Raw genomic sequence first — 127,418 nt, 5'->3', positions numbered from 1 at the left:
ATTACCCACTGCAACACTTACAGGCATTATGGTATGTGTTCACTTCTCTCAACTGTGCCATTCCTTGAAAATGCTTAAGTGTAAATTGATCACCATGGCCTTTGAAGGTGCTTAAAACCTGCATCTTAATAATGGGAAAATAACACCCTCCTGTCCATCATTTATTTCAGTGCCTACTTATGTACTAAGGTGACATTATTTGGGGGGCAGTAGTCCTACTTTGGAAACTTTTTTAAAAAAGAATTTGAAATGTTCAAATGAACTCTGCCCTTTCCCTTTTCCACTCAGAATTTCAAAGGAGGAAGAATTTTATTACAGGAAGACAGAAGCGTTCACATTGTGCTTATGTGCCTTGAAGAAATGTGTCTTCTAAATCAGTTACTTAGCATTAAGACACTGAGGTCTCCGGTTTAGTGTTAATAACTTCCCCATACACAGCTAGAATGAAAAGTGAGTGTTAAGGCTCAGTATATAAAAGTTTTCATTGAGTGTACCTAGGTTGACCTCAAAATCAAAGGGAATCTCCTTTAAAGGACGCTCTTACAGCGGAATAATAATTAATATCTACCCTCACTCCCCACTGATTTTTGAGTAAGGAAAAATAAAAACATGAGAGAAGCATGATTAGGAATCACACAAATCACATGGTCTGGCAAAAGAGAAAATGATCCCCTCTCCTTAAAAGTCACAGAAAAAACTCATGCCCCCAGACGTACGCTGAGCTAAGACTGTATTGTCAGTAAACTAAAACGTTATTGTATTCAGCACTTAGTCTACCACTTATGATGTGCTGTAATCCTTTTCTTTTGCTACTGAAAGCTGTTACATTCCAATGATAGGTTACTTGTCCTCAAATATGGGGGGGAGCTCTATACATTAGTGGTTGTAACAACAAAAAAGGAAGGGAGAAAAAAAGCACAGAAAACCCAGTCCAGAATTAGAAAATCACCTGGAAGTTGATTAAAAAAAAAAAAAAAGCCAATCTCAACACTGTGAGCATAAAATGTCATAATATACAATAATTGTGAAGTGTTCACAGCAGTAGGACCAAAACAACCTTGATATGGAGGCTAACAAACATCCTGAGTCATCTTCTCTGCTGGGCACATCTCTAGGAAGTCCAGTCTGCCTTTCTAGGGCACACAAAACATAGCAATGGAACTGCCAACAAGCAGAAAATATGGCAGTGACTCATGCTATTCCCCCCTCATCCCTGTTGCTGAGTCTCTGTGCACTACTGTACTGTACTGAAATCTTAGGTGAGGCCATTGTAAAATAATGCATATGCAGGTGATCTATACATATACTTTCCATGTCCTTGCCTTTCCTTCTACCCTGGAAGGAGAAAGAAGCATCTCTTTTCTAGCAGAAATCTGAGCAACTTAATGTCCATGTACAGTGTATAAACTGTCATACTGGCAGACCCAGTTATAGTATGGCTGTTCCCTGATATGTCTGAGACAGTTTAGACTTTGAGTGTACACTGGACCAACTGTGCTACTTTTTTGGACTTGCAGGGCTGCACCATTGTTTAGAGACATGATTAAGACAGTTTGGTTGCATTTACACCCTTAAGGATCCATGTTTTAAACATGTCTGAAAATTACAGTACTTCAACAAAGTGCCCCAGCACAGGAGTAGTGTCTTGGGCCCTATCTGCTCTAGAGCTTGCTATGTACTAACTACAGTTATGTTCAAATACTGTTGTCAAAAACATTCCACATGGATTTGCCAGTATGACGGCTGTTAGAACAGCTATAGCAGTTTCTCAGTCCAGTGGAGACAGGCTATTTTTTAAGTCATATTAGCCCAAGATGTGCTCCAGATTAACCATCTAGCTACTCCATAGCCTGGATTCTGAAAGCAGCTGTATCACAGGCCTAGTCTTATCTCCTAAGTTATGTGTGGAGGGGACCTTGTGTGTGTGGAACATACCTTCTTGCATGGAAGGGGAGTTGAGTTGCCTAAGTGGCAGCACCCCTCTGCTTATCCCAGTAGATGCCATGGAAGATACTCTGAGTCTGGGGTTCCTGCACAGATAATGGACAGGGCTTCCACGCATATGGCCTTGATCACCTATTGATTCCCCAGATCCCCACTTCTCCCAAGGGATGTATGGAGTTAAGTGTGGGCCTCACTGGCTGCTCAGTAGAGGAGCAAATCCACCTCTTCCTCCACGCCCAATGGAATCATCAACCATCAATCTTTGCAAAGAGAACCTCACATTTCCTCCCTTTTAGGCCCATTGAGGAATCAGTAATGAATTTGGGTGCAGACATAAACTGTATCAGTCATGATAAACTAAAACTATTTGAAAACAGTTTCAAATACTTAATGCAGAAAGAGCCATAGCAAATCCTTCACAGCAGTACTTCTTAGCCTATCCCCTACCTGATCCCTTCTTAAGATACTCTCAGCCTGATGTCTTGGATTGGGCTTCTCATCAACTTTTAAATGCTTGAGAATGCTGCACAACAACTGCAATGTAGGAGCATTGGGTAAAACTGTTACCTACACCAGAGTAGATGTTTCCAATTATGAGTATCCAAGCTAAGATCTTAATACTACAAGTGACTATGAAATACTAAAACTGGAAGAGAAGGATGTTGGATAACTGAGGAAGTCAGAATGAAACAGTGAATTTAAAAAGAAAATCTCAGAATGGGGCATTGTGAAATTTATGTCCTTTCTGTGTCTGTTTAGCTAAATAAATAAATAAAAACCAAGCCTTCTCTTGCCTATGTAACTTGTGTAGTTTGTTCTTATCTCTACTGTTGCAAGTGTTTATAATCCATGCAGAGTTCAAAGAAAAGCAGATAATAAAACTATTTATTTAAATATAAATACAATTAAATTATATAATTAGTGCTAAAGTATGAGGTGTAGAAGAAACTTGTTCATTGGTGGTGGGTAATTTGAGTTTCACCGTAGAGCTAATATTGTCTGCATTGTTTAATACCACCATGTTTCATGTTAAAGATTCTGCTTTGACATTTTATAACGCTATTGTTAGTGCTTCAATACCCAATTAGTGCTCTGTTTTCAAAAACTGAATAAATGCCCTAATCCTGAAAGGTGCTGAGCACACGTAACTCCCATTGAAATTAATGAGACTTGCTGGGCTCAAAAGCTCTCAGGATTAGGCCCAAAGAATGCAACAGAGAAAAAATAAAAAAATGGTCATGCTGGATTTTTTAAAATTTTCTGAAGATAAATGGCATAAAAAAAGATCCAAAAACTGTATTTGGAAATAAAAATCTACGGCTTTTTTAGCCGTTGTTTGTACACAAGGTTAAATAAAATCTCTTGTATCTGTGTTTGCCAAGTTCCATTGGTCTTATTTAAATACACATTGGGCCGTGAAGGCTGGACTGAATGCGTGAATGGCATTTGATAATGTGTGAATGGCATTTGATAAAAGCTTATGATGTACGATTTAATCTTTGGATTTTTATCACGTGCTACCTTGTGGACACTTCATAACTGCAAGATGTAATAGGATGCTGGGTTAAATGAACTCCATGACCCAGGTTACAATTACTGCTGAGTTAAATGGAAGCTGCTGTGAGATGTACACACGGACAGTGACAGGTGAAGAAGAGTTTATTTTAGGGCTATGCCAATCTTGTTATAGGCGTATTGCCTCAAAATTAAACCAGCCATAAACTTCGTCATTTAACACTACTGCGTAGAGCAGTTGGGTGCACGTGGTACTTTGCAGAGAGAATAAAGACATGGTCCCTGACCTGAGGATCTTGCAAATTACACTGAGACAGCCATGGTTTGTGGGCATACGGATGGCAATATTTAAATCAAAGTGGAGGGACTTGCGGCTTTGCTGTACAGTGACTGGAGTATATTGAATCAGGAAGGGGAGCTCCCAACCCCAGGCCTCGTTTAATTAATACTGTTTAATGTAGGACAGTGACTGGGCTACTTTAACACTTTTAGTTCATATACTCCATCTAAATTATTACAATGACCCTTTGTTAAGATTACCTCTAAGACCCTTTCCACTCAGCTAATCCCTTAAGGCCATATCCTTTTCCAGCTGAAGTAAATAATAAAATTCCAATTGTTGTTAACAGAACAAGTATTTGGCTCTTAATGAATGCAAGCCTAGTCTTCTTAACTACTGATGCCTTTGATATTATTTACCTGTACCTTTTCCAGGCTTCCTCTATTATGGCACCAGAAATGGGCACACCTTTCCAGGTATGTTTAATAAATGCTCTGTACAAAGTAATTACAGGACATGATTCTCCACTGTCTTGCCCCTTGTATAGTAATTTATTTTTGTGCAAAGTGGGCGTAAAATATTGTTGTTCTGGTTTGGTAACATTTTACGCCCACTTTGCACAGATGTCTAGTTCTACACCTAGGGGAAAGCCACCACATCTCAATTTAATTACCGGTAACTCAGTTGCCAGTTTGTTTTATATGCATAAAAAAATTAAATGGCAAAAGGATATTAAACTCCAAGGAAATCCTATGAACCGAGTTGAACAAACATTGGTTGAAAATCTAAATGACAGAAAATAAAATTCAAGTGTAAAACTCATTGTTACAAATGGATCAAAACTCAATGCCTAGATTATCGTATTGGTAAACAATTTAATAAGACAAATTATATCTAAATATTTCAGATATATTGCTCTGAGATGTATGGGTTAGTGACATATTTTCCTTACTTTGGGCATGATCTCTCTCTCATTGAAGGCAATGGAAAGACTCCCTTGATTTCAGTGAGAGTTTTGGATCAGGCCCTGTAGGAAGTTGTGATAAATAAAGCGGGGGGATAGCTCCCTTTGATGGACACCCAGCCAGCCATAAAATCCTGCTTGGTAGATGTTCTTTACTTGCTTTACCTGTAAAGGGTTAACAAGTCCCCCAGGTAAAGGGGGAAAAAAGGTGGGCACCTGACCAAAAGAGCCAATGGGAAGGTAGAACTTTTTAAAAGTGGGAAAGAAACTTTGTCTGTTGTTCTCTCGGTTGGAGGGACAGAGCAGCCATGCTATAAGCAGCTAAGTCAGGTATGATTATAAGTCATCAGATCATGCCTAAAACTACTTATCTGAACTCCAAATGTGTAAGTAGATCAGAATGTTTAGCTAGACGCGATTAGGGTTATTTCTTTTATTTCTTATTGGCTTGTGGACTCCTCTGTGCTAATGACAGATGCTTTTGTTTGCTTGTAACCTTTAAGCTGAACCCCCAAGAAAGCTATTTTGGGGTGCTTGATTTTTGGAATTCTCCTTTAAAATCTAGCAAAAGCCTAAGTTCCAGATGTATTTTCTTTCTTTCTTGTTTTTAATAAAATTTACCTTTTTTTAAGAAAAGAATTGTCCACCTATACAGGGCCTCTTCACACAGAGGAGACAAAATCTGGGCTTTAATCCTGTCCATCCTACAATGGCCTAACCCCCACTCCCCCAAAAGAAGGACACAGCAGGACTCATAGATGGAACATCATCTCGGTATACTTGTCACTCTCCATGAGAATGTGCAAGTTGCGAGATATGAGGCTAAAGCTCCATTTTCTGGCACAGTCTATGAAGATTTCAGATCCTGAGGAGACAAATTCCAGAATTCTTCTAGCTTCATCCAGCATCCCACTTAGCAGACAAGCAACATTAAAGACCAGTGCAAAATCCAGCACTGGCATCAAAGCCATCTTCAACATCATTGGCATCAATGCTGGTACCAACACTTCTGGTATCAAAGAAGTATCTTCAAATACAGAGATTCCAGAGGGATCTCAGTTTCATCCCATAAGAACAGACACCATAAAGCCTCCGGAGATAAATCCCACAATGCCCCACGTAGTGTCAAGGGTTGAGGAAAAGCAGTATACGATGTAGCAAACAACTCTAGCACTGACCCCAGCTACAATGACCCATTCATCGGAGTCAATGCTCACTTTGGAGGATAAGCCCAGAGAACCAAGACCGTCATCTGAGCTGAGACATTTATCTACTCTAATACCAACAGTCCCATATACTTTGGCACACCCCATGACAGTGGTCTACTCCTCACCATTACCAGGGCATACATTCTCCTCGTCCCTCCTCTGAGGTCAGTTATTGACACTATGGATGTACCTCCCAGGTTACCCTACAGGGCTCAACTGCCTCCAGTCTGTAAGGAATAGCTGTGGACTGGCCAATACCCAACAAGACAGCTGTATTCTTTTGGTATGCCACAGTGTCCTTATTGGTGGTACAGGGGTCCACTATTGCAGGCATTGAGATGTCAGACTCAACCACACTCAAGAGGAAGACGTCACTCCCCATTAGCATTCCTACACCAGACTACCAGGAAGAGCCAGATACAGAGACAGATCCAAAGCACTTTTTGTCTTCGTCACCTGATGATGCAGTATCCCCAGCATTCGATACCAGCAACAGACATCATAATGTTCCAGAAGTTCCTTGTGAGGATTGATTGGAGATAGAGATGTTAGTCATATCTGAGAAATCACACAAGCTATTTGTTGTTTTGTCAGCTTCTGATCCAGCCAGGATCATCTTCCCCATAAATGAGGGATTACTTGACCTCACTAAGGCCCTATGGTATACACTGACCATGCTAACTTCCACCGCAAAGTGAGTCAAGAAATACCAAGTACCTCCCTGGGAGTTTAAATACGTCTACACCCACCACAACCCAAGCTCCTTCTTCATACCAGCGATATACTAAAAGCTGAATATGAGTAAGGCAAGGGTCTGAGAAGGCGCGACCTTTTTGGATTGTACTTCTCAGCTTCCCTACAACTGCGTGTGGCTAACTGCCTTCCTAACATAAGACAGAGTAACACGTACCTTGTGAAGATCCTGCAGCCAAGAGGAGCCTAAAGATATAACTAAAGAAGGTCAAGTGGTGGCCATGGATGCCTCCAAAACTAAGGCTACGTCTATGGCCACTGTGATAACAATGTGCCAGGCATCACAGCTACAGGCAGTGGGCATTCAGAGAAAAATACAGGCTATGATTGAGCGTTTACTGCTTCAGGGCTCAGAGCTGCTCAGAAAGAGGACAGATGATACTCTGTACTCACCAAAGGACTCAAATACCACACTCCACTCTCTGGGTATTTCCTCATTTGAAAGAAGAAAGGAGTTCTACATCTACAGCTGAGGAAACGAAACAAATACATATACCCTCAGATTCAGGATGGTAATACTTGCTTCCATCAGTCCATTTCTTCAAATGCAAGGCTAGTTTGTAGCTCTTGGCTTGCAGAATGCATACATCCATCTGGCCCAGAGGAAATACCTAAGATTCATAGTGAGGCCCAGCCATTACCAATACAGAGTTCTGCCTCTCATGCCACTGAGAGTATTCACCAAATACCTAGCAGTGCATTTAAGGAAGCAGGGAATCTGTGTACCCACCTCACCTAGATGACTAGCTGATCAGAGGCAGGTCCCAATAAGAGACTGCAACAGCCTTAGAATATGTCCTTTCCCTGTTCTCTCAACTAGTATTCACTATGAACTATGAAAAATCATCACTCATGCCATCGCAGACAATAGAGTTCATAGGACTATAATTAACTCCTAATCAGCAAGGACCTGCCACCTAGGTTCCAGTCTCTCCAGCACTGGCAAACAACCTAAGATCAAATCCCATATTCAGTCTTTATGAAGAAGAAAGAATGGTTACTTGTCCTTCAGTAACTTTGATTCTTTGAGGTGTTCTATAGTGTGTGTATCCCGTGACTTGCCCACCCTTCATCCCTGTTTTTTGGAGACCTCAGCAACACTGGCTTTGAATGGCAAGGGCACTGAGAAGGGGTCACAGATGATCCACCCTGTCTCCTTGTATGGTGCATAAGGAGCTATATGATGCATCTGCGGCCCAGCTAACACCGCTTTCAAAAAAACTCCAATCTTGCATGCATGAGGTGCACAAGCACCTCAATAGGATCCAGGCTGCCTATGACATCTCAAAGAACAGTAGTTACTGTAGGATAAGTACCCATTATTTTCTGACCAAGGATTATCACTTTACAATCATTCTTTCATATTATAATTCTGAGCTTTAGAATCAGCAGCCATGATGGTGATTAATTTTTTAGGGGGGAGGGATAGCTCAGTGGTTTGAGCATTGGCCTGCTAAACCCAGGGTTGTGAGTTTAATCCTTGAGGGGGCTACTTAGGGATCTAGGGACTGGTTCTGCTTTGAGTAGGGAGTTGGACTAGATGACCTCCTAAGGTCCCTTCCAACTCTGATATTCTATGATTCTAAAATGTAATGCTGAGTGGCATTTGAAGTGACCACACTGAAAGATGCAAGAAAATTACAATAAATGCAAATGACAAATATTTTAGTAAAAGTGATGGCAATGATGTTTTACTGAGATAATCATTGCCAGTTTTTAAAATCCATGTCCAAAATTAAAGCAAATTTATTTTCATTTTAATATAAAATTACCTTTTTGTAGAACATGATAGTGACTCAAAGTAGAGCTAGCAGAATACTACTAATAGTACTTTTACTAAGCTAAAGATAAGGAACCTTGATTGGAAGTATTGGATCTCACCAATACCAAACAGAGAACATTTTTATGCCTGTGGACAGACCACTTGAGATTGCAACTAGGGTACCATTTATGATGGTGTTTCTTGTGATGTGGATACTTGGTACTGACACCTCCTCCTCAATTATTGGGAGTGGACTACATCCACTCTGATTGAATTGGCCCTGTCAACACTGGTTCTCCACTTGCAAGGTAACCCCTTCTCTTCATGTATAATGCCTGCATCTGTAATTTTCATTCCATGCATCTGAAGAAGTGGGTTATTTACCCATAAAAACTTATGCCCAAATAAATGTGTTAGTCTCTAAGATGCCACCAGACTCCTTGTTATTTCTGTGGATACAGACTAACACAACTACCCCTGATACTTGACTCCATCCAAAGTAGCACTGTTTTTTTTTCCAATTCAAACTAAACATCCCTATGGATTACACCCGTTATAACCCTGCTCCTACTGAGCCCATCACCAGTAGGGAAAGGACTGGAGGCCAGCAAGGTTGTCAAGAACACATCAACTTCTCCTTTCTCCTTCCTAGTACGTGATGCTGATGACCATTTGGCTGTTACTGGAGGTGGCCCTGTAGCCATTTCAAGGCATCTCAGCGCGGGCTGAAGTGACGAGATAGGTACCAATTACCGCCTACTGCCTGCGGTGATTTTTCACCCTTGGTATCGGGTCACCCTGGAAGCGAGCTGGCAGAGCAGGCTGGGTCTTGGGCCGAGTCCCTGTCTCCCACTGGCTGAGGGAGCTGAGGAGACGGGGGCGCCCACTCACCACCCAGACCGGGGGCTGCGGTGCGGACGGTCGTTTCCCGGGGCCATTGGCTCAAGGACCCCGCTTGACCAGAGCAGCCGCCAAACCCGTTCTGCCATGTGTGGCAGCGGGTCCCCAACGCAGCCGGGGTCCGAGCACGGGGGGACCAGGCCAAACCGGCTCGAGGTCCTCGCTCGCTGGGCATCAGTAGGTGGGAGGAGCCAACACCCCGGCGCCGTCAGTGGGCCTGGCTCCGCCCCTCACCGTGGAGCAGAGAAACAGGCGGCGCGCGCTAACGTTCCAAGCGGTCCTCGCCCGACAGAGGGAGGAGACGCCGCCACGCATGCGCTTTTCCAACGCGCGTGCTGCGTAGTCTCGGCCTGGGCCCCGCCCCCAGCTGGGCTCGGCGCTTGCGCAGTGTAGTGGCTCTGGGGAGGGGAGGGGGAGTGACGATCGCCGTGACCACCCCTCCCTCCCCGGTCGCTGCTGTCGGGTCTCGGAGCCGCTTCCCCGGACCGTGACGAAGCGAGAGTGGAGGCGGCGCTGCCCGGTAAGGACCGAGCCCGGGAGCCACCCGCTTTCCCGGAGGGGGCTCCGCGCCGCGCCGGCCACAGGCCCTGCCAGGCCCCGGGCCACTGACCCCTTCTCCGTCCCGCCCGCCCCGCCGCTGCGCTGGGGCTCCGCAACTCGCCCCTGCCTAGGGGCCCCTCCGTGACCTCCCGCTTCTCTGCTCCCCGCCCTGCCGCCTCGCAGCCTGCGCTCCGCGCCGGGAGCCCCCCGGCCGCCCCCCAGCTTTGTCTCCTCGCTCCAGCCTGTCCCCTCCCCCTGGGGCCGCCCTCCAGCGCCGCGCTGACAGGCGCCAGCCAGGGCTCACCCTGCCGCTGCCGCTGCCGGAGTTCCCGTCCTGCCGGCCCCAGCACCCCCTGTCCCGCCCTAGCCGCGCTGCCCAGCAGACGGGCCGCCCCGGGCCCGGCCTGGCTGTCATCCTCACCCGGCCCGGCAGACGCGCGGCGAGCGCCCGCTGGGGCCGAGGGTGTCCCCGCTGCTCGGGACGAGCATTCTGCACCGCGCGGGGCGTAAATAAACCGTGCACCGACTGTTGAGCCCGGACAGCACGCGGTGAGGCCGGGTTATCGAACTGGGATAGTGCTTGTGTCCACTGTCATGCCAGTCAGGGTAGTGAACTCTCCCCTTCCACCCTGTTCCCTTCTCCTCCTCCCACCTCAACTCTCTGTGGCTGCCCTCGCTATTTCCTTACTCCTGCCACCCGTCTCTTGTTTACTTGCTTTCCTCGAGATCTTTCCCCTGTCCCCTTACTCCTTTTCCCTTATCTTCTCCCTCCTGTCCTTATTGCTGTCCCCTGTACCCCCCATGCCCAGGTAGGACTCCTTTCCTTTCCATCTTCCCCTGGCCTCTTCTGTACAGCTATTCCCAGGGGACCTGCTGCCCAACAGCCTGTGGGCTCTAGAACACTTAACTCACACCGTTAAAAAAAGGCATTAAATGGACAAAGGTTCCTTAGTTATTAATGAAACCAAATCGACATACCTCATTGACTACTTGTGACTTGATGGAAATAGTTATTGCGATTATATATAAATATTGTAATTAAGCAGCAGTGTTTCCCTCATGTGGTGTTTTTTTCCCCCCAAAGAGGCAAAGTTAGCTGAATATGTTTCCAAGAAGAGCAGTATGTCCTAATTCTACCCTATTTGTAGTGGGATTACTGTGTAATGAAGTGAAATCATCACTACCAGAACAATAATTTTGTGTGTGTGGCGGCCTTTGCATATTTTTGCAGATGGGGATTCCTAAACTTTTCATGCTGGCTGGGTAACGAATATAGAGAGCAGCCTTACACACACAAATGGCAAAGAATGTACACTCTAAAGCTCAGGCTCACTGTATTCTCTACTCCCCCCACATTATCAGAGAAGAAATCAAGGTGGTGGGGATTCAGCACCTGCTAAGCACACTGTACCGAACTCCCTTATCCTTACCAAAAAGCCTGGAACAGGTTGTGGATGAAGTATTCTATCTATGCTGGTGGTTGAAATGGTTGGCACCTTCAGAGAGAACCTTTCTGCTAGAATGGTACTAGTTATATTGTGAAGTGGTTTTACAGTGTGAATATTGTTTGGACTGAGCCCGGAAGCCACCCCCTTTCCCGGAGGGGGAAAAAGGCTAATGTAGTGCTCATCTTTAAAAAAGGGAAGGAGGAGGATCCAGGGAACTACAGGCCTCACCTCACTCAGCCTCACCTCAGTCCCTGGAAAAATCATGGAGCAGGTCCTCAAGGAATCAATTTTGAAGCGCTTTGAGGAGAGGAAAGTGATCAGGAACATTCAGCATGGATTCACCAAGGGCAAGTCATGCCTGACTAACGTCATTGCCTTCTCTGATGAGATAACTGGCTCTGTGGATGAGGGGAAAGCAGTGGACGTGTTATTCCTTGACTTTAGCAAAGCTTTTGATACGGTTTCCCACAGTATTCTTGCCGGCAAGTTAAAGCAGCATGGGCTGGAAGAATGGACTGTAAGGTGGATAGAAAGCTGGCTAGATCATTGGGCTCAAGGGGTAGTGATCAATGGCTCCATGTCTAGTTGGCAGCCGGTATCAAGCGGAGTGCCCCAAGGGTCTGTCCTGGGGCCAGTTTTGTTCAATATCTTCATTAATGATCTGGAGGATGGTGTGGATTGCACCCTCAGCAAGTTTTCAGATGACACTAAACTGGGAGAAGTGGTAGATAGGGTAGGGATGGGATACAGAGGGACCTAGACATATTAGAGGATTGGGCCAAAAAAAATCTGATGAGGTTCAACAAGGACAAGTGCAGAGTCCTGCACTTAGGACGGAAGAATCCCATGCACTGCTACAGACTAGGGACAGAGTGGCTAGGCAGCAGTCCTACAGAAAAGGACCTAGAGGTTACAGTGGATGAGAAGCTGGATACAAGTCAACTGTGTGCCCTTGTTGTCACAAAGGCTAACAGCATTTTGGGCTGTATAAGTAGGAGCATTGCCAGCAGATCGAGGGATGTGATCATTCCCCTCTATTTGGCACTGCTGAGGCCTCATCTGGAGTACTGTGCTCAGTTTTGGGCCCCACAATACAAGAAGGATGTGGAAAAATTGGAAAGAGTCTAGTGGAGGGCAACAAAAATGACTAGAGGGCTGGAGCACGTTACTTATGAGGAGAGGCTGAGGGAACTGGCATTATTTAGTTCTGCAGAAGAAAAGAATGAAGGGGGATTTGATAGCTGCTTTAACTATCAGAAAGGGGGTTCCAAAGAGGATGGATCTAGACTGTTCTCAGTGGTAGCAGATGACAGAACAAGGAGTAATGGTCTCCAGCTGCAGTGAGGGAGGTTTAGGTTAGATATTAGGAAAAACTTTTTCACTAGGAGGGTGGTGAAGCACTGGAATGGGTTACCTAGGGAGGTGGTGGAATCTCCTTCCTTAGACGTTTTTAAAGTCAGGCTTGACAAAGCCCTGGCTGGGATGATTTAGTTGGGGATTGGTCCTGTTTTGAGCAGGGGGTTAGACTAGATGACCTCTTGAGGTCCCTTCCAACCCTGATATTCTATGATTGTTCTACAGATACAAAGGTCCTGTCTACATTAGGGCTCTTGAACATTTTTCTCCCCACTGTTGGTAAAACCAGTTCTTCTTCAGCAAAGTAAACAACTTTGGGAGACATAGTATAGACTGGCTATTGCTGGCGTTAACACCATGTGGATTATAAAATAGTCATGAAAGTGGCTTCCCTGCCCTTGCTTGGGTTTTTTGTTTTTGTTTTTTTTTAACCTTAGCAACATAAAGAGTATCAAGTCTGGTCATCCTTGATTTTGTTGGAGGACCTTTGAGGTGTCTTAGGGATATTTGTGAATACCATAGGTGTTGTATCTCTAACAAAGTTTTCCTTTTTTCCAAAAAATGAATTATTTTGGGTAAGTAGATGTTAATAGAAAAACCCAAACCAGTTTTAAGTAGCTTGCCTAAGAATCCCTTTCCCACTCAGTTTTTACTCTCTTGGCTCTTGTAATGTCACCATTTTCTTATTTCTCCAGTCGCTAGAGTCAGCAGCCTGGGATTTGAATTTTGTGTGTAAAACAGAGTTGCATTGGGGTGCATTATATTAAGTGAATGGTTTTGGAATTATTATGAGACACGATTGCATGCAGCCTCTTGAGGGAAGAGGTACAAAAGATGTGAGATCTGGGGGTTTAGAGGATTATATTTAACAATTTGCCAGACAAGAATGGGCTTTGGAACAAAAAATGTGGTGGTTTTCCTGGGGAGTATCTAGGGAGAGGTGAATACAAATTCCCCAGTTCTGGTTATGCAAAAACTCAGCCTGAGAAAAGGGTTTTTGCTGATTACCTGTTACCAAAAGCTAAGATCAAAGGCTCAAGCTGTGTAAAGAAATGCCTGCTCTTCCCCTCCTGTGTTCTGGTTTTGAATCTGAGACTGTTATGAACTTGTAACAATGGGGAAAAACATTGTGTGTTTTGAAGGGCTGAAACCTACCAGAGCCAGAGGTTGCTGTTTGGGTGACCTCTGGTATGTATGGCTAAGGTTCTTTTATTGTTTTTAATGGTTCTCTTTAATGCATTAAGAATAAATGTGCTTGCTTATAAAGAGCTGTGTGATAACTTATATGTGAGGGTCATGATGCTGTTAGCCTTTGGAAAGAAAGTAAAGTGCAGATGCTGGCCCGTTTAGGCAGTCTGGCTTGCTGGGAACATCACAGTGTAGGCAGGGAACTGGGCAGACTGGAAATACCCAGGTCCGGAGGGGAAGGAACATGGATCTCTAGCAAAGAGAGGTGATAGCTGGAGAGCCAGGGACCCAGAATGGGTGCCCTTGAGGGTCCATGGAGGGGGAATATAGGTTCAGTTACCGTGAACTGTGATGGATTTTTCATGGATTGCGTTTTGTGTTGTATGGTGCTATTCACCTGATCTGGAATTTATCCCTACCACTCCGGTGTGAAATAGCCCAAATTTTGTAATCTTCCAGGCACTTTGTAAAAGACATCTTTTTGATAGGGTTTGAGGAGAGGGCTGAAGGGTGTGCTTCCCATAATGATGAAAGGTTGGAAATTAGTTTATGTATGTGCGCTGGCAGGCCAAGTTCCTGTTGAAATGATTATTTTCGTGCTTCTGGAATTTCACTGTATTGTATAACAAATGTGTTAGGGCACCTAGAGCATTCAATAGGTCACTGTTACCTTTTTAAGTGTAAATAAATAATAGTAGTTGTAGATGACCTGCTTTTTTGGCTGCTTTGTTTTCAAAAGGAATTTTCTGGTTGCTTTTTACTTTTTAAAGCAAGGAATCCTTTACTAGACTTCCGTTTAGAAATGCTGTTCTTTATTCGGCCTCTTGTTTGTACCTTTGGATTCTAACTAGCAATTATTGGCTCTAATCCTACAAATGCTTAAACAAGTGTGTAACATTACTAATGTGAGTAAACCCATATGCTTCAATGGGAAAAAAATCATGTGAATAATGTTAAGCATGTGCTTGAGTGTTTTTGTTTTTGATTACCCTAAAGATTTAATCTTTTTTAGTAATACACTGATAATGAAGAAAAAGTATCAGAGGTGTAGCCGTGTTAGTCTGGTTCTGTAGAAGCAAAATTGGCTGTAGAGATTGAATGAGTTTGAAGCTATGATTACGGTATAATCACAAGGAAAGTGTACTTATTCTGCTTTAATTTAACTTAAAATTACTTGAGAATTCACCATTGGGAGTACTTATTATTTAATACAACTTGCAGGTGGTGGTTGGCTGCTGCATCTGAGCAGACACTGCAAATAATGTGGCGTCTAAACTTTTTACACGCACACAATTACATTCCTCTTCATAAGTAAGAGGACAATTGCATTAATCATATTTATTCTCCTATGTGGTAACAATAATTACTTTGATTTTTATCTTTGTACCTAATGTCGGAATGCCTCAAGCTCTCTTAATGTTGGTTATTTGCAAGAAGTATGTTCCAGATAAACCACAGAGCAAACTACCCAGAAATTAAACTGTTGTATGGGTGTAAATTACAGGATCAAATCCTAGGATTGCTCACTGCATAGAAAACAGGGAAGATTCTAGGATGAGGCACTTCTAACATCTTGTTAGGTGCTGTAAAGTAATCAAATCTTTTAGGAAGAATATTTAGGTGAAGCACACCCATGTTCCTTACATACTTCATCTTTTAAACTTTTTGCTAAGACATAGACAAAATTTACATCTGTTTTCATACTGAATGTATGTCAATTTTGCAATTCTTCTTGCATCTTTCTGCAAAATTGCAGTGAAACTAGTGGACATCCTGGCACAAATTGATGAATGAGTGCATATAAATCAGCATGCACTCTTTTACTGTCCATTCCCTAGAGTTGAAATGCTTGATTGTCATATTTTGCTACATTCACATTTTTGATCGTGTTAAAAAAACCTAGACATCTGAATAACTGTCAGAGGGGTAGCCATGTTAGTCTGTATCCACAAAAACAACGAGTCCATTGTTAGTCTTTAAGATGCTACCGGTTCCTCATTGTTTTTCTGAATAACTGTGTATCTTGAAGACAGTTGAAATGGTTGTTTGTAATTTTGTAGTTAAACATCAGTTATGTTAGTATAATTTTCTTTGTGTTCCCTGTTTTTAATCTAAAAGTTTACTTGACTTTGATCATTGCTTGAACCAATGTTCATTGCAAATGAACTAACACATTATGAAATCAATATAACACAGAAACTGATGGTCTCTTCATTAAATAATGAAAAGGAATGTATTTTTTCTTCCCTTTCTGCACTCTTGTACAGAGGAACTACTTTTTTGTCAGTGGAAAATAAACCTTTGACTGCTTGAAAACAGTCTTGAAAAACTTTTGGCCAAGAGTTTGAAATTCTTAGAACTCTTTGTTTAAATGTGTAGCAAGTTTCATTCTTAATTAAAAGCAGACATTGGTGTTGACACATGGGGCATTCTTTAAAAACTGTGATATGGAATGTCCTCAGTATTTTGGGGGGGAACGGGAGAGAGTCTTCAGTATATTTTTCTGTACAAAGGACAACACTAAAACTTTGGCGATCTTAAAATTAACAAGCCTTAACTGAAATAGAAACGTCTGTAAAAATGATCCAGTAAAGTCTGATGTTTTTAGGGTTAGAGGTTAACTGGTTTTACTTTTACTTGCATTACTAAGTTCCAGTAATCTTTTTTCAGCAAGCCGTCCCTGAAGTTTGACTGCAATTACTTGAACTGTGTATCCATTAGGCAGGAGAATTCTCTTACCTTTTGTTCTTACCCGGTCAGCAGCACTCCCTTGCTCATTAGATATGGCTTTGCTTTTCCTAAACAAATATCCCTCTGTTTCTGTAATTCCCTACCTGTTAGACATCAGAAAGTCATATGGTAAATATTGTCATTATATGGAGGGATTTGTTAGTGGAGTCCCTCAAGTTTTCTTCGGGAAAACCCATGTAGTATGTTCTATTTTATGGACATCGTGGTCATGCTGTATTGCCACAAATTGATCAGAACAAGTTTGCTTGCTTGCTCTGACACTCTTCGCTGTGATTTGAAGATTGAAAAAAATGAGTTCACCTCTATTTCTCCCCCTACCCCAAAGAAAGAGCAAATAGAATTTTACAAAGCAGCTTTGTCTTGGCTTGATGAGAGTGGGTAACGACTTAAATATGGGTCTTGAAGATGGTGTGGATTCAGCTGTTGGAAGTTATACCATCAAATTCCCTTTGGACTCCCTCATCTTAATGATGATGTAGCACTTAGGCAAGATACATATGAGATGGGGTGCACCTCTAGAGTCTGTTATTCCTTCGCTCTTTTTGACAAAAATTAAGATATTTACAATTGGCTTAATTCTCTTATGTACACCTTCCACCGCTGCCCCATTCTCTCCTGCTTATCTAGTACAGAATTAGCAGGGATGATTTTCTCAACTGTAAGGTCATCCTTTATCCTTTCCTGTGAGAAGGATGAGCCTCCTCTTGGATTGAATAAAGTTTTAAAGGTGACCTTGCACTGGTTCTTAGAGAAACTCATAGCAGAGCTAGGAACAGAACCCTGTATTCTGCTGTAATAGTTTATATGTAATGATGGAATGCTTCATGTCTCATATGATCATGCCTATGAGAAAAATTACTTCAAATATATGCTTAATTATACTAAATTTGGTCACTTAGGCCTACCCTCCTTTGTCCAGTGCTTTGAATTTTACAGATGCGATAGTATAAAATATTAGGCCCATATTATAGAAAAAAGAATAGTCACTGAAAGGCTGACTGACTTGTCCTGTGGGATAGTGCATTAGGCCTCAGCCTGTAAGCCAAAAAACATGTTCTACTCCTCAGTCTGGTGCTTACTTCCTGTATACTCTTGGGAACCTCTTACCCCATTTATAAAATGAGGATATTTTTATGAGCTGGATGAGCCTTGGTTATTGGTTCTTAAAACCTTATTGAAGTTGATAAGTGTGAACACGCCCTTCAATTAACTGTAAACATAAGCCCCACCTAGGACAAAAGGTGTGTGTGAACCTGCCTAGGAGCTTTTGGGCTGAGTATCGTTTTGGGTAGGTGTGTTTGGGAATGTGAGAGAACACACAGATACTGAGGTCACAAACAAGAACAGAGAGAGAGGCATAGGAAAAGAGACAAGGAAAAGCCAAGCAGAAGTATGGAAGACACTAGGGAGAATGATTTTTGGGTCTAATGTTGGCTAAATGGGCCTTGAGGGGCTGGTAATCTGAGAAACTGTTCTTGGTTCCATCTGCATTCAGAGACAGGTGACTTTGAAATAGTCTTGTATACAAGAAGTGTACAAAGAAATACCTGGCTACCACCAATTTCTACACCTAACTGGAACATCCACAGAGGCCCCGACTTTGACTAGCTGCTCAGGTCAAAATGGGAGTAACAATATTAATGCTTTACCAGAGTCCGGATATTAAATAGAAATATTTTATAGTTCTTAATAAATTCAGCAGTTACCTGCCCTCTGCAGCTTGGAGGAGTATAGAACACCACACGGAATAGTACTGTACAAACATACTTCAGCATGTCCTGTGTCTGTTTCCTTCCATGCAATCTGGAGAAGGTGGGAGATTTTTATGATATATAAATGAAAATAGATTAGGTTGCAGGAAGTGCGTGTTTTTTGTTTTTTATTTTTTTAACGAAAATGAGAAGCTATCCATAGAAAAGGAGTGTTCAGGCCTTGTTGGAGGAGATTGTGTAGTAGTCTGAACATAAAGCTTGCAAAGCTAGGGGGTTCCAAAGAGGATGAATCTAGACTGTTCTCAGTGGTAGCAGATGACAGAACAAGGAGTAATGGTCTCCAGCTGCAGTGAGGGAGGTTTAGGTTGGATATTAGGAAAAACTTTTTCACTAGGAGGGTGGTGAAGCACTGGAATGGGTTACCTAGGGAGGTGGTGGAATCGCCTTCCTTAGAGGTTTTTAAGGCCAGGCTTGACAAAGCCATGGCTAGGATGATTTAGTTGGGGATTGGTCCTCCTTTGAGCAAGGGGTTGGACTAGATCAATGGTTCTCAAAGCCGGTCCGCCACTTGTTCAGGTAAAGCCCTTGGCGGACTGGTCTGGTTTGTTTACCTGCCACGTCCGCGGGTTCGGCCAATCATGGCTCCTACTGGCCGCGGTTTGCCGCTCCAGGCCAATGGGGGCCGCAGGAAGCAGCGCAGGCCGAGGGTAAACAAACCGGCCCAGCCCACCAGGGGCTTTCCCTGAACAAGTGGCGGACTGGCTTTGAGAACCACTGGACTAGATGACCTCCTGAGGTCCCTTCCAACCCTGATATTGTATGATTCTAAATATTTACTCTCAATGAACTAGTCAATAAAAATGTGATTTATGGGGATGCAAACTAAGCCCAGGAAGCAAGTTCCAGGCTGTTTACTATGTAGATTTTTTCAGACCAGGCTTTAAAATATGGAAGTCTGTTTGCTGTTTGTGAAGCATTCTGCAAGAATGGAGGTTTGCTTTTGTCATTTCATGAAACTTTTTTTCTCTCCAACTGTTGTGCAGTACTCTGTGTGTCAGTTGCTGCTACTCCTAGAGTTTTAGTGTACTGTGTTTATATAACTCGTAAAGTGTTTTAGGAAGAAAGGTTCTATATATGTTTAAAATACACTTGCAGTATACTCCATAGGAACAGAATATGTTAGGCAGCTGTTACAGCTTCTCCCCTTTCTCTCCAAGGAAACTCTTAGGCTAACGATAGTGATTAGTAATTACTAATTCTAAATTGTGGCAGTACTGGCATGAGTGTAGCTAAAACAAAGCAAGTTACTGGTGAGTAACCAGACAAGGCCTCTGTCATGGGCAACTAGGTTCCAGTGGCCTTGGTTAAGGATCATGTTCTTATGGAATCAGTAAAATAGTTCTAGAATATGGAATTAGCACACACACTTGTCAGTTCTTTGCCAGCCAGCAATTCCAAAGTTCTGGAGACTATGGCCTCTTTTTTTTTTTTTTTTAATGGAATTTCCTTTCACTTCCTTCTGCAGGGCAAGTTGGAAAGATGCTGGAGGAGGAGCTCAGTGGGTTTCTGTCAGCTCTGTAGGCAGCAGCAGGAGGGAGCAGGGAGCTCAGATCTGGGTTCAGTAACCAATCTTGAGCCCCTCTATAGTGTTCACCCTCCCTTCTTTGCCATCTTTTTTTTTTTTTGGAAGGGGGGCGCAATGTGTGTTTCTCCCCTATTCCCCAGTCCACACAAAAAATATACCTGCATGTCTGCATAGTGGTGGTGGCGGCGGCAAAGAGTCCTGTGGCACCTTATAGACTAACAGACGTATTGGAGCATGAGCTTTCGTGGGTGAATACCCACTTTGTCGGATGCATGTAGTGGAAATTTCCAGGGTCAGGTACATATATGCAAGCAAGAAGCAGGCTAGAGATAACGAGGTTAGTTCATCCTCCCTGATTGAACTAACCTCGTTATCTCTAACCTGCCTCTTGCTTGCATATATATACCTGCCCCTGGAAATTTCCACTACATGCATCCGATGAAATGGAGATTCACCCACGAAAGCTCATGCTCCAGTACGTCTGTTAGTCTATAACAGGGGTAGGCAACGTATGGCACGGGTGCCGAAGGCGGCACACGAGCTGATTTTCAGTGGCACTCATGCTGCCCAGGTCCTGGCCACTGCTCTGGGGGGCTCTGCATTTTAATTTAGCTTTAAATGAAGCTTCTTAAACATTTTAAAAACCTTATTTACTTTACATACAACAATAGTTTAGTTATATATTGTAGACTTATAGAAAGAGACCTTCTAAAAATGTTAAAATGTGTTACTGGCACACGAAACCTTAAATTAGAGTGAATAAATGAGGACTCGGCACAGCACTTCTGAAAGGTTGCTGACCCCTGGTCTATAAGGTGCCATAGGACTCTTTGCTGCTTTTTCAGATCCAGACTAACACGGCTGCCCCTCCGATAGTGGTGGTGGTGATTTACAAATGCACCTTACTAGACCTATTTCTCTCCCTTCCCCAATTCTGGGATGGGAGGAGATCTTCCCGTTCCCTCCAGACTGCTCCAAGTTTTGGGATAGGGTATGGCACAGGTGGTCCGTCTACCTGATAACCCTGTCACCACTCCTTTGTCGCCTCTCTGCATCAGATTAGTTTTTTGGCACAGGTGGTCCTTTTACGTTGGTCTTAGGGCTGCTAAAGCATGTTTAGGCAGCCATTGCTGCTCATGCTGGCTTTGCACCTGCTGCTGATATAGGAGTCTACTGGGTGGGGCTTCAGACTGAGAAAGGAGAGGATCAGGTATGGGGCCCTTAAATACAGAAATAAAATTTCTTAAAAGGTAAACACTGGCCACTTACTCTGACCATTACTTTTGTGAGGAGTTATGTCAGTGAGTGAAAATCACACTGTAAAGGACACTATCAGCTTGAAGTCTAGTCATTTTAAAAAACGAATTAAAGTTTTAGTTTTAAGTCCAGCACCTGCCCTTGAGTTATCCTACCAGTTTTTTGTGGTCTTACAATTGCATATTTTTATCTTTTTAAAAATGCTTCTCTTTCAGTTTTGCTGTGTAAAACACTCATACCTGCAGGGGGAACTGACAGCTGGAAAGTGGGGTCAATGACTATAAACGCATTGCAGTAAGCAATCAAATGAGCAAAAGTGGGGGTGCGGGGGAGGGGAGGGGGTGTACTTTTCTCTCTCCTGGTTACCTGATGCTCAGCAGCACTCATCTTAGGTGTTACTTGTAACAACAGAAAGAAAAAACATTTTCAGAGTGTAATTTTAGGTTGACCATGTCCTTTTATTAAATTAACAACTTCTGTAGCTAAAGCAGGCCAGTCAGTCATTGGTCAGATGTGGGTTAACATGCTAGAACTGGAACTCTTTTCTGCCCACCGGTGCTATTAACCCGGAAAACCCAGTTTTCAGAGTAATCGTTGATTAATTTTCCATGAAAATGCAGCCTAAGGCTCTTGCTGAGGACTACATTTTTTGTTGTCTGTGTAATACTTTTATGACCTGAAATGGAGCTGTAACTGATATACTGAAACTGTGTGTATTATTTCAACTGCTGGCCCATTTTTGCTAGTTTGAATATAACTTTTAAATCTACCAATGGGATATGGAAAACAATAACGTTAAACAGAGCCTTGTTTTGCTGTTGGTATGACAGAAACCTTAAAGGAGAAACATGCCGCACTTTACATTTCTTTCTTCCATTTTCTTCAGTGTTTCTTGTTCATGTGGGTTTTTGACCGTTAAACTTTGTTTCAGTTTGCATTATAGTGGGCTTATATATGCATTCAAATACACCTACAAATATGTATGCTAGTATTGCTAACATAGGAAATCCTATATAATTGTACTGTGGACTGTATTCTAAGTCACTAGTGTAGCACTTTTGAGTAATAATTATTCCTTAGTTCCATTAACTCACGTGGATTTTTTTCCTCATCTCTAGTTTTAATTCCTGCAAGAAATGGATTTGTTAGCGTTCCCTGTCAAATTTTCTTGGAAAATCTATTCAGAAACAAAAGGAAACCTTCTGTAATAGTTTCTGCTGGTGCACTTCCTATCTACAAAGACAGTTATAGGGATACAATAATCTCAAATTTGTTTTAAAATAATATACATTTGGAATCCTTGTGTGAGCATTCTGTATTTTGAAATTCAGTTTCCAGAAAAATTAGCTGAACTTTTTAACGGCAGAGTTTGAGTTAACTAGAAGCAGTCACTGTTTTTTCTCCACAGTGTCTTGAAATACCTGCTAGTTAAATTATAATACATCTTAAAAACAAGAATGAATTATTCTGTTTTATTAAAAGATAGAACACAGTTCATCATAAGTTAGGCAGTCCTTTTGTGAATGTTTCTATCACTTGTCTGGAATGCTAAGTATTAGCAGCCGTTAAACATTGCTCACAGCGACATGGGGCTTAAATTTTCTCCAAACAAGGAGTAAGGAAATCAGGGTGCATAGCGTCTAGTTTTTGCCCAGTGATTATTCCATAATTTATAGAGAAATGTACTTTTTAGTTTGTGCCCCCAAAATAAGTAGGAATTCAGACATGTCATCCTTAATTTGTATTTTCTGAAGTCCTGGTTCCCTGTACAAACTCATTAAAAAGAAACTATGTGAACTTGTAGGGAGCTCAGAAATGATGAGAGTTTCTTCCTTCCCTGTCTATCTACCTAGAGGAAAGGTTCAAAGTACTTGTGGAGCTCATGGGCTGAAAGTATAAGCTACATCTGCTACAACACTAAGAGCTGGAATTCATTGCATCTGTGTGTAGTACAGGCATTCCTTGACTTTCCTACATTCGACTTACGACAAATGGCACTTATGATGTTTCTGAATTGACCCCCTGATTCGACTTGGTTTAGACTTTACAATACTTGGTCCCGCAATGGAGTGTGTTGCGGTTCCGAGTTACGATGTTTCGATTTACAACACAATTGTCAGGAAGTAATTATGTCGTAAGTCGGAGGACTGCCTGTATATCAGTTCACTGGCCAGCCCATAGTTTGCCCAGAAATTCCTGTCTATGCTCCTACATGGGGAGTTTCAGCAGAATGTGGCTCTCTATTGTGAAGGGGGCTGCAAAACCTCCTGTGCCTAGACTTTCCTTCCCCCACCTCAGTGGCCTTCTGTGACTGCTCAGTTGGCCACAGTTTGTCCTTAATTATTTATTTTGAAATTTTACACTGCTAGAGGTGAATGGCGTTTGGGGCAGGGAATGTGTGGATGTGAATATGAAATGACAATTACTCCTGGGAGAGTTCTGCGCCAGTGCACATGTGCAGAATGCCTGTCCGCTGCAGATTTCTTTGCTTCCCCGCAGAAAAATTACTTTTCTGACGAGGAAACAAAGGGAAGCCGCAAGAGCAGTCACATGCCCCTCCCCAGCAGCCGTGGGTAAGTTGTTTCAGGCACCTGAAGCAACTGGCGGATAGGTAAATTGCTGCTGGGTGGGCGGGGCTTGGGATGGCCCAGCCAGGGCTGAGTCAGACCCACCGGGAGCCAGGGCCAGGTCATATCAATCCCTTGTCCCTCCCTGCCAACTTCCACCCCTGGACCGAGATCACCCCCCACCGACCTCCAGCCCCCTGCATCCAGACCTCCCCTTGCTGATTCCCACCCCCATGCATCTGAACCCCCACTGCTGCACCCAGGCCACCCCTGCTTAGCCTTCCGCACTCAAACTCCCATCCCAACGAGCCCTACCCCCATGCACCTGGACCACCCCAATGAGCACCCTGCCCCCCTCACCCCACTGAACCCCAACCAGCTGCACCTGGACCCTCATACCACCAAGCCCCACGCCCACAGCACCCGGACCCACCCCTGCTGAGTGAGTTTCCCCCACACCCAGACCCCCCCGCACCCACTCAACCCTAACCACCTTCACCTGGACCCCCTGCAGATTCCCATTGCCTCTGTGCATCCAAATAGTCCCGGACTCCGCACTGAGCTACCTGCACCCAGATTTCCCCACATAGAACCCTCTCACCCCACACCTGGATCCTCCCCACACTTAGCCCTGCCATACTTGGATCCTGCCGGGCTGAGTCTGCCTGCCCACACCTGGTGTGCCTGGTGCAGAGAGGCAGGGCTGGGGTGTTTCTGGAGCAGGCCTGGCCCTTGCACTCTCAAGTGCAGCCTTACTGCTGAGTGTTTCGGGGGAGGGCAGGGAGTTGCAGGATGATCTCCCACCTCTGTGAAGCCAGTGGCCTGTGCTCCCCACTGCCATGCTGGAGCTACCACATATATTTATTGACAAAATTTGCAGAATTTTTATTTTTTTGGCACAGATTTTTTGCGGCGGGGGGGGGGGCACAGAATTCCCTCAAGAGTTGACAGTATAGTGGGGCCAGCACTCTTAATGGCTTGGGAAGCTCTGTGACCCTTTGTTTTTGGTAGGTGTTTTATAATCTGTTTCCTCCTGGACTTTTCATAAGATACTGTTAATATACTCACTGGAATTTGGGTGGTCTCTATTTTTTTCCTGCTGTGATTCATGGAATTCTCATGAAAAGGCCATTCTACCTTGTCTTAATGGTTCTTATGTAGCTAGAACTATTGTTCAATAACTTCTTTAGGCTACATATTTTTCATTTCATACATAGACGATGTGATATTTTGTTCACTAGGCAAGGGAGTATCTCGGGCACTTTTTTCCAAGGTTCTCCTATAACGGCACGATTGACATGAGTAATTTTGTTTAATAGAATGGATGAGATATAAATTACGACAGGAAAACCAAGAATTGTTGAAATAAACCACTTGTTAAGCTATAAGTAACGTACTTTTAGTATTCATAGGGAAAGATGCCCCTTCCATTTACAGATTTCTGGAATGGAACATTTTAATGTCCAAACAGTAACTCTGAAAGAATCTCATGCTGTTGGGCAGCCTTACCATATCAGTTTGTAGTACAGAGTCGTGCCTTCTTATTGGGCAAAGCATTTTTAAAATGTTTCTGGAGTTTTATTTGCAGCTGATATAAAAGTGTAGGACTATCTGCATCTGTCTCCACTAGAATGGTGCGAACACAATATTGCACAGTATTGGTTTTAGTTTTCTGTGGTATGTGTTCTGTTGAAAGAGAAAAGTCGGGAAAGGGTACAGGTTAGAATGAATGTTCACATTCTGCTTATTGTGACTTATTCTTTCCCTCTCTTGCTAACAATAACTTATTTGATGTGATTATTTTTGGCTGGTTTTAGTCCTCCTTTTTGTTGTGATTTATGCCCTAGTTCTTAATTCATGTGTGGTGTTGACACTCTCTCTTAGTGCAACATTAACAAACAGATAAAAATCTCATCCTATGATGTCACTTTGGATTTAGCTATATAGCTCTTGCCTCTCTCTCTCAGAGCATTTTTTCATTTATTGCTAAATCCACACTGGATTCTGATTAAATAATTTTTATTCTGATGAATAAAAAATGGGTAAGTAGACATTTTTATTTTCAGTTCCCTTCATGAGAAGTGGATGTTGCAAGTTTTGATCCTTAAAAGATAATAGCAGAGTGCCTACAGGTGCTTTTCATAGTACGCTCTGAAACTTGTTAGTATTGAATTCCTACTTGAGTGCAGTCTTTGAATACTTATAGCATCATAACTGTCTTTCTATTATAAAATGTTTTGGAAGGATTTTTAACTGCCATTTTTAAACAGTAGTATTGCACTGAAACTTAGTATTTGAATTTTTGGCTTAGACAACATTTACATAATAAATTCATTTTTATCTCTCAATTCAAATCTAAAGCGAGTAAAAATAATTTCAGGTGCTTGTTTTAAGTATTTTTCTTTTTTTATGTTGAAAAAGGATTCTGTGCTTATCCAATTACGTTTTTATCTACATGCAATTTTTATCTACATAAAATGTTTTGAAACAGTTTTCATTAATACTCAATGTTATAGTAATAACCAGTGGCCTCAACTAGGACTGGGGCACCATTGTGCCATACACTGTATGATTATAGAAGCAGGCATGATTCCTGATCTGAAGGGTGTAATTTTTTGAGTCCCATCTGAAGGTATTTATTTATTTTGGGTGTAAAGTTCTCTCTTTCCAAATACTGTAGAAATATTTAGTTGCATTACCTTGGTCATGCGGTTGCTATTCTTGGAGTATATGCTAGTAATTTTTTAATGAAAATTACAGCAATATGTTTTCTCTGAACTTCACTATGAATAAGAACCATCTGACGTTGAACAGATAATTTATTTTGTTATGTTTGCTCTCATAGGGCTAGATCCTACGCTTATTGAAGTCAGTGACACAGCTCCCATTTACTTCAGTGCAGGATTAGACCATAATTCAAATTCCGAAAGTCTAAACTGCATCTTTCTGTGAAAATGTTTTGACAGCCTATATTCATATCTTTTTTTAGTCTGGTAACTTTATTCGCTGCAGTAAACCAGTTGCTATAGTCTATGTAATTCTATACAAATGGTAAAATACAGAAAGATGTAAATCTGAAAGGTGCATTGGCTACAGAAAGATACACATAGTTTGGGATGGGAATACTAACACATTTTGAATAAGTATTCAAACTTGAAATTTATTTTAATTTTAAAAAAAGACTTCAAATTAACCAGTTTTTTTTAATAGATTAGCAGACCCTTAAGGCTCATCCTGTCAGTTTCATTGTTTTTTAATTGTTCATTTCTTCCTAACCATTCTTAGGAAAGGCTAATAACATGAAATTATATCTTTCACATGCTCTTTTGTTACCACCACAGAGGGTACTCTAGATTTCATTAGAGCAATGAGATATTGCCTGTATAAGACGCTTGTCTTAAGTCAAGACATAACTTGAATTTTGCCTGCAACCTGTTTTACAGGTACACAGGCAAAGCTTGTATGCTTCAGAACAGTAAACAAAATTATAAGAAGAGATCCCATACTTCATCATAGTGCGAAAGCTTGCTCAAGAAATAATTATCCTCACACCTTGATTTTTGCCTGTGCCATATATTTTCCACAATTTAATAGAGCACAATCTTTTGTCATAAATGAAAGGATAAGAATATTTCTCATCTTAACTACATATGCACATTCAATATTTGTCATATTTTAAATAGTTGCAAATTATTACTTGATAAATGACACAAGTGTAGGTGTGACAACTTGATCTGAGCTCTGAGCATTTATTTAAAGGGTAGAGTTTAATGCAGTCTGAGGAATTGGCAAGGTCTATATGTCTTTGTTAACTTTGACTGTTGATTCAGATTAGTTTCAGTCTCCACCTACAGATCAAACAGGGCACTTGTAGCAATTATAAATCACTGGTTTAAAATGTAAAGTTGAGAAGGTCCGTAGTATCTGTAGGTTTTACCCTGAAATTGCAGCAAAGAATCCTGTGGCACCTTATAGACTAACAGACGTTTTGCAGCATGAGCTTTCGTGGGTGAATACCCACTTCTTCGGATGCAAGTGAAGAAGTGGGTATTCGTGGGTATAAGTGGGTATTGCATCCGAAGAAGTGGGTATTCACCCACGAAAGCTCATGCTGCAAAACGTCTGTTAGTCTATAAGGTGCCACAGGATTCTTTGCTGCTTCTACAGAACCAGACTAACACGGCTACCCCTCTGATACTTGACACCCTGAAATTGTAATTTTTAAAAAATATCTGTGTCCCTTGAATTCTTCTATCTTTGCGTATGCATTCTGAAAGGTCTTTCGTTGATTACATAATGCTGTCTGTAAAACAGAGCAGAATTTGTTGCACAAATGTGGTGGTAGTTGAAAGCTTTTTTGGCTTTCTGATGATTCAGAAATGACCAAACTAATATGTTCGAATTCAGGGATGGGAGGAGAATCTTGCTGTAATCAGCCATACCAAATGGTTGACCCAGGAGGAAGCTTTAGTTTATAAATAACCATTTAGTTGCAAATTCCTCTTACTTTCTATTTGCTGATTACATGTAATTGCCATGGGAATAGAAGTACAGTTCAGTCAGAATGGTCAGTTGTAGTAAATTTCAGTAGTTTAAAAATGAAAAGTTCTGCTGCTAACAGTATCTACAGATCTGAATGCATCCAAATAATACGTAAAGATTTTTAAGTTGTAAGAAATTAAATTTTAAAAGTAGTTTGTGTACATGTTGAGCGAGTGGAGTACTGTAATGTTCTTTTAAATGTTGTTAGTAGTCCTGATCACTGCATTTATATGCAGCATTTCTCCACATTCTGAATCATCTCTAACCATTCATGTCTTTCAAATGCCCTTTTTTGTAGAAGGGGAGAAAGATGTTCTTGTTCCATATTTCCTGTAAGCACTAGATAATGAGACTCCAATAAATCTAAACACCTACTTCCCTTATTTCCTTGACTTTATGGCTGCCTGACGGGAGTGGAAGCTTTCTTCTCTTCTTCCATTCCAGAGTCTCTTGACTGGGAGAGATGAGTGATAATAGCTATTTTCATCACTAATTGGCTCTTGAAAGAGTAAGAATGTTCCCTTCTTTTCTAATCCTCACCCACCACTCTCAGCAGCCAGGGAGCTGGATCTCCATTATTCTGCCTTTCCCTCTAGTCTCTATTTTGAGTTGTCAGCCCTTGTGAACAGCAGTAGTGCTCACCACCCCTGCTACTCATAGGTTTGTCATGCCCCAAAGGGTGAAATTGGAACTCTCATATGCTCTCAACATATTGGGAATTGCAGTACTGAAACTGATAGCTTTCACAAGCAACAAAAGACTATGAGCAGCGACAGAAGCATTGAAGTGGCCTAGCTGCAGACTCTGGAAGACAGTAGTGCACTGTTTTATGTTTGGCTCCCATTCAGAAGGAAATCTTCCTAATCATAGGAGCTAGGAACATAATTTCTTCTAAACTCTACATGACTGGACTGCCATGCAAGCCAGAGACAACTTTCTCTTCACAACTGTTTAGAGGGAGAGTGGATTTTCAAGCACTGAATTTTATATATTAACACGTCTTTCCTCTCTAACTGCCAGAACTTTTGCAGCACTTTCCTTTCAGCTTGGCAGATAGAATATTCTCTTTCCCTAAGGCCAGAGCTGGTAATCATTTATTAGGTGGTTGGTAGAGAGTACTCCTATTGTATTTTTCTTCCCTTCAGTCAGAGATCAAAAACATCACTATCCTGATGAGCCTTGTTTTTGCTGATAAGAAGGCAGGATTATGTGGGTCATTTATAAAATGCCATCTGTTCAGTGCTATTTGTGAGAAGAGACTTTGAAGATATTTTTAATATATAACCTGGGAGTCCAGTTGCTTTGAACACTTAATTTTTCGCAAAAATCTCTCTACTCTTCTTCCTCAATCATGTGCATACCATTTGGCTCTGGCTTATGCTTGTTGTTATTATCATTGGGGTACTGATTTTAAACAAATCATTCAAAGAACTATATTACATCTTTCTTGTCTTTAACACTTCTCTAACTTGTTTTTGTGTTCACAGATTTGTTTGTAAATGCATCACAAAGAGGCAGCCCAGAATGAAGAAAGCAAGCAGGTCTGTTGGCTCAGTGCCCAAAGTGCCCGGGATAAATAAAACTCAAACAATAGAAAAAATCAAACCAGAAAACGGCTCCTCAGTGTCTGCAGTAACAAAACTCTCAAAAACTGGAACATCAACATCCTTGTTGAAGGTAAGCTCTAATAGCCTTGATTTTTTTGGACAGTAAAGGATTTGGAAGGATGGAATTTTAGAATGAGTATAGTGATGCAGTGGAAAACTGGGATTCATAATCTCTCAGTGACTGAAGAGAATTTCAGTAGTTACACAATGCAGGACAGAATGAGAGATTACGAATTCTATGGTCATTAAATATTGCAGCTTTGGATGTGTTTATATGTACCATGGTGGAATGCAATGCACCTTGTGAAACTTAACTTTCCTGACTTCTCTGTAAAAAGGGCAGAGTGCGAACTGAGCTGCCTTCCACTGGGCATCATTAATTGCTCTCTCAGACAGAGTGTCATGTGGTGCTCTTGAATGACCTTCTTTGACTGACTCGTGGAGTGGTTGTAGGATGATAAGCTCTGTGTCAAGATTAAAAATTCCAACTGAAATTTCTCAAGAGGGATACTTCAGTGGGGAATTGAGAGGACTGTATTACTTTTAAGAGACTGCCTGATTGGTATACTTAACGTTGGTGACTGGTGTCCGATCCATGCAGCCACACTGTTCCTAGTTTTTCATTCTTTCTCCATTTTGTATCTGGAGTGGAGCTTCAGCCCAACTGGTGTGTGCTGATCCTACCTTCCATCTTCTTATTTGTCTGGTAGGTTTCTCCTTACTCTCAGCATAACAAGGCACCAGGCTTTGGAGCATATGTGCACATCACATTGCACCTTTTACGTCCCCTGGGCCCTTTAAAATTGAATGGTGTAGTCTCAGGGAACATCACTGGGAGCAAGCATGTGACTTACAGGAAGCCAGGTATAATATTTCCTGCCTCTTAGATGGGTGGCAGACAGGAGACACGCATGATCAGAGGGATCCATGTCCAGGGGTCTCCAAAATAACCAGACAGGATTACCAAAATCAAAGGGTGTTCCTTTCCTCTACCAGCTGATAGAAATTAGAAAAGTATTGGATAGATACTACCCGGAATTTTGTGGTGTTTGTTTTGGGATGTTGTTTTGACAATAAAATGAGCCTTGAATACAGGGACGTGTGAAGTGCCTTGTACTTGGGACTTTATTTTCTCTCCCCAGCTGGTGAATCTGCACATTCTTATGTTTAGAAATAGATTCCTGACAAAACATTGTTTGTATCTTGCATCCTGTTTAATACAAAACCATCATGTGATACGTAACCATTCTGAGTAGTGTCCAGTGTCATCAACAACTGTCTCCTTAAGAGCTGACTGGCATGTACTTCTGACTGTGGTGTGTAGCTTACTCATCAAGAGTTTCCAGCTGTCATACCTTTAATCAAAACAAAGAAGAGAATGATCTATCTATCTCTGAAAGGATTTGGCCTACTATGTGTTTACAATTTTCTCTTTTTATCAGTAGCACTTCAGGCAACTCAGGTGTACAATTTTAAAAAGTATTACATCAATTACACGCATCTTAGGCACAGCAAGAAATTCCCTTCTTACCTAGTGACTGACAGTTGCACCTTAAGGGTTTTAGCTACGTTTTAGTGACATAGCTGAGTGACTCATTCTTGTGTGGTTGTCATCATGCCAGCTGTGTGAAATAAAACTACGTACATCTTTCAAGTGTTCCCATATGTAGGAGAATTTGGAAGGTTTTAATTTGTAGACTTAGTTACGCTGGCAATTTATATGTCTGAGGGAGTTAAAATATCAGTAAGCAACTGCCATTTTAAAAAGAACTTCTCTATGTAATTTTATCATTTATGGTGTTGTCTATGAAGCCTCTGGCATGCTGTCTTCTTCACATAGAAAATGTGTCGTCTAACCTTTAAATTTATTGGAGTCTGCTGTATTTTTTTGTGAATGTTAATACATATTCCTAGACAAAAGTTGTTTAGAACATAAGAAAGGCCGTACCGGGTCAGTCCAAAGGTCCATCTAGCCCAGTATCTGTCTACCAACAGTGGCCAATGCCAGGTGCCCCAGAGGGAGTGAACCTAACAGGCAATGATCAAGTGATCTCTCTCCTGCCATCCATCTCCATCCTCTGACGAACAGAGGCTAGGGACACCATTCTTACCCATTCTGGCTAATAGCCATTTATGGACTTAGCCACCATGAATTTATCCAGTCCCCTTTTAAACATTGTTATAGTCCTAGCCTTCACAACCTCCTCAGGTAAGGAGTTCCACAAGTTGACTGTGCGCTGCGTGAAGAAGAACTTCCTTTTATTTGTTTTAAACCTGCTGCCTATTAACTTCATTTGGTGACCCCTAGTTCTTGTATTATGGGAATAAGTAAATAACTTTTCCTTATCCACTTTCTCAACATCACTCATGATTTTATATACCTCTATCATGTACCCCCTTAGTCTTCTCTTTTCCAAGCTGAAGAGTCCTAGCCTCTTTAATCTTTCCTCGTATGGGACCCTCTCTAAACCCCTAATCATTTTAGTTGCCCTTTTCTGAACCTTTTCTAGTGCTAGAATATCTTTTTTGAGATGAGGAGACCACATCTGTACACAGTATTCGAGATGTGGGCGTACCATGGATTTATATAAGGGCAATAATATCTTCTCAGTCTTATTCTCTATCCCCTTTTTAATGATACCTAACATCCTGTTTGCTTTTTTGACCACCTCTGCACACTGCGTGGACATCTTCAGAGAACTATCCACGATGACGCCAAGATCTTTTTCCTGACTCGTTGTAGCTAAATTAGCCCCCATCATGTTGTATGTATAGTTGGGGTTATTTTTTCCAATGTGCATTACTTTACATTTATCCACATTAAATTTCATTTGCCATTTTGTTGCCCAATCACTTAGTTTTGTGAGATCTTTTTGAAGTTCTTCACAATCTGCTTTGGTCTTAACTATCTTGAGTAGTTTAGTATCATCTGCAAACTTTGCCACCTCACTGTTTACCCCTTTCTCCACATCATTTATGAATAAATTGAATAGGATTGGTCCTAGGACTGACCCTTGGGGAACACCACTAGTTACCCCTCTCCATTCTGAGAATTTACCATTAATTCCTACCCTTTGTTCCCTGTCCTTTAACCAGTTCTCAATCCATGAAAGGACCTTCCCTTTTATCCCATGACAGCTTAATTTACATAAGAGCCTTTGGTGAGGGACCTTGTCAAAGGCTTTCTGGAAATCCAAGTACACTATGTCCACCGGATCCCCCTTGTCCACATGTTTGTTGACCCCTTCAAAGAACTCTAATAGATTAGTAAGACATGATTTCCCTTTACAGAAACCATGTTGACTATTGCTCAAGAGTTTGTTTTTCTATGTGTCTGACAATTTATTCTTTACTATTGTTTCAACTAATTTGCCTGGTACCGACGTTAGACTTACCGGTCTGTAATTGCCGGGATCACCCCTAGAGCCCTTTTTAAATATTGGCGTTACGTTAGCTAACTTCCAGTCATTGGGTACCGAAGCCGATTTAAAGGACAGGTTACAAACCTTAGTTAATAGTTCTGCAACTTCACATTTGAGTTCTTTCAGAACTCTTGGGTGAATGCCATCTGGTCCCGGTGACTTGTTAATGTTGAGTTTATCAATTAATTCCAAAACCTCCTCTAGTGACACTTCAATCTGTGACAGTTCCTCAGATTTGTCACCTACAAAAGCCGGCTCAGGTTTGGGAATCTCCCTAAAATCCTCAACCGTGAAGACTGAAGCAAAGAATCCATTTAGTTTCTCCGCAATGACTTTATCGTCTTTAAGCGCTCCTTTTGTATTTTGATCATCAAGGGGCCCCACTGGTTGTTTAGCAGGCTTCCTGCTTCTGATGTACTTAAACATTTTGTTATTACCTTTGGAGTTTTTGGCTAGCCGTTCTTCAAACTCCTCTTTGGCTTTTCTTATTACACTCTTGCACTTAAGTTGGCAGTGTTTGTGCTCCTTTCTATTTGCCTCACTAGGATTTGACTTCCACTTTTTAAAGGAAGTCTTTTTATCTCTCACTGCTTCTTTTACATGGTTGTCAAGCCACGGTGGCTCTTTTTTAGTTCTTTTACTGTTTTTCTTAATTTGGGGTATACATTGAAGTTGGGCCTCTATTATGGTGTCTTTAAAAAGGGCCCATGCAACTTGCAGGGATTTCACTTTAGTCACTGTACCTTTTAACTTTTGTCTAACCCACCCCCTCATTTTTGTATAGTTCCCCCTTTTGAAATTAAATGCCACAGTGTTGGGGAGTTGTGTTCTTCCCACCACAGGGATGTTGAATGCTATTGTATTATAGTCACTATTTCCAAGCGGTCCTGCTATAGTTACCTCTTGGACCAGCTCCTGCGCTCCACTCAGGATTAAATCTAGAGTTGCTTCTCCCCTTGTGGGTTCCCGTACCAGCTGCTCCATGAAGCAGTCATTTAAAGTATCGAGAAATTTTATCTCTGCGTTTCGTCCTGAAGTGAAATGTTCCCAGTCAGTATGGGGATAATTGAAATCCCCCACTATTATTGTGTTCTTAATTTTGATAGCCTCTCTAATTTCCCTTAGCATTTCATCATCACTATTACTGTCCTGGTCAGGTGGTCGATAATAGATCCCTAATGTTATATTTTTACTAGAGCATGAAATTTCTATCCATAGAGACTCTATGGAACATGTGGATTCGCTTAAGATTTTTACTTCATTTGAATCTACACTTTCTTTCACATATAGTGCCACTCCTCCCCCTGCACGACCTGTTCTGTCCTTCAGATATATTTTGTACCCCGGAATGATTGTGTCCTATTGGTTGCTCTCAGTCCACCAGGTTTCTGTGATGCCTATTATATCTATATCCTCCTTTATCACAAGGCACTCTAGTTCACCCATCTTATTATTTAGACTTCTGGCATTTGTGTACAAGCACTTTAAAAACTTGTCCCTGTTTAGCTGGAGTTAAGATTGAGAACATATCAGTAATTTAAGTTAAAATTAGGGCTGTCAAGCAATTAAAAAAAATAGTCATGTGATTAAAAAATTGTGATTAACTGCACTGTTAATAATAGAATGCCAGAGTTTAAGTATTTTTGGATGTTTTCTATATTTTCAAATATATTGATTTCAATTACAACACAGAATACAAAGTGTACAGTGGTCACTTTCTATTTATTTTTTATTACAAGTATTTGCACTGTAAAAAAACAAAAGAAATAGAATTTTTCAATTCATCTAATACAAGCACTGTAGTGCAATATCTTTATCATGAAAGTTGAACGTACAAATGTAGAATTAAGTAAAAATAAAAACTGCATTCAAAAATTAAATTTGCATTCAAAGACTGCATTCAAAAATTGCTCAAACAAGTTTGTTTACATTTGCAAGAGATAATGCTGCCCACTTCTTGTTTACAATGTCACCAGAAAGTGAGAACAGGCGTTCTCATGGCACTGTTGTAGCCGGCGTCGCAAGATATTTACGTACCAGATGCTCTAAACATTCATATGTCGCTTCATGCTTCATCTACCACTGCAGGAGACATGCGTCTATGCTGATGATGGGTTCTGCTTGATAATAATCCAAAGCAGTTCAGACCGACACATGTTCATTTTCATTATCTGAGTCAAATGCCATCAGCAGAAGGTTGCCTTTTTTTTTTTTTTTTTGGTGGTTCGGGTTCTGTAGTTTCCGCATCGGAGTGTTGCTCTTTTATGACTTCTGAAAGCATGCTCCACACCTCGTCCCTCTCAGATTTTGGAAGGCACTTCAGATTCTTATATCTTGGGTTGGGTGCTGTAGCTATCTTTGTGTTTTGTCAAATCTGCAATGAAAGTGTTCTTAAAATGAGCATGTGCTGAGTCATCAACCAAGACTGCTATAACATAAAATATATGGCAGAATGCAGGTAAAACAGAGCAGGAGACATACAGTTCTCCCTCAAGGAGTTCAGTCATAAATGTAATTAACACACTATTTTTTTAATGAGCGTCCACAGCATGGAATCATGTCCTCTAGAATGGTGACCGAAGCATGAAAGGGATATGAATATTTAGCATATCTGACATGTAAATTCCTTGCAATGCTGGCAACAAAAGTGCCATGTTCTCACTTTCTGGTGACGTAAATAAGAAGAGGGCAGCATTATCTCCTGTAAATGTAAACAAACTTGTTTGTCTTAGTGATTGGCTGAACAACAAGTAGGACTGAGTGGACTTGTAGGCTCTGACTTTATATTGTTTTGTTTTTGAGTGCAGTTATGTAACAAAAAAAATTTACATTTGTAAGTTTCACTTTCACAACAAATATTATATTACAGTACTTGTATGAGGTGAATTGAAAAATACTATTTCTTTTGTTTATAATTTTTTACAATGCAAATATGTATAATAAAAATAATATACACTTTGATTTCAATTACAACACAGAATACAATATATATAAACATGTAGAAAAACATCTGAAATATTTAATAAATTTTCATTGATATTCGATTGCTTAATTATGTGATTAAAACTGCGATTAATCACGATTAATGTTTTTGAGTTAATTGCATGAATTAATGGTGATTAAACGACAGCCCTAGTTAAAATACCTAAATAGAGGTGATGTAATTTATTATACATCATTATATAAACCCAGAACACTCAGTTAAAGTTAAACTTAAAGAAATCCAAACATATTAAGGTTTGGAAATGCACAGTTAAGGCACTAAAACACCAACCTGTAGTGACACCATGTAATTAATCATAAAATTATTATGGTTCGTAATTTTTTTTTGGTTCCAGATCAGACTGAACTCATTAAACTGATATTTAACGACACACCTCACCCACCTTGTGTCTCAAATAGTGGATTGACTACTAGTGCGTGTTATCTAAGCATCGATGTATTGAATGTGTTTTTTAGATCTTAAAATATATTGTGTTTAAAAATATTCACTTGTAATAACAGCAGCTTTGATTAGTTAACATTTCTGGTCCTGCACTTCGTATCCAGTCATGTTAATATCCTTTTCCCTTTTCAGACAAAAAGTAATGATGACCTTTTAGCGGGAATGGCTGGTGGTGGGGTGACTATGACCAATGGTGTGAAGGCAAAGAAGAGCACCTGCACATCCACAGCATCTTCAGCTTCAGGGACCACCATGAACAACCTGGAGAATAAACCCAAGACTATTACAGGTACAAGGAGATATTAGTCTCAAAGGGTTGTTTCCTTGGCTTTTTTTTTTTGTTCTGTTATGAAAGCATTGCAATTCTTCCATAGGCAGGGACCAAAGCACCTAACGAAGAGCTCAGCAAAGGCCAGGCCAAATAGAGCACTCTGCCAATGACCCTTCTCACCCAGTTTGTATTGATAATCCTTGTATTGCAAATCCTTCATATACTATTTTTTTTATATTGGTCATTTAGCTTTTTCTGTAGTGGTATTCTCTGGGACCAACAGCTAATGTAGACTTATGCTGCTAAAATAATCCCTACTTTGGGCATTAAAGGTTTTAGGCAAGGGATGGATATCTTCAATATTGGGTATTGTGCTAAGCTAGTAATCTCCACGGATGTACGTAATTAAGGATACATAATTTTGTAAAGTCTTCAGGCAGGTCTGACATTCCCTAGTGTTTATCACCACACAATTAGTAGAAATATGTTTGTTATCTAATTGCTACTTTTGGGGCTCAGTAAAGTTAATAAAATTGTAAGTCACCTTACAGTAGAGAAGTGATGATACTGCTCTCTGCTTCAGCATTTTTGAATGAGAATGGTGAGAAATTGAATTTGATGGTGAGAGTATTTAAATACTCTGATTTCATTCTTGGATCAGAATATACATGTTTATAAAAAGTACTCAAATGGGAACGGTGTTCCCATACCTAAAAGTGAAGATGTAGCTATGATCTGTGAACTTAAAGAGAGGATATCAAGTATCTTACATATAGTTACTCTTCCTTTTTGTATACAATTTATTAGAAACTTTAGGGGAGAATCTCTTTTCCTCTTGCAAACAGTAGGTTTTTTAATCCTTGGGGGGGAGCTTAACATGTCTTTAGACACTATAAAGAATGTTTAAACCTATTTGAGACTCTCATAAATAGACTGTACATATTTCATTTTCGAAAGTGTGGTTTAGAATGGCAGCCATTTTATAATCGTAGCAAAATATATAATCTTATATGTAATTTCATACATGTACTCACGTTGCTGATTTTTTTAAATGAATTAAAATTAAAATTTTAAAAACATACAGGTACGAGTTCCACAGCCAAGCGTAGCACATCATCTGGAAATAAAGAATCTAGCTCTTCTAGGGAAAGAATACGTGATCGTTCCCGTCTGAACCAAAGCAAAAAACTGCCTTTGACAGGACAGGGGACTAATGACACCATTCTGGCAAAACGCTCCCGTAGTCGTACTAATCCAGAGTCTGATGTTCGGATGAGTAAATCCAAATCGGACAATCAAATCAGTGACAAAGCTGCTTTGGAAGCTAAAGTGAAAGATCTTCTGACTTTAGCAAAAACTAAAGATGTGGAGATTTTACACTTGAGGAATGAACTCAGAGATATGCGTGCTCAGCTGGGCCTTAATGAAGATCAGCATGAGGGTGATGAGAAGTCTGAGGAAAAAGAGGCCATTGTTGTTCACCAACCAACTGATGTAGAGTCTACATTATTAGTGTTACAAGAGCAAAACACTGCCATCCGAGAAGAGCTCAACCAATTGAAGAATGAGAATCGAATGTTGAAGGACAGATTAAACGCATTGGGCTTTTCTTTGGAACAAAGGCTAGACAACTCTGAGAAACTCTTTGGCTATCAGTCTTTGAGCCCAGAGATCACAACTGGTAACCACAGTGATGGTGGTGGCACTCTTACATCTTCAGTGGAAGGTTCTGCTCCTGGTTCAATGGAAGATTTGTTGAGTCAGGACGAAAACACCTTAATGGACAATCAGCATAGTAACTCCATGGATAATTTAGACAGTGAGTGCAGTGAAGTTTATCAGCCACTTACATCAAGTGATGATGCTTTAGATGCTCCATCGTCTTCGGAGTCTGAAGGAGTACCAAGCATAGAAAGATCTAGGAAAGGAAGCAGTGGCAATGCAAGTGAAGTTTCTGTAGCTTGTCTGACAGAACGGATACACCAGATGGAAGAGAACCAGCATAGTACAGCTGAGGAGCTTCAAGCAACACTTCAGGAACTTGCAGATTTACAACAAATAACTCAAGAGCTGAACAGTGAGAATGAAAGACTTGGAGAAGAAAAAGTAATTCTTATGGAATCCTTGTGCCAGCAGAGTGACAAGTTAGAACACTTCAGCCGACAGATTGAATATTTTCGCTCCCTTTTAGATGAACATCACATCTCGTATGTTATTGATGAAGATATGAAAAGTGGGAGGTATATGGAGTTAGAGCAACGGTATATGGACCTTGCTGAGAATGCTCGTTTTGAACGAGAGCAACTGCTGGGTGTCCAGCAGCATCTGAGCAACACTTTGAAGATGGCAGAGCAAGATAACAAGGAGGCCCAAGAAATTATAGGGGCACTGAAAGAACGGAACCACCACATGGAACGAATTATTGAGTCAGAGCAGAAAAGTAAGGCAGCATTAGCAGCCACCTTAGAGGAGTACAAAGCCACAGTAGCCAGTGACCAGATTGAGATGAACAGGCTAAAGGCTCAGCTGGAGCATGAAAAGCAAAAAGTGGCTGAACTGTACTCTATACACAACTCTGGAGATAAATCAGATATACAAGATTTGTTGGAGAGTGTCAGGCTGGACAAGGAAAAAGCAGAGACTTTGGCCAGCAGTCTGCAGGAAGAGCTGGCTCTCACTCGCAATGATGCCAATCGATTGCAGGATGCCATTGCTAAGGTAGTGTTCAAACAATTATCATTCTATATCTTATACATATAAGCCTCCAAGCCTCCCTCTACTGTTCATAAGTTTTTCAATTTGTTCCTTGGATGTATGTGACCAGTTATGAGCTTTGCCAGAATGTGCCTGTATTCAAAATTTTTCTATTGGATCTTATGTACAAAAAAAGTGTGTCCTTTTATGAAGCTTTTTACACCTAAACTCAGCTGTACTGGATTACTCGTATAAATGACACATGTTTAAGGGAAAAAATAGATATGTAAAACCTTAGTGGAATTAAGCAGATCATTGGTTTTTAAATAAAGCGATTGTGGGACATCCTTAAGCAGGTGTAAATAATTTATAGCTGATTTACCTAGGCGGTGCCTCATGTATTGTACTATAATATTCTTTCTCAGTAATTGGCATAAAATGATGAAAAGATTAGCTCAGGGCTTAAACCTTGTTCTTGTAATCACGTTTGTGTGTGTGGGATGGGGGAATATTACTCTTTTTTTTTTTTTTTGGCTGCTTCTCATTTCAGCTTGTGATTCAGTATTATTCTGTTACTTCTTCACTTGTCATGTGGTGGGATGCTTGATAGATTCTGAAATAAATTCAGCTCGGAAATAAGAGCTTAACTGTGAAAGTGGTCCAACGTGATAGTTGCAGTGCAGCCAAAAGTTAGGTATGACATATCACACTTTGGTCCAGATATAGCAACTCCTAATGAATTCACATAAAGCTTCTCAATTCACTTAACACTTCTTGATATTAAATTTAGTTCTTATGAGATTTAAAAAAATATTTTAAGGATGATGGCTGTGGCAGTGAAATGCAACCAATTTTTATTTTGAGTTCATCTTTGTCCTGAATTCATTATGGTCATTTAATGGTTTTTCTTCAGGTTGAAGATGAATACAGAGTCTTCCAAGAAGAAGCCAAGAAGCAAATTGAGGATCTCAATATGACTCTAGAAAAGCTTCGGGCAGAGCTAGAAGAAAAAGAGACTGAAAGAAGTGACATGAAAGAAACCATCTTCGAGTTGGAAGATGAAGTAGAGCAGCATCGAGCTGTGAAACTTCATGACAACCTCATCATATCTGACTTAGAGAGTAAGTGATATGAGTTCCTCTTGATGCATCATATTTTAACTTGAAAACAGCTGAAACAGGATAGTAAAAGTATTTTAATTGTGGTTTGCGCACTTGTGGTTTGAAATCAGAATAAACCTTGCAGAAAGAATGAATGAATCTTAGAAGGAATGAACTCAGCTTGACTTTGGACTTGCAGGACTAGTTGGGGATGGGGCCGAACACGTGTAAGTTGAGAAAATATGAACTGGCAATCTTGAGAATAAATATGAATCCTCAATGCCATTTTGAGTCAATTTTCAAGCAGAACAGCATGTAGTTATAGATTCAGATTATGGCGTATTACCTGTGATTATTGGTTTAATTCTGTCTGGGAGAACCCAAGTTCTCTTATCTCTCCAGTACAGCAAAGCTATATAAACTTCCAAAAGTTAAGTATGTCTACATCTGTGGATAATTTGGTTGTTCCTAGACCAAGAAAAGTCTCCCTGTTGAAGAAAATGTATTTTCAATGGAGAAATTGAACAGGGACCCTAAATAATTTTGCATATACTGTTGTCTTCGTGGTCACATCCATGTGTACTTGCTCAACTGTGAAACTGAAAATGAATTTGGCAGCTCTAGTTGGGAAAACTCAAGCAGGTTGGGAAAACTTTCTATCTTGCTGTCTCTTAGCGTCCATTTCCTGAATAGCGTGGCTCAAGACTCACTTGAAGCATCCAGCAAAAATCATGCCTGCCAGTCTTGCCTAGCACTTCAGTGGGGAGTGTGTCTGTCTGAAAATATAAATATCGACTGTCATGATTACAGAGCTGCACCTCTGTCCCTCTTCTGGTCCTTCACAGTGCATTCCCGCAAGTGTCAGGCTTCATGCCTTTTACATATCTTGGTATGAAAGTCTGCATTTGCCCCACTCTGAGTCCAAGACTTGGGCTACAGTACCTTGTTGATTAACCATGCTCACCCAGCAGATCTGAGTTCAGAGACCTGCAATTCTTCCTTTTGGGAGCCTGTGACCAGCAGTATACAGTGACAAAGCATCCTTCTTAGCATCAAAATATATTTTGCGTCAACAGTAAGGACAAAGCATTTAAAGAATAAGGATTTTAAAATCAACATTCTACATGCATGTCTGTCTTACACTCACAAGACTAAGTCTTTAGGTAACTTCAAGAGACATAACATCTTTAGATGCCCCGGCAGGTGTCTTCATATCAGTCTACTTTCCCTGAACTGCCATAGTTTGTTGTTCTTCTGTGTTCTTGGGCTTTGGTCTTTCTGGACTAAATCATTCCAGTAGGCTTAGCAGAAGATCATGCCAGAGTTCTCACAGCCTATGGCTCTGCTATGGTCACTTAACATCCCTCAAATATTTCCTTAGTGGTAGCTTATCTTGAGCCATTCTTTCTTTTCCTTCTTGTTTTGTCTTTACAGTCCCCTATAAAGCGAAATCATATGGTAAACACTCCAATAGCCAGGTTAACATGCAGTATCCATATAATATTACCAAGCAGTTCCAATTTTGTCACATAGACCTGTCTCAAAAGGGCTGTGTGCAGTCATGAGGCTGCATACCTCAATTCAGTCAGTTAGCAGACCTATATCTTGCTAGGCTCAAAGCTCCATGAGAAATTCCATATCTTCTTTGATCTGTTATCTCAATACTAATCTGTTTTAGTTGAATTTTATGGATAGTAATCTGATGTAATAGCTTCAGGAAGCATCCTGTATTGTAAGTAGAGGCAGGAAGGAGAGTGACACCTTGAGGTAGCTGCAAAGTGTGGTAACCAAATAATAGTATAATTAAAATCTGCCTTTTTGTTAATACTCTTCTCATAAATCAATACCTTTAAAAACTCTCATGGCTTCAAAACTAAAATTCTTACAATAGTTCTTTAGTGTCACTGCTTCCCATAGAAAAAAAAAGAGCAACCCCTTGAAGAGGAGGAGCAAATCTCTTTAGGACTTGTGCTCAGAGCACAGATCTAGAATCTAAAAAATTTAACAGATGGTGGTATTAAAGTGACAGAAAAATCCATTACAACAGCAAATTCTCTAATATTAATAGATTAACCAATTCCTTTGACCTTGAATTAGTCTGAGATGAATGGCCAAATACATGGTGTCCATGTTAATGGCTTTTTAAATGTAGAGAATTTTTCATTACATGTTTCTGTATATAGCACCATTCAGAAAAAGCATGGTTCTCCACATTAAAACAACTAAACCATAGTAAAAAAGTAATAGGAAAGAAAAGTCTTTGGTTTAGATTTAAAAAATAGGATAGAGTGACTGCTGTAGCTCTTTGAGGAGAGAATGTGCTGAGTGTCGAACTAACTGTAAATGACGGGGATGATGTGAGAAGCAATAAATAGTGGCAGAATATTAATAAACAATTGGACAATTCACAAGTCCATAAAAGTAGGAGGGTGTACTTCATAACTGAAATTAGTAATAAGACCTTGAAATGAATTCAGTTTAATGAGCAGCCAGAATAAATAATGGAGTGACATATGAGAAGCTCAAGTGCAGGAAGTTAGGTGTCATTCCTTTGAATAGCTACTAGAGACCAGAAAGATGAAACTGGGAATATAACAAAAAGTGTATTACAACAGTCTGGGCATGAAATTCAAACTTAGTTGCATGAGGAATTTAATTGTAGATAATGTTCAACAGCTTGCGAAACTAAATGATCTAATCAATATGAGCAGTAAAATTCAAATCACTGTTGAAAAGGATTCTTACTATAGGTTCTTGTCCACCAGTACATGTTTGAGAGGACCAAAGTTAGCACTAGGAGAAAGTGAGGACACATAAAATGTCTCATGCCATCATGTCTTTAAAAAAACCAACTGTGTTTAATCATTGTGACATGACATTTCCCTTCAACTTAAAAAAAGAAAATCCTATTGTATAAGCTTGCAAAAATTACTTTAAAAGAATGCTAAGGTTCCCAGGTTGCAAACTAAAAAGTTAACAAATTCCAGAATAAAGATTGCAGGTGTATTTTTTTACACCAGTGCAGCACATTTATACTAGGTGCAAAAATTCCCAGTATAGCTAAGCCTGTATTTATTTTTTTTTTTTTTAAGAAACATTACACTAGGTGGCGTTTTTGCTCTGGGTTTGGATGCTGGGTTTGAAAAACCAAATGAACTGAACTGAAAGTCTTTTTTGGTAAAATAAGTATGCTAAATTGTCTAGTAGCCATTTGTTTTTTATGTAAAAACCAACCCCCCAGCTCTCTAAAACCGAGCCAATAAATGTTGAATGAACACTTGAAACACATGCTCTTGGTGAAGTTTGTCTTTATAACAGAGATTAGCTACTTAAATTAGCACCTAGGTTGTCAGATTTTCTTCTTAAAATCAAGATGTTTGTATATACATTTAATGCAAGATATTTTGAAACACAGATGATGACGATCTCTTAAAATCTCAGTGGAATTCAATCGTCTTAACTCTTGCTGATGTTGGGTTATTTATACCACTTTTATTATATGGCACACAAAATGATTCAATTTATTCAACGCAAGTGAGTTTTACTAATAGTAAAATTTGAGACCTTAACACAGGTGACTTCTTACTAAAATTTGACACTGAAAGCGTTAATCTCTGCCCAGTAAGACTGATCACTTGGACTTAACACCTTTATGTGACAATAACAGAAACTCAAACACAAAATGGATAAGCGAAAAGCCAGTGCTTTGGTGTATTTGTGATCCAACCCATTTTCCTACTATAGAAAGCTGTATTATTTAAATCATTATTTTATTATTATTTGTAGTAATTTAGCATGTAGGAGTCCTGGTCTTGGATCTAGAAAACCATTGGGCTAGGCGCTGTTAAAACACAGAACAAAAGATTGACACTCTTTGGGCAGGCACTATCTTAGAATAAGACAAAAGACAGCAGATGGATACAGGCAGAGTACAAGGAAACAATGAGACAGTTTTGGTGAGCATAATAGACAAGTGGTCTTTGAACAGCAGTGTTACAGCTATTGTTGGGTTCACCAATGTACACCTCTACCCCGATATAATGCTGTCCTCGGGAGCCAAAAAATCTTACCACGTTGTAGGAGAAACAGCATTATATCGAACTTGCTTTGATCCGCTGGAGCATGCAGCCCCGCCTCCTGGAGCGCTGCTTTACCGCGTTATATCAGAATTCATGTTATATCAGGTCGTGTTATATCGGGGTAGAGGTATACTAACATAATTATACAGGTATAACTCTGCTAGTGTGGTTGCAGTTATACTGGTATAAAGATACTCTACTTTAAGGGAAATAGCTATCCCAGTAAAAGGCTCCTTTATACCAGTATAATGCATGTACACTAGGCTTGTAGCGGTGTAAATATATTGGTAAAAAAATCATACCAGTAACAGGCAGTTTTACCAGTATAACTTTTAAATATAGAACAGGCCTACACTGAGCATCCACAATTCAAGAAAAATGAAAAGCTTCAACCATGCTGTACTCCTCTGTCAGGATTTGTGTTGACTGTATATCTTCTCTTGAAACGTTTAGGCTTTGTCTACGCTATAGGAGGGAGATTGATCTAAGTTGTGCAACTTCAGCTACATGAATAACGTAGCTGAAGTTGATGTACTTAGATCTACTTACCGCGGGGTCCACACTATGCTATGTCGACTGGAGATGTTCTCCTGTCGACTCACCTTGTGCTTCTCATTCAGGTGGAGTACAAGAGTCGACGGGAGAGTGATCGGCAGTCAATTTAGTGGGTCTTCAGTAGACCCGCTAAATCAACCGCTGATGCATTGATCGCCACGCATCAACCCCCTGATAAGTGTAGACAAGCCCTAAATCTAGAAGACTAAGGTCAGGTCTACAGTACAGACTTCTGCTGGTATAGCTATATCACTCAGGAGCTTGAAGAGGTATGGTCCCTGATTGACATAGCTGTGCCAGCAGAAGGCCGTAGTAGAGATGCATTATACTGGCAAAACTACACTTTTATAATTTGTTTCCTTTGTGGAAGGTGTATTTGCTATATTGGTACTTGGCTGGTATAATCTGCGTCCATACTTGGAGCACTGTTCTAGTGTAATATTCTGGTGCTTCTATTGTAGGTATAACATACGTGTCTTCAGAAACTGAGTGCCTGTGCGTGACTGTAGATGAGTGGTTTAAGTTTAACAACAAGCCTATACTAGAACCTCATAGTTTCGAACCTCAGGAATTGATGTTGTTTGTAACTCAGAAATGTTCATAACTTCAAACAAAACATTATGGTTATTCTTTCAAAAATTTACAACTGAACGTTAACTTAATACAGCTTTGAAACTTTACTATGCAGAAAAAAAAATGCTGCTTTCCCTTTATTTTTTAGTAGTTTACATTTAACACAGTACAGTGTTTGTTTGGTCTGTGTTGCTGCCTGATTGTATACTTCTGGTTCCAAGTGAGGTGTGTGGTTGACTGGTCAATTCATAACTCTGAGGTTCTACTGTATTGTGTTACAGTAGCTACTGAGGGAAGTAATGTTTACATGTGGGACAAACATTTATCTTCAGTTGTTCATATTCATCTGTTGTTCTACAGTTGCTAGTGTTTCTCAGAGTGAGAGGAAGTAAATGCCATGCGATTTATTTTGTGACGAACAATGCAGCCAATATGGCTAAGATTAGGAAAGTTTTGCAAGAAAATACGTGACACATGGCTGCACATATTTTAAAATTATTGTCAAAAGACTTGAAAAGAGCAAATATCATGACCCAAGAAGAAAGATGGAATGCTTTTGCAGATTGCCTATAAGATTTTGTTTTAGATTGGCCCAAGGGAATAAGAGTAATTGATGCATACACAAGATATAGATGTGATGGGTTCCCCTCCCCCCGGGTGCCACCTGATGTACTGATGTACCACTGAGCCCACCTGGTCCACCAGTCTGGGCTCCTTTACACTGTCCTGCCAAGCCAGGCCCTCAAGTCTCCTCCAGCACACACACAAGTAGGGACACCCCCAGCTGCAGAAAGACACAGACACTGGAATCAGCTCTGCATGGGTAGGCTTCAGCTAGGGAATTGCCCAGCACTCCAGTGCACACCCCCTCTGGAGTGTAAACCCAAAATTGTATCGTCTTGCGCCGCACAGAGACCTGTACAGCGTACGGTCATGACATTCGCCCCCTCCCCGAATGTGGAGGAAGATCTGCACAGCTTTCCCCCCCTCCCCCAGTTATGAATTACACAAACTGGTTTTAGAGAAAACAAAAACAAGTTTATTAACTACAAGAGAGAGATTTTAAGTGATTATAAGGTTAGCAAACAGATAAAGCAGATTACTTATCAAATGAAACAAACACGCAAACTAAGCTTAAGATACTAAAGAAACTGGTTACAAATAGTAATTTCTCACCCTAAATGTTGTTTTAGGCAGATTGCAGTGGTTCTTGAAGGCCAGATGCTCATGTTTGCAGATTAAAACTCCAGGTATTTTTCACAGGCCAGACACGTTTCCAGCCTGGGCTCAGCTCTTCTCCTCCTCTCCCCCTCCCCCCACTTTGTCTTTGTTTCTTAGATGTTTCCAGCAGTCATCCTGGGCGGGGATTCAGTGAAGAACGAACACACTTTGTCACTCCCCTGCCTTAAATAGGTTTGGCATGTGGTGGGAATCCTTTTGTTTTCCAGTATCGGAGGGGTAGCCCTGTTAGTCTGTATCCACAAAAACAGCGAGAAGTCTGGTGGCACCTTAAAGACTAACAGATTTATTTGGGCATAAGCTTTCGTGGGTAAAAAACCCCACTTCTTCAGATGCATGGAGTGAAAATTACAGATATTTATGCCTGCATTGCTAAACAATAGAATACCAATTGCAATGTATTTTTGGATGTTTTCCTATATTTTCAAATATACCGATTTCAATAACAACGCAGAATACAAAGTGTACAGTGCTTACTTTATATTTATTTTTATTACAAATATATGCACTGTAAAAAACAAAATAAATAGTATTTTTCAATTCACTACTTTCATAAAAGTACTGTAGTGCAATCTCTTTATCATGAACATGCAACTTACAAATGTTGATTATTTTTGTTATATAACTGCACTCCAAAACAAAACTGTGTAAAACTTTAGAGCCTACAAGTCCACTCAGTCCTGCTTCTTGTTCAGTCACTAAGAAAAACAAGTTTGTTTACATTTACGGGAGATAATGCTGCCCACTTCTTAATTACAATGTCATCTGAAAGTGAGAACAGGTGTTCGCATGGCACTGTTGTAGCTGGCGTCGCAAGATACTTACATGCCAGATGTGCTAAAGATTCATATGCTTCTTCATGCTTCAGCCATCATTCCAGAGGACATGTTTCCATGCTGATACCACTCATTTAAGAAGAAAAAAAAAAAGTGTTCATTAGATTTGTGACTGAACTCCTTGGAGGTGAACTGTATGTCTTCTGCTCTGTTTTACCTTCATTCTGCCATATATTTTATGTTATAGCAGTCTCGGATGATGACCCAGCACGTGTTGTTTGTTTTAAGATTACTTTCACTGCAAATTTGACAAAATGCAAAGAAGATACCAATGTGAAATTTCTGAAGATAACTATTGCACTCGACCCAAGATATAAGAATCTGAAGTGCCTTCCAAAATCTGAGAGGGATGAGGTGTGGAGCATGCTTTCAGAAGTCTTAAAAGAGCAACAACTCTGATGCGGAAACTACAGAACCCAAACAACCAAAAAAGGAAATCAGCTGTCTGCTGGTAGCATCTGACTCAGATGATGAAAATGAACATGCGTCGGTCTGCACTTCTTTGGATCGTTATCGAGGAGAACCCATCATCAGCATGGACACGCCCTCTGGAATGGTGGTTGAAGCATCAAGGGACATAGGAATCTTTAGCGCATCTGGCATATAAATATCTTGCGACACCAGCTACAATAGTGCCATGCAAACACCTGTTCTCACTTTCAGGTGACATTGTGAACAAGAAGCGGGCAGCAGCATCTCCTACAAATGTAAACAAACTTGTTTGAGCGATTGTCTGAACAAGAAATAGGACTGAATGGATTTGTAGGAACTAAAGTTTTACACTGTTTTGTTTTGGAGTGCATTTTTTATACATGAATTCTACATTTGTAAGTTCAACTTTCATGATAGAGATTGCACTACAGAACTTGTATTACGTGAATTGAATAATGATATTTTGTTTTTTACAGTGCAAATATTTGTAATAAAAAATAAACATAAACTGAGCACTGTACAGTTTGTATTCTGTTATAATTGAAATCAAATATATTTGAAAATGTAGAAAACATCCAAAAATATTTAAATAAATAGTATTGTTATTGTTTAACAGTGCGATTAATTGCAATTAATTTTTAATCACTTGACAGCCCTAATTATGACACAATCATATCCTAATATTACTATAAAAAATATGGGAAGCAGTGTCAATAGACTTCATGGTTTGTTAGAAGATGACAAATAATTGGTTTGAAGAAGCTTGTTGAGTAATTGCTTCTTATATCAAAGCCAGTAAAATAGCCTTTGATTCTGAATTCATGTTGAAGCTGGCAAAGACTTAAAAAAAACACCCAACAACCCTGATTTGAAATTGCAGTTAAATGATGGCAAAATTGGTGTTGAGAAAGCATTAGCTGGACGTTATATCATGTAATTTTCCAGCATGTGATCAGTCATCACATGCTAGTTTCCAGTCACAACAGAGGAATCAGTACTTACTCTTCAATATGCAGAAGTTTATGTTGAAAGTGGGGTTCTGCCATTAGTAATTCATCTGCAAGCCTTGTTTCCATTATTTCAAAGTCTTGTTCTCCAATGAAACACTGAAAAATTTAACCACTATTTAGTAGTGAAAATCTCAAGTAAATGTCCTGGGAGAAAACAAGGTTATGATCGTGACAGTAGCTGCTGTAGAATAACTGTTTTCATCATGTGGCCTGGGGCATTCAAATCCTAGAAACCTGCATGCAAACAGATAAGACTTCAGAATTAATTTCTTCAGCATCTTAATTCAGAAAGTCTTGAAAGTATCCTCAGTGGATCTGAATAGCTGGATTCGGTGGTAACTGAATTGTGATTGTTGTTCACAGATTGTAATTTGTTTAAAATGGTGTATTATGAAATAATATTGATGTCTTAACATTGTAACATTTTTAACAAATTTGAAATGTATTAATGTATTGAAATTAATCAGATTGGGTGTTTACATTAAAAAAACTTTGTTTATAGTGACAGTTTTTGTGCCAATTTGGATTCATAAAAGATTATGATAAAAATACAGTTAAGTATTTTTCAATATTTTGTTCTTTACCTTCCACAGTTTTATAAAATTCAAGTGAAATACTTTCACACTGAAATAAGTCAATTTAAAACCCAGCATCTATAACCTAGTTTGTTACAAATTGTAATCTAAAATTGCAATAGCACTTAATTTCCAGTTACATCATATCCTTTTACAACGGACTTACATATTTATTTATTAAAGCAAATAATTAAAAATAGAAATAACCGTCTCACATAGCAAAAAACACAGGCAGCTCAGGAAGTTTGAGTGATCTTCCGGTTTCCCTGTTCTGCTTCTAGAAGCTATAGCCACTGCCTGCATTATCACGAGGTCCCTATACTGTAGTAGTCCCTTTTTTGAGCTTGGCGGCGGCAGCAGCAGCCTCACTCTCTCAAGCTCTGGAGCTTGTTGGGGGTCAGGGTGGGCTCTGGATAGTGCATGGGGACAGAAAGGGGGGTTAGCCCAGAGTAGGTACATAGGGAAGTTGGTGCCTGTATATTTTGTGTATTTAAATGATGTGTGTGCATTTGGGATGGCTAAGGGGAGTACAAAAACAGAAGACTGAAAACCACGATTTCCTTTTCTTAAATTGTTTTAAGGTGCTCACTCCTTTTGAATTCCTGGGTGTTGGCAATTCTATGTTCTCCTCCCATCCCTTGATAGAATTTAGAAAAAATTAAACACTGTTACTATAAAATGTTCTGTACTGTTTATAGTAGCTGGAGAATATTCAGGCCATTGTTTTGAACTTCAAAGCACAAACGTACTAACATTTAATGGTGTGTCTTATATCTCACAAACAGCTCAAAACTTTGGCATTACCCAATCTTTAACTCTAGGACACATTTAGGTTTTCTGGTTTGTTGTGATTATTTTTCTATTTTTTGTTTGTTTTTAGACAAATTATGACTCATTTTTAGGAGTAAAAAAACAATTGTTTTAAAAAATGAAACCCATTTCCCTGAGTTGTCTTAAAAAAAAATAAAATAAAATAAAAAAAAAGATGGCCCCCCCACTGCAGCAGATTCCTCGCTCCTGGAATCTGCTGCAAACTAGTGTGGGGAGCGTCGTAGGGCTTGCTGGCTCCCTCAGTAGGCAACTTTCAGTATTTGAAGAAATTGTACATTTTGTACAGGATTTTCAAGATTACTTAAATTCTTTAGTATCAGAGGGGTAGCCGTGTTAGTCTGGTTCTGTAGAAGCAGCAAAGAATCCTGTGGCACCTTATAGACTAACAGACGTTTTGCAGCATGAGCTTTCGTGGGTGAATACCCACTTCTTCGGATGCAAGAAGTGGGTATTGCATCCGAAGAAGTGGGTATTCACCCACGAAAGCTCATGCTGCAAAACGTCTGTTAGTCTATAAGGTGCCACAGGATTCTTTGCTGCTTAAATTCTTTAGTTGTACTTTGTCACTTTTAACCTAAAACAGGCAACTTTACATATTAGCTTCAGCCTAATAAAAAGGTATCAATACTAATTCCTCCTTTTGTACTAAGACTAGCTAAGGTTTCCATTTTTTGTAGCTTAAGCAACATGGTACCATGTGATTTGAGTCACCCTCACTGTTAATTAGCTTACCACATCCAACGTTAAAAGGTCAGCTAGATGTGCATCTTAGAATATGTAGTCCTATAAGATAGCTATAGATGTAGGAAAATGTCTGGTTTGAAGTGTTTGAACTTTTCCAAGCCTGAAATATTGTTTTTCAAGCCACTTAGGGGCTTATGTCATTCTTACAAAGAAATTAGCTATCCGGTTTAAATGATGTGAAATGGAATATCCTCATGTGAATAAGTGTGTGGGTTTGCTTAGCATTTTGGTTTAGTCTACCATACGCTATTTTAAAAATGTCTTGTAATGCTAGAAAACAGCTCTCTGCCAAGAGACCAAGGGGATTGTTCTGGGTACCAAAATATAGGGTTCAATTTTAAAAATGGGGGGAAGCAGGCAAGAGCACTGTTAGAATTTAAGGTTCTAAAAAGAATCTTGTGTTGCATAATTATCCCTGAAACTAATTGTAACTGATAACCAAATAAACACATTGGAAAGTTCAGTTTCACAACAGAACAAGAACCACACAATTTTACCTTCTGTCAATTTAGTTGTTTAAATTTAATGTACAGTAAATGTTTGAATAATCAGAAAGCATGTGCCTACTACTCTGTAGTTTATGCCAAGGTTTTGGTTTTAAGCAGCTTAATACATTGGGTACCTGCAGCCTTCATGTGAGAAAAGCGCTGCCAATATACACAGAAGATATTTGCTTCACAACTGCTCCTGGTATAATGAACCTGAACTAAAAAACATAATTTATCACAGTTGGCCCTACAAATCAAGAGGCCCTGAATCTTTACAGTTTATATATGCATACAGTTCCATAGAAATAGAATGCCCCTAAGAACCAAGAATCAGTGAAGTGGTACTGAATGAGAAAGGTATTCTGTGTGCTTCTTCATCAGTTACTCAATTATAGGAATGGAATAATCAATCATGCTGTTCTCTTGTGCATTGAATAATGCAACAAATGAATAATAATCACAGGAGTCAGTCTGTCAGACGCCAGATTAGGAGTTGGTAGTGGTCAAGCTGCATGCCCTTTGTGTAGCTGCTGACCTATTTAAATGAACATCTTACTTCCATATTATGATCTCATTGAATATACTCTAATGTTTGCCCCTCATGCTTCAAATAAATTTAACCACTATTTAGTTAATTTATAACTTATCTCAAACAATGCTGTGATACACAAGAATTGGAGCTTTTTGAGGGCTAGAATAGGAATCTTATTCCTGTTGAAATAACAAGGAAGGGAATCACTCCTGATGGCAGCTATCTTGGAGCAGGGAAGTGAAGTGTGAATTCGTAGGTGTGGTAGCGCAGCTTTTATTTTTATTTTTAAATGGGAAAATCCACTTAAAAGCTGATGGCATCAAAACCTGTATTCAGCATGCTCCCATGTCACTGTGCTTACCTTGCAGGTAACATTTTAGTGACTAGTTTTTTTTGTTTTTTAATGTTGTGCATGGTGTAAGGCAGAGACTGGAATCTTAATACCCATCGAGTTAGTTTATACTAATTTCCCACTTTCAGGAATGTGTGCTTTGTTAAATAACTTCATGCTTAGACATTGATTAATAATTATATAATAAGTATAATTTGAAAAATATAAGTGGTGGTTTCAGGAAGTCTTAAAAATGCACAAGTGGCTTCAGTTGCTCTTTCGTAGACAAATCACTGAGTAAGGTGTTATCTTAAAGTGGATTTGACTTATCTTTCCAGATACAGTTAAAAAACTTCAGGACCAAAAGCATGACATGGAAAGAGAAATAAAGACTCTTCACAGGAGGCTACGGGTAGGTTAACACCTACAACCAAGTGTGCAACTGAGCACTAAAAGGGGAGGGGGCACCGTAAGCGTGGTACATGAGACATCACCCAGCAATAAAAATATATAGTACAGTCTGCCTGTCTTTCCCTGCACACTGCTCTAAAAATATACCAGAAATGTTTCAAGGCTGTATAAGGGTGTTGGGATTTCAATATGTAGAGGTAGAAACTGGTCTTACTGGGTATTACTGGTGTTGATAGATACCAAAGACAAAGCACATGGCAGACTTACTAATGGGCAGGAAAGTGAATGTTACAGTGTTTAAAAGCAGTTAGAATAATTCTGGGGAGAGGGGCATCAGCTCAAGGATGAAGTTAAATGCTTCATCTTGGGATAAATTTACCAAATCGTTAAAGAATTAACTATATCTTTTCTTTGTTTAGAGAAAAGGAAATTTTAGGACCTCTCCAATGCTCCTGCTTCAAAACCCCAAAGCTGATTACTGATGAAATTATCTTCATATTTAAGATTTGTAACTTTAGTGTTTTACTTTTGGACTGTCAAATATGAGTACTTTTACCACCCACTTAAATCTTCCACTCTGAGAGTTCACTGGAACTTTGCATCAGCGTAATTCTTTGATTTCAAATTCCTAGTAGCTGCTGTTTACAGTTTTGGTTATTTATAGGAGGAGTCCGCAGAATGGCGTCAGTTCCAAGCTGATCTACAGACTGCCGTAGTCATAGCAAATGATATCAAATCTGAGGCCCAGGAGGAGATAGGGGACCTAAAACGTAGACTGCATGAGTCTCAGGAGAAAAATGAAAAGCTCACTAAAGAGCTGGAAGAAATAAAGTCACGCAAGTATGTTAATGAAAACGGAGTTATGTATTTTTATTGCTTTTACACAATTTGAGATGTTAATTTCTTAACTGAGTCACTGTTGAGACTCGTCAAAAGTCACAGAGCGAGACTGTCATTTTGAGGCCAGATCATTTCAGCCTAAGAGCTCTCTGCATACTTCTAGGAACAATTCTGAAAGAATGGGCAAACCTGTAAGAGAGAGGGTTTTTTTTCATAGCTGGCCTTTTAATTTTCTGCAGTGGAGGAAATGTACCTGTTTTGGCACTTTTGCGCACACACAAAAAGGAAAGTCGTTAGTCTGTTTTTAGTCACAAATAAGAGTCCATGACTTGGGCTTAGCTTCCCTGAGTAGAGCATGGAAAGCAAGCAATGAATGTCTCTTCTGTGCTGTTGCAGGTATATTTTGCTTAGCTGCCAGGCTCTTTAGAGGGGAGCAAAACACAAGCTTATCTTACTATGGAGAAGAGAGGGTTTGTTTCTTGACAACTAGGCTACTCAGATAAAAGATGTTAGATTCTCACTTGTGACCTGTTATAGCTTGAATTGAGACAGAAATCCCTAGGAGTTCTACAAGAGATGATTAATTCTAGGTAATCTACATAGACTGGTAATGTGAACCAATATCTCTTGGAATATTAGAAGGCATACAACCTACTTAAACCTGGGCATTCTCGCATCTGGTATTTGATTTCTACTTATGGCCTTGATTTTTTTTGAGGCTAGAGTTTAGAAATGACTATGATCAGTCAGTTTCAATACTTAATTACTGCAATACTTAATTACTGCAGTAATTAATTTTTTCCCCAAAAATACCATTAGTATTACTGCATAGCTCATTCCATGAAGTTCCAGCAGTGTGCTATTTAAGAAATAGAATGAGAAATCAGTCATTAAAAGCCTCACCTGTAAAAGGGACTTTCCTATATATTGAACAGAAGCTGATACAGTATGCTTCTTATCTAAAATTAAATTATGCTTATAGCAATTTGGAAAACGGACAACTAGGATTTTCTGCAGTTGCTGTCAACTTTCTTCAATAATAAGCGTTTGCCTCATAATCAACTGGTTGTGGAGGTTTTTCTGTAGTAGTGATTTTTACAGTGATCCTAATTACATTAGTCGGGCATCTTTCAAAATAGCACAAAATTCAGTCTTCAATGAATCCATAGCATATACAGCTCAGACACAATTCATGTTTTCTCCAGTCCTGCCTATCTACCTGAACCCTGACCACTAGTCCTCTCTAGGAGTTTAGGAGTTGTTTGGTCTCCATGGCTATTTGGTCCTTTTGATTCAGACTGGAGACTCAGCAGTTACAATTATGATGTTTGTGATGTGTCTACATGTTCCCATTATTAAAACCTTTTATAAAGTGCCATGTTAATTAACACTGATAAACACTTTGTAAATTCAGATATAAATTTTTGATGCAGGGAACACTTGAACACCAGAGTGGGCTGAGAGAAATTATTTTTGCAGTGGAATTTTGCACAGGCTGCATATGTGAGATGTAGAGAGCAGACTGGAGGAGGATATACTTGAAAATAAGAGATGACCTGGATGGTGAGGGTAAAGCAGATTAATCTGAAGTGAAGCTACCAATTTGAATAGGCTGTCAGGTAGTAAAACTCCTGATTACTATTGGCCTAGGAGATACTCATACCAGGAGTTTAGAGAGATTAATGCCTTAAGTCAAAATGTCATAGCACCCATTTTTGATAGGAATTTCTAACCTAATCTTTGAATTTTCAAAATAGGAAGTTTGCAATTTATGCTCTGCATTACAGGGATCCAGCATCTCTAGAAAATTTGTTCATTAAGTTGAAATGAATCAGACTAATTGTGAGGTGTTTGGATCCCCTTGCTGAAGCTAAGGCTTGACTTTGCAGTATCAATTCACTACCCTGGTGGGTAAAATATATTGGAACAATAAACGTACTGGCTGCAAATCAGCTAGAATTGATTTTTCCTTGGAGTCAGTGTTAACAATGTAACAGAATCATCAACCAAATGTCAACTTGAAAACAAGCCTATTACGCAGTAGTCACGCTTTTGGATGTTGGAAGTCTATTGCTTGGTTTGTTCTGATACTGATTCCAGAAGGGCTTTCTAAATCCATGTTACTTGCAGATGGAGGTAAAATAATCTACTGGTAATTGATTTCCTAAGAACAAAGAACTCAAAGGTAACTGAAAATGATTCTTTAAAAACTTCTTGTAAGATTCTAAAAGAAGAGAAACGGTATAGCTGCTGCTGAAAAATGTAGTTAGCATAGTATTTGATCTGAAACTGAGGCAATGAATAACCCCTCAGATCCTGGGGTGGGTGGGGAGGGAAGGCGGCTTTCTCCAGACAGAAGGATGGTTCCTCCATCAGAGTGACAGTGAATGTCATAACCGACATGAACTTAGGTTGAAAGGGCCCTTCCATTCTAAAACCTTAGTGTCCTTTGGGTTGCAACTAGAGTTTAGTCTCAATTCAAAGCTGAACTTTAAAAATTTATTTTTCCCTCTCCCACCCTACCGGTGCGCGCTCTCCCCCCCCGCCAAATGGGTTGAACCTTTTTTACTTATGCAGGCATAAAAAAGTTTGTCCCTTTCAAAAATAATTGTAAAGGTGTTTCTTATTTTGATGATTTCAGTGGATTAGTTTTTAATCTATAGCAAATTTGAAGTTTAACTCACTAGAAAACACAAGACCCTAAACTTGACTCTCGATAGGTAAAATCCTTTCAGTTCACTTAGGGTCTCTTGTTGGCAGATACTAAAGAAGTTGACTGGTATTTAAGGCTGTTAATCCAAACCTAAATTACAATAGCAAAGTAGGTTAATATAATGAGAAGAGTTATGAGCTCAATTCCTGTGTTTACATTTAAGCCATTTGACATAAAGAAGATATTTTTCTGATGTGGCTAAGATGGCCTAGCTTTTGTTTACAGGCAGGAAGAGGAACGTGGCCGGGTATACAATTACATGAATGCTGTAGAGAGGGATTTGGCAGCTCTGAGACAAGGAATGGGGCTAAGTCGCAGGTCATCCACTTCCTCGGAGCCAACTCCCACCGTAAAAACACTAATCAAATCCTTCGACAGTGCCTCACAAGGTAATTACTTCTAGCCAGCGCAGTAGCTATACAAAGTTAGAGGTTTGTGTATGTTGACATGTATGCTTCTGATGTTCTGGATGATTCAAAATTCAGCTAGATGACACTACAATAGCAAGGTCTGAAACAAGCCCATGTATACTAAATTACATTACTGTTAAGTAATTATCCTTTCTCTTCTTCTTTTCTCCTCAACCCCAGGGGTTGAATGTTCTCTATCCCTCACTGTCACTTACCTAGTAATTTGGACACTAGAGGCTTTGTGAGTCAGCACTCTCACTCAGCAGGAATATAATACCAATTGTACACTCAGCTGTGTCCCCAGCTTAAGGATATATTCAGTACTCCCATTAAGACACTAACATTAATACATGCCCCCAAATGAGCGTCCTAGAAGCTATATAATGACTAGCACCAAGTTTTTTTAAAAAAGCCTGAGCTCCTAAAATCCATATTTTAGTGCCTGTCCGAGAACTGTTGACCCTACTTCTCCCATTTACCTCAGTGGGAACTATTGGGCACTCAGCACTTTAGGAAATGAGACATGTAAATTTAGAGCCTGACTTAAAGGTCCTGTTTGTGAAGTTGTTATACAAATTTAGGGCTTATCTACATGGTGAAATAATGCATTTTTCTGGGCTTGTGATTTCCAAAGCACACTAATGCATTGCGCATTAATTAGTCTGTGTAGGTCCTGCTGGTGTGTACTAAAAGTTTCCTAGTGTATTGTACCAGTGCTTGAAACAGCATTACATTAAATTGTACTAGGGAACCTTCAGTATGCACCAGTAGGGACTACACAGACCAATTAACGTACAACGCATTAGTGTGCTTTAGAAATCACAAGCCCAGAAAATGCATTATTTCACCATGTAGATAAGCCCTAAATTTGTAGAGCACATTACCCCAATGTGTAGACAAACCCTTAGTCTCATTTACATTAAGACAGCTTTACATTGCTCTGGTAGTACAAAGGGGCCTTAATGTGGGTGTAAATTACATTTTAAATTACATTTACATGCACTTTAAGGTCCCTTAGCGGTACCAGACTGATATAAGCAGCCGAAATGTAAATAGCAACCCACTTTTATGCTCATCACCTGAAGACCTGTCATATGATTCAGTATAATCTATAAATCATATGGAGATTCTGTAGGTTGTCATATTTCTACATTTGTGTTCTCCCTGTTAGTATTTGTCTTTGTCGCTTTCAAGCTCCTCAGTTCTAATTTGAGGGCTGTTAGTGTTTTTGTTCATAATAATTGTGCAAAAAATTCTAGTAAAAGGAGGAAGTAACATGAGTGAATCAGCAGAAAACTTGCTCATCTGTGGCTTTGGATAAGGATCCGATTGCTCAGACAAATTGTATAAAAATACATCCTGGTAAGAAATTTACATCATCTGCTAGTCATGCAATTAGGGAATCAGCTGACTGACTGGGCAAAATGAGGTTTACACACAAATTGATGGCACTTCTTTCTGAAATTTGGAAAATTTGGAGGGGGGAGATGAAGGGGACTCTCAGTTCCTTGCATCTGGTTAGCAGACCCAGCAACTACAACTACCTCTGTGATCGTTTATAGATGAAATAACTGGTTGGTGGCAGCCGTTAACATCTTCCAGCGTAACAGTCTCTCTTATCTTAGCTCTAGCCTTTTTCCCAATATAGTATGAAAATGCTAACTCCCTGAATGCTTCTCCGGAACAGAAAGAAAGGAAATTAGAATGGTGGAGTGGTAATAGGTGGAATGGTGGGTGGAATGGGGGTGTTCACAGAGCTCCTACCATGTAGGGAGAGGAAATAGGGTTCCCTGGTGGTGGAAAATGGGGGACCCTGATATGGGGGTTAGGAGGGAATGAGGGGTGCACACAGCCCTTGGGATGGGTGGGGAAATGGGGGTGATGGTATGTGGGGATGATGACATGGAGGATAATCCAACCCCCTGAAATGCAGCAGAGGGATTAATACGTGGGGAATGGAGGACCCTAGCATGGGTGAATGAGTTAGAGGCTCTGGCATGAAAGCTGGTTGCAGGGAGTCCCTAAAATAAAGATGGATGGGTGGGTGTCACACAGGCAATTTGTGGGGGAAAGGGAGGAAAGTACAGAGTCCCTGATATGTGCAATGTACACTGCCTAGAGATGCAACGAAGACCGTAACCCTCTAAATTAGAAAACCAAAGCCATTTTTGGTATGTAAAACTTCCAGTTAAGTGTGTTTCTATTTTTGATGTAGTGCAGGCTCATGTTAGGAGGTGACCAACATAGTACTCGAGCATTTTTTAAACTTTCAAAGTTGCTTTCCAAAAAATGAGCACTGTACAATATGAGCAAACAAAACTATCAGGTTCTGCCCTTAAACAGTTGTCTTGACATGTGGCTATATGGCCACTTCTCCATTTGACTGAAAACCATGCCGCATTTAGGATAGCTTCCTTTTTATTTTTCCAATAGTTCCAAGCCCTGCCACAGCCACAATTCCTCGCACTCCTCTCAGTCCAAGCCCCATGAAAACACCCCCAGCAGCTGCAGTGTCTCCTATGCAGGTAAGTGCATGTGATGGTATTTAATCCTTTGTTTGTCAAAGAAATCATGCAAAAGGCGATGATGGTATTGTACAGACACTGATTGACTTTGTTGGCAACTGTAGTAAAATATTGCCTCAGGTAAATAGTTTTGAAATGTAGAGTTGGACAAAGGCACTGATACAGCCTAAGGGTACTTTTAAAAAAATATTGCCCTTAAAGCCCAATTCTGTTAGAGTGAAACAGCCTCTCCCCCATATTACTGTTGATACAGAGGCAGTCTGTCTCTCTTCCCTCCCCATTTCCAAGGAAGTTGTCAGGGCCAACTTTGCTTCCCATGTCGACAAATCACTTCTGACTGCCCCTTTAAGCAATAAGTTATTTTCTATGGGGGTATATTATAATGAAGGAACATCTGACTGCATGCACTGTTTGGTTATGTGACATCTTTAACCAACTGGAGTTCTAAAAAAATTATTAAAGGTTTGTTTAATGCATGTGTAATGTGTAGAGGGTTTTTTTGTTTTTTTGGGGGGGTGGTGTCATTCAGTAAGAAACACTGAAAAATAAAATTCTATAGTCGGATACTAAGTATTTCTATGCTACTGTGAATTGATATTCTTGTAACATGAAAGGCTAACTTCAATCTTCCGGAACCCATCTGTCAGTTTTCAGTCCTTTGTCTCATTTGGGCGATAGAGGTCATGCATCTGTGTGGGATTGGTCATCAGCCTTTGATACAAATTTATCAGTGTTGCGGGCCTCACTATATAGGACCTGTATTAGAGCGATGAAGTCATAAGTTGGCTTTTTTTATTCATTATATAGGGATCCAGAGAGTTATGTTCAACGTGTTGGTGTATCCTAGATTCTCTGTCCCCTTTCCAGCCTCCCACCCCTTCATTCAGTTGCAGGGGAGAACATCAAGTATCACAGGATTGCATAGTTAGCAGTATACTGAGCATGTTGCTCAGTCTTGCTTTCTATGAACCTGGACACCATTGTTTTGTTTTCTCAGTATCAGGATGAGGTGTGGACGTGGACGAATGCCAACAGGGTTAGGCTCAGAACAGATAAGAGTAAAGGTAGTAGTTGCTGGCAGGATGAAGCATTTTGAGGAACCAGCCGTGCTCATTTCCTTCAGTGACAGTGTATGCTCGCTTATCAGTACTTCTGTTAGATTCAGAGTATTGCAGGCCAGAAATGCTACTAATTTATTGTAATATCCGGTGGCACAATTTTACAATTGATGTGAGAGGAAGCACCTTTTTGAACCCTGGCTTGTGGCAGTGAAAGAATAATGTTTGAAACCTGTTGTCCAAACATGGCAGCAATTTACCTGAGGCAGTCCCTTCACACTGAGACTCAAATAGCTTCACAACAGAAGTGGAGAAATTAGATGTTTTAATCAGAAAATGTGTTGCTTTCTGTGATTCAGTCAGCAGTGACAGTGTTTTTCAGAAGACAGCTGGATCTGACTAGCTTTGTGTCAGCTGGGAGTTCAGTCGGCATTGATCTGCCTTTATATTTTTTTCTTCATTCATGAAATGAGCATGCTTAATCTCACATTCTGAAAGGCTAGACTAGAGGTTTGGCAACACCAAAGTCTTTTCACTGTAGCCTGAGGCTTATTTGCTTTATTTATTCATGAATTAACCATGAACTTCAGTTCTTTGTAACCAAAATAACATCTTAAACTAGTGGGGAGCTAGCACATGCTGCTTGCTACTCTTCATTTGGGGTTCTTTGTCTGCCATAATTTGAATCTTGAATTGCACTTCTGGTGCACAAACAGAATGTCAGAGGTGGGATGTTCTCTGGAGTGGAAGTAACTCCCTGAAAAAGAAACGTAATAGTGTAACAGAGCAACTTTGCCTCTAATTTCTTTTGAAGATAAGTGGTTTTACTGAATGTGTGTAACTATGCAGAGACACTTTTCTGTGTTGACCTCATTTATGTTGCATTATATCTAAACAGCCAATTATAGTGAAGGAATGATGTAATGAGGCTCAGAATTTCCATCATGTTACCACATTGATTTCTACTATCTTCCCCTTCAAGGCATTAAATAATTCAGTTCAGCCTACTTCTTAGAATTGGTCTTCTATCAAGTCTCCCCTACCAGTGATGTCAGCCTTCATAGTCTGATCATTTGTTCCTTCTTTAGTTACAGTGGAAAAGCAAGATTTAAGAGTGTGACTGCCTGGGACAGTTCCAAGGTTGTCATCGTGGCTATGAGATCTGAGTTAAGCTAGAAGAGTTGTCCATTGCACGAGTACTGAAATCCTTTAGAACAAGTAACCTTGAGCTAGCATGCTAAAGATATTGGTGTGGCTAAAGTGGCACAAGCAGTAGCTTGGGCTAGCTGCCTCAGCACAATCATGCCTAACCCCCTGGTTCATACTTGGGTACCTAGCCTGATCACTGCCCATGCTGCTGCAGCCGTGCTGCTATTTTTAGTGCACTAGCTTGAGCAGAGCTACCACATATCTATATGCTGTGGAAAGCATGCTCTATGTGGCAGGGTAGACATACATACCCTTGCTGACTCAGTTTCTTTGTGGTAGCACTTAACTGATCAAGCAGAGACTCTGGGTCAGTATGACAATCTGTTTGCCAGCACAAATCCCATTTATACCCATCCTGGTATTCTGGTAAGATGGACAGACTGTCAAAACCAGGTTTTGGAGTGAGACCCATCTGCATTTAAGACCAGATGCAAACATAAGCATACCTCCCTTGGTGATCCAAGTCAGCATCATTGTGTGATAGAACATCACAGCCCAATTACAGCGTCGCTGTTTAATATTTTCAATGCAATATCTTACTACACTCTTCCAATTCAGTAAAGGAAAGCGTTAAGGTGTTTCTTTTGTTCTTACTCGTATTCTCTCATCACTCCAGTCCTGGCTGTTGGGAGAGGTATTTCTGCTCTTTTCCTTCTGCTGAGCTCCTCATTTCCCTAGACTACTGGTAGGCTGGTGTCTGTGATTTGATCCATTTTATCAGCACTCAAACTATCTTACGTGTGTCAGGCATCCCTGGAAAATCTAATGTGTGAATATTAAACATTTTGTATAATTTAACATTTTTAATCTTACTTTATGCACCTATAAGGATTACAAAGCATAGTAATAACTGCAGTATATCTAGGAATCGTTATGCCCTCCACTAAAATGCAGTCAACATGGTGGTGGAGTAGAGCAGCTGTTTAACAGTGCATACCTATTTTGCAAAACACTTTGGGAAAAGAGGCATTTATCTATACTTCAGTGTCACTTCAGTAGGAAGATGTCACCAACGTTGGGCTTAAATGCCAGTGTCATATTTAACTTTGCTGCGAAAACTGGGTTATGTTTAATCTAGTATTTTAAATTACTTTTGACTCGACTGCAACATTCAAGTCTTGCATGCATTTTCCTGCTCTGTGCCGATAAGCGACATCGGCAGGTGCAGCCCAGCCTGGTGTTTCACCCCTCCATTTTCACCTCAGCCTAAAGCACATAGGCAGAGCGATAAGATTTAGTCAAAGTGGAGTATTTCTGTGATTGTCACTGTTCCTTCTTAAACTGTGATCACAAAACTTCCTCAGTTTCTAACTTTTTTCCCGCTCTATGCGACAATGGGAGCCCTAGAGTTGACTTGCTACCTATATTGTAATCACTGCCATCTACCTCAAAGCAGGTCTAGTTGACAGCTGGCAGCCCTGTTACACTAAGGTTCCTACCATTGATTTATCTGAACTGGTGTTGGCAATAATGGGGATTTTTTGCAAAATTTCCCATGTGTAGATGAGGTTTCATCTGAATGTCTGAGTGAGGCACTCAATGTAAAAGTACGAAAGATATCTCCTTCAATGGGGAACTAAGAGTAGTATATTTCCCTCCCAGTAGCTAGAAAACTGATTAAACAGGATTAAGAGAAAAAGTGAATACAGTTTTCTTTTTTTCTTCCTGGAAAGCACTATTTTTAAAAATGTATATTTAATTCTCATGAACCTGGACTAATAGCACTAGGTTCTTAGAGTGTAAGCTCTTCCTTGCAGGGACCATGTCTGCCTCTGTTTGTACAGCATCTAGCAAAAGGGGACCCAGTCCTAATTAGGCCCTTTGTAATTAGGCTCTACTGTAATATAAATACGTAATAACTTACAGATAAGGAGACAGAGATTGGTAATGTGTGCTGGCTTCCCCACACACTTTTTACAGCTAACCTCAGGTACTCAGGATTATGGTTTAGCGATGTTTACCAGTGTCCACCAGGGATTTAAAATACAATCTTTGGAGGTTAATGGTCTAACTCAGTCCATCATCATTCTGCCTCTCAAATTGAAAAAACTTTGTACATGCAGATTACTTTCCTTTTTTAAAAGGATTGGGTATGTTTCTATTTCTCTTTATGAATTGATTAGTAACTCCCATTGTTCTAGCCTGGGTGATTTCCAGGAAGCCTAACTTAATCAAATTGTTTTCTGCATGATGGATTTCTGTATTAACCTAAGAAAGTACCAACACTATAACATTTAAAATTAGATTTTTGATGTCTGAAACTGTTAACTTAATTATTTATGCTAACAGATAATAAGCAGAAGGTCCTTACCATCTAGCAGAACTTTTGCCTTCAGCTTGGAAATGGCAGTGAGAATTTTCTTATTGCTAGTGAGATTGTGCACTTGCTGTTCCTCTCTTAGCATAGTAAATCTTATTTGTAATTCTGAGACCACTTTTTTGTTAAATATATTAGGCCAGATTCATTCTTACTCCAGGGGTAAATTAATCTGTACTTATATTTGAAAGTAAATATCAATAATATTTCCCCCCCCAGGGTTAGTGTTTCTAGGCATTTTTAGTTTTGTTTTAGCTCTCTGCTGTGGTTTAGAATAAGCCTGCACCCTAGCTGGCAAACAGCAATGTACATTTTGCTGACTCCCATATAGTATCTGGTATATTTATATCAAACTTATTTTTTATGTAAAGAGCAAGTATAATTTTACTTTTTATAAAATACCTTTACTTTTTGGGAACAGCACTGAATGGAAAGCCCAGTTTATTTAAGACTGTGGACATCTTTCATTATACAGTTCATTCAAATGAGCCTGACTTTAATGTCTTCACCCCTTTCCTCCTGCCAGTTCTTAATGTAGTTTGAAAAATGACCAATAGGAGCTACAGAATACAGATTGTGGATAGTCTTTAATATCAATATTTAACATTATGGCTCACATCTGTGCACCCTTCATTGTCTATATTGAGGACGTGTGTATCCCTTCTGTCCTTTTTTTATAACGTTTTGTTTTCAGTATTGTGGGCTTTGACTATTGACGTGTCCAGTTCCTCAGAACTGGCTTGTAGGAGTCAGTTAACGTTACACTTAAAGGGCAGTATTAGTGACAGATCTAGTCCCAGCAGTGACTGGTGGATTTTTTTGTTGTTTTTTTTTTAAGTCCGGTTCCATACTGGTGTCTGAGTCTATATCAAATGAGTGTAGTTTACAAGTAAAGTGTGTAACACCATCCCTTATGCTCATCGTAGGCTCAGTCAAGCAAAATTGTTTCTTGCACCTCATCATGTGTAATTAAGGCTCTGCAGGGCAGATTATTCCCTTAGTGACACCTATGCTGCATGTCACTGCCTTAGTAGACTAGTACAGATGTTGCTGGTTGGAACTCGGTAAATAATTCAGTAGATCCATTTCCCCCTAAAATTTCCCAGAATATCTGTGGCCTGTCTACATTAGTGCAAACACTGGTGGGATGAATGATTGAAAATTCTAGAGGAAATTGGCTAGAGTAAACATGAGATGGATATAATGGTATTGGCTCTGAAGTACCAACAGAAGTAAAAAGCAGAAAACCAAATAAACTTGTTTTATGACAAGTAGAAATGACGACACATACCGAAAGTTACCAGCTGAGTAAGACCGTCACTTTTCTGACCCTATCTCAAAGAATGTTTGTTTTTAAAGTACTGTACATAGGAGAACATGGGGGGTTGGGGAAGTAGTACTGAAACATGGGTAGGTGGAGGTGTGGAGCTATGTTCCCTTGCTTCCAGGCTAGGAGTACTGTGGAGGCTCCATGTTTATATAGGCTTTAGCAGGAGCTTTCTCCTGGAGGTGGGAGAGGTTTCCACTAATGTGGAGTCTTTGAGAATGGTAGAATTGGAAAGGGAGGTCTTCCTTCATCCTCTGTCCCAGTGGTTTTCAAACTTTTTAGGCTGCATATCCCTTTCCAAATAATATAGTCTAATATAGGGGTTGGCAACCTATGGCACGCGTGCCAAAGTCGGCACACGAGCTGATTTTCAGTGACACTCTCACTGCCTGGGTCCTGGCCACCGGTCTGGGAGGCTCTGCATTTTAATTTAATTTTAAATGAAGCTTCTTAAACATTTTAAAAGCCTTATTTACTTTACATACAACACTAGTTTAGTTATACATTATAGACTTATAGAAAGAGACCTTCTAAAAACGTTAAAATGTATTACTGGCACACAAAACCTTAAATTAGAGTGAATAAATGAAGACTCGGCCACTCACCACTTATGAAAGGTTGCCGACCCCTGGTCTAATACATAACCCAGTTTGAAAACCACTGCTGTAGGGCTAGCCCAAAGATAGGCAATGCAGCAGGTGATTGCCTGATGATCCTTGGTAGAGGAAAGTGTTTGAAAACAAGCCATAAGAGGGTTTTTTTTCTTTCTTTCTTTTTGTTTGTTTTTTGTTTTTGTTTTTTAAAGAAGGCGAGGAGTGGGGGATCATAGAGAAATAAGGGACAGGTTTAGGTTTAAATCTTACAACCCTTACTGCTGTACCGCCAAGAGTTTTGGCTTCTCAATTTTGGCAGGCCAGGTACAATTATGTTTAATATTTGGGTGGGGCATAGCCCCCAGGACATCAGTGGGAAGTCTTGATTGAGTTGAGACTGTGTGTGATCTGAGTACACGGTGCCTAGCCAAATTAAAATGTATTTATTCCTCTTTGAGTTTTATCCTTTTCTTTCAGTTATAACTGTTATTTCCTTTGAAAAATAGGGAAATTCACTCTGACACGGTGGTTAAAGTTTCTGAATAAGTGGAGAACATTAGCTTTTAAAATTAGCTATCAGAAGCAATTTCATGCATGGATTAAAACTAGCTCTTATTTGTAATTCTGGCTTACTTGATTTGCCGTTGACAGCATGTTTAAACAAAGAAATATCCATCTTGATAGCATTCATTTAGGATCCCATAGATAATGTGATAATGAAGTGATGAAATATAATTCCTCTTGCTGTATTATGGGGGTTAGACTCCTAGACACTGGCAGTTTTCTCATTTTCTTGCCAGTGCAAAAAGGTTGTTATATATGAAAGCCATGCTAGAGTAAGTAGCCTGGTAATCCTGTGTATGCAAGCACATGTTGCGAACTCTATACTTATGATAAAAAAAAATTAAACCTTATCTTTGAGTTTAGCTTCTCTACATGACTTGGCATGAGAAGCACCTGAGCCTTTAATCTCCTGAAGATAAGGGGGCCAGCTCATTTAGCCATCTTATCTTAGCATGGGCCAGGTGGGAAGCTGACATGATTTTCATTTTAAACTCTTTAGTGGGTTGATCAGATAGTTAAATGTAAGAGGGACAAGGTAAGTAAATAATGAAGGTATACTATAACTTGCATTAGATATTTTGAAACCAAATATAATTTTCCAGGAAATAATGCAAATAATTTACAGAGGGAATCAGGAAAGACTAACAGCTGGTCTCAGTGAATGTAGAGAATGATTATCAAACTGTTCAACTACTGAAAGAATAGTGACAGCTGGTGTGTTTGACTTCATTGGAAAATACTGCAGATTGACACTTCTGTAAACAAGGCAGATCCAGACCTGTAGTGGTGGAATGATAACATGCTGCATGCAAAATCCAGATTTCAGAATAAATATGTATTTCCACAATATAGCCTATTGGTTCCAAAATAGTAGTCCACACATGATTTGCATGCGATGGGTGGAATGCTATCGGATCACACAGTGCTGGCTCTCCTTCTTTTCAGAGAGTAAAGATTCATTATAGCTAAAAATATGTAAATGTTTACAAAGAAAAATACTAGGAAAGTAGTTGCTGTAGTTCCTCAATGATGGTATCCAGGAGGCTGTGCTCGAATGGAATGTGAGGTCTCCCGAAGGCAGTATACGGAGTCAACATATCAAAAAAATCAACATTAAAGTGCAGCTCTACTCTGAAAGTGAGTGTAGAAATGGCATTTTTGAGTTCCACTGTTTTTTCAGTGAGTTTCCACAGGTGTAACTGGTTGGAATTTAGTAAATTCAGTTGAACAAGAAAAAATAAAAAATCCAGCTCAATTTTTGTTGAGTAGGATCTGTAAAGAGCAGTGAGAACTTACTTGTATCACTAAAAAGACAGGACATTGAATTCACACAGGTCAAAAAAATCTGTTAAAATTGTGCTAATTTTACATAGTTATCTTTCAGAGTAGAACTGCAGTGCAGAGGACCTCCATATGGAAAATAATTAGATTGATATCATAAAGGTATGATGAAATGTTTAACAAAGATATTTACTTTCAGCTGTTTGTAGAGTGCTTCAAATGAAATAGGTAATAACAAAACCTAACTGTCATTCTGAATAAAAATCACTCTTTGATTCAGGTTTCAATTCCTTGGTACCTGGAATGTCAAACCTACTATCGTTTGGTAAATAAGACTTAGGGCTTGTCTACACATAGAAGCTGCACCGGTTTAAATAAAGTTGCAATATTAAACCAGTGCAGCTTTGTGTGTGGACTCTTTCCACACTTTATACACACAGCTGCATGGGTTTAATATTGTGACTTTAGTTAAACTGGTGCAATGTCTGTGTGTAGACCAGGTCTCAGGTAAAAAGTAACATTCAGGCCTTCTTTATATATCTCACAGAAGCAAAAATGAGCATGAATTCTCTTTGCATGTTGCCTTATACCAACCAGAACATATTTATGCCACATTCTGACACTACTATAAGTGTACTGATTCTTTTTGTTAAGATGGTTTTATACAGTAATTAACTCATCAAACTCAAACTAGAGGTTACTTGCTTTACAGTCTATTTTGATGGTTCCTCTTTGTCTTCAAATTAAATGTTGTTATATGATATCTTGCTATTTTAGAGGCATTCTATAAGTGGACCAATATCAACCTCCAAACCCCTTACACCTTTGTCAGACAAAAGACCAAGCTATGCAGAAATCCCTGTTCAAGGTATGTGTTCTACTTCATTAGCTTTACTTCTTGTAAAACTTATGCTACTACTGGCTTGTAATTGGTATCTTTAATATAAAGGGTAAAGTGGGTAGTGGTGCTTTCACCTTTTTTTTTTTAATTGAGAAAAAATATAAATACTGAGTGTGACTTGGACCCACAAAAACTAGGAATTTCAGAGAGGTTGAAACACAAAACCGTGGTGCATTTCAGTATATATGTTTGTTATCAAAAAGATGCATGTATGATGAGGAGAGAGACTAATTCTCATGAAATGTACATTTTTCCACTGGAGTTCAAGAATTGCTATCCCGAAGCAAATCATTCCTGGTACTTTTCTGAACATAGTAGCTGTTCGCACAGTTAATCTGTCTTTAAAAAAATTGCTGCCAAAGTTTATTAAACATATTCCATAGATAATCCCAGTTCAAAAGGTTGAGGGTATCCTGAGCATCTGTATATTTTTCTTTACTCTCCCTTATAAAGACCCTTGAAAGGATTCAGTTTTTGTTTGTATGGATTTCAATAGCTACCTGTTTTGTTTCAGAGTGGTTTTAATTAAATATGGCTTATTGGAAATTATATTAATTATTCAGAACAGATTCATAAACGAAATCCTAATAGTCATATTTCATTAGGACTTTTTATTGTTAATTTTACATGAAAAGAATTGTTAGCTTTTTCTACAAGTGCAACATGTAATTAACAGCAAATTGATTTGTGTAGAATGAACATTTACTGACATTGGCCAGTTTTACATGTAACTCTTCCGGATCTAACTCGTGACAGTAGATGGCCTTTTTTATGAGCCACCTTGTTTCTGTCTCCTGAATGTGCAGCAAACAGCTTTTAGAAACTCTTCACTTATGCAGCTTGCGCCTGCTATTAAATTGTGATCATTCTTTTAATTTTCAATCTAACAACTTTAGCTTGTAATATATCAGAATTCCAATATTTCACTATCAACAGCCTTGTCAATTACTGTAAGTACAATTCATTTTTATAGACTAGTACCACACACAGGCTAGTACAGTGTGACTGGTTACCTCAGCCAGTCCCAGCAGTGCATTCTTCACCATAAACACTGGCTTCCTCCCATCAAGTATTTGACACATTATATGATTCATATTTAAATTAAATTTCCAGGTGTGTATCTTCCTTCATTAATTGTCTCATGGGTTATAGTTAAGGCTAAGATTTTGTCATGGTTATTTTTAGTAAAAGTTACAGACATGTCATGGGCAATAAACAAAAATTCATGGAAGCTGTGACCTGTCTATGACTTTTGCTACTGCGGCTCCATAGTTTTCAGTGGCAGGGAGCTGTGGGGTTCCCCCCTCTGCCTGTGGCAGCTGGAAGCTGCATGGAGGCCTCCCTCCACCTACGGCAGCTGGGAGCTGAAAGGTGACCATATTACTCAGAAACTGGACGCTCCCAGCCAGTCTCCCGAACTTTTGATCTCTGTTAGTGGAACACAGAGCTCCAATGTTCCCATGTGTCTTTGGTAAATTGCTAAAGAAATATTTTCACAGGTTGTCTCGCCCATGTATGAATTCTGTAGAGTTGATGCTCATCTGGATTTTTGACAGAGCCATCCCATGTCCTGCTATCAGGATATGCATGCCTTTAAAAGTGCCAAAATGTATTGAAGTCAAATGCAAAGCCAGGCCAACATGGCACTCATGACATGAAGTCATGCTACTTTGTCCCAGAGGACTATCCAAAGTCTTAAAAAGAGGACATTTGTATGTACTTATTGTATTATTGTCCATGGTTTCAAGATTAAAAATACAGGGTACGCTAGCACATACAAATGAATTACATTTTCTTTGCTATGTTATCAGTATTCAAGAAATGGTGCTTTGACAGCAAGACAGAAAACTGAATTAAGTTAACAAGTGTTGATATCGCTATTTCCTAATAGTTCCCTGTTCTGGTAACTTTGTTTTGTCTGTCAAACTCCGTTCACAATGTGCCCTTCCTGTAAGAATGAATTGTTTTCGTATTCTGGGTGTAGCTGTCTGATTTATGCCTGTTTGGGAGCTTTTTTGTAGATGTTTTCTCAAGATAATCCCCATATGACTCCAAGCAGTATATTTCCTCTTTAATGATGTCTATATATGCCAGACTTCTTTCTGTACTTTTGTTGAATGCATATTGGGGTTATTTGCTTAGTAAAGTGGGGGTTTTAATTTTAGAATACTTCAATTTTTTTAAGTAAAATTGAAATGCCTTGCCAAGTAAATGATTTAGCATCTTAAATTGTTGTAACAGAATACATGGGTAGACATAAGCATTAGAAATATATACATTCTCAAAGTAATCTGAAAGGCTTGTTGCCTGCCAGTACCTGTGTTCAGAGTTCTTTGTTTCTCCTGCAAGAGTTAATAACCTTAATATATTAAGTGCTCATAAAGGGAGCTGGATTCTTTTACATTGTTTTATGCGTTTAATATCATCAACTTGTGCCAGAGAGAGGCAAAATTCTGAACACTAGGCATGGTAGGTAAGAAATGTGTTTACTTTTTAAATGTATATATTTGTATATTTTACATCTGTCTGTGTTGCTCATATACCAATTTCTGTTAATGAATTAGGTTCTTTTATATTTTTTAGCATTTCTGTTCATTTTTCTTCAAAAATTACTGCCTTTTTGGATTTTATGTACTTATTAACTATATATTGCTATATAACTCTTTAAGCAGGTGTCTTTTATGTACTCATTATTTTAAAGAATTTGATTTAAAATTATTTTTTAATCTAAAAGTTAGATCAAAATGGGTCTTATGTTTATATAAAATCCATTTTATTGCTAGATTTATCTTTTTAAGAAATTAATTTTTCATTGACTTGCAGTGTGCAGAAGTAATCTTTCATCATTTTAGCATTTAAAGCAGTTTCTTACTATTATGCATGGAATGATAAAAGATTATTACAACAATGGATTTGAACTCCATAGATAGGGCCCTACCAAATTCACAGTCCATTTTTGTCAATTTTGTGGTAATAAGATTTTAAAAATCGCTAATTTCATTATTTCAGATATTTACATCTGAAATTTCAGTGTTGTAATTGTAGGGGTCCTGACCCAAAGAGGAGTTGGGGTGGGTCACAAGGTTACTGTAAAGGGGTTGTGATACTGTTAACCTTACTTTTGCACTGCTGTTGGTGGGTGCTGCTTTCAGAGCTGGCGCCTGGCCAACAGTGACCACCCTCTGGCCACCAAGCTCTGAAGGCAGCCCAGAAGTAAGGGTGGCAATACCGTGACCCTCCCCCGCAAAAAAAAACCAAACAAAACTTTGCAAACCCTCCCTCCCCCCCCACACAACCCCTTTTTGGGTCAGGACTCCCAGTTTGAGAAATGCTGGTCTCCCCCATGAAATCTGTGTAGTGCAGGGTAAAAGCACACAAAAGACCAGATTTCATGGTCCGGGACGTTTGGTAGGGCCCCGTCCATAGAGGATGACAGCAATCTACTTTAGTAGCACCTCCGACTGCCTGACTTATGGAGTAGTTTTGACGTGTGCGAAGATGGAGTTTCTTGCCCAGCCTTGTGTTTACAAGCTTCATTATAGCAAATCATGGCAGCAGTCTACTAAGGGGTGTTACGGGGGGATGGTTAGGATGGCTCCATGGTGAACTTTATGGTAACGGACAAACTTTCGGCCTCCTTCTAAGCAGACATATAATCGGTAAGCTAGATGAACCGATTCTATAATTCATAAATGATTATCACGGTCTCCGCACTGATCACATCCCTACAACTGAAATCTGCATTAGTGTTGCATCTTTTTTTTTCTCCTGAGCAGAACATTTGTTGAGAACTTCCTCTACCAGCAGACCAGCCTCATTGCCAAGAGTACCTGCCATGGAAAGTGCCAAATCTATTTCAGGTAATAACATGTATCTAGTTGCCTGATTAAAAACAGGAACCCTCTGTTTTCAGTGCTGTGGTTACATGCCCAGTCTACTATTTTTAAAGAGAATTTGTGTCTTCCGACTGATAGATTCTACAACCACTTATCAATTGATGTATGCAAGCACCACTTGCTTGTTTGGAATTGTTTACTTTTAAATGTGAAAATGTAATCTTGCCTTTGTACTTGAAAATAACATAAAAGCCCTTGATAAAACATTCCGACCTATTAGATCAAACAGAACTGAGGAGCTTAACTCTGTGGAACAATTTCCTCCTATGGCATATTTTAATAGTTGTGTGTGTACACTAGAACCAAGATTCATGCATGACTCATCTTCAACCATCCAGGAAATGGGTATTGCTCTATAACCTTTCTTCTCAATGTTGCACAGAATTTTGACTTGCAGGTTACACAGAAATGTGAGTTTAAAAAACCTGTATCCAAAAGGTAAAAGGTAAAAACTGTTAAGTGATAAAACAATGGCAGTACACTTATAATTAATCATTTTTAAAATATGCTTCCAAAACTGAAAATATTTACATGAGCCACCAGTATCAGTGTCATTTAGTTTATATAGAAAGTTGAGTCCATGCTAATTTGAAGTAAAAAAAATAAAATAAAAAAAACCCAAACCATAGATTTAATAAAAACAAACCTAAGTACAATATAAAACCATGAACCTATTTCTAAATCCAATGGATATTTTTAAACAAACCTTCCCGTGCAATATGTGCAGCACATACGTTGCAGCACTGAGAACCTGGAAGTGGTTCAGAATACAAACAAAAAGTGGGTCTGAATATGTTCGTTTTACCATCCAAGTTGAGAGAGAGATGTTGAAAAGCAAGTAAATAGTATAAATGGTGAAAAGTAAATTGTATTTTTAAAGCTTTCACTCGTGTGACATAGGTAAGAAAATGTATTTAAATGAGGATTTTCAGATGTCTTTTAACCATCCAAAAGAGTGATATTTTGTAATTTATATTTTAATGTCTTCCTAATTTACTGTGTACGGTATTTATAAATTAACATAGTCCCTGATACCAGTAGAAATTAAATCTCTCTGGAAGTATTTGTAGCATTTTGTATTTTTCTGTCTTGCACAGATGCAATCAGTAGCTTGTTTGCAGGTTTAAGAAGCACAACTCAGCTTGCCTACATTTATTTAACTAGAAAGGACTCTATATAGAGGAAGAATATTCTACTACTCAGCCATTCTGAGTTTTGACATACATTCAGGTTGTGGTGTGGTGTGGTGTGGTGTTGGTACCAGCAGGTGAAACGCAAACTGTTTGCCCTGTGGTAAATCACTATAGCTTTTTTCTGTGTAAAGTCACATATTGTCTTGGTCACTTTGTAATTAAAATCTTCATCAGGCAAACTTAATGGCAGTCCATACTGTTCCAGGGTGTTACATGGGTACTTTTCATTGTTAATAAGAATCTCTCTCTGACTACTGATAAGGTCAGCCATCAAGCTAATAGGATTCCTTCTTCACCTCATCTGACAACTTTCACTCAGGTGCCTGTTTTATTTTAGTGAACTTTTAATATTTGAACAAATTATAAAAAAAACAAAATTCTAACATCATAACTACTTTTGCATGGACCGTAAGAAAATATAATAGTTTGGTTTTATGTAATATCTCCCCTACTCAAGACATTCCAAGACTGTTAGAGAGATGGACTAAAGACATCCACTCAGCAAATTGCCCTTGCTTCAGGTAAAATTTAATCCTACAAAACTTTGGTAATTTTATCAATTTACCCCTTTCCTAGAACTCTTCACTAAGGGTGAAATATATGAAGAATTACATGATACAGGCTTGTGTTTTTCTTCCTTTGTGAGGTTATATATTTGGTTCTAGAGCTTTTTAATTTCCCCCATTCAGTGTCTAGACGAAGTAGTGAAGAAATCAAACGGGACATTAGTGCACCTGACGGAGCATCTCCAGCCTCTCTCATGGCAATGGGAACCACCTCACCACAACTCTCTCTCTCCTCCTCTCCTACAGCGTCTGTCACCCCTACAACACGAAATCGAATAAGGTACAGTCCATTATTACACAGTGTTTTTAAACCCTCTGAAACACCATATTATGCAAGCATAGAATTTAGTCCTAGCATTAAACACCAACGTTTGACTGTTATTTTTGCAATAATGCTCTTCAGTAACCTCTGGAACTTCGCATAGACTGTTTGTAGCACCATAAGGCATGGTGTCTTGGGAAGACAGGTCCCAGGCCACTTACGGTTTAATGGGTCAATATCCACACCTTAAAAACTCCACCAGGAAACCAACAGACAGCCAAGGCAGATCACTGAGCTTTGAAGTCATGTGTTTGTAGTGAGAAACTGCATTTAACAAGTGATTTGTAACATTCTGAACCAGCCTCAGTTTTGCGTTAATTTAAGATTTGGCTCCATATAGAGCGTGTGGCAAAGGTATAATTCATCCTACTGATGCTGATATTTGAATATGCTAGAAAGAACAGCAGTCTTTGTTTGTATGGTGGGATATCATGGGGAAAATATTCTTCACTTTTGTAGTGTCTTCTATACAAGGACTCAAAACATTTTATAAATATCAAGTCTTATAACACACATGAGCTAAGTACATTTCACAGGTTGGGAAACTTGTCCACAGAGGTGAAATGACTTTCCCAAGATCACCTGACAGTAAAACTTCTTATCGACAAATGAATAAATAAATAAATACATTATAACACTGAGAAATTGTTTGCAGCTCTGGACGTTATCCAGAGCAATGATTTCACTGAGATTAGTTGAGGCGTACTTCAGCATACCAATCATTCATTGTGTGAAGTTCTATGCCTATGTACAGTTTGTCCATTTAATTTACAGGTAAAGAAACAGACAGTTTATTGGCAATCCCACGTTTCGATTTTGAGTAAGGGCAGGGGTGAAAGTAACTTACAGGACTTACCGGTACTGCCGGAGTCCTGAGGGGGGGCGTGGCCTCATTCGGAAGAGGCGTGGCCTCTCAAGATTTAAAGGCCCTGGGGAACCAGCTATGGCTGGGAGACCCAGGGCCTTTAAATCAACCAGGGGCTCCCAGCTGCAGAGGTGGCTGGGAGCCCCCCGGGGCTCAGGGGCAAATTAAAGGGCCCGGGGTTCTGGCCGCCAGGGGGAACCCCGAGCTTTGCGGGGCTGGGGCAGGGATTTAAAGGGCCCAGAGCTCCTGCCAATGAGGGAAGCCTGGAGCCTTTTAAATCCTGGCCCCAGCCCGGCCGCTAGAGCTGTGGTCGGGATTCAAAGGGCTCTGGGCTGCCTCCAGCCGCGGGGAGCTTTGAGCCCTTTAAATCCCCGCCCCAGCCCAGCCGCCGGAGCCGCGGCCAACCCAGAGCCCTTTCAGTCCCCGCCGTGGAAGTCAGTGCGGTCCAGCACGGCGTACTGGCTCTTGCCAGTATGCCGTACCAGACCGGACCGGCCTACTTTCACCTCTGACTGTATGTATGTGTATGTGTATGAATGTGTCACAAACAATGCAGCTGCAGCCTGCCACCGACCAGCAGCGACCCCAGCAACCGGCTCCTGTGGGCTGCTGCCTGCAGAGAGCCAACAGGTGCCGCTGGGCTGGATCTGCCAACGAGTAAGTAACCAAGGCAAAAACCACAGCCAGCCAGCCAGGGAGGGAGCCGGGGAGGGGAAGTCAGGGGTGAATGAAGGACAACTGGAATAGCCTTCATGAAATATACAAGATATTTAGAGAAAGTTTTGTCAATTTCAGCCTCTGCACTCTGCAGGCAGGACAAAACAAAAAGAGATCTGAGATTGTATCCTATGTCCTAAGGACATTTCAGGTGTTTAAATCAATAAATAAAGAGGGTGGATTGGAATGAAAACTACTATTTCTTTCAAAGGAGGCACAATAATTTCCCTGAATATTGTTTTCCCCTCCAATCCCTTTGTGGTTTTGTCTATGGGGGCTATTTGCTTTCCCTGTGAATCTTTAGTTGCTTTAGCAAAATTGCTTTGCCCAAAGTAAATCCTAATCATCATGACACATCTCTCCACCATGTTCTCCATGCTTTTTGTGTTTGTTTTTTTTTTTTTAAACAGTAACATTTCAAAGAGGATCTGCAAACAGTTTGGACATCACAACCATGATCCTCTTCTGGGGAGGGAATGGGATAGATTTGAACTTGGAAATGGTTCCTGATTTTGATTGTGTTTAGGAGATCCCCTGCCATGGTCACACACACCCAACAACAACTGGGAGAAAAATTAACAAGGATGCCAGAAACGGCTCCTAACTCTGGGCACTGAACTGCACAGGGAACAGCTGAGTTTAAACTGTTCTTTTGCAGGCAGCAGCAGCAGGCATCTCAGCCAGTGTCCCTATTGCAAGCTAGAGCCTAGAGGAGAACCCCTGCTGGGAGGGTGGGGGGTGGGGGGGGAGGAATTCAGAGCCTTGTCTGCAGCTTGGCTGGAGGAGGGGGAGGAAGGAGCCGAGAAACCAATGTGACAGTGAGTTTTCCCCTTCCACCTGCTTTTATTAGCTCTGGATTTAAGCCGTGCAGCCAAATGCTTGTATTTGTTGTGTATATTAGTATTGGAGAGATCCCCTCATCCCCGAGGCAGAAAAGGACTGCCCCTGCTATGGTCAAACACACTCTCCCCTCGACCTCCTCCCCCCAGCTACTGTGAGTGAAATTAACAAGGATGCTAGAAACCTAGCCCTGGGGGCCGAACCATCAGGGAACAGCTGAGTTTAAACTATTCTTATGCAGGGAGCAGGCTTCTCTCTCCCTCCCTCAGTCAGTCTCCTTTTCTTATCGGTCCTCCGTACCAGCTTACTTTCACCTCTGAGTAAGGGTAAAAATTTCACTAACGTTTCTACATGAATCTTAAAGTCTGAAGATTTATACCTGCCCTGTTTGCAGACCAAAGGTTGCAATGAAAGAATGCAATTATGAATGAGGTATAGATGGAGAATGGCCATCACAATAGCACAACTGCTCTATGTAAGTATGAAGTAGAGTGGTAGGCCCTGTAGGAAGAAAACCTGCTGCTATTAGAGCAGTGGAGGGACAGTACAGTAACTCCTCACTTAACGTTGTAGTTATGTTCCTGAAAAATGTGACTTTTAAGTGAAACAATGTTAAGCGAATCCAATTTCCCAATAAGAATTAATGTAAATGGGGGGGTTAGGTTCCAGGGCAGCTTCCCCTACTGTGCAAGCACCAGGGGCGTGGGGCTCAACCCTCAGCCTGCCCACTCCACTCCTTCCCTCAAGCCCCCACCCTTGACCCACCTCTTCTCCCCCCCCCCACCTCCTCCCCCTTTACTTCGCACGCTGCGTCCTGGCTCCTTTCCCCCCCCTTCCCTCCCTTCTAAATGCCACAAGCCAGCTGATTGCCCGGTTACGGAGGGAGGGGGGAGGCGCGCTGAGTCCTCGCTCCTCCCCCCTCCCTCCTGCGCAGGGCAATCAGCTGGCTTGCGGCATTTAGGAGGGAGGAGAGAGGACTTGGCGCAGGCTCCCCCTGCCTCCTGCCGGGGGCAGTCAGCTGGCTTGCGGCGTTCAGGAGGCAGGGGAGGGAGGGGGAGCCTTCGCGCCGAATTCTCGCTCCTCCCTCCTGCCTCCAAAACGCCACAAGCTAGCTGATTGCCGTGGGCAGGAGCTGGGGGGAGGAGGGGTAAGGTGCTGATCCGCGGGGTCTGCTGGCGGGCGAGAGGCACTGTGGGGGCGTAGGGAGGCTGCCAGCTGTGGAGAAAGCAGGCAGCCAAACAACGCAAGAGTAGAGTATTGCACAACTTTAAATGAGTGTGTTCCCTAATTGATCAGCAATGTAACAACATTAAGCGGGATGACTTTAAGTGAGGAGTTACTGTACGATGAAAAATAATTGCCCCATGGGAATCCTCTTCAGAAGAGAACTACTGTTGGGTTTTTAATATATTGTGTGTAGCTTGCAAAATGTTATTATAGGATGTAAAACAGGGGTTTTAAGAAAATAAACCTTTGCAAAGATACACAATAACTGTGGGCACACCCCTGGGCTCCAACTTGAAACCATAAATCAGTTCTTTGATTTGGAATACAGTTGGCCTAAGAAATTCATTTTAAGATTTATATCAATCACAATCCATTTCTTTTTGTCTCTCTACAATTCATTTTCATTTGTTTCCTTCCACACTGTTTTCATAACAGTAAGAACTTGATAGAAACCATGTGCCTTACTGGAATTTGGGAACAGGCTGTACAGTTCCCTCATGGCTACCCAGCACGTTTAACCTGAAAAGAGAATTTTGAGTCAGGTTTCTTATATGTTGTCACAAACCTTATAAGGAGTTATCTCCATTCTTTTCTTAAATTATGGTGGCATTGCATAATCTTCATTCTAGTGTGAAAACACAAACTCCACAATAATTAACTTAAGCAAGAATGTGGGTTGCTAAAGCATGTGCTGATCTGGAGATATAAGAGAAAAGTTAATTCCTTAACGCCCCAGTCTAGCAGCATAGAGTCATAGAAATGTTGGGCTGGAAGAGACCTTGAGAAGTAAAGCCTAGCCCCCGCTTGCACGGGGGCAGGACCAAGTAAACTTAGACCGTCCCTGACAGGTGTTTGTTTAACCTGTTCTTCAAAACCTCCAATGATGGGTATTCCATAGTCTCCCTTAGAAACCTATTCTAGAGTTTAACTACCTGCTAGTTAGAAGGGTTTTCCTAATACCTAACTTGAATTTCCTTTGCTGCAGATTAAGCCCATTACTTCTTATCCCACCTCCAGTGGATATGGAGAACAATTGATCACAGTCCTCTTTATAACAGCCCTCAACATATTTGAAGACTGTTAGCGGGTCCCACCTCAGTCTGCTTTTCTCAAGACTAAACATGCTCAATGGTTTAACCTTACCTCATAGGTCACGTTTTCTAAACCTTTTACATTTTAGTTGTTCTCCTCCATCAATATGTCCACATCTTTCCTAAAGTATAGCGCCCAGAATTGGACACAGTACTCTGACTGTGGCCTCATCAGTGCAGAATAGAGTGAGACAGTTACCTCCTGTCTCTCATACACAACACTTCTGTTGTTATACCCCAGAATGATATTGGCCTTTTTCGCAACTTCATCACATTGTTGCATCATATTCAATTTGTGATCCACTGTAACTCCCAATACTACCACCTAACCAGTTATTCCCCATTTTGTAATTGGGCATTTGATTTTTTCCTTCCTTAGTGAAGTACTTTGCACTTGTCTTTATTGAATTTCATCTTGTTGATTTCAGACCAGTTCTCCAATTGGTCAAGGTTGTTTTGAATTCTAACCCTGTCTTCTAAAGTGCTTGCAACCCCTCCCAGCTTGGTGTCATATGCAGGTTTTATAAGCATACTCTCCACTCTTATCCAGGTCACTAATGAAAATATTGAATAATACCAGACCTAGGACTGACCCCTGCAAGACTCCACTAGATATGTCCTCCCTGTTTGACACTGAACCACTGATAACTGCACCTTGAGTATGGTCTTTCAGCCAGTTGTACAACCATTTTACAGTAATTCAGCTAGACCACTTTTCCTTAGTTTGCCTATCAAGTTAAATATGACCCAGTATTTGAGTCTGATTCTGTTCTTTTAGTTCTAAAATAAATACAGTGTATAAAAGGAAGTTCATTTTTTAGTACAACTCTTTGTGAGATTGGCATTTATGTCTAAATATACTTATTTCTTTTCTTGTTTAGCATAAGTAGCTAACACATTTCAAGGCACCATTCACTTTTCAAAGGGCCACTTCACCTTGAATGGTCCCTTGAAATGTGTTAACTACTTGTGCTAAACAATCTGTTCCACTTTGTATTTAACTGTGACACTGAGTACCTTTCCCAAACCTGAAGAAGAGCTCTGTGTAAGCTTGAAGGATTGTCTCTCTCTCACCAACATAAGTTGGTCCAATAAAAGATATATCTCACCCATCTTGTCTCTCTAATACCAATGTCTGGAATTTGAGGTGCCAGGTTCTGAACAACTTTGCATTAGGACTTGATATTACACTGACTATTCTAAGGAACTCTGATTTTCTTAAATATTTATTTGACATTGGAACATAATCTTGTTTCATCTGAAGCCAGAGTTCATTGGACTATTACACAAAGTACATGGCATCTGGAATAAAATTAGATAGTCAAGTCATGTAAAATAGTCATTTGTACTGAGGTATCAGTGCACATGTGCAAAGAAATTCCGTGAAATTCAGATTTAAAGATTTTTTTTTCCCCCAGCAACGCTTGTGAAATTGATGCATTTCAGGGGCTTGTCTGCTGTAGCACTTCAGTGTAGATACTATGTCAATGAAATAATTTGTCCATCTACCTCATGCTGTCTACACCAGGGATTTAGGTCAGTATAGCTACTTCTCTCAGGGATGTGGATTCTTCACGCCAGATGTAGCTGTACTGATGTAAAATTCTAGTGTAAACCAAGATGAAATGCAATATGTCTGCAGGAGTTCCACTGAACACTATTTCCTGCTGAGGTTGAAATGGCTGGTCTTAAAGAACACAGAGCCAAAGATTAAGTAATTAGTATGAACTAGCTGTGTTTGGAAGGCAGGTGTCTAGAAGGGGTAATTTTTTGTAGTACTGATGTGGGGATCTGAGAATCTTATTTAAATATGCATAGAATTATTTAAAAATAATCCTCCATTACCATGCAGAATATTAGCTAGCCATAGTGTTATTTTTCTTCCAAATAGAGAACATTAGGATTAACTGCAAAATCTTTTGAAATATCCCTACCTCTGCTCATTAAGCTACTTAGAATGCATAACACCTCAGAGAATCATAGAAGATTAGGGTTGGAAGACACTTCAGGAGGTCATCTAGTCCAACCCCAACTAAATCATTCCAGCCAGGTCTTAAAACCTCTAAGGATGGAGATTCTACCACCTCCCTAGGTAACCCATTACAGTGCTTCACCACCCTCCTAGTGAAATAGTTTTTCCTAATATCTAACCTAGACCTCCTCCACTCCAACTTGAGACCATTGCTCCTTGTTCTGTCATCTGCCACCACTAAGAACAGCTTAGCTCCATCCTCTTTGGAACCCCCTTCAGTTTGTTGAAGGCTGCTATCAAATCCCCCCTCACTTTTCTGCAGACTAAATAAGCCCAGTTCCCTCATCCTCTCCTCATAAATCATGTGTCCCAGTCCCCTAGTCATTTTTTGTTGCCCCCCCCACTGAACACTCTCCAATTTGTCCACATCCTTTCTGTAGTGGGGGGCCCAAAACTGGACGCAGTGCTCCAGATGTGGCCTCACCAGTGCTGAATAGAGGGGAATAATCATTTCCTTCAATCTGCTGGCAATGCTCCTACATTACAGCACGATATGCCGTTAGCCTTCTTGGCAACAAAGGCACACTGCTGACTCGTATCCAGCTTCTCGTCCACTGTAAATCCCCAGGTTCTTTTCTGCAGAATTGCTGCTTAGCCTGTCGGTCCCCAGCCTGTAGCCGTACATGGAATTCATCCGTCCTAAGTGCAGGACTCTGCACTTGTCCTTGTTGAACTTCCTCAGATTTCTTTTGGCCCAATCCTCCAATTTGTCTAGGTCACATGGGACCCTATCCCTACCCTCTTTCATATCTACCTCTCCCCCCACCTTAGTGTCATCCGCAAACTTGCTGAGGGTGCAATCCATCCCATTATGCAGATCATTAATGAAGATATTGAACAAAACCAGCCCCAGGAAAGACCCCTGGGGCACTCTGCTTGATACTGGCTGCCAATTAGATATCAAGCTGTTGACCACTACCCGTTGAGCCTGACAGGCTGGCAAGAAAACTGTGGAAGACCGTATCAAAAGCTTTGCTAAAGTCAAGATATATCATGTCCACCGTTTTCCCCATATCCACAGAGCCAGTTATCTCATCATAGAAGGCAATCAGTTTGGTCACGCATGATTTGCCCTTTATGAATCCATGTTGACTGTTCCTGATCACCTTCCTCTCCTCCAAGTGCTTCAAAATGGATTCCTTGAGGACCCGCTCTATGATTTTTCTACGTAGCCCTTTTAGTTGCATACAAAACCCTTTATTACAGAAAGACTTACTGCAACTACAGAAATGTTAATTTCAGTAATAACACTATTAATGTAGCAGTTTTTATTTTGAGCAATGTGTTTTTTAGTCTAATAAAACTGATATTTATATTTCAAAATTGTCATGAAAACATACCAGCCCAGGAACAGTTTTTCCTCCTGACCTTTAATATTCAAAAATGAATATTTCCTTTCACCCCAAAAAACCCTCCCTCCCTCTCTCTGGGTGAATGGGCAAACTCAATTTTTCTAGGCTTTCAGTATCCTTATTTGTCTTATTCATAAATATACCAAAAAGTATGCATTACTTATGGGCCTATATCTATAATAGCGCGTATTGGGAATTGGACACCATTCCATTACAAGTAAGGTAAATAATAAACATTGTCTGCATATAAAGTAGACCAGTGAGCGTGTCCCTCCTACTGAAAGGTCCAGATCTTGGGACAAACAGTCTGTTAGCAGTAACTGAGTGCTATTAATATTCAAATTTCTTATTGTTTCAAGGTTACATTCCTAATCAGCCATGAAATGCAAAAGAGATACAATCAGTTTGTTATAAAACACAAATTAAAGTTGTTTAAATTAGCTTATCGTTCAGGTGGGTTGTAGTGTAGTCTAGCACATTAGCTTAATATTATGAATTCTTAGAAAAAATCTTGTTTGTATATACAGATCTAGAAAGAAGGCTGTAATTTAAAATAAATTCATCCTAAAGTAAGTGGTTACTGACTAATACCAGTGGTGAAAACATCAAAAGGTCTTAATACAGTCTCAATCAGTGTTTTTGTCTGATCAATATGCACAGTGATTGCCAGTGGAACAATTGATTGGATCCCACTTAACAGGGAAGATTTTGCAGGTTTAACTGGGTATATTCCTCCTTCGGACAGCATTTTGAGCCTCATTCTTCTCACTGGGATGGGTCCTCGCTTTCCTAACAGTTACTGCAAAAAGTGGCATGATATCAAAACTTTACTGTTTTTCCTCTACTCTCAGGGAAGAAAGGAAAGACCCTTTATCTGCTCTTGCAAGGGAATATGGAGGTTCCAAAAGAAATGCCTTGCTGAAGTGGTGTCAGAAGAAAACCGAAGGATATCAGGTAACTGCAAAGCTGTTTAATGCTGCACATTCTTAACTACAACATATGAAAATCTGCCAAAGGCACAAACCAGACTGCTCCACAGTTCACTGCATAGATCGCAATGAAACTGGCATGTGCTGTACTTTCTTACAGGAACACATACTACAAGTCCTAACCTAACTAGCATGAATAGTTAATTAGTCACTTTTCAGCACAGTGCAAATGTGGTGTTTTGGTTTTTTTTTTTTTGAGAGGCATCTGACCTTCCATTGAGGCACTTTTAAAACAGCTATCATACATATTACACATTTGAAACTCAGATAAAGAAGTAGTAATAATCCAGATATTCAGAGTTCACTCTAGATTTTCATCTGACAAATGCAGCTAATGTAACACTTTTGAGTTTAAAAGTAAATTATTAGTAAGTAAGTAGTGAGGTTCTGTGGGCTTGTCTACACTTAAAATGCACTCTGCTATAGCGCTTCATTGTAGACACTACCTATGCCGATGGGAAAGGTTCTCCATTGCGGTAGGTGATCCACCTCCCTGAGAGGCAGTAGTTATGTCAACAGAAGAATTCTTCTGTCAACCTAGCGCTGTTTACATGTGGACTTGGATCAGCGTAATAATGCTGCTCAGGGGTGTGGACTTCTCACATCCCTGACTGACATAGCTAAACCAACCTAATTTTCTAGTTTAGGATGGCCCTAGGTGTTGCTTATTTTTTGGAGATTGCATTGTTTCACATACAAACTGTATTTGGCTTTTTACTGCATTTTCAGCTTTCTTTTCAATTAGTCCTAATGTTGTCAGAACCTGAAAGAACTAACAAGATAGTTCCCCACATTTCTCCTATGATTACATAATTTTTCAGAACAATAAAGGTTTCAGCAAATTGAACCAGGATGTTAAGAGTCTAGCCATGATGTATTTGTTTGGTTAATTGTATTGAAAGTGTTTTGAATTCCCAGCACAGGCCTCAGTTTAAAAACTTCACTCTTTCATTGACTTGAAATTTACAACACAGGAGGAAGCTGAAAGCCACGTAACAGGATGGTTGACCATCCATAGGAAAAGTCGTCTTTCAGTACAATAGAGAGTCTTGTGCTATAAACCCAAGGTGCCCCTCTCCCACTTCCTGTGGCACGTCTGTGATACCAAATTGTGCTATTTCTGAGTGTAAGTTTCTTTATGGAAATGGTCCTTCCTCTTCACTTTTTTTAAAAGGCAGGATGTTAGATCTTTTTCTTTAAAGCCCGTAAGTCTAAATGGAAAAATATCTGAAGCTTGTTATCTCTAAATGAAAGATGCATCTGACAGCTTCCTTAATTTATCAGGACAAAGTTTTAAAGTACTCAAGACCTTCCCTTCTCTGGCTGTGCACACAGACAAGGCCATCCTCTCGTTCACATTGACTAGCTGCTTATAGTCAATCTACATGGACCCTTGTAACCACTAACAGAAGGAGGGAGGGATGACACCTCATGTACTTGCCCTGACAGCTGTTACGTGACTCTCTGCATGTGCTGCTGCTGCAGGACTATATCATCTCATGTCTCTGAGCTATATAAGCCTCTTTCTGAAGGAGCCAGACTAGTACTATTGGAATATATTAAGTTAACTATCGCAGAAGAATGTATTTTGTTTAGACATCCACATTTATCATTTCTCTTTAAATTGTTGTACTGTATTAAATTTGTTTTTCAAGATCCCCCTGAAATTCAATTCTGGTGTACATGTGGGGTGTTGCTGCTATGCTTTTTGTAATGCTATAAATGTATCCTGAATTGTGCTCACTCTGAGTAGAGATTATCCAGACATCTCAGCCCCATTATCAATACCTTATAAGTATTAGGGTTTCTCTGGGAAACAGAACCTTAAACTTTTATACTACCACCCTTATGGAGTAAAGACCATTGCATAGTAACTTAAAAATAAATAATGGATGGAGAGAGTAAAAATAGTCTTTAAAAAAACCTCCTAAAGAATAACACTTTGAATATTAGGACTGTAATATTAGCCCCACTTCTGAGCAAAAATTCTGTTCCCTCTGTTGGGTCTGTTTGTTTTTTAACTCTTAAAAAAAAACCCAGCCTGATTTCACATCTTCTAAAAAGGAGGTATTATCAAGTATTTACAAGAATTTTTTGTAAAGTTGTGTCAGTTAGTGGGAGACTTTTAATAACAAGCCTATCCAAAAAAAAAAAAAAAGTTGGGAGGGATTTGAAAGGTGGGGGCGTAATAAAGCACAGAAATCAGTACAACCATACATCTACTCAAAAAAGGTAAAAATTGTATTTAGGAAGGAGAAGCTCTGGATGTCCTGAAGAAATTTAAAAGAATAGCACATATAAAGAGAGGATGTTCTAATGAAGCCAAAACAGCAAATGAGGCATTGACTTAGGGTGTGCGCTTCCATAGGATCATGAGTTGGAAGCACATATTTGTAGTTGATGCTTATTGGGCAAATGATTTCAGACCTCTGTTGTCCCATCTTCTGTCTACTTAATTTAAGAGGACATTTTCTTGATTTGGATATTCTTGTTGTGACTGCCTTTGGTCCTTAAAACCCTGCACATCAAGAACCAGATTTTTCAAGCTGCAATGTATCTAATTGCTCTGATTCAAAATCCCACAAATTTTAGAGAAGTTAACCTATCCAATGTCATTCTTTCAATTTATTTTCCTGATTCTCCCAACTATAATATAAAAAATGTATATTCTACATCAGGAATTTCCAGATTTGTCCAGAGACTGTGGTAATTTTGTCAAAGATACAGATCCCAGACCCCCAGGTTGAAGAGGAGGGACTCTTAATTAGGTGTTCAGAAATGTTAAAAATCACTGTTTAGCATAATTAAAGTTGAAATAATTTTCAGTAGCACATATACTCCAGGTTAAAAGAATAAAACTTTCAAATATGATCCAATTTAGCTTCTAAATTGTGCTGAAGGTTTTAAACCATGATTTATAATGAAACAAAAACCCTTCTAGATCTCTTATCATGCTGTATAATTATTATTGCTTTCATCCTAACTGCATTATCTCAATTTATAAGATTTCTTATTGCAGTGTCAAAGATCATGGTAGCACAGTATAATTAAACCAGACCATACTTGATCTAAAAACTGCTGCTGTTTCTGATTATGATGGAAAAATTAGAATGTTAGGCATAGTCACTTCTGATTTAATTTTAATTTGTGTTGAATTAGTTATTGTGATAATGTAAAAGAAGGACTTTTTTCATTCTTTTGTGTTCAATTAAAAGCATTACCATAAGAGTAAAAATGATTATTCAGACCCAATGAATCTGCATTTTCTTATTCTGTCTTCTGCCACTGCTAACTTTAGGAGAGGTTTGTTGAGTCCAGCATCATAACAGTCAACAAAAATCTGCTTCTCCAATCTCATCCTTTCACCTTTTATACTTTTTTCCCTTTGAAACAGCTATAGTCAGGGGCGGCTCTAGGAATTTGGCCGCCTCAAGTACGCAGCGGGCGCGCTGCCGGTCCCGCGGCTCTGGGGGACCTCTTGCAGACACGCCTGCGGAGGGTGCGCTGGGAGGGCGGCAGGCGGCTCCGGCGGACCTTCTGCAGTCATGCCTGCGGGAGGTCCACCCGAGCCGCGGGACCAGCGAACCCTCCGCAGTCATGCCTGCGGGAGGTCCGCTGGTCCCGCGGCTCCAGTGGACCTCCCGCAGGCATGACTGCGGAAGGTCCGCTGGAGCCGGCTGCCGCCCTGCCGGCAAAATGCCGCCCCAAGCGCGCGCTTGGCAGGCTGGGGTCTGGAGCCGGCCCTGGCTATAGTTTCTTCTATTAAATAAATGTGGGCCAGAGACCATATTTGTGAAGTTGATTGCCTATAACTAGAGCAGGTATTGAAAGGGTGTGTGTGTGTAAATATATAAATAAAATAACTGCAGCTGCTTATGTTTGGTAGAGAGCGTAGATCCAGGCATAATTGTTGGGGTTTTTTTTGTTTTGGAAATATTTTATCTGTGAAGCCCCTGGGATGATTTGTCCCAGTAGAAGTGGAGAATGGTTGAGTTTCTGTGTCTATAAACTGATGAACTAGACAAACTTAACCAGAAAAAAATAGGCAGATCCAGTCTTTATATTATTATTTTTTATTTAAAGTGCCCATACAAAGGGCTCTAAGTGCCCTGCCAATTACAAAAACAAAATCCAATGCAATCAGCTCGTCCTTTGTACCAAGCAGCAGCACATGGTCAAATACTAAAAATCCTCACAGATCACTCTTCACATCCGTTCACCTCCCTCTCTTCAAAGGCCAGATGAAAGAACTAAGCCCTGCAGTGTGCCCTGAAAGTATTAATAGAAAACAGATTGGGCTGTTTCGTACCAGGGCAGGAGGATGTTCCAGAGTCCTGTGACTCTTATGGCGAATGTCTTACTAATATAGTTCCATTCTCTGAGTACAGAGAGTGGAGGAGAATATTTTTTTGCCAATATGAAATTTTTTTGAGACTTTTAAAAAACTTTTTTACTATCTTAGTAGAAGGTGGTAGAAACTTGCAGTTTGACGGGCTATAAGTCCCTCGTTTGCAGAGGTGCCTTTCTAATTTCAACCAAATCATAATGAATTTTCACCATAGAATAAAATGGTTTAAAAAACTTGTACATGCAGACACACTGTTTTGTGCCAGGAAACGCATCATACTCCTGTCTAGCAAGTAATTCCACATAATGGATTTTTAATTTGTCTTAAATAAAAACACTGTAAAAAGTGATACGTTAGAAACTGTTAAAAGAACCTTTAGGGATCGAATTAAACACTCAAGTCAGGAAATGCCAATGTAAGATTTCCCTTCCAGTCTTAACTCTGCCTCGTTGTCAGTACATTGTTAGTTTTTGGTAGGATCACATTCTATTTTATCCACAGTACCCCTATTTCATTCATTGTGCAGCTTGAGTAGTGTGCAGTAATGATGGAAGGAGTGACATTGAACAGAATAAAAACAATAACTGAACAGCTCTTAATCACTAAATCTTTCTCTCTTTTTGCCAATAAAATTTGAATCCATTTCTTACTGTCACTTATGTTTTTGGAGATGAAAGAATTTACCTCCAGAAACATAATCCAAGTGGCAATCACTAGACCCCTGCAAGTGTGCTGCTAGAGGGAGTCCTCTTTAAGATGAGATGTAAAAACAGATGACTTGGCCATTTGCTGTCACTCCTGAGTTTATATCACTTTAGCAAGTACCATTTACGTGAAAATTCCAGCTCTGATAAATGCATTTTGTTTATCCATAGTTCCCGCATCAGTTTCAATTGGAAGAGATTTTTTTCCATTTGCAATGTTTTTAGTGGTTCACAGTTTACCCCAGAGTTGGCAGAAGTGATCAATAGAATTGATTCCAGTGTATGGTTCAGGATATTTCTTCTCATACGATCAGTAAAATACTTAATTGTTACACTTAAATCTTCATAAGTAGGTCTCAGAGTTAAGTTCTGTGGAGGAATGGGGGCATTTTACAGCTCTCAAACCTGTTGTCCCAGGCTGCCTAAAGATTTTGGAAGACCACGTTCCATCTTACGGTTTATTCACATTTAAAGTTTTCTTCAATTTTAAGGGCTAGAAATTTAATCTTTTTAATGAAAGCCTAGATTCTGGAGCACAGTTCTGGAGTGGATCTCTGACCTCAGAATACATGGAGCCTTGATAGAACACTTGTTAGCCAGTTCCATGTCCAAATACTGAAAATGTGATCTTACTGTCTAATTCAGCCAAATAAGATAACAAAGGATAGCAGATGAGGTATGCAAGTCCAGAGGTATCTGTAAGGAGGTCAACAATTACAGTATGTGCAGTGCACACAAGCTAATGTTACAATAAAGGCTTTAACTTCTACCTTCCTTGGCTGTTGTTTTTAAAAGCATAAATATTTATTAACATAATTTTATGTGGAAACTAAATACAAACTCTGTAATCCAGAAAGAGATTATAAACAACTTTAAGCACAAAAACCTACGTGGTCAGCACTCCACAGTATCTTGGACCTTGTGTACATATGTCCCTGTCACTACTAGCTTCTAAGGTACAGAAAATAATTAAGAATGTGTGGATTCTTCAGTGTTACTCTGTCACCAAAGCAGCTCAGATGCAGACAGAAGATACCAGTGATTAACGTTCCCTTATTTCCATTTTAGAAAAATAGCAATAGAAAAAGGCATACAAGTTTTCCCTCTAACTTCTATGACCCACGTGTAAGAAGAAAGCACATGATGTTTTCTTCTTTCTCATCAAGATACTGTCTGTCTAGGTCAGATGTTAGGACTCACAAGTAGAATTAACAATAAAGTTTTTTGGATGTTACAATGGAGTGAGCAAATTGTTTCCTGTTTGAAAGGAATTCCTTTTCATGCTTAACATAGCAGCTTGTTAAAAAGCTTTCCCAGAATCTTCTTTCACAAGCTGTCCTGTGAATTTAGTGGTCTCCAAAATTTTGACAGCAAATTTCATCTCTCTTCTCAGGAGGCTTATGTCTTTAAAACTCACTTTTCATCTAGTCATTCTTTGACATTTTAAAGAGCATGCTGATTAGCATTTATTGCTGGTTCTTTTCTGCTATAGTTGAGAGAGGAGCTATGCTTTTGTATCTGATTTGATACATACCATACCAACTATTCCGTGTTGTAACTCCTGCTAACTTTGACGCAAGATAGTGCTTTCAGTAATGTGACATTATGCAGCTCAGCAAAAAAAAAAAACAAATAGCTATTCTTACTGATCGTTTATCTAGTTCTTACTACTACACATAGCAAGTACCCCATCTAGACAAGCAAATAAATTTTAATTTTTAGGCTCCATGAGTATGAGTATTTATTAATATTGACATATATTACCGTAAGTGTGCACACAAGTGATTTAAATGCATATTCTCTTCCAAGAATTTTACTTAAATAACAAACATAAACCCAGGAAAGCAGTTAGTTCTATAGTCAAACAGGGCACCCAGACTACATTTAATTTGCCCCAGTACAGACACCTACTGTCTTCCCCTCTTCGCCTGTAGAGTTTCAAAAGATGTATTCCATAATTATAAAATGTATTATCTTTCTGTGTGTGAGAGTTTGGCCCCAGATGTGCTGCTTTGCCACACTAACCTTTGAGCTTTTTTGTATTAATGTTTTGTATTAATGACACATGAAATTTGTTTATAGTAATGCTAATTCTGTGTACCGACAATTGGATAATTGCCTGCAAAATGATGTTGGGTGCCATGAGAACCTTACAGGTTTGGGCTCTTAAGAGTGTTTTGGGAATGATTGCCTCAGTATGCTATTTGTCTAATCAGGACACTGTAAAATTCTTCTCTGTGTATTGTGTGGACTCTTTTTTTTTTTTTTTTTTTTAAGGCTGCAGAGCGACTTGATCACTGTGCTATTCAGATGAAGGCATTCTAGGTTTTGTGGTCCATGGTAAAATGAAGATGTGGCTAGAGAAGATAGTATAAGATTCTGACTCAGGACACTACTGCAGGGGCAGAGTTGAAATAGTTTTGTGTCTGGTATGAGAAATGCAATATTAACTCCATAGTTCTTGGGTTTCTAATAGTACTTCACTTGGTAATATTCACTGAAACTGCTAATATGTGCCTGCAGCTATAGATACACCTTAATGATGATTTTGGAGTGATAATTTTTTTAGTTTTTTAAATGGTCCTACAATCAGGCCCAGTTCCTGCAAATTTGGAGATATGTGCCCCAGTAAATTTTGTGGTATGGAGTTAGAGGATGCCCAAGGGGATCTACTGTTAACTGTAGTTCCAACCTACTATCTTACCGAAGAACGAATGATAGATAATGCTTTAAATAACTTTAATAAAAGCAGAACCATTAAGTTGTCAAATATTCTGTCATTCAAAATACAATCAGTTTCTCTTCCATCACACATTCTTCCTTGTAGCATGGGTGAATCTTTCATTTCCTTATTGGTTTCATCCCCCCTTCATGCCAGAAAATTAATGGTTTGGATGCCCTCCAGAGGATATGGGATTTGGCAGGTCAATTTTGTTTAAATATTGCTTAGTACTTCCGTAGATGAGTTTAATCTGAGGTTGTCTGGGCCTAATGTAGATGGATAGGGAAGTCTAAGCACAGAGATAGATAACGTCTGAAGATGCTGCTTGGCTTTGTTATTTAATTATCTTAATGGTCACTAGACACCCTGTAGAGGTTCTTATGGCAGCTCACTTGCTTTGTGGAACCAAGTAAGGTGAAGTTTTGAAAATCTTTGAGGAAAGTGAAACTAGAGTTCTTGAGCCATAAGTAATGTTCTTATACCACACAGACTCTTTTTGTAGTTTCTAGACTTCAGAAATGGATCCCAAAAAACTGATACCATTTTCTTATTAACCAAACATAGAATTTTAAATTGAAGCATCCCTAGTCTTAATTCCATAACCAAAGGTCAACCTCTTTTGTATGGTTTGCATCATGATCGAGTGTTAAGAGATGAATGAATCTAACGCCAGGCTAAAAAAAAACCTGTTTTCATGTGTGCTTAATTGGCTTATGCAGAATGAACCTATAACACTGTGCATTAGAAACATAGTGAAGTGGGGAGTGTAAACTAGTTGGATTTATTTTTAAAACCTGTTTGTATACAAGGAAAGTCTTTGGAACACTAAACTAGAATATAAAGTAGGGAAGAATGAAATGAGCAAAATTCTCTGTCAACGTAAAGCTTTATTCAAATAAAAATATTTTAGGGTTTCACATAACTTTCCTTGGTCCTGGCTGGCTGAGTCATCAAAGTATTCAGACTGCCAAAACTCCACTCTCTGCCTTTCCGCTTATGATGTTCTAGCCAAAAACTTCTGAAAAAAGACTACCTTATGAGTCTTGTCTCACCCAACTGGAGTGTAATGAGTCCAGCATGAAAAGAAACACCAGTGGGGTAGTTAATATTGTAATGGGGAAAGATAAGACAGACAATGGCTCTGACTTGGAATTCACCGCCTTTTCAGACTGCCTATCTGCAGCTCACTTTCATGGCAGCTGGGAATAAGGTGATAATTGGGATTGCTCTGGATCCCAACAGTAATTTCCAGAAATGTTTGTTTCTGCTCCCCCTAATGTCTGCTTTAATGTAGTGATTGGGAGCCAACCACTCCCAACCGAGTAGAGACTGGATAACTGCGGACTTTCACCCTTGCAGTATCCCAGTGCAAGACTGGACATGGAAAACAGACAAACTCAGGGACTGTTGTGAGGATTGATGTGATTCTTTTGCCTGTCAAGGTTTAGCAGTAGGCACTCCTGGCTGGAGTCTGAAATAAAAGGATCTGGTGGTGATAGCTGAATCTGATCCCAGCAGTGGAGGGAGGCGGTTCCAAGCATGAATAGCACCAGGTGGGAGAAGGGAGGACGTTTTAGGGGTCGCAGCACCCAGGAGCCTAATGGATAATGTGCTGTTGGACTGCAATGGGAACAGGTGGAAGCACAACTCAGAGGAATGCAGGATTGATCAAGCTGTTGGTAAATGAAGTATGGTCTCTTGCCTCCAGCATCTGTCATTCTGGATGTGTCAGAGGAAGTTGGAAAATAAATCAAAAACCATAATGTACCTACCTGATTGTTTGGCATTAAACATTGGTGAAAGGACAAAAATTACTTCCCAGCCTCTCTGGAAATTGCTCATGCTGTGAAGCATGAGATTGGATTTTCCCTTATTTTAACATATCTTGCAAAACTGTACATGTTGGTCATAAAATTATTGAGCTCAGGTGGCATTGCTGGCTAATGTAGTAACAAGGGGTTTCTTAGCCTGTGCAGAGTTAGGTGTATACCACTGGCAAAGCTGTAATTTTTTAAATGAATCATTGATTTCCAGTGCCCTATCACCAGCTGCCACAACGTGGGCAAAGGGGAACAGAGCCCTTGTCTTTTACTCATTCCCTTCCATCTCCTAAGTTAGGAGCCAAGTTCTGTTGGATGTGGGAGTCTGGATGGTGTCTTGTCTCCCCTCTCCTATTGACACAGAGCTAGGTTCAGAAGACTAGCTGATGTGTAAGCATGTTCCCCCCTCTCCCCCCCACCCGCACACAATCAAAGTATAGTTAGTATCTATAGTCAAGTGAGACTGAAGACAGCTGTGGATATGTACTGAGGAAACAGTTTTCCACGTTTCCTACTTGGTTTGTAACTTGCAGCTGTGAACTGTGATGGACCCCCATGGTTTTTAGCTGTGGAGCTAGCCAAAAAGAGGCTATCATTGGATAACCTACTTAACATCAATCTTTCATAAATAATGATATTCTGCTCCTTAGAAGTTACACAAGATACTTTATTACTTTTAAGCATACATAGAGCCGAAGGAGAAATGTGAGTGAGACCGGTCGCTGATTGCCTTTGCTGCAAATTTTAGAATTAGCTCTGTGTTAATGTGGTATTTTGTACATGTAAGGTAATGAAGTTTAAAAATAGTTCTGTTGCTTATTTAACCAGTAAAATGCATTTAAGCACAGGTGACCACACATTTTGCTTTTCATTCTTGTCGGAACAGCTTCCGGTCTCTTTCTGTGTAAGTGTGCTGCAGAGCAATGTTTTCCTTCAGTCAGACTGCTGCTGCTGCTTTGCCTTGTACAGTTAAACAGGAATTTTGGCTCACAGTGGAAATGCTTGAAATTTAATTACTTATGAGAATCGCAGACCCATTGGTTAGAAGCTTTTTAAATGTGATGTGCTATAAAATCTGTGACCTGTTTGAAATGTTGACTCATTTTCTCACGAAGCCCTGCCCCCAGTAAAGATTTTACAAAACCAGAACTTAAATATGTTCTTTCATCCCCATTTTATATCTGCCTTCCACAGAAAGCCTGTTACGACATCCATTTTTTGGAAGACTAATCCCTTTTAGTAGAGTTGATTTTTTTCATGAACAATCTGTCTCAAATACTAGAGATGATTTCACATAACTACTAAATATTACTTAAACTGCAATACAGTAGCTAATTCCTAAAATGCCAATAATACTCCTACAGATGCACTCCCATCTTTTTGATGTAAATATACTCCAACCTCCCTGACCCACTATCCCTATAAAGAACATCCAGCTCTGAAAAGGCTTATTTCTCAATTGACAGCTTCCTTGAAACCCAGCTCTTTGTGGTTATTGCTTTAACTGTGTATGGTCTGAAACAGCATCCAGAAAAGTTCTGGGTTGGATTTCAGTGGGAAAGACTCCTCTTGGTTTAGCCAATAATACAAATCTACGACAAAGAGGAAGTTTTGTTGGAGGTCTTAAATTGACATCATTCGGTTACTGATTCCTTGAGGAATAGAGTTTAGTGCAAGTTAAATAGAAGAAAGTGGAGCTTTAAAGTAGATTGAGTTCATCATAACGAAGATTCTCCAACAATGCTACTATTAGGTGAAGGTATTTGAAAAAAATTCTGCTGTCTTTAAATGTGCCAGTTTTGTATTTGTGCTTCCTGAAAATATAATTAGATATGTTTTGGGGCATATATTTTCATTCAGATGATAACTTGTCTCTTTCCTGGATGTTCAGTCAGCCCATCAGGCCATGCTGTACCTCCTGTTAATTAGATGTAATAAAAATCATCCATAACATACAAAGCAGCTGGTAAACAGAAGCAGGTCCCCTTAATTGTTTCCTTCCATTGTGGCTTTTTTCCCCTTCCATTTGGCTTTTCTGGCTCTGTTAACGTTCTTGGAAGATGGATTTGTTTTCTATGTGCTATTTAAGAGAAGCTGGAACTGACAGGAATGGTTGAGAGAGATGGGGATTGCCCTATATTTTTTTCTGAACATTGGTCTTACTCCTACATAAAGCTTTTGGAAACAATCACTTTCAGATTGACTTACACTTCGAACTTTCACTGTAAAATAATGAAACATTCCTAAAAGATTCAAAGTTGTGTGTATTCCCTCCTCTTAAAGTTCACACATCTGTGTGAAAATTTTTACCTACTGTTGATACAATTGACATTTAAGTTTATTGTAACTACAATATTAAAGGGAAACGTAGCTTTCTCCTTTTTTTTTCAGTTTTATTTGTGCTTCTGATAGTGCTTTGCATGAAGTCAGTTTCCCCCTGTCTTTCACATAGCTAGAAGGGACAGAAAAAGGCACTTGAAAGGGGAGGAAAAATATAATTATAAATCCATAAAAGTTTCCAGCAGGACTCAGGCAGGTGTAGGATCTGAAACTAATTCTACCTTACATTTTGAAATTCACTAGTTTTCAAATTGAGTGTTTCATCCCCATGGAAAGCCAGAGCTAGTATAATATATTTCTCCTTCCCTTGCTGGAAAAACATTTCATAATTAATCCCTGGTTTAGATTCTGGCACATTCAGTGATCTGGTTTGTGTTACCATAAGTGAAGTTGGCTCTTTGTGTATCGGAATGAATAAGAGAAAGGTAGTGCATTTAATACCACGTTCATAATTTTTGGTTAACAATAGGGTCCCTCCTTTTGCCTCCACCGTAACCCCATAATTCTGTGATGTTTAGTACTAGAGGCCGTACAGTTATTGGACTAAAATAGTGTGTGTGCAAAAATTGTCCTGAAATGAAACTAATTTTAGTATTGCATTTATAGACAAGAATAAGCAAAGGGTAAGTAATGTGCACTATTTTTAAGACTAATATGAAGGTAAATATTGTCATATTCCATTAAGAATTCATTTTGTTATCAGAATAATTTGATATACTACAAACATTCTAGAAGGGATTCATGTTTCAGAAAAAAATGAGAGCAGCATGGTTGAAACAGGGCTGAGAGACTAGAAAACTTGTATGTTCCCAACTCTTAACAGTTGCAGTTTGTGTTTTTAGATGACTTATTTAACGTCTGCCTCAGTTTTTTTATCTGTAGAATGGGGATAACTGCTTGCCCTCACAAAAGTGCAGAAGATTGATTAATATTGGTGCTCAGAAGATGAAAAGACTGAATGTGCTAAATATTTATCTTAATATTTATATTTAAATAAATCACGTTTACATTTATTCTTTGGGAAACTATGGCATCAGAAAGCTTCTTCTATTTTAAACTTTATTATAGTGACAGTTTAATCAACCAGAATTGGAGACTGCGTGCATTCATATATTCTGAGTATATTTATAGTTACCGGAGAGCACATAGAGGCAATAAAAATTAAGGCAAAAAAATCTGTCCATAAATCTTAATTGTGGCTTCATAAATGATTATTGGCTTCTTGCCCAATGTGCATAAAAATAATGCATTGTCTCTCTCCAAATTAACCTGGTGCTTTTGTAAATATATAAAGACCAGGTGTTGTGCATTTAGTTGCCCTTGAAACCAGTGAAAAATATTGATTTTTCTATTTAAGGTTTCATTTTTATTCAGTTGATTCATATTCAAAGGAAAATATAGCATGCAACTTGTAGAAAACACTGATAACAGCAGTTTCAACTCAAGTAATAGAAATAGGATCTGGATCCTGTTTCTTTTAATAGTCATATGACACTTCTCAAGAATATTTATTTTCTGATTTATTCAAATCTGCTTATCTGGTAACCTTAAAGCAAGTTAACAAAAACTAAAACAAATTTCATCCTCATCAAAATAACTCCCTACAATCCCTCTGCATCTCAGTCTCTCAAAACCCCAAGTAAACAGGAGAACTTTGCCGGGTAATCTGACGGTAATCAGACTTCGTTTCTGATGGGCCATTTGGGGTAGTATATTCTGAGGTCCTTGCCTTCTTTTCTTCTTCTTTGCTCTTTTAGAACTTAGCTGTTTTTAGTTACTTTTTTTGTGTCAGGATTTCTTGGTTGGGATTCAGAATGTCAGGTGATCCATTTATAGTTGCATTTTGGAGTGTTCTGGAGAGAGAGAGAAGCTGCATTGCACCTGTAACTGATTTGCAGAACTGAGTTTTATCGCTGTTCATGACAGTGAGACAGCCAGGAGGGAAACAGGCATCTGCATTCTGCACTGGTTGAAGTTTCTCAATGTTTTTTCAAAAGCAGCCTCATGTAAAGTTGCACTGATTTGAGGTCACAAAGACACTACACAGAGATCGGAAGAAGGTGCTCATGGCTACTTATGCAGAAATTATCAGTGATTTAGAAGCAATCCCATATTGTGGAACTAACGCACCTAGTCATAAGGTCAGACATCACCCCTGCTGCCCTCTCCAAATTGTCCCCCTATCAGTAACATTTCAGTTTTGTAGTACTGAGCATCAACCAACTTGAACTCATTTGAGCCCCAGCCTCTGGCAAGCACTGGGAGAGTCAAGAGACCTTTCATGTGGCTGTAACAAAAGGCTGTGTTATTTGCATACTTGGCATGGCAGCCAGAATTGTAGCATCAGAAGGGTGGAGTTGATTTAAATCACTAGGCAGAAAGACTTGATTTAATCATGGTTTTCTACATGGTTGTTATAACCTTAAGTTTTACATCTATATCAGAAAATGAATGATTGTTTGGTTATTTCATTTACCAAAGGTAATTTAAGCAGATATTTATGAAGTCATTGGGAGGTGAGCTATCTCCAATTCAACAGGTTAATCATTAGTATTTGGAGGATTTTCTTTCCATGCTGTATTAGGAGGAGAACATCACCAGACAGACATTTAAATTGTTTTATTTAATTAAAACAACAACATTAAATATTCTGGATTTTTTTCTTCAACAGCAAACATATAATATTTTAACAAAACAAGCATATGTCCCTCACTTCTCACATTTATCTCCAGACTTCTTCTCCTTGTCCAGATCTATTCTGCCCCCAACAATCTTCTATTCATTGAACTTTTTTAAACTTTGCACTTTTCGAGAGGTAAGGGATTGACTTTGTGTACACAAATTTGCAGAGGGACAATAGGGTTGAGGTCTGTTATTTCTCACCTCTATATATTATTTCTTTCTTTATAAACAAGCATGTTATCTCTGGAGACACAAATCCACAGTTTGAGAACTGCAAACTAAACATCTCTGATGGTATCTTCTAGGCTGAGCACTGAGCCCCATTGGGTAGATAGAAAGATTAACCTAAATAATCTGTACAGAAGCCTGTGGAACCCCATAAGATTGGGTCCCTAATCCATGAACTGTTGGAACTCATTTATGAAACTTTTCTCATATAGTATGAGACTATATTGTCTCATACTATAGAATTAGAATTTATAATCCCTATTCCATGATGAGATATCTTGGAGCTATAATGTCTCTTAATTAAAACTATCTTTAGATAGGATTTTTTTTTATAAAATGCTTTTTGAGGAAAAACCTATTTAAATAAAAAAAATCTGATTTTATTTCTTTTTAAATCATTGATTTTTATCCACCCTGAGCGTCAGTCTCATCTAGTGGCCTCCCATATTGAACAGGAAGGATGAGAGTGCAGAACCCTGCAAAACAGGAGAACCTTTGAGGTAGATCCCCTTTGGGATCTCTGAGAGGAAAGAATGAACCACTCCAGCAATACCATCTACCACAATCAGAGTTCAGTAGTATATGGTTGTTGAGAGATTTAAAAAAAAAAGAAAAAAGTGTGGACAACTGGCCATCATCCATTTCTAGAAGACAGTTTTCAGAAGGTGAGACAGACATGGTTTTCTTTCTATATTCAGGCCTAACCTTAGATTGAGAAGGTCGTCAGAGAAGTCAAGAGAATTTCAGAAAAGAGTTGCCTCTTCACAAACAATACATATCTTTTCCCCAAAAAACAGTGTGAGACGGGGAAATGTGTGCTTGGGAAGACTGGGGTGCTGATTTGGAGGGGAAGCTAGTTGCCTAGTCAATATTCATAACTTCAGATACAAAAATGATACATGCGGACAAATAGGATAATCATATTCAGCAAAGCAATTCAGCAACAAAAAACAACTTTTCAAATGACACCTCACATGACTTATCTTGCATAAAATACATAATAATTATGTCATAATCATATAATAATATCACTGTGAAGAATGAGGTGCAGTGTCACAGTGGTGGTAAGATTTTTTTTTCCAAAATCTGATGTAATGAGCATGTTCATCATGTATAGCTCAGTTGGCCTGCTAAACCCAGGGTTGTGAGTTCAATCCTTGAGGGGGCCATTTAGAGATTTGGAGCAAAAATCTGTCTGGGGACTGGTCCTGCTTTGAGCAGGGGGTTGGACTAGATGACCTCCTAAGGTTCCTTCCAACCCTGATATTCTATGATTCTAAATTGAATCTTTTCATTGATCTGTTTTCATGAGTCACTATCTGGTTATTGGGGAGCCAGTTCAGTTTGTTCTGCTTGAGAAGAAGAAGCTCTAACAAAGAAAACAATTGCTTTTTCTTTTTGGCTGACACCTTTCTCTGAGTAACATTAGGAAACTTCTCTCAGCTGTGCAACCAAAAGTACAGATCTGTGTTTTGTTATACACCTTTTGGTGCATCTGGGAACATGGGTATTGCGATACTAAATCAGACCTGAGGTTCATCTAGTCCAATATCCTATCTGTGGTGGTAGCCAGCATCCAGCATATCAGAGGAAGGTATAGGAACCCCACAGCAGGCAGATGTGGAATAATCTAACCCTCCAGCCCACCTCCTCCAGCGCCTACATATTAAGTCACATCCTAATCTCTAATAGTTAGAGTGGTTTAAAATCTGAAGCATGAGATTTAATATTCCTTCCAAAACTTTTGTTTTGGAATTATAATTCTGGATGATATTGTTATCCAGGTAGTCCCTGTCAATTTTATAAATGTACTGCTGGCCAGAGCCTGGATCAAAAGTTAAGGATACTCCCAAAGAAGAGGATCTATAGTTACATTTCCTTTGAGCATATTATACATCAGTTGTTTCTCCAGAAATCATTTTGAGGGTGCAATTTCCCAAGGTCACTATTCCTACTTTCCATTTGTTTAAGTGTACTTGGTGTGCAGTAGAAATATAGAGGAGATAAGAAAAGCTTTATTTTTTGAGAGAGACTTTGTCAATAAGTATGTCTCACTGTGCTCTAAGATAATATGTCTCATTGGTATTTTTTAAACTTTCCCTGTTAAGAAATAGTAACATGGTCACTTCTTCAATTGATGAAATAAGGTTCAATTCCTGTTGGTTACCAACGAGACTTCATTTAGAATACAACCTCTGTATTAGTGAATTAGCCAGCAGAACTCTTCCTTCTGTAATAATTTAGCTTTATTTAGGGAAAAAAACAAACATAAAACCCCACAATTTAAGTCATAACATTCAGGGGAGAGTCTTCGTATCCTAGGGAAAAAACAAGAGCAAAGTTAATATATTGACTACTTCTCAGAGTAATATTTTTGAAATAAGCCTGTTGCAAAGGGATATGACTATATAACCATATGTAACCATTATAAGCAAAGCGTGACTCCTCGTATATTTTTACTTTTCAAATCTATTTACAGAGAATTAAAATGATCTGTTTGTTGGACTTAACGATATATCTGAACACTTTCCTGAAAGCAGTCCAAAAAGGAATCGCTATTCTTGTATATACATGTTGACACTTTTTTTTGCTTCTTTTAATGCTTTTACTCTTAACCAATAACATAATTTATTAGCTATGATGAGTGACGAGAATTTTCATGGTCTGATGTACACCCATATTATATTAATATTTAGTTAAGTCATAGAAGATAGAGTTCAGTGTGTTTTTTGGATTGTCCATTCCCCTTCTAACACATGAAATAATACCTCAGATACACTTATCTGTTGTTAAACTGATATTACTCTTTGGTCTTTAAAAAAAAAAAAAAAAAAAAAGCCATTCACCTTTTCATTTGTCTATCAGAAACACTGCCCAAGAGATGATTTTCCCCAATAAAGGAATAAAAATCTTTCGTTAGTAGCAATAAGGATGAAATCCCAACCTCCATGTCAACCAGATCCTTTAGGTCCCTCTTTGGCTTCATGATGTAATTCCAGCCTTTAGGGTCCCTGTTCACTGAAGTGAAGTGGTGAGCATGTGAGGAGTCAGTTTCTGCTGAATGTAAGTTTTCGTTTAAAAATTGTGGCCTTTACGGCTGCAAAGAAAAGTTTTTTCAAATAAAAAACAAATACAAACTGATGCCTAAATGGCAGATATATCAACCAAACCCATTTGGCTGAGTGTATGTACAAATAGCTGAATTTACTGCAATAACCACTTGAAGTGAACTTTAAAAGTAACTGGGAAAAGACTGCTTATCTGATTACCAGGCAACCTAATAGCAAAATGCTCACATTCTCTATATTTGAGCTCTTTACAAAATAAGATAAGACCAGACCACTTATTCAAAGCTGGTTTAGTGAATCACAGTAAATGTTGAAGACTGTAGCAGGCTAACTTGGCTTATTTTTTACTGCTGTCATAAGCTACACAGTTATTGGGAACAGTCAGAGCTTCAACTTCAATACTAGGCTCTTGCAGCCAACTATCACTTATATCAACTAACTATGAGCTTGTGCTTATTAGAGATATTGGTTGAATGTTGCCAAACAATATGAAGTGGCTACTTTTTCTGTATTTCGTTGCTAAGTGTCTCACTGGTTAGATAGAAATTCAAGACTAGTCCATTCAGTGGTCCGGTTAAGTGAGGCATCCACAATGGCATTAATGGGGAAAAATGACACCCTGCAGTAAAAGATGGGGGAGGGCAGAGGAATAGAGGCATATGTTCTGACATGAAGCATCTGCATTCTTTAATTCTTCGATTGTACGTAACTTTAGTCTCCTCTCTGTATTGTACTTGTTTTTCTCAACGGTTGCCTCATAGACTTCACAAAAGGTGTGATTGGACCATTCTATGGCTAAGTCCAGGGTTAAAGAATTTTTTAAGCCATGTAACAGTTTGGCCTTATGCACACATGCCGGACGTTTTTTTATCATCACTTGGTTTGGTGACCACCCTCTCCCTGAAAAAAACATGGCCCTTGGAGAGAGGTTTGAAGGATATTTATGCGTTTGGTCAGTCTTTTCTATTGTATTGTCTCTGTAGTTATGGGATGGGCACCTCTAGGGACTTTTATCAATTTTAAATGAATTATGGTAGCCAAACGTGGTTGTTTTGGGAGGGTGGGCAGGACTTAATGTTGCTCTCTGCTGACTGTTTTGGCGGGGAAATTAACATCAAGTAAACAGAACCACCAAGGGATATACAAGGGACTTTCACACAGAAGTTAGAAGACCTCGACTTTGCAGATGACATCAGCTAGCTATCCTATACTCACAGATACATGCAAGCCAAAATAAATGATCTCCGGGTCTGAGCACAATTAGTACAGATGAAAATCAACAGTGAGAAAACTAAAACCATGAGAATCAACGCACAAGAACCACCGATAACACTTTCTGGAACTGAAATAGAAGAGGTCTGATATTTCACGTAACTTGGCAGCATTGTAAATGCAGCAGATGGAACAGATGAAAACATTAAAGCCAGACTAGTGAAAGCCAGACACTCATTTGTAACAATCAAGCTAATCTGGAGAAACAGAAATCTTGCCCTCCAAATTAAACTTTGAATATTTAATGTCATTGTAAACTTGGTCTTACTGCATGGTGCTGACACTTGGAGACTTATTAAAACTTTGCTGTCTAAACTCCTACTTTTCATTAACAGCTGACTTAGACAAATCTTCAATAGCAGATGGCTAGAAAAAATCACAAATGAAGAACTCTGGTGGACGACAAAACAGAAACTGGTAGGACAGGATATTATGGAATGAAAATGGAGGTGACTACATACATGGAGGAAAGACCCAAACAACATAAGACAGGCATTAGACTGGAACCCCCAGAGCAAGAGGCAACAAGGTAGATCAAGCTTAAAATGGAAATGAACAATAGAAGCAGAATAGAAAACTATCAAAATGACATTGGAAGACGCCAAGACTGCAGCAGGAGACTGGCACAGATGGAAGGCAGCAGTGAGGGTCCTTATGTTCTGGCATAAGAGAGAGAATTCATTTTAAAGCCAGGCTACTTACAAGCATTTTGATGAGGAGAGCCCCTCCCTGTAGCTTCATCTGTGTTCTATGCATAGGTGTGATGGGGAAGGTGAGTTCCAGGGAGTGCGTGTAACACGGGGGGCTGGGGGGCTTGCGGGGCAGCAGTGGGGAGGTGGTCTCATAGAGCAGCTTAGAATAAATAGATGGCAAGGAATTAGTATTAGCTTTGACTGTGAGCTGTTTTGAAGTTTGGTGCTGTCTGTTGTATAAAATTTGCTCAATTATTTTTTGGCTGAAATTGAAAGGACCCCTTCTTCCCCAATTCAAGTAGCGTTTAACTAGTTTTGACATCTCCTGAAAATGACCAGAATCAAATTAATTCATTTGGATTCCAGCTTCCTGGTGGTTTGAGGGGCAAGGAGGGAGAGCTTTTTTTTCCATTCTGTGTCTTGAGGAAGTTGAGACTATGCAAAGAACATATTCCCACAGCACTGAGGGGTTCAAACAAAGCTATTTCCGTTTGGAAGCAGGCTGCTGGATTGCAAAGCAAGGCACAGGCTACTGCCTGCAGGCATTGTGAGTCCAAGCACGTACACTTATATCATCATAGTTTGAACTTGTATTTTGTGGAGTTTGTATAAAAAGAGCTGACACTGGGTAGGAAATGAAGATTTGGGGGGGTCAGTGGGGCCCCATTTGTTGCTTTCCATTTGTAATGCAAAATCTTCATTGGTTTGACAAGAAAATGTCTCGCATGATTTAAGTTGCATTGTCTTTAGTTTTTATCCTGTTTGGTATTGTACATTCTTTTCTGATCAAGATTAAACAAGAGGGAGTGATTAGAATTAACCTTTTGTGAAGAGGTGTGATTGGTATTACTGTTGTGAGGAAAAAGGTTGATTTATCTGCTGTTTCTTGGATTCTGTGACTGCAGATTGTTTCAGTTTTAGTGTAATATCAAATATAAAGCAATAGCAGAGCTGTCTAGTCCAGTTAAGGGAGGGGTTCATTTGACATATAGGAGTTTACATTTCTTCATATAGGTCTCAAATGATAGGTCGGTAGAAGCAGTTTCCAACTGATTCTTAAATAAAAGAATCTAAACTCACTGCCATCCATTTGGGTGGCAGTAACCTCTTTACTGTTGTTTTCCTGACAGCAGCCAAGTGCACAGTGATTTAGAAAGGTCACTCAGGCATCTTGTTGCTAACTTCATGTGGCAGAGGCCATAGACTCTCTTTTCAACAACTTTGTGTACAAACTCTTGTGGAATAAAGGGAATTGTTTAATTGTTCCACTTAGCTCCTGATTGGGACAGAAAGATATGGGGTGTGTGGGATGGCAGAGTGAAGAAATAAGGATTTTACTTTTCTGTCTTACTCAAAGAACTGATTCCCTGCCATATTTCATGTCCGGGTATTCCAGTGGCTCATCTTTGAACAAGAATTAGTATTGAGTTTGTATAATATTTTGTATCCGCTACCTCTAATGAAAATTATCACTTTATTTGGAAAGGAAATATCTGTGCTCATTGATTAGTCCTTTTGCATAATTAGTAATGCAGTAGAATATGAGAAAATCTGATCTTCCCATGCTTTGAAAACGCATCATAGCAGCTTGGCATATTTTAGGAGTTCCAGAACAAGTCCAGAACTATGCATCTATAATTGGTTTCTGCTTGTGTCTTAACATGTTCTTCACTTAAACATTACTATCTAAAAAGAACACAAAAGCATTTGCTAATGTTTATCATGTATCTTTTGTGGATAGGAAGGCAAATTAATTTCCAGAACTAATCTGTCTTTCCTGTGCTGGTCTATTTCTCACCCTCAGTAGTATTGGATTCTGGTCTCTGACCATTTCAACACTGAAGCTGAAGTAATTTTCAATTGCATCTCCATTTCTAAAGTGCGTTGGCATTCTTTTGGTAAATGGTACAACATAAATAATATTTTTCTAATCTCTTCAGTCAAATTCTAAAGCAGTAGTAAATGGTAATCTACTATCATTTATAGACTCCTTTTTTCCCTTACAGAATATTGACATCACAAACTTCAGCAGCAGTTGGAATGATGGGTTGGCCTTCTGTGCAGTCCTCCATACTTACCTCCCAGCTCACATTCCGTACCAAGAACTGAACAGCCAGGACAAGGTACAGTAATATAATATCCAGTTTAGCCTATGCTAACTGAAAATATAGTTAAGCTTAAAAAAAAAAAAAAACCTTAGGGCTGATAAAAAAAAAATACATAGAATGGATGGGCATGCAACAGGAGAGAGACAAAATTGTGATTACTTCCTTGCATTAAAATTTTAAAAGGGAGCATGACTATATTACTTAAATTAGGTAAGGGTGGTTATAAAATTAAAGTTTATCAATTATTTGAGGCCATTGGACAAACAAGAACTTTGGGATAAAAGTAAAAAGACTTTAATGAACGAACATGAATTTAAGGTGAGGAGATCACAAACGGTGGGTGGAAAGGGCTTTCAGTTGAGGTGATAGTGTTCAGTAGTCTTTAACCAAAATGTTCCCTGCCATTTAATGTTAAAGGTCTGAAATTCAGGAACTTGTGTGCTTTGGAGTAGTTTATTCCCTTTTTTGGGTGATAGGATATTTTTTTGTTGAACATGCTTCCATCCCATATTGCTCAGGGTGTTTATTGCTTTCCTCCAGAGCAAAATTTAAAATCAGTGTTTTAAAGGATAAAAAGTTAAAGATAAATTGGGAAAAAGAATAATCTCAGTTTCTTCCAGTGTGTTGTAATTAGTACCCGCATTGACATCTTCCGGAGATGCATTGTTGTTAATCTCTGTAACAAATGCAAAAAAAATTCTTAACACACACAAAGAGAGAGTTTATTACTTTTGCCATTTTTATGGACAAATAACTATTTTTTCACCTTAATGGATCCCCTGATTCTTATTGTTCAGTCCATTGGTATATATTAAATTTATCATTGTTTCTTAATATCTTATGTTTTCCTTTTTTCTCTTTAAATATCCTCTTTACAGTCCTTTGTTTCTTCTAAGACTTAGTGCTGCAGATTTTTACTTGTGTAGAGCTAAATTGTATTTGAAATTCAATTTAATCTTTATCACACATCCATATGGATATTAAAGTTATATCTTTGGTTTTACATAAACACTAAGGCTGGTAAGAGCTAAGAGAAGAATCCTCCATGAGTTGCATTGGACATTGGCAAAAAGATTTATTTCATATGGTATCTGTTACTACTCTGAGGAGTGCTATAGGATTATCTAGAATAGATTAATAAAGGTATATACTTCCCCTGAGTGCATCTCCATCACCTCTATAAAAGTGGCTACAAGGACCTCTTATTGATTACCATTGCCAATCTATTGTACTTTTATCAAATGAAGTTTTAAAAGTTATATTTACCTCTTATCTGAACAATTCCTCTAATGGTTGAAATTTAGAATCTTATTAAACTTACTATTTCCCAAACTTTGCTCAATATTCACTTATTCTCCTTATTTGATAATATTTAATTTAAAATGCAATCCCTTTTAGCGGCATCTTTCTTATAAATATAGATGTAAAAACATATCCCTCTCCAGAATTAATAAAATCCTTTCCCTACTTATCATTTGATGCTTTGGCTTTTGGCTCTTTTTGTATTTTATCTGTGGCAAATTAAAGTCCCCAGTTATCACTGTTGAAAAATCTTTACCCGATTCCAGCAGGTAGTAAATACTTCCTACAGGCATTCATGTATCCCTTGTACTGAATGATGCCTGTGACACATCTTTATAAATGTGGTTTAGTTATAAACCCTACCTGAAGTCAATACAGGGTTTTATTAGAAATGTTTTCAAGTAGCAAATCCATTTAAATTTTAAGTAGTTTTCCTTCTGTTTTCATATAAATGTTGTATTACATTTACAGAGAAGAAACTTCACTCTGGCCTTTCAGGCAGCTGAAAGTGTTGGCATCAAATCTACTCTGGTAAGTGTTAAGTTAAGTAGATAATGTCCTGTTTATAAAATGTCTTTTATACCTTGCACCATGAAGTTCTATGACAGAAAGATTACTGTGTTTTGGGCCTGAAGCAATATAATGAGGACAGTTCATTTGCCCCAGAATGATTTGAAAAATGATTGTATATTTTGTATGAAGGCTACTTCCCCATGCAGACATTACTGTTCTCCTGAATTTTTTGTTGTATTTCTTGGCTTCTTCCTTGACAGGGCAGGTATTTTGTCTTGTGACAAACTATAGCCTATAAAGAAACCATTAGTATTCAAAACAATAGAGCCAAGCTAAAGTAGAGTACAGGTTAACTGCTCACAGATATTCTGGCCTAGAAAGTCTGCAGGGCAGACATACCCAGGCTTTTTATATAGCCTGGAATGTGTCTGTGCTGGTGGTTTAAGGAACTGTGGGTACAACGTACTTTCTAGATTTGGGTTTACATTTCAAATGGTTTGAATTTATTAGAATTCTGAAGGTACAAATTAAACCCATGAAAGTTGTTTTTTTATTCAATAAAGTGTGAAGGTCATGATTTCTGTGGTCCATCTGTTAGACCAGCAAATGGTCCAAAATATTGTTGGCTAGAGAGGCTTTCTTTTTCTTCATAATTGAGCACTGGTAGCATTAATAGAAAATTTGATACTAGGTCTGTAATGAATTAAGTTTTTAACTGTGAAACTGTTTCTCTAAGTAACAATAGTTAAGAGGCTTTGTAATTCCTACAAGAAGAAATTCCTGAGCAGAGTTTAAAAGAATTACTAATTGTCATTATGAAAATAATTACCAGAAGAGGAAGACTTTTCTGAAGCCATGAAATTGGAAGAAACCCAAGCCCTGGTAGATGTCTCCAGCAATTCAGCTAGAATTGCCAGGACCAGAAAAAGGATTTAAATAACTAATTAGGACTTGTGTAACTTGAATTCTAGCAAAGGTGCCATTGAGTTAGCAACTCACAATGCTATATAGTCAGATATTTAAAAATAACACTTTCCTTGATCCTTATCAAAACCTCTGACCAGCCATTGTATTTGTTCACAATGGAGATACAACTGCTGAGCATTTTTAAATACCTCAGAAGTTCGTGATTTTGAAATGTGAAGTTTTTTACCAAATGCAGATGTAAAAATAGACTATTGAGAGCAGCTGTAGAAATGCCTACATGCAGTTAGCTACATGGCAGTTTCCTCTCCCTTGACATTACAGTACATAACGGTACTAGAAGGAGGACTTTACAAGATACCTGGAACTGACTGACCAAAAACTGTCTTAAAATGTAATCCCTACACATGCAGACACTTTCATAGGCTCAGGTACATCCAAACTGAGTTAAATCTTATAAGAGGAAATCGTATCTTTCATAGAGAAAGTTTGTTAGCAGTATATGCAGCATACACTGTGTGTTTTGTGTGGCAAATGGTCATTGTGTATATAAATGTTAATGAGGGTAACATTAGGGGAAATTATTTCAGCTGTTCCTTGAACATGGTGTTTTGACTACTCACAGCTCCTTTCATAAAGTGAACTCTATCACAATAATTGCTGCTTCTGTTTGAACTCTCTATTAAAAATGAATATAGGTAAGGTTTAAGAAAAAGTCACAAAAAATAAGGAAGGTTTAAAAAACATATATTGAATTCTTTCCCTTCCTTTGTGTATAGGTTCCATGCGTAGATTGTGGAGCAAGATACATCCATCTTTCTTGTTTGTAAATCAGTTTACTCACTTATGGTGCAATATAAATAATTAGAATAGGTAGAGATCAGTTCATAGCTTTGTTAGGTAGGTATTAACTCCTCACATTTTGCCTCTCCTTCAGAGTACGTATTTTACTAGATTTGGTAATAAATGCTAATTTTTCCTAGTTAAATGTCTACCTTGGAAATCACTATATTAGCGGTGGGCAACCTGATGGGCTGCGTGCTCCCATACTGTTGTAAAGTGACACTTGACGGTGCCAAGTAAAAAGGTTGACTGTTAAAGAGCAAGTTTGTGCAGTGACGTTTCAGTTCCCTAGCTAGACCTTGATCCCGCTGTGGAAAGTGCATGTGGAGAGTGGAAGTCTGCATGCAAGCCATTAACTGCAGCTCTTGGGCTCTAGTCTTTCAATACTCAACTGTTTGTATTGTTAGCATTAAATGAGAAGAAAGCTGAGGTATACTCTGATATTGGACTCATGAACTGCAGGTCACAAAATTAATGTTGCTTTGCACTGAGATGGTAGCCCTTAGCAGATGGCCCAGAAATAACTGTTTTTAAACTTTTAAGTCGTGAAGTACCTTTCGCCATCTGAACTTGGCAAATGACATGCTGAGCAAAAGGGAAATCTTTCCTTAAGCCTTTCTCAGAGTGGGAGCTTTACAGCTTTGATGAGCACTACATGGAGATGAACTTGCAAGGTGGTCATTTTTAATTTTGATCTTCTTTTTGTGACAGGACATCAATGAAATGGTGCGAACTGAGCGTCCAGACTGGCAGAATGTCATGCTGTATGTTACTGCAATTTACAAATACTTTGAAACCTGAAACCTTGTTAATCCAAAAGATTTGCAGACTGGAATCATCACTAGCTGCCAGACAGAAACGCTAATCCCAGATTCATTGAAATCTGGCAACATGCATGTTCCTCAACCTTCAGTCATGGATTGTCTCAAACTGCTTCAGCCAACAAACCTTGGAACACAGGTTAGAAGCAAGAACTTTTTACCAGTGTGCTAGGCATATCCCATGGTATTGAGTTATCCAAATTTATTACGTAGCCTAATAAGACTGGCTTTCTAGGAACTGCCTTCACATCCAGACTTCCTGAAGTTTTCGTATTTCCTCGAGAGACTGAGGTGTATAATGCTGTAGCATATACAAAATTGAATGTACAGCTAAAACTATGAGAAGGAAAAGGATGAAACAGCACCAAAATGAATTTTCTCTACTATCAGAAACCACAGAGTCTGGGTGAATATTCTACTCGTATATACTCTACACCCCAATACAGTAAAAATCTTAATAGTTACTGAAGTTACTGCCTTAATTATTTTTCCTCCTCTCTAATGTGCACAATATTCAAGGGAAAGGAGCTTTTATTCTGTCAGGCTTACTTGACTGAAGAGTGCTCTCAACACCTGGACAAACCTGGCGCAGAAGAACTCTTCAGTGTAAAGCTCTGTTTAAGCCTACCTCTGTCACACAGTAACGTGGCTTCCAACTTTATCTAATGGATTATAAGAACTAGCACATACAATTCATGGCTTGAAGAGTATACTGTACGTACGTGGAGTTATCTTTCATATAATTTTCTGTGCTTCCATTATAACTAATGAGATTAATCAAGAATTAATCCTTGTAGAACTTGTCTCTATCCTCTTCTTCCTTTGCCTGCATAGCACACGTAGAAATGCCGACCTTTGCTTTACAGCAATACAAGCATACAGTATCTCTGATTACAATGGTGGAATTATGCCAGTGGGATATCTCCCTCTACAGAGAAGATAATTGTCAGTAATGGGATGTCCAGTTTTGCAGTGTTCCATGTACACTTTTCTTTGGATCTCGCAGATACTGGTCTGACTGAAAGAAAGCAAAACACACTACGAAGAGAACTGCAGTGGGATTTATTTTTATGTAATCCTGTTCCAATCTGGAATATTGTATCACAAAGACTAATGCTCCTGAGGAAAGAATGAAAAGCTTTGGTCTGCTCAGATTGTATTCTCCTAAAATGCACCTCAGTTCATGTGGCAAAACTCTCTGGGCAAAAAAGTTCAAGCAAGTGCCTTAAATAGCCTTGAGTTGGTAGACCCTGGAGCTCCAGGGCACTGTGCAAAACATTAGGAACTCAGAAGGATTTCTAGTGGCAAACAGACGTGTATTGTTAAAATGATTTTTGTAACCCTGTACTTGTCAAACCAAGGGAAGGCCTTCACCCTACCATTGTGTTCCTGCCTCTTACTTCCCTACGTAGTTAGCAACAGTTAAGCCACAGGAAAGAGCCTCTCTTTAATGTTGAGCTGAAGCTTTTATTTAATGACCACCTTTATAAATACACTTAACCTACCAACAGCCCTGTTCGAAACAATGATTCTGTTATTCCTATTGTGTGCCTATAACTCTTATGGACAGTTTGAATGACTAGATGTTAACAGCTCAGTGAATGCAACTGTGCTTGGCAACTATTAGTGCTATCAGGAATGAAAAAAACACTGATTCAGATCAAAACTATATAGCCAGTCAGAATAGCTAGCGTCCTGAAGAACGTAACCAATCTGAAGAGGGGGCATTTCAGCATGCCTCTGGCATTTAAACAAACCTTGCACCTCTTAACTCCTATATTATAAAGCTCAACTAACTCTTAAATTCTGATCAGTGTCTGTGGTGGAAGGAATAAAACAAATGTCTTGAGTGATGGAGGCAGAAGGAAGCATTTATTAAATGTCTGGTAAATAACCATTTAGTCCATAGAGAGGACGCTTGGAGAAGTTTCCAGAGAAGCTGTTTCTGGTGACTACTTCCTTTCTGATTGGGAGACTAATGTTAGGCAAATAGCTAAAAATTCTCAGGCTGTGAGTAAACAGGCTTGAAGATCCTCGGAAAGCAAGAGAAAACGGTTGCAGAAGAGACTTCAAATAAAAAAAATCTTCATAAGATTTGAATAGAAAGAAGTGGGAGATGTACACCATCACTTTCACAAACTGCTGAAATCCCATTTCTGCACATTTATGCTACGGGAGGCTGTTCTCTTTTCCTTATGAATTTAAGTTATCTATTTACAGTTGCATCATTTTATTTATTACATTAAGATTGAAAAAAATTCTAATTAAAAAGAGAGCATTCCTCATTCTAAACTCACTAGTAACCTATTTCTTTAACATAGTTTGAGCCAAGGGCTAATTTTAGCAATTTTTCTGCAAAGTGGTGTCTGAACTTTACTTGCCTGGAAATCTATCTGTCATTAATTGTAATAATATTGATCATGTAAACATCCATAAAAAGGGAACTCCAGTTTTTTCAAATATATCTAATTAGGCAACATGACAGAAGCATTAAGAATCTGCAGAGATGGGAGTTTTAAAATAATAAACACAGACCTTCATTAGAAATGAAGAAATCTACAGATTGCTTCTTGGTGCAATCTGTCTGTTTTGGTGGGTTTTGTTTTTGTTTGGGGTTTTTTGTTTTGGTTTTTTGGTGTGTTGTTTTGTTGGTGGAGTTGTTTTTGGTTTTTTTGTTTGTTTGTTTTGGGGGGTTTTTTTGGTTTTTGGGGAGAGTCTGAAGTTTTACTTGGTGTTGATGGTACACAAGTAGTAGAGTCAGATCTAGAAAGAGGTATGAGGCTCCATAAAGAAATTTCCTAGAGACATATCTGCACCTTTACAAATAAAATACTGTTCTTCTGACACAATGAAAGGATATTCAAGAAAGGGATGCAAGAAATAAAACAAACTGAACCCTGGTACACAGTAACAGAATGTTCAGAAAGGCGGAAACAACAAATCTCTCCTTTTGCTAATTGGAAGAATGACTTATGTAACCTTTCTGGATAGAAATAATACACTTCGGTATGGTTCCAACTCATACTTCACCCTGAAAGGGCCAGTTCTGTTACACATTGTAGAGCGCAAGCTTCTTGCTGTTTGACTTGATTTTTTTGTTCTGTTTAATATATCTAAATGTACTCAAAATGCCAAACAATGTATGGTGGATTTATTTTTACTGCATTTAGTATGTGCCTTGCAAATGCCTGTGTTTTAGTAGGTCAGTGTTATTCATGTCCATCTCTATAAGAGATGCACATAACCAAAACAGCTTGGACATGTTTATGCAGATTTGGCTCTGTTGCTGTCTGGATAATGTTAAGCGAAACACATTCCACTGAATGTAAAGATGTCAGTATCCAGTCAGGTGTGTATCAGATTTGTTTAATGTTCATGGTACATCAGCGGCGAACTGAATGAACAGTTGAAGCTTTTTCTTTACCTTCAAGTAGCATCAAAGGAGGAATAACTTATTTTTTAATATTCAGACAGGCGGTCTCCAGAATTCTTTGATGTCCAGAGTAACAATAAAAAGGTGATGTGAACCTTCAGAACCGATGAGATGCAACTGATTGGGTTTTCAGGTATTTAATATGTTTAACTGAAAACACTTATCCATTAGTTTTGGCCATGTAACTCAATGGACCTCAAAATGACATTTCAGTACAGCAATACCTGCTAGAAATTCTAAGCAGAAGCTTCTAATTGAAACTGGCGCCATGGAGAGGCAACCCAGAATGCTGTATTAATAATTACATGATATCCTGGTTAAAGAATAAAATGTCATTCTTTGCCTTATTTATATTAACCATTGTTTCTGCCAATTATATATTGCATTTATCAGAGAGTGATAGATGTCGCTAGTTTAATAATATGTTGTCCCTACCTTTCTGTGCTCCTGAAAAGTCAGCCAACCTGCTTTGAGAAGTCTCTAACTTGCCAGGGCAATGAAACCATCTTTAGCTGTTACACTGGTAACAATGAACCCCATTGACTTCAGTAGTTACTCCTGTTTTACACCTATGAAGAGAGCAGAAGTTTGCCCTCTAAGTCTAATATGGTGATGGGCACACAGCTGTGGTTTAAATAGTTGTTATAAAGATATGCCTCAGGAGTTGTCAAAGTGACAGCAAAATCTCCCTATCAATAACCTCAACATCAAATCTCATCTGCCCCCACCCCACCACCCATTCTACCTCTGATATTATTAACCATTCCAGACAATAAAGAACCTGGTATTGACAGCAATTTTGTTGATCGTATGGAAGGTAGAACAGAATGTTTTATTGCTGCATCTCTAGTTTCTGTACAATTCTGACAAAGATATAAAATGTTCTGACCATAAACTCTGCTTTAAACTAACGAATAGGAGCATATGCTTTTTCAAGATTTTGTTTTACCAGCTGTGTTCTGCTTATGGTTGTCTTAAGAGCACTGCTTGCCTGTCCATTGACAAGCTGACGTCCCTTTCACAGCTTGCTCCAAGAATGTCAAAACTGTAGTTCATTTCTGCCCTGATTCAAGACATAGCCCCAAGTAGGCTACCTGTGGGAAAGGGCATTATAGTCGTCATGTATCTGCACAAATTGCTTGTCCCTGAGTTTTTATGATCTTCCTGACTTGATGTGATCAATGATTTTTAATTTTGACTCCTATTTTTATTTCATGTCCCTCCAAACCACATTGTTGGCTACTGCTACAGTGCCTTGCCTCAGCTGAATGGCTAATGTATGAGAATCCCTGTGAAAGTGGACACCAACCTGAATTTTAAAGTAATTGTCATCTCTGTGCACCAGAGATGACACCATTCATTGTGCTTCCTCTTGCCTGTGTACATTGATTGGCCAAATACAAGTCAGATCATTTCAGCTCTTCAATTGACACCTATTTCCCCCTCACATCAAGAAATGTAGTACATAGAGCTTACATCTCACTGTAATGCTTGTCTGGTGCTTTTGCATTTAAATCCTTAACTCTTCAATAAATGAAAATATTGTTAGATATTTCTAATTTAATGGCCCCAATTAAAAAAATGTATCTAATACTGAGTGTGCCCCTCAGTAGTTTTTCTGCTTGTTTCTCAGTGAGAGTTCCTATGCTCAGAGGATGAGTTGCTTGCTGTAGTAGAAAGGGTTATGAACTTCTGTGTTTAATTTAAAATAAAATCTGTTGTTAGGGTTCAGCTGGGTTTGCTGGACATTTCTAAGAATTTATTCAGCTCTGTCTGCTCTTAATTTTATCCTGTAATAAATAGGTCAGTGTTGAGTACATTTGGTAACTGTCAAAAGGTCAGTGTGCTTGGGTCTGGGAACATTTGACTAGTTCATTCTGGTGACTACGTGGTTTAAAAGATCTTTTTTTTTAATATGTAATTTTGTATGAAGGGCTTGGCCATTAAGCAGAATACTGAAATGGGTCTCTTATTTCTTGTATGTTCCATGCTTCCTAGCTTTTACAGTTGGAAGATCTTCAACTGTTTCAGCTTGATAGGTTACTCTCCTGGTCTGTGTGAATTAATTACCGGTATATGTAATTCTTTTCCTTCCATTAGAAGTTGTTTCCCTATACCTAAACTTGAATAATACTTAGCTATGGAAGCTGGGTGCCTTTGCATTTTTCTCCAGTTTAAAGTGCTTTATTTTTCACTTAAAAGGTTCCTGATCCTAATTGATACAGTGCTGTATCTGCCATTGAGTTGCACACAGATTTCCTAGTGACTTCAACGAAGTTCTGAGTGCAGAACAATAGTAGGACAAGTCGCTTACAGAATATTTTGTGGCACCCTTATTGTGGTTAAATTTATTTCCCATTGTCATCCCCATTTTCAGAGGTTTGCAGTGTGGCCAAAATCATTCAGTCTAGGCTGAAACTTGGAATATAAGCTCTCACCCAGGGAGTATCCTTCTGTTTAATAGTATTTTTGAAGAAATAGTTTGTATTTGTTATAGGAACTAAAGGAAATGTCCTGGGTTTAGAATCACTGTGCATTTCTAATGCTTTTGAATTTTAAACTGAGAACTTTGCATATAGTGCTAGAATATGAACTGGATTTTTTGGAGGAAAAAGATTAAAAAATGACTCGCTGTGACTCCACTGTGGATAAGCAACATGGTAAGTTATGTGCATTTCCTCTTTCCAGTGAATAATATGTGTAATTTTAATTGTATGCACTTCGTGTGTTTGTTTGGTAACTAGAATGCCACAACAGACAGTTATTGCTGCAAATGAGCCCTAACAGTCTATCATATACACAGGTTGTGAACAAAGATTTGAAAGGATAGACTGTATTGGCAACAAAGGAACAGTTAATGTTTGGTCAAAACTCCACTTCACAAAATAACACGCGCGCGCACACACACATTCTCTCTCTCTCTCTCTCTCTCTCTCTCTGCTTCACTTCTTTCAGGTAAATATGTATTTACATTAAGGTGAATTTCAGGAAATGGGGGACATATGCATGACAATATACCCAAGTAACTTATACATGTAAAAATTACAGTATGTTTCATGAGTGTTTCGAACCTATTTTAAAATGTGTATCATTAAATATTCAGTTTGTTACAACCTATTCTTACTAGTTTAATGTAGATTTGCTTTTAAAACCTGCACCTCTTCCATATTTCATCTGCTAAAGTTTGCTTGAACAAAAAAAAGCCTTTGTTTTCCCATTGGTTAATACAAATGAAAAGTATGAGACTGCTAACTGGGATATGGAGCATTTCCCCTCTAGATTGCCCATTCAAATCCAGCTTAGGCCAGTAGTGACTATCTGAAGGTGGTTTGATCGTCATGAAATGAATTGGTGATCCAGTTAATAGTGGGCAGATGTCAACATCAGGAAGTCACAGAATTACACTAATTGGCACCACCCAAAGGGATGGACACTGAACTGTCTTCTGACCCTTAGAAGTGGTACCTTCAATTCCAGTTTGAGGTAACTGGCAGAGCAGTGTGGGAAGCTTGTCCCATCCCCACCCACTTCACCCCCTGTGTTGAGAAAGAATAAGAGAATTTTATTGCTATCTCCTTCAGTCTGGCATCACAAGCATTATATTTGCTTACAAAGTGGCCCACAACTTTGAAAATGACACCACTGCTTGAAACATTACCAGTTGGCATAACTGCTCTAGAGAGAATTGGAATGTTCCATAGCTTTTAACAATCATGAAAACAGAAAACTGATTTTAAAAAGGCCTTTCCATGCATTCTTCCTAAGTTTTATTTATTTCTGTGTGCATTTGAAACATGACTGATCACCCTAGCAGTGATTGGGTTGAATGAGGGTAACAGTTCTAGTTCTATGCAAAAAGCACTTCCCCTTCGTACTTAACCACACATTCTATTGATACAACTGAAAAGGCTTCAAGAAATGTCTGAGCTTTAAGTGCATAGTTGTCTTAGATTTGACCTTACAGTCTGAGTGGGGAGAAAATAGTATCTTTTCTCAGCTTCCCTTCCAGTTGGATCTGAGACTTGGAAGCAGAGGAGGAATCCAAAATGTGTTTCAATTAGACTGAAGCCTGGTTCCAGTTTGAAAGGCAAAAATCAGTAATCAGTGGGACTTCCGAGGCTGGCAATCCGATTTTAAGTTAAAGCCTTTGGAGAAATAGTGTGCTTTTAGTTTTGCAAGTTCCACTAAGGATCTGGGCATTTGCTTTATACAAAACAATGTATTCTGCATTTGTATTTAGTATATATGCCTTCGATTTGGCAATGTTACCATGTTTTCTTCTTAAGTTTGTGAAATAAAGATTTACAGATATTAAAATGTGTACTGTATTGACTGAGATGGGGCGTACTACAAACTGAGATCCAGTTAGCTTTTTGTTCCATTCTGTCACCATTACTGACTTTCAGGAGCAATATTTAGAAGCGGTAGTTTGCAGCCGTGTGTGTGGCATATACGTAATACATGGGGAGTGGGAAGGTAATTAATTCGTGATTTCTGTATGTGAATTTGTCTCCAAATTTTAGCACTAGCAGCACAACTTAAAACACTTTATAGTGATGGGTATCCATAGATATTATGATACAAGTGTATACTTGATGTGTTGTCTTTACATTGGATTGTTCTGGTCTTGAATATTCAATTGATAGAGGATGGAATTGCTGTTTTTTCTTGTTATAGGCTATTGCTATTATCCATTCCTACTCTTGCTGTGATCCTCTCCTCCCTAATGGGGATTAGTTTGGAGGTGTGATTATCTTAGAACAGCTGCACAGGAGAAGATTGAGTGCTTTACAGAAACAAGGTGGATGAGGTGATACCTTCTATTGGACCCACTTCTGTTGGTGAGAGACAAGCTTTTGAAACTTACACAGAGCTCTTCTTCAGCCTGTCTCACCAACAGCAGTTGGTTCAAAAAAATATTACCTGCTTCACCTTGTCCCTAATATCCTGGGACCAACAAAGCTACCAAAACACTGCACTGTTTTACAGATTTTTCTATAAAGGAGTGTCATTGCACAGCTGTATGCAAAAAGGTTACAATAGCTAAAGATAAGATTAAAATTTATAAAATTGGTTGGGCAAAAAAATTTTTGTTAAGGGATGCTATTTAGTCTGGGGCTAATTAAGTGTGGTCAGTGCTTGGATAACCTGGTGATAAGGTGTATTAGAAATGCATGTTAGATATTCTCTACCATGAAAAACAAACGTGGCTTAATGTGATGTGGACAAGTGCAGCCTGGAGTGTATAATATGTTTAAGATGGATTAAAACAGAAATCGGTTCACTTTTCCAAGCCCCCAGGTTTGCTTTTTTAGAGAGAAGTAAAATTTAGTACCTGCACGGGTTGATTGACCACGGTCCTGCATTTTTTGTTGAACTATAGGCCTTCTTTTCTCTATGCTTAAATTTTCATAGCAGATCTGAGCTCTGTTTTTTTTTAAGGTTGTCTTGTTTTATCACTAAATGCTTATATTGTGGAGCACCAAAAGGACACAACCAGTTCTGCTGCGCCCTGTACAAACATAGATGACAATTCTTATCCCCAAGATCTTCCAGTATACAAGACAAGACATAATAGGTGAATGAGACAAATAAGCAGACTAGGGTGGGTAGTGTGACCAAAAGATCAGTTGTTTAAATGACACTTGTGTTCACTATCACATAAATGCAGGGACCAATTTTTTTAAATTTACTACTGTAAATGGATGGTCATTGTGAAGGAGGCAAACTGTTAGAACTATATTTAAAAATCATGTTCTAGCCTAGACCTAAGCAAACTCACTCCAGTTGAAACCATAGGCTGGAACATGATTTGGCCTCATTCATACTAGCTGGTAACTGAGTTGTGAATGCTGTTTTATCGGGAACATGTATAAACAGCTGAAGTTTGGCTCAATTGTTCCAAGGTTTGTGGGTGCTGGGATTTAGGGGTTTGGTTGGGCCCATCTTTATTGCAAATGTGCTTCCCAAATTGTGTATAGACCAATATAGATGGATATTTGGAGTCCCATCTGATTCCCCTTGGAGTTAGAGGAAAGGCTGGCTTAGGGCTCGTCTAAACTACCGCTTAAGTCAACGTAACATACGTCATACAGGGTTGTGAAAAAACGACCACTTTATGTCGGTGGGAGATGCTCTCCTACTAACATAGCTCCCTCTCGTTGAGCTGGGGTAATTACGTTAATAGGAGAGAGCTCTCCTGACGACATAGCGTGTCTTCGCCAGATGCACTACAGTAGCGCGGTAGTGAAGACAAGCCCTCAGTGAGTCAGAGCGGGCCCCTACTGGGTGTTTTCTAACTGTCCCACAATTCATAAGTGTGCTTTTGTTATGGCTCAGTAATTTTACTCACAGCAAGCGCATCTTGCCTCTGTTTTACTGTAATAGTGGCTGTCCCTGAACTTGTATTGGTATTTTTATTTATTTTAAAACTTTTAACTTCAATTCACTTAAGCAATTGTGATGCTAGGGTGAAATATTATTGAAAAATCTTACCACTAATGCCAGGTGAAAGGTCTGCAATAGGAAACAAAAAACAAGAAATTTCAACAATACTTTTTTGTTATATTTTGGGGGTGGACATTATTTTAGTGGTGGTGGGAATTAAGTTTTGTGATTAGTTTAGGGTTTTTATATAGAAACCAGTTTAACAGCTTTCTACTAAATCCTTATTAAAGGAGGCACTCTCAACTAAATCTTGATCAAAGGCGCAGATAGTTTAATGTATTACATTGTATATGTCTTGGGCTCCGATCCGGCCAGTAGCTCTACGAATAGGGTTCCTTGCAGGATCAGAGCCTTAGTTTGTTATGAAAACTGACTTTCTTCCCTGCATAGAAAGGGTTATTCCCAACACTTCCTTGCAATTGCATTGTAACTTAGTCTAGCCTCTTGTAGCTCTCTTCCATGGTGCTCTGCTTAATTTATGTTTCCAACAGTATCTTCACGTAGGCCCAGCATATGATTTCTGCCTGGTTTCACTATTCTACTCCCCACATCTTAAACTGATTTGTATTCTGGCTTTTTTCTCCGGTCCAAAGTGGAATATGATACAAATTTTTTCCTTTAATTAGACTGTGAAAGGAAGTGGCCATGTCTGGAGGGCTCTTAAACTGTCCATGTAAACTAGGGCTTGCTGTGTGAACCATATAGTAAAAAGGGGAAATCTGCTGATTTATAATCTCAGTGCCCCTTCTTGTTAAAGATCAGAAGAGTGTTTATTTCCAGTTGAATGACTTTGTTTTCTTCTTTTTTCTCACAAATACATTCATTCTAAAACTTATCCCACAGATGTCCTTGCTTATAAAAATCCCTGGTTTCCATCCAGACTTCCAAAAACGAAGATAAAGAGCAACTTGATGCCACCAGTCTAGTCCAAGTTCATAAGGTTTTTATTTGCTCTTATACCTTCAATTGCCATCCTTGTCACTATGATTTAATTAAATTCTGTTTATAGAACTTAATTTCTGCATATGAAATAGATTTTTTTTAAATGGTCTCCATCTTATTTTTCTGAAATCTTATTCCTTCCATCTTCAGGGTGTCCTATCTTCAGAGGCTTCCTTAATCTTCTTAGAAAACTAAAATTAAACCAGTGGGGTGTATATCTAAATTGCCCAGCTAGAATTTTGTACTGAATAGATATTGTGGAGAAATATTTGTGCTTCTATACAGTGCTGTGGATAGCTCATTCCCCAGTTGTTTATGCCTCCTTTTTGCAAGTAATGTTAGGCTCTCTTGACACCAGAAGACTGAAAGTTAAGCCTTCTAAAATGAAAAAAACTTGAATCCTGAGAGTCTGGAGACAGCTTCACAAGGCTGTTGACAAGATCATATTTTTCAAAAATAAATAACCTGCAGTGCACTTAAACTTTTTCAAGTACAGTATTAAGTCGTTCTGTATGCACTTACGGCACCTAATCCAATCCCACTGAAGTCTTCCCATTGACTTCAGTGGGCACTGGATCAGGCCAGAGGTGAAGCCTACAGCATCTTCCCTCCGATGAATTTTGTTTTTACCGTGTGACGGGGCACTCTTCGTGAATGGCTCCTAGCAGCTGGGTGTGCTACTGCAATCTTTTTCCTACTCTTGGCTCCCCCTATAGTTGCCAGCCTTACTAGGTGGTCCTTCAGTGGCTCAGCCATCCAGCCAGGTGTGTCAGTAAAAAAAAAAAAAAAAAGAATGAGCCCCTTCTGGGATAACAGTTCAACAAATCATCTGCCCTCACCAGGTTATTCATCCCTCTCTCAGCCCTGTAAATTCAGCCCTTAGCTTGGGCTTCCCAAAGAGCCTTGTCCTCTTTTCAGGGCTTAGGTTCTTTTGCCAGTGGAGGAACCTGGGCCCAGCCAATGGTCCTGGTTCCAGACCAGGGATCCCTATCCACAGCAGCCACACACTCCCTCCCTGAATTAATTGCTGCTGTTTTCCCTGGGTGTCTTACCACCTGCTCCCTTTCCTTTTACCTGTTACCTTAGGGTTACACTTCTTAGGTCCTCTCTCCCCCAGTAAATGCAGTCAGTCAAGCTCCTTTGGCCAAAGAGGAGAACCCTTTTCCACCCTCTGGTCCCAGCCAGGAACTGACCTGCTCAGGCCCTGCAGCTCATTTTAGCTGAGCCTGCTGGGGTCTCATTTCCTAGAGGCGCCTCATGGAAATAGCCAGACCTGGAGGACCAACCTTTGCTGCTCTTTTCTGAATGGGTGTAGTAGGACTGCAGGGCCTCCAACAGGGGGCCACAAGGAGCCAGGCACATCCCACTGTAGCAGGGCCGGCTCCAGATCCCAGCGCACCAAGCGCGCGCTTGGGGCGGCGTCCCACGGGAGGGCGGCAGGCGGCTCCGGTGGACCTCCCGCAGGCATGCCTGCGGAGGGTCCGCTGGTCCCGCGGCTCCGGTGGAGCATCCGCAGGCGTGCCTGCGGGAGGTCCACCAGAGCCGTGGGACCAGCGGACCCTCTGCAGGCACGTCTGCAGGAGATCCACGGGAGCCGCGGGACCGGCGACTGCCAGAGCGCCCCCCGCGGCGTGCCGCCCTGCTTGGGGCGGCACAAATCCTAGAGCCGCCCCTGCACTGTAGGATCTGATTCTCAGAGGTACTGAGTACCCACAGCTCCAATTAAGTTAAGTCAAAGGTGTTGGGTGCATAGAGTTTCTGAAAATAGACTTCGTTTCTTTTCTTGGAAATGGTGAAAGCTGAGTCACAGACTCAGGCCAGAAAACAAAATAAAACACAATGGGGGTGGTCTGAGGCAGTGTTGTTGCTGGCAAGGGGTAATGATAATATGTTGGAACAAGCTGCCCAGACACTAAAACTTTATGAACTAATAAAATTCCATCATCACGCATCAACATTCCCAGTATTTGGAGACCACAATCATCCCTAGTGGGATAGGGGGTCAATAGTTATGGTGGGTGGCTTTGTTTTGTCGTCTGTATCTACAAATTTGTGTTGCCAAGCGCCAGTCGTAAAGTTGAACTTATCCTGGTTAATAAGTGATGCCCTCTCATTGCTCTTGAAAACAAAATGGAAATAGTGTGTATGAAAAAAATCATCTGCTAACATCATCCTGCTGGGGCACTGCAACTTCAACAGCTGTGTTACTGTGCAAAGGTGAATTCTGTGTACTGAGAGCACAAATAATTATTGCTCCATGACATGCATATGGTAATTCATGCTTCAAACTAGTTTTCTATTAATAGTACACAAACAGCACCTAAACTTACTGTTGAACAACATCTTTCCATTTTACTACGTGCCAGAGGGCAGTAGAAAAATTAAGTAACAAAATAACTGAGAAGAAACCTTAACACCAGGCATGGGATTTTCAGAAATGCCTAAGTGGTTATGGGGCTTTAGAAAATCTTATCCCCAGTGCCTAGCCATGAGGTATAGGGTAGGATAGATACAGTGAGATGGCTCAGTGTTTGGGAATTCTTGTTTGAGAACATCTGCAACAAATGTCTGCTGTCCTCCTTGACCCTGGTTTACTCTCTTTGTTTGTGATAGATTATGTAAATACTTTGTCATCTTTTATCCTAGTCTTAAATGGGTTCCATGAATGTCTAAGTCTTTAGACTTAGGCAATTTCCTTTAGGTGGTTTGTCACTCTAGCTATGTTGTGCAGCACAAGAGCCTGTGTTAAGCACTCCTCCAAGCATTTTGTATATGTAACTTAAGGACCTGCTTCTTATTTGATAGTCTCACTTCAGTTTTAAACAGTTGACCCAACATTGCTTACAAGTATTTACTGTAATGTTCGAATCCTGAATATCAGAAAGAGAGAAGAGCAAAATCCTGCATCTTCTAACTTTTATTCCAGTATATTTTAAAATGAGGCTTTCTCCTGGTTGATGGGAAATAAGGGGAAAGGTCCTTGCCACAGAGGATTGAAGGGACTCCCCAGGCATACTTACAAGGGTGAGTGATGGGGGACACATTGGGGAGTACAATGAAGAAGCAGTAGCAGATTGGGGTATATCTTGAAGGATAGCGTAACAAAACCCTAAAAAAAGAAATGCGGTGGGGAGGACAAAAAGCAGAATGTGTTTGTGCAGGGGAGGTTCAGGAGCATCTCTGTAAGTGGGGGGCAGTGGGAGCTTACTGATGGGGGTCCTTGCAGGTGGAGTGGCAATGGACAGAAGAATGCAGGAAGTTTCAAAAGATTGATTAAAGACTTTTAAGAGATTTTACCTTCCCTTTGAAAGAATGAGTAAATTTCTTGTTATAAGGCCACCTTCCCCTAGGCTTCCCCAAAACCAAACCAATCCACCTGAAATTTCAGATTTCACATCTCATCCTAGGGTAGAATTTTTGTGGAAAATTTGTGCCAAATATCCCCCAAAACTCATTATGTGATGAGGTTTTTTTATGATCTGTGTTGTTCATGTTCCAAATATTTTCCTGTCACTTTCTTAGCTCATCGTATCTCTGAGACAAAATTCACTGCTCCTGTCATGCTTAACAAAAGAAGTGCCTTTCACTACTTTTTGAGGCAGTTCAGGAAGCAGTTATTTATACAAAACCCCTTTTTGATAGCTACATATCAAACACCGATGAGTGCATTTAAGATGTGTATTATACACACTTCCAGTGTGTGCATCATGCATGCATCCACTTGCTGCATCTCCACCAATGTGCGTGGCTTGGATGTGGTCCGTCATGATGCAGGAAGATCCAGTTTGGGTAGCGAATGAAAAGAAAAGCCACATGTTGCCGAAGATGTCTGATGAAAGGAGCAAGAAAACTGGAAAGAAATTTAGTCCATTCCTGCATGTCTTGTAAGGTTTACAGCATCTTCTGTCACAAAGCAACTCTAAAACACCCTGGTCCTATCTCTGATACAGCATGATTACAGTGAGAAGCTTGTTTTTGTCACTGATGTATATGAGACTCCAGACTGTAATGGAATGCTAAACTCTATTATACTGTTCAGCCATGAAGAAGGGGGGACAGCAACCTGAACCATACTGAACTTCAAAGACGGCATGATAGTATAAATTTTGTAAATGGTAGAAATGAAAAACTTGGGCGGGGGATGGAATGGAATGTGAAACTGTATTCTTCTGTTGGCCACTAGGTGGTGCTGTGTCACATACCTTATTTAACCTAACTTAGCCATACCTGGCAGAGCATTAAAGGATCTCAGGCCTTGGCTACACTGGTGCTTTACTGCGCTGCAAGTTTCTCGCTCAGGGGTGTGAAAAAAACACCCCCTGAGTGCTGCAAGATACAGCACTGTAAAGCGCCAGTGTAAACAGTGCCGCAGTGCTGGGAGCGCGGCTCCCAGCGCTGCAAGCTAATCCCCACGGGGAGGTGGAGTACGTGCAGCACTGGGAGAGCTCTCTCCCAGCGCTGGCGCTGCGACCACACTCACACTTCAAAGCGCTCCCGCGGCAGCGCTTTGAAGTTTCGAGTGTAGCTAAGCCCTTAGACTGAACACCTCTAGTGTGCATCTCTTTGAGATGGTAGCTCTATGGCCAGTCCATATTTGATACAGAAGCCTGATCTTCTAGCAGAACCCCTGCAGCCTACCATGTACAAGTTGTATGTGACACAGACCACGACCATTCAGTCCTTTGCCATTGCTGAGCCTTGCAATTGTAATATGAATACCTCTCCACCAGAAGCTGGATGTCAGAGCAAACTTTACCCAAAGCTGAGTTAGCTTAGTGGTTTAACTAGCAGGTTCACTTCCTGTGTCGACTAATATCTCTAACCGCTAGATAGCTCTGATACCTCCCGCCTGACTAAAGGTTATGTTAAGGCACAAACACAAGTGTTTATCAATGCCACAAATATCTCTGGATCCACAGATGCAAGTCTGTTTATCAAAAGCACTATTCTGTTCAAAACGAGCTGAGTGATCACACTTTCAGCAAAAGTCTATGCTCACTCCCATCTCACAGCAACTTCAACATTTTGCAAAAAGAACTCGGAAGTGTGGGTTTTTTCTACCACCTTGCAGCCAGAGTATCTGGAGTGATGAAACTTTCTCTGGCCGGAAGTAGCTGTTTTCTTTCTGATTATATTATTTTGTACTACTTTTTCCAATAACTTACCCAAGCAAGACATTGTTATTGATGTATCAACTAAGCAGAGAGTAGATCATAGAGAGTAGTTTGCACGGCAAATTTCAAAGGTCAGTGTTTCTTTATACAGAGTTCACTGCTGTCTTGGAGGGAAACTTCTTCAAGATTCATGTTACACTGGTTTCCTCCAGACTTTAGTACTTTGGGTCAGTTGTTACGGCTGAAAGGTCTCTATTGTGATTTAAGAGTAGTGTGTAGGTTAACAGTAACATTTTATTCTAGAGTTACTCTTTTAGTTTTTGAGGGTAGAGTATCTTGAACTAAAAAATGAAGGTGTAACTGCTTGTGATCTAAATCCATTTTCTATGTTCAATCAGAATATAGTGCCTACCCCAGGAACATGCACAGGCATACACACACCAATTTCCCAAAGCTTCAAACAACGATGGGCAAAATTGAGGGAGAGTAAATATTTAACCAAAAATATATGAATGATAACTCAGATATTTAAGGATGCTTTATTAGATGCTCAGGAAAACACAATTCTGTAGTCACAGAGGAAGGCTTCTTTGCTGTAAAAGCTGTCCTGACTTAAGAAGGCAAGTGAAGAAAACAATATAAAAATTACAAATGGGGACACTGATAGCAATTAATACAGATCTGCAGTTAGGAAATGCAGACACTTGATAAAAGAAGCTTTTGGTCAATAGGGTTTAAGGACTTCTTTAAATAGATTGAGAACAAACAAAGTCCTAACAATGGGATAGGTCTAGACAAGGATGATAAAATTAACAATCAG

General features: G+C 39.5%; 1 protein-coding gene across 1 annotated transcript; it reads left to right on the top strand.

The window, feature by feature from the left end:
• The first annotated feature begins 9,726 nt into the window (after nucleotides 1–9,726).
• Nucleotides 9,727–110,687, top strand: SPECC1L (sperm antigen with calponin homology and coiled-coil domains 1 like). Its single transcript, XM_044989866.1, has 16 exons — nucleotides 9,727–9,846; nucleotides 29,760–29,949; nucleotides 36,879–37,035; nucleotides 38,102–39,735; nucleotides 40,625–40,832; nucleotides 53,375–53,448; nucleotides 54,112–54,287; nucleotides 57,226–57,389; nucleotides 59,844–59,935; nucleotides 69,062–69,152; nucleotides 72,962–73,045; nucleotides 74,964–75,120; nucleotides 84,138–84,240; nucleotides 106,158–106,274; nucleotides 108,033–108,092; nucleotides 110,553–110,687. The coding sequence occupies exons 2-16, from the start codon at nucleotides 29,797–29,799 to the stop codon at nucleotides 110,640–110,642; spliced, it is 3,360 nt and encodes a 1,119-aa protein (XP_044845801.1). The 5' UTR covers nucleotides 9,727–9,846; nucleotides 29,760–29,796; the 3' UTR covers nucleotides 110,643–110,687.
• The last annotated feature ends 16,731 nt before the right edge of the window (nucleotides 110,688–127,418 follow it).

Source organism: Mauremys mutica, chromosome 16 (genome assembly GCF_020497125.1).
Source record: "Mauremys mutica isolate MM-2020 ecotype Southern chromosome 16, ASM2049712v1, whole genome shotgun sequence".
Taxonomy (NCBI): Eukaryota; Metazoa; Chordata; order Testudines; family Geoemydidae; genus Mauremys; species Mauremys mutica.
This window is presented reverse-complemented; position numbering and strand designations above follow the sequence as displayed.

Coding starts and splice junctions, on each gene's coding strand:
- SPECC1L (XM_044989866.1), top strand. CDS start 29,797: ATGAAGAAAGCAAGCAGGTCTGTTGGCTCAGTGCCCAAAGTGCCCGGG. Junction 59,936..69,061: donor CTGCAGTGTCTCCTATGCAG/GTAAGTGCATGT, acceptor TTGCTATTTTAG/AGGCATTCTATAAGTGGACC. Junction 84,241..106,157: donor AGAAAACCGAAGGATATCAG/GTAACTGCAAAG, acceptor TTTCCCTTACAG/AATATTGACATCACAAACTT.